Raw genomic sequence first — 142,301 nt, forward strand, 5'->3', positions numbered from 1 at the left:
GCTTGCGGCTCAGACTGTATTTCCATGGCTATCTCTCTATGCTTTGTGCCTAAAAGCATTAAAAGCGTTTGTGCCTGTCTGCTTCTCCTCTTAACTCTAACAATATGGAGATGGGTTCAGAAGTAAGAGAAAAACACTCTGCAATCCACACACTTGGTGTAGTAGGTCAGTCCAGAGAAGGTAGTAATAGCATTCTTCTGTCTGTCAGTGAGGTGTGTTTTCATGATATGAAAGCCATATCAAAGCTTTTCTCTGCTCCGATGGATGGAGAAATCTCATTGTTATCTTTCTCACGTCTATCCTCCCTCTCTCTTTCTCTCTCTCTCTCCCCTCAGACTCTCACGGGATGGATTTGTTTGCGGTAGCAGTGCATGAGTTTGGTCATGCTATTGGCCTGGCCCACACTTCAGCCATAGAGTCTATCATGAGGCCATACTACCAGGGTCCTGTGGGGGACCCACTCAAGTACAACCTCCCCTATGAGGACAAGGTCCGCGTCTGGCAGCTCTACGGTACGTACCTCAAATCGCCTCACCATCATGGGAAAAGGCTGCTAAGGGGTATATAGTACATAGAGACATAACACCACAGCTGCTTCTTACCCCGCAATGTTTCCCAACACTGTAATACATACAGTGCATTCGGAAAGTATCCAGACCCCTTGACTTTTTCCACATTTTGTTATGTTACAGCCTTATTCCTAAATTGATAAAATTGTTTTTTTTCCTCCTCAATCTACACACAATACCCCATAATGAAAAAAATGTATAATAAAAAACTAAACTGAAATATGACATTTACATAAGTATTCAGACACTTTACTCAGTACTTTGTTGAAGCACCTTTGACAACGATTACAGCCTTGAGTCTTCTTAGGTATGACATTACAAGCTTGGCACACCTATATTTGGGGAGTTTCTCCCATTCTTCTCTGCAGATCCTCTCAGGCTCAGTCAGGTTGGATGGGGAGCGTCGCTGCACAGCTATTTTCAGGTCTCTCAAGAGATGTTCGATCTGATTCAAGTCCGGGGCTGGTCGGGCCGCTCAAGGATATTCTCCTCTCCACCTGTCACGCCCTGAACGGAGAGAGACGGTTTATTCCTCTATTTTGTTAGGTCAGGGTGTGGGGTGGGCATTCTATGTCATTATATTTCTATGTTTTGGCCAGGTATGGTTTCCAATCAGAGGCAGCTGTCTATTGTTGTCTCTGATTGGGAATAATACTTAGGCAGCCTTTTCCCCACCTGTAGTTGTGGGTAATTATTCTTTCTGTGAGTGTTTTGTGTGTGCCTCAGTTGCGTCACGTTCATTTCTGTTTATCCTGTTTATTGTTTTGTTCGGTTTCACGTAAAATAAAGGATGTGGAATTACCGGCACGCTGCCTCTTGGCTTATTTATGACAGGGAGTTTGAGGACAGTGAACATGACATAATTACCCACCACAAGAAAGCCAAGCAGCGTGCGCTTACTGGGAAGACGTGCTGGACCGGGGAGAATCAACATCGACGGAAGCACGAGAGGCACCCCCCAAAAAAAATGGGGGGGGCGGGGGCACACGGTGAGATTGGCAGAGTCAGGGTGGAGACCTGAGCCAACTCCCCGTGCTTACCGTGGGGAAAGTAGGACTGGTCAGGCACCGTGTTATGCGGTGATTCGCACGGTGTCGCCAGGGCGCCTGCACAGGCAGTTCGTCCTGTGCCGCGCCCCACACTTCCCGGGCTAAAGTAAGCATACAGCCAGGATGGGTTGTGCCAGCCCTAAGCTCCAGACCTCCAGTGCGCCTCCACGGCCCAGTATACTCTGTGCCTGCTCTGCGCACCCAGTCTCCTGTGCGTCTCCCCAGTCCGGTGACCGGTTCCAGCTCCACGTAAGAAGCCTCCAGTGATGATCTATGGTCCGAAGCCTCCAGTGATGATCCATGGCACGAAGCCTCCAGTGATGATCCATGGCCCGGAGCCTGTAGTGATGATCCATGGCACGAAGCCTCCATTGATAATCCATGGTCCAGAGCCTCCAGTGATAATCCAGGCCGAGCCTCCAGTGTGATCCATGGCCCGGAGCCTGTAGGGATGATCCATGGCACGAAGCCCAGCCCGGAGCCTGTAGGGATGATCATGGCACGAAGCCTCCAGTGATAATCCATGGCCCAGGGCCTCTAGTGATAATCCATGGCACGAAGCCTCCAGTGATGATCCATGGCAAGAAGCCTCCAGTGATGATCCATGGCAAGAAGCCTCCAGTGATGATCCATGGCGCGGAACCTGTAGTGATGATCCATGGCACAGAGCCTCCTGAGACAGTCTACAGACCGGAACCTCCTGAGACGGTCCACAGTCCGGAACCTCCTGAGACGGTCCACAGTCCAGAACCACTTGAGACGGTCTACAGTCCGGAACCACCTGAGACGGCCCACAGTCCGGAACCTCCTGAGACGGTCCACAGTCCGGAACCTCCAGCGACGTTCCCCAGTCCAGAGTCTTCAGCGACGGTCTGCAGTCCAGAGTCTTCAGCGACGGTCTGCAGTCCAGAGTCTTCAGCGACGGTCTGCAGTCCAGAGTCTGCAGCGACGGTCTGCAGTCCAGAGTCTTCAGCGACGGTCTGCAGTCCAGAGTCTTCAGCGACGGTCTGCAGTCCAGAGTCCCCGGCGGTCTGCAGTCCAGAGCCCCGGGCGGCGGTCTGCAGTCCAGAGTTCCGCGGCGGTCTGCAGTCCAGAGTCTCCGGGCGGCGGTCTGCAGTCCAGAGTCTCCGGCGGCGGTCTGCAGTCCAGAGTCTCCGGCGGCGGTCTGCAGTCCAGAGTCTCCGGCGGCGGTCTGCAGTCCAGAGTCTTCGGCGACGGTCTGCAGTCCAGAGTCTTCAGCGACGGTCTGCAGTCCAGAGTCTTCAGCGACGGTCTGCAGTCCAGAGTCCCCGGCGGCGGTCTGCAGTCCAGAGCCCCCGGCGGCGGTCTGCAGTCCAGAGTCCCCGACGGCGGTCTGCAGTCCGGAGTCTCCGGCGGCGGTCTGCAGTCCAGAGTCTCTGGCGGCAGTCTGCAGTCCAGAGCCTCCGGCGAGGATCTACGGTCCGGTGGCACAAGAGCGAAGGGATCAACGGGCGGAGCGGGGGCTAAGTCCCGAACCGGAGCCGCCACCATGGGTAGATGCCCACCCGGACCCTCCCCTATAGGTTCAGGTTTGCGGCCGGGAGTCCGCACCTTTGGGGGGGTACTGTCACGCCCTGACCTGAGAGAGACGGTTTATTTCTCTATTTTGTTAGGTCAGGGTGTGGGGTGGGCATTCTATGTCATTATATTTCTATGTTTTGGCCAGGTATGGTTTCCAATCAGAGGCAGCTGTCTATCGTTGTCTCTGATTGGGAATCATACTTAGGCAGCCTTTATCCCACCTGGTTTTGTGGGTAGTTGTTTTCCGTTTAGTTGTCTGTTGCCTGACGGAACTGTTTGCTTTCATTTTGTTTCTTTGTTTAAGTGTTTCGTTATATGAATAAATATGAGCACTTACCACGCTGCGTTTTGGTCCCCTTCTCATTACGACGAAAGCCATCACACCACCTTTCTTTCCTATTACCTTATGTTATTTATAGTACTACATTGACATTGATTACTGCATTGTTGGGTTTAGAGCTTACAAGAAAGGCATTTCACTGTACTTGAACACGTGACAATTAAACCTGAAACTATTTCAGTCATCCTTATCCTTCTCTCCACAAATCAGAACACCTCTTGCCTAGCTACTCCTCTATGATTATGTTATACCCGCCCCTCCACACGCCTACCTCACTTATACTAGACATACATCAATGGACTGGCATTCTGCCATCCCTTCTATGTACATATACTGTGCAGAAGATCCTAGAGGTACTGTATACATTAACTGTCTAATCTACAGGCGCAGACCACCCCACCATCACCCCTCAAACCTCTCATTGCAAATGTCTCCTAGAATTACCCATGATTCCTAATGGGACGTGTCCGCCCATCCCTTAGTGCAACATGGGGGTGTAGAGCAGGAAACCCAAGGCCTCGGCACAGGAAGCAGAATTGATTTGTTTGTATGCAGTGATAATTGATTTAACTAGCGTACTGGTTAAAGTGGGAGGGAGTGAAGAGAATGCTTTAATTGGTCATCCCTGTGGCACAGACCCTGCTTATCACTGTGTGCCATGCTACTGAGAGAGGGGGAGGAGACGAAGACAGATAGGTGAGGGGTGATGAGAAGAGAGAGAGGGAGGACAGGAAGACTGATAGGTGAGAGGGGATAAGTGGCTGGGGGAGAAGGGAAGAGACTGGAGAGGTAACAGGCAAGGTAGGACAAAGAAGAGAGAGAGAGGTGAGATAGAGAGGGAAAAGGAAGGGAGGGAGAGAGAGGTGAAATAGAGACAGGGAAAGGAAAGAGAGAGAGGTGAGATAGAGACAGGGAAAGGAAGGGAGGGAGAAAACATGTTGACTTATGCTGCCGCCGTAAAGTGGGGCTGGATGCTTGGAATGTGTGTATGTGAATGTGGGGTTGTGTGTCTCTAAGTACAGTTGAATTGACCCTTGACCTCTCGTCCTTCCCAGGGGTGAGCGATTCAGTGTCACATACGGCCCAGCCAGATGACCCCTCCCAGACCGCTGACCCACCGGTTCTACTGGACCTCCCTGAGAACAGATCTACTGTCCCGTGAGTCACACCCACACAAACACACACATTCGCACTCCATATATTACATCTGCTGACACACATACACTCACCCACTCACATACACTCAGAGGCCAGTTTATTAGGTACTTCACCCCTTTCATGAAAATTGTTCACTCCTACAGACAGTGAGTCAGGTGGCTGTGGCTTGCTATATAAAGCAGGCAGACGAGCATCATCGAGGCATTCAGTTACTGTTTGATTGAACTTTAGAATGGGCAAAACGAGTGACCTAAGCGACTTTGAGCGTGGTATGGTCATCAGTGCCAGGCACGCCGGTTCCAGTATCTCAGAAACGGATGGCCTCCTAGGCTTTCACGCATGACAGTTTCTAGGGTTTACAGAAAATGGTGTGACAAGCTAAAAACATACAGTCAGCGTCAGTCCTGTTGGCAAAAACAGCTCGTTGGTGAGAGGTCGAAGGAGAATGGCAGAATCGTGCAAGCTAACAGACGGGCCACAAGCAGGAAAATAACTACGCAGATCAACAGTGGTGTGCAGAACAACATCTCGGAATGCACAACTCTTCTATCCTTGTCACGGATGGGCTATTGCAGCAGACGACCACACCGGGTTCAGCTAAATACAAAAATAAGTAGCTCCAGTGGGCACGCTATCACCAACACTGGACAATTGAGGAGTGGAAAAATATTGCCTGGTCCAACAAATCACAGTTCCTGATGGAAGAGTGAGAATTTGGGTCCATGCCCCCATCCTGCCTAGTGTCAACTGTACAGGCTGGTGGTGTTTGTGCAGTGGGGAATGTTTTCCTGGCAGACGTTAGGACCCTTGGTACTATACCAATTGAGCAATGTTTCCATTCCCCAAATAATTCAGGCTGTTCTGGAGGCAAAAGTGTTCTGACCCGGTACTAGATGGGTGTACCTAATAAACTGTCCACTGAGTGTATATCCACACACACCCGTATACATCCATTCTTTCTCCCTCTGTTTCCAGACTGTCCTGCAGTTCAGTGAGTTTGGACATTGTCACAATGCCGCAGAGAGAGATAACAGTCCTTGTTTCCCAGTGTGCTCAGTATTACATTTGTATGTTTATACAACACCACGTCGCCAGTGTTCACACACCAGACTACACAGCACTCAACAGCAAGTGACAGAACAGAAGCCCTGAGAAAATAATAGATTTTCATACTTGACTGGTAGCAAGTGGATACTTTGTCCTCTTTTTGTTATTTTTCCTCACTCCTCTGTGTAGCTTTCCCTTATAATTTCTCGGCCACTCTATCTTGCAGGATGATGTATGGACAAGGTGGATTTAGCCTGACAAAGGTCACTAATATAGTCCTCCCTGCGCAGCTACTCTGTTAATACTCCCTGAATAGAGATCTTTGTTAATAAGGAGCTAGGCGAGTAGCGTCTCACAAAAGCAGCCCTGTTGTGGTAATTGCCTCGTCATTTGCAGCCCGGACACGTCAGGCGCTTAAAGTCAGTCATTAGCACTGGGATAATGCATGTGAGGACCTCGGTATCCTGCGTCAGGACGATAACATCTCCCCGGATGTTTGGCCTGTTTTTTTAAGTGACACACACACACATACACTCAGTAGATAAACACACAAGCATAGCGTGCATGATCGCTCTGCACACATAAACACAAACAGAGACACGCACACAATGGTTTAAGATGAGAAGACACTGATTTAGACTGGCATAGTGACTGGGGATAGAGAAGTGGTTTGGTGTACATTCTGTCTTAGTTTCTTTAATTAATTCCCCCCTCTCTCTCTCTCTCTTCCTCTCTTAGGCCAGCACGAGATTCCCCTGACAGGTGCACCAGTCACTTTGATGCAGTGGCCCAGATTCGCGGGGAGGCCTTCTTTTTTAAAGGTACAGAGAGGGGCCAGAGGGAGAGAGAACAGTTTGTGGCGTTGCCTGCGATCGATATAAAAGGCAGCCAAGCATCTCTCTCAGAGTTCCACACACACCTTCACACTCAACGGACAGACAGACAGACAGCTAGACAGACCCTGGAGGGGCCCATGGTCCCATGTTGACTGTAAAACTATATGGTTTGAATTAAGGAGATAGATTCTTAATTAACATCTGTCAACCTCAAGAGATCTCCATGGTAATATAAAAAGTTTTGTTTGGTCTGTATTTTATGGACGATGTTAATAGCTTGTAGAGCTGCAGATTAAAAAGTATTATACAACGGGTGGGTCTAATCCTGAATGGTGATTGGTTAAAACCGAATTCTAGCCGGTGTCTATTCCACAAGTTACCACCGGCTAAATCTATGACGTTGAAATGCCTATTTACTCTGTCCCATCTGACTGCGCAATCCACTGTCTTATCAGCCCAGCCAGGCAATTTATAAACTTGATCTCCAGTATCTCACATTTCTTTTAGACCAGCATTTAGATTTCAACAGCAGAGATTTGTATAAACATTGCTGTCTGTCTCCGACATTTGCAACATTGTTTCAATATGCAAATTCAATCTCCAGCTGTCCCTGTAATGAGGTCTGTGTGTAGCTTGTGTAGAGGAGTCAGGCGCAGGACAGCAGATATGAGTAAATAAACGTAATGTACTCAAAATAGGCAAATACAATGCAATAACGCAAGCCCACAATACGGACCGTAAAACATACAAATAATCACTCACAAAAAAACATGGGAGAACAGAGGGTTAAATGATGAACAAGTAATTGCGGAAGTGAAAAGGTGTGTAAAACAAAGACAAAACAAATGGAAAATGAAAAGTGGATCGGCGATGGCTAGAAGGCCGGTGACATCGACCGCCGAACGCCGCCCAAACAAGGAGAGGGACCGACTTCGGTAGAAGTCGTGACAGTCCCATAGTAATGAACTTGTCTGGAGTCGGGATGAGACAGAAAGGCAGGCAACTTTTCTCAGCCATTCAAAATCATGAATCTGCATAATTTTTATGGATATATACAAATAACTATCAATAGAAAACAGGTAATACAAAACAAAGTGCAGCTAGTTTGCTGTCTTTCCAGCTTCAGTTTGAAGTGATTGTGTTAGCTTTATTGTTGGCTAGCGCCTCTGAACAACTGTGTCCTGACGAGAGAGCACATTTTCTCCGCCAGGTGAAATCGTGCATCATTAGCTCATTGTTATGGATGTATCCAAATAAATGTCACTAGAAAACAGCTTAAACAAACGCAAATGTAGCTACTTTTCTGTTATTCTGGCTGCAATGTCTGACGTGACTGTAAGTTAGCTGTAGTTGGCTAGCTAGCAAGCAAGGGATAAGAACGTTGTCAGGCAGCATGGCAATGAAACATTTAGAACGAACGACTGGGTGGCGTCCATAGATACAGAACAAAAAACTGAACGACTGGGTCGCATCTCTGGCAACCGAAACCTATACAATGAATGACCACCCAGCTTGGGTAGCAACCCTAGATTTGTGTCGGGACTATATCTTGTGGAAGGATGAAAGTATGAATACATTTATCAAAATAACATTTGTAATGAAAATATGTCAATCACTATTTGAATATGTTGGTAACACGTTGTATAAAAGTGATAATGACATTGAAACCGGTGTTTGGAGGATATATTGGCACGGTTTGCCGGCCCTCGACTTTGTCTTGGGCCTAACAACACCTGTGCCAATAGATCCTCCAAACACTGGCTCCCTCTGCATTATCACATAAGTAATACAGAGGCTGTGACCCAACTCAGACAAACTTAGACTAAAGTTGTCCAACACAGATACTGGAAGCCAGGCTGAATCTGCCTCTCTGTGTTCGCTTGGTTGGTTCAGCCAGTTGAGTGCCTAACCGGGTGCAATCTCCTCTGCGGCATCCACACATGTTTGTCCTGTGGACCATTTGAATATGGACAACAGCGTAAACAAGCACACTCACAAATAAACATTGACACACAGGATGTATACAAATACACTTTTCACTAGTGTACACACATACAGTACACTCCCACACATACACAAGTGTGTACACACATTCACACAAACACTTAATCAGGCCGCGGGGCCAGACGGATTACCAGGACGTGTACTTAGAGCATGAGCGGACCAAGTGGCAAGTGTCTTCACTGGCATTTTCAATCTCTCCCTGACTAGTCTGTAATACCTACGTTTCAAGCAGACCACTATTGTCCCTGTGCCCAAAAAAGCGAAGGTAACCTGCCTAAATGACTGCAGCCCCGTAGCACTCATTTCGGTAGCCATGAAGTGCTTTGAAAGGCTGGTCATGGCTCACATCAACACCATCCTCCCAGAAACCCTAGACCCACTCCAATTCGCATACCGCCGCAACAGATCCACAGATGACGTGATCTCAATCACACTCCACACTGCCCTTTCCCACCTGGACAAAAGGAACACCTATCTAAGAATGCTGTTCATTGACTAAAGCTCAGCGTTCAGCACCATAATACCCACAAAGATCATCACTAAGCTAAGGACCCTGGAACTAAACACCTCCCTCTGCATCTGTACTTCCTGACTGGCCGCCCCCAGGTGGTGAGGGTAGGCAACAACACATCTGCCACGCTGATCCTCAACACGGGGGCCCCTCAGGGGTGTGTACTTAGTCCCCTCCTGTACTCCCTGTTCACCCACGACTGCATGGCCAAGCACAACTCCAACACCACCATTAAGTTTGCTGACGACACAACGGTGGTTGGCCTGATCACCGACAACGATGAGACGGCCTATAGGGAGGAGGTCAGAGACCTGGCAGAGTGGTGCCAGGACAACAAGCTCTCCCTCAACGTGAGCAAGAAAAAGTAGCTGATTGTGCACTACAGGGAAAGGAGGGCCGAACACCCCCTCATTCACATTGACGGGGCTGTAGTGTAGTGGGTTGAGAGTTTCAAGTTCCTTGGTGTCTACATCGCCAACAAACTATCATGGTCCAAACACACCAAGACAGTCGTGAAGAGGGCATGACATCGCCTTTCCCCCTCAGGAGACTGAAAATATTTGGCATGGGTACCCAGATCCTCAAAAAGTTTTACAGCTACTCCATCGAGAGCATCCTGACTGGTTGCATCACCACATGGTATGGCAACTGCTCGGCATCTGACCGTAAGGCGCTACAGAGGGTAGTGAGTACGGCCCAGTAAATCACTGGGGCCAAGCTTCTTGCCATCCTGGACATCTATACTAGGTGGTGTCAGAGGTGTCATTGACAACCCCCCTCACCTTTGTTTTTACACTGCTGCTACTACCCCTGTATAGCCTCATTTAAAAAATATGTTTTCAATTTTATTTTATTTTATTATGTTACTTTTTTTATTTTATTTTTAACTTTTAGTTTATTTAGTAAATATTTTCTTAACTCTATTTTCTTTCAACTGCATTGTTGGTTAAGGTCTTGTAAGTAAGCATTGTATTCGGCGCATTTGACAAATAGAATTTGATTTGATTTGAATGACTTTACCATTTACCACCTTTACCATTTTTTTCTCCCTACATACATTTTCTTCCTACTTTCTCTCTCTTCCTCCTCCTAGGGAAGTATTTCTGGCGTCTGACGCGGGAGAAGCACCTGGTGTCTCTGCGTCCGGCTCAGATCCACAGGTTCTGGAGAGGCCTACCTACCAACCTGGACAGTGTGGATGCTGTCTACGAGAGACCTGGGGACCATAAGATAGTCTTCTTCAAAGGTACCCAACCCAGAAACCCAACCATGGTTGTGGTGGTGGCAAGGAGGTCAACCATATACCAACTATGTTACATCAACTATGAAAGGGAGTGTTGTGATGTAATTTGAAGGTTTTTGATTTGTCGAGGAGACTGTTATGACTATTATTTTGAAGTCAAGGCTGTTCAAATAAATGTGAAGGTGTTCTGAGAAACACATGAAAAGAGGTCCATCAAGTGATGTGTCATTATGGGCTTTGAACTTTGTTAACGGTTTTATGGATGATAGAGGGCTTAAAAATGCAATCAACATTACAAAAGCACAAAAGCAAGGACATCTCTCTTACACCTCTTGGTAAAAATGTTTCTTTCTCTGTCTGTATTTCAAGGTTAATTGAATATTTTCATCACAAAACACATGTATTTTTTTTTATTTTTGAGCTTACAACACCTGGTATTTCCAGGCAGTCTCCCGACCCAGTACTAACCAGGTCTAACCCTAAACAGGTGTGTCCAGGTTGGTATGGCCACAAGCATATTTTATTACCCCGTTATCTCCCTGAATTTGGTCCCTTGGCTCATCTCTGTAACTCTTCAATGGGCTCGGGACAGGCAAAGGTGTTTTCTGAAACATGACTCACCTGGCCACCTATTTCTTATCACATTGTTCTCTAACCCGGATGTCAGCCGCACCAATGTGTCGGAGGAAACACCTTTCGACTGACGACCGGAGTCAGTCACAACATAATCCAGCCTCTCCAACAGAATCCAGGTAGAATCAGGAATTCCCCAGGGCAGCTATCTAGGCCACTTACCTTTTTCAATCTTTGAGTAAAGCCAGTGTGTCTATGTATGCAGATGACTCAACACTATGCATGTCAGCTACTACAACAACTGAAATGACTGCAACACTTAACAAAGATCTGCAGTTAGTTTCAGAATGGGTGTCAAGGCATAATTAGTCCTACATATTTAAAAAACTAAAAGCATTGTATTTGGAACAAATCATTCACTAAACCATAAACCTCAATTAAATCTAGTAATAAATAATGTGGAAATTGAGCATGTTGAGGTGACTAAACTGCTTGGAGTAACCCTGGATTATAAACTGTCATGGTCAAAACATATTGATACAACAGTAGCAAAAAGGGAGAGAAGTCTGTCCATAATAAAGCCCTGCTCTACCTTCTTAACAGCACTATCAACAAGGTAGGTCCTACAGGCCCTAGTTTTGTCGCACCTGGACTACTGTTCAGTCGTGTGGTCAGGTGCTACAAAGAGGGACTTAGGAAAATTGCAATTGGCTCAGTACAAGTCAGCACGACTGGCCCTTGGATGTACATAGAGAGCAAACATTAATAATATGCATGTCAATCTCTCCTGGCTCGAGGAGAGATTGACTTCATGGAGGAGAGATTGACTTCATCAATACTTGTATTTGTGAGAGGTGATGACATGTTGAAAACACAGAGTTGTCTGTTTAAACGACTAGCACACAGCTCAGACACCCATGCATACTATGGGAGGCGCAGACTATGGGAGGCGCACAGTACTACAGTACTACATGACTACATGGAACTCTATTCTACATCAGGTAACTGATAAAAGCAGTAGAATCAGATTTTAAAAACAGATACAAATACACCTTATGGAACAGCGGGAACTGTGAAGCAACACAAACATAGGCACAGAGACATGCATACACACACATGATAACCCGACGCACTATACACACGTACACATGGATTTTATGTGGTAGTGGAGTAGGGGCCTGAGGGCACACACTTAGTGTGTTGTGAAATCTGTTATGAATGCATTGTAATGTTTTTAAAATTGTATAACTGCCTTAATTTTGTCAGACCCCAGGAAGGGTCAGCAGTTAATGGGGATCCATAATAAATACAAATACAAATAAATACAAGGAGTTGCTAGAGTACGATGAGCCAAGGAAAGCACCACCGTCAAACCCTCCCCTACCCCGGATGGCCAATTGTGCGCCGTTCTATGGGGCTCCCTATCACGTCCGATCTGCGCCACCCAGGACCCACAAAACACATTTAATCACTTTCATTTAGTTGAGTTATGTCAGGCCCTGTGATAGACTAGCGTCCTGTCCAGGGGGTGTACTTGTACATCAAACAGCCTCGCCCAACAGAAACAGGAGATAGGCTCCTGCTCCGATGAGTGGCGGCTCGCACAAGCCAAGGCTACTTTTACAGTTTCATTATTCTTATGCAATACCTACGTAGGAAATATCATGACAAATAGGGGTATTGTAAAGCAGTTGGCTATTGTAAAAACAAAGAAATTAAAAATAACAAGTAATTAAAGAGCAGCAGTAAAATAACAATAGCGAGACTATATACATGGGGTACCGGTACAGAGTCAATGTGCGGGGGCACCGGTTAGTTGAGGTAATATGTACATGTAGGTAGAGTTATTAAAGTGACTATGCATAGATGATAACAACAGAGAGCAGCAGTGGTGTAAAAGAGGGGGTGGGGGGCTATGCAAATAGTCTGGGTAGCCATTTGATTAGATGTTCCGGAGTCTTGGGGGTAGAAGTTGTTTAGAAGCCTCTTGGACCTAGACTTGGCACTCCGGTACCGCTTGCCGTGTGGTAGCAGAGAGAACAGTTTATGACTAGGGTGACTGGAGTCGTTGACAATTTTTAGGGCCTTCTACAACCCAGGTAAATCAGTGCATTGTACACTACACTATAATTCCAAACGGTAGCACATGGTGGCTATTTCCACTTTGTCCTAATGAAGCACCCTGGCTGATGGAGAAGGACAATGTAGTATTTACAGCCACATCCATATATAATGGTTTTACCTTCCAACACAAATTCATGTCAAATTGATACATTTATGAGGTGAAAATATATAGTTTTACAGCGTTCAGCAGAATCAAACTATATACGTTAACTAGGCAATACATCATTTTGGTTCAGTAGTTATCAGTTTTGAGCAGTTTAATTACTTAAGTGATAGTTTATTGTATTGTTAACAAATGACAAGAAAATCATATCAAAAGTAAGGTAATTATAGCATTTTGAAAAGCAGATAAATGTACTTAGAAAAAGTGATTTGGTGCAGTGAACAAGTGACTTTGCGAATGTATTTATTGTACTCAGTCTATTGAAAATGTGCTTCGAGTTTTGGAACATGAGCCATTTTGATGACCTGTTTAGATTTTTGTGATTAGAGTTGTGAAAATGTACCACGTACTTCTGAAAATTGCACCAAAGTGATAGAATTTTTTTTTAAAACAACTTATCCAGTTAACTCTCGTTGATTGACGTTCCTTTGTCCCGCCTCCTCAGGACTAAAGTATTGGATATTCAAGGACAACAACGTGGAGGAGGGTTATCCTCGGCCAATCAGTGACTTCGGCCTGCCCATGGAGGGCGTGGACGCAGCCTTCGTGTGGCTCCACAACGACAAGACCTACTTCTTCAAGGACAGCCACTACTGGCGCTATGACGACCATCTACGGCGTATGGATCTGGGCTACCCCAAAGACAGCACACTGTGGAAGGGGGTCCCGCCCCAACTAGACGATGCCATGCGATGGTCGGATGGTGAGTATTAGACAAATGCACACACACACACAGTTCCTCTGCGTCCACATCACCGAGGACTTGACATGGACTAACAACACCACCACTCTTGTCAAGAGGGCGCAACAGCGTCTCTACTTCCTAAGGCGGCTGAAGAAATTCTGCCTTGGGTCCTCTCTAAATACTACCGCTGTACCATCGAGAGCGTCCTGACTGGTTGCATTGCGGCCTGGCACGGGAATTGCTCCGTCCACGACCGCAAGGCACTCCAGCGGGTGGTGAAGACGGCCCAGTACATCACTGGGAACGTGCTCCAGCCATCGGAACGGTGAGGAAAGGACTCCGCATCATCAAGGACCCACACACCCCAGTCATGAGCTGTTCACTCCCTTACCGTCGGGCAGACACTTGAACTGGACTGACCACCTGCACTGATTCTCCGCACCTTAGCACACATACACTCACTCATGCAGACAGACATATACACTCGCTGGCCAGTTTATTAGGTACACCCATCTAGGACTGGGTCGGACCCCCCTTTGCCTTCAGAACAGTCTGAATTCTTTGAGGCATTCTACTGAAATTATTCACAAGGATGTTGGTCCATGCTGAAGCGATGGCATCACTCAGTTTCTGTAGATTGGACAGCAGTACATTCATGCTGTGAACAGCCTGTTCTCTCATCCCAAACATGCTCTATTGGGTTGAAGTCTGGGGACTGACCAGGTCACTCAAGTAAACTGAACTTTCTTCTTGTCCAGTGTTAGTGATCGCATGCCCACTGAAGCCGCTTCTTCTTGTTTTTAGCTGATGAGAGTGGAACCCAGTGTGATCGTCTGCTGCAATAGCCCATCCATGACAAGGATCAACGAGTTGTGCTTTCAGAGATGCCGTTCTGCACACCACTGTTGTACTGCACCGTTATTTGTCTATTTGTGGCCTGCCTGTTAGCTTGCACGATTCTTGCCCTTCTCCTTCAACCTCTCTCATCAACGAGCTGTTTTCAGCCACAGGACTTCAGCTGAATGGATGTTTTTTGTTTCTCACACCATTCTTGGTAAACTCTAGACACTGTCATGCGTAAAAATCCCAGGAGGGCAGACGTTTCTGAGATACTGGCTCCGGCACGCCTGGCACTGACGATCATACCACGCTCAAAGACGTTTAGGTCATTAGTTTTGCCCATTCTAACGTTCAATCGAACAGTAACTGAATGCCTCTGCCTGTCTGCCTGCTTTATATAGCAAGCCGCGGCCACGTGAATCACTGTCTGCAAGAGCGATCCTTTATCGTGAACAGGGTGCCTAATAAATTGTACCTAATAAATTGGTTGCTGATTTTACATTCATGCTACACACGTCACAGCTGCTTCTACCAGACTTATTATGGCGCTCAGTTTTTACACTGCCCCCCATCCCCCCCTTACCCAATACATGTGTAAATATTGGACTATAAATTGTGCCTTCCTGTACTATACTTATGATAAAAATGTATTCTATTCTACTACTTTTCTATTCTTATCTTGTATTATTTATTATTGTCGACAAGGAACCTGCAAGTAAGCATTTCATTGGATGATGTATACCATACAAATCCCGTATGACTAATACAACTTAAAACACACCAGTGGAGGTTCCTGAGGGGAGGACGGCTCATAATAATGGCTGGAACGGAGCGAATGGAATGGCATCAACCACCTGGAAACCATGGAAACCATGCGTTTGATCTATTTGATACCATTCCATTAATTCCACTCCAATCTTTACCACGAGCCTGTCCTCCCTAATAAAGGTGACACCAACCTCCTGTGACACACACACACATCAACAAGCTAAACATACACATATACTCTCACATACACACTCCATATACACACGACACTCACTTCTAAACACTCACACAATACAAGCTAAATACTTACACATACAGTACACTGCACTAACACAAATGTTTGTCAAAAAGAACACAAAAATAATGGAGTACCTCACTGTATTTTATTCATGCTTGCCCTTAGGGTACTGACAGAAGGTTTAGTTCCATATCCACTAGACTGCCCACACTGGATACTTTTTCTCTCCACTCCCTCCTGCTTATAACATAATAATAATAAATGCTATTTAGCAGGCGCTTTTATCTAGAGCGACTTACAGTCATGTGTGCATACATTTTATGTATGGGTGGATTTTAACCTATTATCCCGGCATTGCAAACGCCCTGCTCTACCAACTGAGCTACAAAAGACCAGGGCCCATAGGAATCTGCTCTGGTCAGAAGTAGTGCATAATAGGGTGTCATTTGGGACAACCATAGTGTTTGGGTGAATGTGGCTGGCTGGTCCAGGAAGGAGAGCGAAAGTAGCTGAGCTGAGTCTGTGTTTTCATTGTTGGGTCGTCTTGGCAGCAAGCACCTGCAGCTGGGATATGTGTGTGTGTGTGTGTGTGTGTGTGTGTGTGTGTGTGTGTGTGTGTGTGTGTGTGTGTGTGTGTGTGTGTGTGTGTGTGTGTGTGTGTGTGTGTGTGTGTGTGTGTGTGTGTGTGTGTGTGTGTGTGTGTGTGTGTGTGTGTGTGTCGCGCGCAGAGAGAGCATGATGTTGCTAGGGCATCATGTCTCAGCTCATGCACAGCATTCTCAGCAGTGAGCTCCTTATTCATGCCTATCTCAGAGTCAGACCCTTAGTCATGGAGGGCCACTTACCGCGTTAAACATTGGGAAATATTTACATAAATCATATCACACCAAAGCACACATGCATTATACTCACCTCTCCATCTGTCTCACACAAACTCAAGCCCACACACACACAAACAAACAGTCAAGCCTTCGCTGTAGCTTCGTAGTACACACGAATATCAAATAGCTTATCAAAATTCTTCAGTAACACACAAAGGCATTGCAAACACACAAACATGGCACGAGCCCAGTCTTCACATGAGCGCTACCCTCATTCAGTGTCCGGGCTCTTTACCACTTCCAGCTCCAGAGGTCCTGCTCAGAGCTGATTGATGTGTGTGTGTAGCGCAAGCCAAGTATGAAAGCAATAGTCCCCACATAGCCTGAGCTACCAGAGTGGAAGCACACACTCATACACACACACAGACCTGTGGTCCTGGGAACTGGAAGCACATTAGAGAGCTCTCTCTCCAGGCCTATTCCATCACCTCAGGAAGAGAGAGAGCTGTGGCGACAGGGATGGAGAGAGAGGGAGAGATAGTGCTAGGGAGGATGAGAGCTAGGGAGGGAGCGAGAGAGAGGGAGAGATAGCGGCTGAGAAGGAGGAGACAGATAGACAGGAAGGGATGGAGAGAGGGGGAAAGACAGAGATAAGGGAGGAAAAAATGACATGCAAGAGAGGGAGAGTTTATTTTGTGTAAAAAACGAACTGGTGGATAGAGAGAACAGCCTGATAGGAAAACAGTGCGACAGAATCGAGCAACATTGATGTATTACCATAGCAATAGCAATCATCATCACAGTCCCCTTGTAGTCCTCATGCAGCCTCTGTCTTCTTCCTCTCCTTCAGATTCCTCATACTTCTTCAAGGGGAAGGAGTACTGGCGCGTGGTTGGCAGTGATATGGAGGTGGAGGCTGGGTACCCACGGCCCATAGGAAAGGACTGGCTGGTGTGCACAGAGATGCAGTCGGACTCCCCAGCCACAGAGGCCAATAACACAGCTAACACGCGGCTACATGGGCAGCACCACGCCGACCACGCCGAAAATGGCTACGAGGTATGCTCCTGCACTTCTGACTCTGCTTTACCCCTGGGAGCCCGGCCCTCGCCCTCCCCCCTCTGGCTGCTCACCCCTCTCTTGACTCTCTCAGTGGTAAAATCCTACGTCCCTCTATGATGTAAGTAGAGGTGAGCAGCCTCACTCTATGACATAAAATACAGCAGCCAATCTGATGAGAGTTGGGAAGTGGCTTAAGGGGTACTGTCAGACCAGCTTCACCGTCCGACAAAACGATGACTGGAGGAATTAGCTGTTATTGTTATTATTATCTTAATTGGGATCCTCGTTGTTAATTTGTTTTTTTGTGTTTTGTTATTTATTATATTCAATGGATCAACATGCTTTTAAACTATTTATGTTAAAATTATGATATTGGATTGAATTAGAAATGTGATAACATGACAAATGGAAATAGTTTGTCAATTTGATTATAGATGAGTTCACATCAAAATAGTTCCTCTGTGACTAAGCAGTCTAGCAAGAGAGTGGTACTCTGGGATGCCGCACGCCCTGTCCCCTTGTTCCTGAAATCACTATAAGTGCTTTAAGAACCCTCGCACATACACAGACCACTCCATGTGCGGTTTCTATGGACTGAGCTAGCTGGGAAATAATGTTCCGTCTCTGCTCACTCTCTCAAATGGTAATGTCTGGTCTGGCCGGATGGACACTACGCTCTCATTGGACAGTTTGCTCTCTCACTGAGTTTTTAATGTCAGGACTATCTGGATGGAATGGACACTACTTCCTGTAATGACTGACTGTCCTTCCTTGACTTTACTCACGTGCCCTTTTTTTGACCTTTGCACCTGTATCTTTCTTTTTTTTCTCAGCTCAGTAACAGTAGCACCTCCTGCCATTATCAGAGAGGGTAACCTGTTAGTATTGATTATTAGGACGTATTTTTGTAATAAACACAGAGGGATTGTGGTTGAGCCCTACTCGGGGATGTGCATGATGTGGTTTTCATAATGCCTTGGTCTTGTCTGGTCTGGTCAGTGGTCACCACAACGATCAGCGGTCAATGATAACCAACAGTCACCCAGGGACACCGTTCTCCTTCTCCAGTGGACATCTCTCCTAACATTAACTTTCTCTAAGGATAGGGGGGATGTCTGGGAACAGGGCAGTGGCAGGACATGGATATCCACCAGAGACCTGCCTGCTTAGAGGAGTGCACCCACTCACTACACAACTGGATTTATTAATATTGCTCAGATATATATATATATATAGACTGTAAGTATATATATATATATATATATATATATATATAGAATATAAATTGAAGTTTTCTGAAAAGTTTTCTGAAAAGCTGAAAAGTTCAATGGCACTTACCCCCCCAAAAAACATGTACATTTTAAGCCGTCTTTTCTAAGGTGAAATATTTTTGTAGGAAAATAAAGAGGGGGTAAGAGAGAGAGTCTGTGCTGGGTTGTGTAATGATTTTGTGTCACAGGGAACCCAGGTGGAACAGGGAGAGGAGGACACGCGACAGCTGCAGTCACAGGCTGGCTGTTACTTTCTGCTTTGAGCTGTTGGGAGCCATGTTTCCCATGTACAGGCAGGTTATTGTTTCCTCACTCCAAAACCATGCTAATCAAGATGTGCTCTCCTCCTGGTAATAAGACATCTTCTTCTACATGCATTCCTTGTTTCAGATCTGTTTATTCAGGATTATGTGTATACATAATATATTATGCGTATGTATGTTTTGTCATAGGAATCAGTGACTTCTGAGAGGAAGACTGAACAATGTTGACTTAGTGAATAGAGACCATAAAACTCCAGATATTATTGACTCAAGGATAAAGAAATGTGAGGCAGACACTCAGGAAGCAGACACGCACACAAACAATGCATGCCGTGAGGATTGAAACAAACCGTTTCTTGGTAGACAGATTTTTCAGCATTAAAACCTGTTAGATGTAAAGTCCCCTGTTTTGGGGACCTGCGTGGTTCTGGTACCGGTTCCAACCGACATTTTTGCTTATAAATCGTTATGTGGACACCATACTTTAGATTGAAATGGCTTGCATTGAGCGGTAGCCTTAATTCTCAGGGACACAGGAGTATGTCTCTTCTGCAGGATGTAAAATCTGAACCACTTGAAGCTGGGATGTCCTTCCTACCATTTCATTCGCTCTTCCAACTGTCCATCAACTCCTGGCTGAACCCTATGTTACAGCCACTAACGGATATGCCTGGAATCCTTACGTCATAACGCAAAAGGAGAAAGTGGTTTTGTCACTGTAGCACATTCAGAGATCGATTTACAACCAGTAATCTAAAATTATTCATAGATTTTAAACAAAAAACACTTTCTGTTTGTCATAGACTGACAATAGTAATATGAGATGAAAGGCAAGTTCCTAACGAGTTCAGGAAGCCAAGCTTGAGCTCTGTGAGACATTCACAGCGATGGAGGCAGATGTTTTGATCAAGAGAGACATTTAGAAAATATGCACATTTTCTCAAACACTAAATATATAACCTGAACAAAAATATAAACGCAACATGCAACAATTTCAAAGATTTTACTTAGTTACAGATCTTATAAGAAAATCAGTCTATTAAAATAAATTCAATAGGCTCTAATCTATGGATTTCACATGACTGGGAATACAGATATGTATCTGTTGGTCACAGATACGTTAAAAAAAAGGTATCAGAAAACTCATCAGTATCTGGTGTGGCCACCATTTGCCTCGTCTCCTTCGAATAGAGTTGATCAGGCTGTTGATTGTGGCCTGTGGAATGTTGTCCCACTCCTCTTCAATGGCTGTGCGAAGTTTCTGGATATTGGCGGGAACAGGAACACGCTGTCGTACAAGTCGATCCAGAGCAGCATCCCAAAAATGCTCAATGGGTGACATGTCTGGTGAGTATACAGGCCATGGAAGAACTGGGACATTTTTAGCTTCCAGGAATTGTGTATAGATCCTTGCGACATGGGGGCGGCATTACCATGCTGAAACATCAGGTGATGGTGACGGATGAATGGCATGACAATAGAGTCCCACAGTGGAGGTGTCATAATACCCATAAAACCTAGCGGTCAAACAGGGAAATGGTTCCAATAGTTTTTCCACTATTTTAGAAACACTTAAAATAAGGGCTGTGTTTGATGTAGGCTTGTACAAATGTACAAATATGTATTTTACATTTATAAGGAAGGTGAAATCTTATAGTTAGTCGTTTTATAAATTGATTATACTATAATTAGAAAAAATATGTCATTTCAAGCCTGATTCATACAGGTTTGTTGAATAGGAAATACATCATATAAAATATTTCATATTCTCATGTTTGTATCATATTTGTACTGTGTACTTGAGCTTGTGTCCTCAAAACTGACTACACCTCAGCAATTTATAACTATTTCTACCAGAAAGGTGAGATTTTTTCATTTCTTGGAGTATGTAGCATTACTATTTATTGTTTATGACCCTCTCATGATAAATAATTACTTTTGGGGAATACGTAATTACATTTTCGATGACATTAAGTTACGTTTAAGAGGTTAAGAAATGAGCAGCCAGAGAAAAGCAGCAGTGGGTGTGGGTGTGTGTTTATTGCACTCCAGGGTCTGGATTTATGCTGTTTTGTAGTTAAATTTAGTTTTTTTTTAAAACCACTTAATCCATTTCTGCTTAGAGCAGATTTTTTTTCCCTCCATGCCACACTGGTGCTAATGAGTGCCCACAGGCCCAGGTAGGGAGATGGGCACGCTGCAGTGGGTCTGACTCATTTCATGGGGAACATAAGCAGCATAATGCCACTTCAAAATAAAGGATCCACAGAGGAGGAAGGAATAGGGCTGTTGCTGTGACCATATTACCAGCAGTCATGAGTCATGACCGCGGTAAAATTCCATGTGACCATTGAGTCACTGTAATCTCCTTTTATGCACTCTGGACATACATGCTTTGGTAGTACCCAACTTGCCAACTACCATCAGGTCCTAATGGCCTGTTACTCAGGGCTCTATTGTCCCTCTAACCACTCTGACATCAATGCAAATGAAATCATAAATCACATCAAACACACATCAAAACAGTAGTCCTATAGTACTTTTAAAACTCACCTTTCTAAGGTGATGATTCATTGAAAAACACCCATACACATATTAGAGCTTATTCATATGCATAAACTTATGAGCCAAGACCCCCAAAAAATGAATTAAAATCATGATTGTGCAATTATACAATAGCCAACATAACCTATCTCATATTACACATAAGGATTTAGTGAGGTTGGGCACTGATGTTGGGCGATTAGACCTGGCTTGCAGTCAGCGTTCCAATTCATCCCAAAGGTGTTCAATTGGGTGGCAGTCAAGGCTTTGTGCAGGGCAGTCAAGTTATTCCACACCGATCTCAACAAACCATTTCTGTATGGCCCTCGCTTGATGAACGGGGGCATTGTCATGCTGAAACAGGAAAGGGCCTTCCCCAAACTGTTGCCACGAAGTTGGAAGCACAGAATCGTTTAGAATGTTATTGTATGCTGTAGCGTTAAGATTTCCCTTCACTAGAACTATGAAAATCAGCCCCAGACCATTATTCCTCCACCACACTTTACAGTGGGCGCTATGCATTGGGGCAGGTAGCGTTCTCCTGGAATCCGCCAAAGCCAGATTCGTCTGTTTGACTACCAGATGGGGAAGTGTGATTCATCACTTCAGAGAATACGTTTCCACTGCTCCAGAGCCCAATGGCGACAAGCTTACACCACTCCAGCCAAGGCTTGGCATTGTGCATGGTGATCTTAGGCTTGTGTGCGGCTGCTCGGCCATGGAAACCTTAGCTTATTCATTCCCCTCAGTCGAGAGGGGATTAAACATTAGCTAATGTTACATGTCAGTTACAGTACAAGCTCAGCACTGCGAATAAACACTAGTTTAGTTTTTTTCTGTTAAGTTAAACAGAAGTTACCTTGCCAGCTACATCAGCCAACTTAAGAGTAGCCAGTCTCTGCTCTGCTTGCTTTTGCAACCTCGGTGAAAGAGCGCAAAACATACAAATTGAACTATGCTCAACTCTCCCGTGCTGGTCCAGACAGCCTTCCAGAAGCTTTGCATTCACACAGCCTGTCAGCCCGCTCTGTGTTGTCCGTGCGGTCCTAAATCCAGTCGGCTGAACACTCCACATAGCCTACCCAACCGAGTTCGGAACCATCAAGACTCTTCCTAGAGCTGGCCGTCCAGCCAAACTGAGCAATTTCGGGGAGAAAGGCCTTGGTCAGGGAAGTGACCAAGAACCCAATGTTCACTCTGACAGAGCTCCAGAGTTCCTCTGTGGAGATTGGAGAACCTTCCAGAAGGACAACTACCTCTGCAGCACTCCACCAATCAGACCTTTATGGTAGAGTGACCAGATGGAAGCCACTCCTCAGAAATAGGCAAATGACTGCCCACTTGGAGTTTGCTAAAAGGTACCTAAAGGACTCTCAGACCATGAGAAACAAGATTCTCTGGTCTGATGAAAGCGAAATTGAACTCTTTGGCCTGAATGCCAAGTGTCACGTCTGAGTAAACCAGGCACCATCCCTACGGTGAAGCATGGTGGTGGCAGCATAATGCTGTGGTGATGTTTTTCAGCAGCAGGGACTGGGAGACTAGTCAGGATCGAGGGAAAGATGAACGGAGCGACCCTTGATGAAAACCTGCTCCAGAGCATTCAGGACCTCACACTAGTTGCGAAGGTTCACCTTCCTACAGGACAACAGCCCTAAGCACACAGCCAAGACAACGCAGGAGTGGCTTTGTGGCAAGTCTCTGAATGTCCTAGAGGGGCCCAGCCAGAGACCAGACTTGAACCCAACCAAACATCTCTGGAGAGAAGAATGGGAGAAACTCCCCAAATACAGGAGTACCAAGCTTGTAGTGTCATACCCAAGAAGACTTGAGGCTGTAATCACTGCCAAAGGTGCTTCAACACAGTACTGAGTAAAGGGTCTGAAAGATTGTAATTTTATGTAAATCTGCTTTTGCTTTGTCATTATGGGGTATTGTGTGTAGATTGATGAGAAAAAAAACAACAACAATTTAATCCATTTTAGAATAAGGCTGTAACGTAACAAAATTTGGAAAAAGTCAAGGGGTCTGAATACTTTCCGGATGCACTGTAGGTTTTCATTTCTAAGACATTCTAAGGTTTGTATCATTCATAACTAAAGTTGACACTTTTACGCTCAACATTGCCACTTCAAATTGCACACTCGCACTTGTAATGGGAAAAATATCCTTTCTATTTTATTCAGCTAAGTTAAATTATATTCTTCTTACTATAAAATCATATAAAATAATGGTCCAAGACTTATAAGCATATCTTATCTACTAAATGAACAATCCTACAGCCTATGGCATGGAGCATAGTCAGATAGTTAACATACAGTAGGCCAACTCATATTCTGTCCTTCTGAAAATTAATTTTCTTCCTATCATAATGTTTCTTTAGACCTGACTAAAATAAATAATGGATTTATTTTGATGGTGTATATTAAATGTATTTATTCAACTTTTTTAAATGTAGATGTTCCAAAGGCACGCGTCAGCCTGGAGATGCTAAATGTATTTATGTTCATTAAAGGTTGAATACCGTGAGACCGGCAGTCTTTTGCATGACAATAACTAGCTGACAAAATGTCATGACCACCACAGCCCTAGGAAGGAACTTCATTATTGCGAATCAGCTGCATTTCAAGCAGCAAACTTGAACTCTAGGAGGGTCTTCGTACAGGGCCAAATCTTATCAGGTTCAAAGAGAGGAAAAATTCAGGGAACATCATGGTAATTTGTTTCAACCAGAAAGATCATGACGATCACAACGGGCCTCATCTCAGTGGTTGGAGTTGACCTCTGCACAACCCTGCTACACTACACACAATCCTTATCACCTCCACACACAGCTGTGCTCTTACCTGCAGGAGACACTGGGATCTAAACTCAGACACTAGCAGCAGTGCCAGGTGTGCACTGTAGGACAGGTATGACGTGTGCGTGTGCGTGTGTGTACTGTATGAGTTTGTGTGTGCATGTATGTGTCTAACCTGTGTGTTTGAGCTAATCTCAATCCCTACTCAGCCAGAAGACCGCAAGGCTTTGGACCAAGCCGCAGATGGGCCAGGTTTAACCAATCCATCACCCCCAGGGGTGTCACAATGCCGTCCACATCCAAGACCAGAGAAAACGCTTACAGAGTGCAGCATCTGCTGGTATTGATAGCAATGACAGGAGGTGGTGTTGTGATGCTTACGGCAGGTTACACCACCTGCACTGCAGGGAGATTCTGACATGAAAATACACACCGGAAGTGAGAACAGAACAACCACTGAATCTTAGTATTGTCTACACTGTATGTAATGTTATATACATGAGCCATGTGCCACTGCCAGCACTCATGCTGCATTTGTCAGTCTGATTTTAGATGGATCTTTTGACCTTAGTTCCTCTGCTGATGAGATATTTGACACACAAGCACACACATACTCTTCTTTAATAACCCTTTCTGATGTGCCTCCTAAAGGCACTGTACAACAACTACATGTCACATTGTTCACCACACTGACTACTGGAACAGTTAAAACCTTACACTGCTCTGGCTCTCTGATCTCAATTTCCAAAGCCACCTGCTCCTCTACACCCAACCAGCCCTTTTTTACCTTTATTTAACTAGGCAAGTCAGTTAAGAACAAATTCTTATTTTCAATGACAGCCTAGGTGGGTTAACTGCCTTGTTCAGGGGCAGAACAACAGATTTTAACTTTGTCAGCTCAGGGATTTGATCTTGCAACCTTTCAGTTACAAGTTCAACACTCTAACCACTAGGCTACCTGCCACCCCAAGGCAGAGCCTAAAGAGACTGCAGTGCTGCTGTGTGTCTGGGAGTTTATCGGGACAAGAATGGCATTGGCATGTATAGCAGTTGTTTTACGGGCTCCTAACCAATTATGCAACAAAAGAAATTGCGCTGATCTTAGCTTTTTTGGTACATAATCTTTCCGCCATAATATCCTATGACCGAAAATAGCTTTTGGACATCAGGATAGTGTTCACTAACCTCGGTTTGGATGAAAATTCTACTTCAATTCTACTTCAATCCCAGACACTAGGAAAAGAGGAAAAGATTACAAAATAGAGCCCAACGTGGGGCAATCTGATGAAACTGCAAAATAGAGCCCGACATGGGGGCAATCTAATGAAACTATGAAATAGAGGCCGACGTGGGGAAATCTAATGAAACTACGAAATAAAGGCGACGTGGGGCAATCTGATGAAACTACGAAATAGAGGCCGACGTGAGGCAATCTGATGAAACCACGAAATAAAGGCTGGCATGGGGCAATCTGATGAAACTACGAAATAGAGGCTGGCGTGGGGCAATCTGATGAAACCACGAAATAGAGGCCGACATGGGGGCAATCTGATGAAACTACAAAATAGAGGCTGGCGTGGGGGCAATCTGATTAAACTACAGCGGCAAGTGAATAAACCGCCTCTACCCAACCCCCCCGTCTCAGCCTCCAGTATCTATGTTGCAGTAGTCTATGTGCCGGGGGGCTCCTGTCTCATCTGGTGAAATTCTCCTGTCTTATCTGGTGTCCTGTGTGAACTTAAGTATGCTCCCCTCTAATTCTCTCTCTCTCTCCCTCCTCTCCCGGAGGACTTGAGCCCTAGGACCATGCCTCAGGACAACCTGGACTGATGGCTCCTGGCTGTCCCCAGTCCACCTGGTCGTGCTGCTGCTCCAGTTTCAACTGTTCTGCCTGCGGCTATGGAACCCTGACCTGTTCACCAGATGTGATACCTTCCCCCGGACCTGCTAATTTTCGACCCCCCCTTACTCTCTCTACCAAAACTACTATCTCGACCTCTGAATGCTCAGCTATGAAAGCCAACTGACATTTACTCCTGAGGTGCTGACCTGTTGCACACTCTTCAACCACTGTGATTATTATTTGACCCTGCTAGTCATCTATGAACGTTTGAACGTCTTGAAGAACAATATGGCCTTAATGGCCATGTATTCTTAGAATCTCCACCCGGCACAGCCAGAAGAGGACTAGTCACCCCTCAGACCGTTTGTCCTCTCTAGGTTTCTTGCTAGGTTCCTGCCTTTCAAGGGAGTTTTTCCTAGCCACCATGCTTCTACATCTGCATTGCTTGCTGTTTGGGGTTTTAGGCTGGGTTTCTGTATAAGCACTTTGTGACATCTGCTGATGTAAAAAGGGCTTTATAAATACATTTGATTGATTACCCTCTGTTTTATTGGCAAATGTACAATCACTGGAGAACAAACTAGACAAGCTCAGTCTGAGACAATCCTATCAACTGGACCTGAAGAACTGTAATATCGTATGCTTCACAGAGTCGTGACTGAACAAGGACATGGTCAATATAAATCTAGCTAGTATTTAAATGCATGGGCAGGACAGAACGGCAGCGTCTCGTGAACTCAAGGGCAAGCTGTGTGTCTCTTTGTCAACAACAGTAGGTGTACGATCTCTAATATTAAAGAAGTCTCGAGGTTCTCCTCGCCTGAGTTAGAATACCTCATGATAAGCTGTAGACCGTACTATTTACCATACTATTATTTTTTTATAGCTGTCTACTTACCACCACAAACTGATGCTGCCACTAAGGCCGTACTCAACAAGTTATTATAGGGCCATGAGCCAACAAGAAAACGCTCATCCAAAGGCAGCGCTCCTAGTGGCTGGTGATTTTAATGCAGGAAAACTTAAATCCGTTTTACCTAATTTCTACCAGTATGTCACCTGTGCCACTAGAGGGAAAAAAGCTCTAGATCACCTTCACTCCACAGAGACCCATATAAAGCTCCTCCTCGCCCTCCATTTGGCAAATCTGACCATAACTCTATCCTCCTGATTCCTGCTTACATGCAAAAACTCAAACAGGAAGTACCAGTGATAGGCTCAAATCGGAAGTGGTCCGATGAAGTAGATGCTAAGCTACAAGAATATGTTCCGCGATTCATCTGGTGGCATTGAGGAGTTCAGTCACCGGCTTCATTATTAAGTGTATCAATGACATCGTCCCAACAGTGACCGTACGTACATACTGTATCCCAACCAGAAGCCATGGATTACAGCCAACATCTGGACAGAGCTAAAGGCTAGAGCTGCAAATTTCAAGGAGCGGGACACTAACCCTGACACTTATAAAAAATCTTGCTACTCATCATACACTGAGTGTACAAAACATTATGGACACCTGCTCATTCCATGAGATAGACTGACCAGGTGAATCCAGGTAAAAGCTATGATCCCTTATTGATGTAATTTGTTAATTCCACTTTAAATCAGTGTAGATGAAGGGGAGGTTAAAGAATGATTTTGAAGCTTTGAGACAATTGAGACATGGATTGTGTATGTGTGACATTCAGAGGGTGAATGGGAAAGACAAAAGATTTAAGTGCCTTTGAACAGGATATGGTAGTAGGTGCCAGGTGTACCGTTTGTGTCAAGAACTGCAATGCTGCTGGGCTTTTCACGCTCAACAGTTTCCCATGTCTATCAACAATGGTCCACCACTCATAGGACATCCAGCCAACTTGACCCAACTGTGGGAAGCATTGGCATCAACATGGGCCAGCATCCCTGTGGAATGCTTTTGACACCTTGACACCCTGACAAATTGAGGCTGTTCTGAGGGCAAAAGGGGGTACAACTCAATATTGGAAAGCTGTTCCTAATGTTTGGTATACTCAGTGTACATACATTGACTTATTTACTTGTGGATCAGCGCATACAGTGCAACAAGAAATAGATGCATAATACATGCTATCAAGGTCGACTTCAAATACTGTACCAACATCAATGTGAAAGTAACCAGATCATAAAACAGTTGACTGGAAATGCCATGTCAGTTTAGAAAACAATGTAAAAAAATATATATTATAAAGGCCATTTTTGCTTTCTTGATTAAGGCATCTCCAAAAATGTAGGTGCTTCAGCCTAGCTCAGTGCTTTCTGTGGTGGTGGCGCAGCAAGCGGAAAATACAGAGCGTAGGGGTTGGTAATGTTCTCTAGTCGCGCCGTGATTGGCTCAGTGTTCTGTCACTCATGGGGACACCACGTCACTGCAAAATCTACGGGGAGAGCTCGATAATTCAAGCCCCTTGGGTGCTGCCATAGAGTTACATTAGAAGTGCACATCCAAGAAGGTCACAGATAAAATGACGTCGAATCACCTTATATGTACCGTAACTTAAATTGGACTGATAATGTCAACATCCTACTTTATAAATCTTAGCTAACAAGTTAGCAGTCATCATCATGAATCAAGTTGACAATCTACTGGCAAATCCTTTTATTTTCAGTGGAGTGGGTGTGTGGTCCAAGTCTGGGTTTAAGGGTCTCTTTTCCAAGCTTAAAAGGATAAACATTCAACATTGGCCATTCCGTCAATCCAGCATGACTTCTGGAAACTCGAAACTGGGAAATCTCAGACTTCAGTGAGTTCAAGACAACTGGGAACTCCGACTGGGAAAATTCGTTTTGAACGGTAATCCAACTCGGAATTCCAAGTTGGGAACTCTGGCCTCTTTCTAGAGCTCGGAACTGAAGATCACTGATGTCATGATTCAACCTTGTTTTTTTCCTCGAGTTCTCAGTTGTCTTGAAAGCACCATAAATCCAGAGAATGGCAAACTTTGATGACAAAATTAGCGACAAAGGATCACTGCGCCACCTTCCTGTTCAAGTGAGCACAGCACAACAAGGTGAGTCCAAAAATGTATTGTATGCTGCTGCATAAATTATGTAACATGACAGGGAGATATGTATACTATAGCTAAGAAAGCAATACCAAGTGTATGTTGTGTAGTAAGCTGTTAGTAGCCCATGTGCCTCACCCTAATAATTTGCTCCCTTTTCACCTAAAAACTTAGCCTACTGTTCTGACTTGGTGGCACACATTTAGCCTATAGTCTGTATTAGAAAAATGCCATCATCGAATATTGTAAGAGCTTTCATTGTCTGCTTATATGCCCCCTTTATTTATCCCACGGTTCTGACTTGGTGTACAGGGAGAATACTGTCAGAACGGACCATGTTCTGAATTCTATCTCAGTACATTTCAAAAGTGCTGAACAACTAGTTATATTGACTACGTCCGTCCTAGCTCGCTCATTAACGTCTTAATCTAAATGATGGATTCCTTCCTATCCGCTCATCATTCCCTTATGCCATAGTTTGTACATCCCAATTGTCAGCAGAAACCCCATTTGTTTAAGCAAGTCAGCCATATCAGCTACGTTTTTTTTAAGGCAGTAAATGAGGCTGAATGAACTGTTTTGCTGCCAGAATAGGCTCCGCTGATAGCCAGGTGTAGCAGGCGTTGGGACTGCTGTTGGGACTCTGCTGTTGGGACAGCTTTATGTAGGACCTAACAGTTTGTGGGCACCGTTTGGCACCGTTATAGTGCAATTCATGTATTGTTTAGTGTTGTGTAGTGGCTTTGCTGGCATGCCCCACCAAGAGTTACATGCTAAAATCACCACTGATTGTATAAATGTAACAGTGTAGGTTCCGTCCCTCTCTTCGCCCCAACCTGGGCTCGAACCAGAGACCCTTGCACACATCAACAACTGACACCCACGAAGCATCGTTACCCATCGCGCCACAAAAACCGCGGCCCTTGCAACGCAAGGGGAACAACTACTTAAGGTCGCAGAGCGAGGGACATCACTGATTGAACCGCTATTAGCGCGCACCACCGCTAACTAACTAGCCATTTCACATCGGTTACATAAACAAAGAAGGCGGCTCTGAGAATATAGAAACATTTTGTATCAACAAGGCAGCGAGAATATTAACATTGCAACATAGTTGCCAACAAGGAGGAGAACCACACAAATGTTTCCCCGGGCCAGCTTGTCTCTGTCTGATTATTGTGGTGCCTACATAGCATTTGCACTATCTGGGTGCTCATTATATTTACTTAGCAATATTTAATGATGTTTTGCCAGCAAGATTAATCAGTTACAATATGCCATTTTAATTCAGGAAGATGGGCAAGCAAGACTGATCGAGTGAGAGGTGGAAATGCATTATACCAGAGGCAGGTAGGCTTCCGGTAGGGATTAGAGATGCAGACAGAGGATGATGATGATGAAGTAGGCCTACAGCAAGAAGTTAAAAAGTTAGCCCATTAATGATTTGCATTTTCTCAATTATCATTCTGTCACTGCAATGCAATGCACATGTGTTATTGCCTACCATTGTTATTGTATTTGAAGCCAAAAACAAGACATGTGTTTAGGGGAAATGCTCTAAATAGCAAGTTGTTCAGTTCATACCAATAGGCCTACATGAAACCAAAATTGCACTAGCCTATTGGGCAAATAAATTAAAATAACAATTAGGCTTACAGCTATCACAACTTATATTTTAATAGCAATAAAGCAGGTTTTAGTTTCGAATGGTGCCCACCTCTCAATTCCCAGTTAAATTAACCCATGGCTATCAAATTACATTATTTTCAAACGCCAACATCAAATTCAAAGCAATAGGTGCACTGCCTAAAAGGCACTGCCCTCAGCTTTCTAAAACAGTCATGGTCCCATGGTCCTAAAGCCAGTCACAACGCTAAACAGCCGTTGCATTTTAATCGGAATTGGAATGATTTTTACTTTTTGTTGTTGTTGCCAACTTTAAAGGAATAGTTTTTTGGTCTTTACCTAGGGTATGGGGGGTATGGGGACCCAACTAACGCCCCCGGGGAAGGCTATCGACTACTATTAGGCAACAACTTTTTGGTGTCGCTCATCTGCAGTATATCACCTCTAGCTCCCGTGTCCTCACTTGGGAAGACCTGCACTGTCCCCTAGTGGTGAAAAGAAATCAAATACTATTGTGATAACGTGCAAAACTATTTTTTATCTTCGTAATATAGGACTTTTTTGCACTTGCAAAAAAATCTGACATTTAGAAGATAAAGGTGGAAAGATGATAATCCAATCCAAGGAATGAAGGTAGAATGTAGATGGAGAAGACAGGAAATAGACTGTGTCTGAGTAGGAGGGCAAAGTCAGAGTAGGGGGGCAAAGTCTGACTAGGAGGCTAAAGCATAGACAGCACTCTGTGGCCAAAGTCTGTAGCGAAACAGAAAGTAAGGTTCGTAATAGGCTACCAAAGTCCGAGTAGGAGGGCAAAGTCGGAGTAGGAGGCCTAATGTGACCACCACAAGAGAGTTCGAACTTGCTTTACTGACCATATTGATACTTTTGATGGTTGGCCAAATTATAAAACACAAATTAGCCTATGATATGAATTAATAACGACAAGATTTGCTAATTACATCAAATCAAATTGTATTTCTCGCATACACATATTTAGCAGATGGATGTTATTACGGCAGTGGAGGCTGGTGGGAGGCGCTATAGTAGGAGGGCTGACTGTAACTGCTGGAATGGAATCAATGGGATGGTATAAAACATAAGGAAACGACATGTATGCATGTAATATATATATATATATATATATATATATATATATATATATATATATATATATATATATTTAGTACCAGTCAAAAGTTTGGACACCTCTACTCATTCAAAGGTTTTTCTTTATTTTTACTGTTTTCTACATTGTAGAATAATAGTGAAGACATCAAACTATGAAATAACACATATGGAATCATGTAGTAACCAAAAAAGGGTTAAACAAATTCTTCAAAGTAACCAACCTTTGCCTTGATGACAGCTTGCACACTCTTGGCATTCTCTCGGCCATGCATTCCAGGTGAGGAAGTCACCTGAATGCGTTTCAATTAACAGGTGTGCCTTGTTAAAAGATAAGTTGTGGATTTTCCTTCTTTCTTAATGCATTTGAGCAAATAAGTTAATGTTGTGACAAGGTAGGGGGGGTATACATAAGATATCCCTATTTGGTAAAAGACCAAGTCCGTATTATGGCAAGAACAGCTCAAATAAGTAAAGAGAAACGACAGTCTATCATTACTTGAAGGTGACATGAAGGTCAGTCAAAGCGGAACATTTTAATAACTTTGAAAGTTTCTTCAAGTGCGGTCGCAAACACCATCATGAAACAAGTGGTGTAAAGCACTTAAGTAAAAATACTATAAAATACTACTAAAGTCGTTTTTTTTGGTATCTGTACTTCACTTTACTATTTTTATTTTTGACATTTACTTTTACTTCACTACATTCCTAAAGAAAAAATATTTTGAAACCATGCAGTCTGGTTTGAAATTATTTGTACTTTTACCTTTGATACTTAACTACAATTTATCAATAGCATTTACTTTTGATACTTAAGTATATTTAAAATCAAATACTTTTGGACTCAAGTAGTATTTTACTGGTGATTTTCACTTTTACTTGAGTCATTTTTTTATTAACGTATCTTTACATTTACTCAAGTATGACAATTGAGTACTTTTTCCATCACTGGATGAAACTGGCTCTCATGAGTACTGCCGCAAGAAAGGAAGACCCAGAGTTACCTCTGCTGCAGAGGATAAGTTCATTAGAGTTAACTCCACCTCAGATTGCAGCCCAAATAAAGTAACAGACACATCTCAACATCAACTGTTCAGAGGAGACTGCTTGAATCAGGCCTTCATGGTTGAATTGCTGCACAGAAACCACTACTAAAGGACACCAATAAGAAAAATAGACTTGCTTGGGCCAAGAAACATAAGCAATGGACGTTAGACCGATGGAAACCGGTCCTTTGGTCTGATGAGTCAAAATGTGCGATTTTTGGTTCCAACCGCCGTGTCTCTGTGAGACACAGAGTAGGTGAACGGATGATCTCTGCATGTGTGGTTCCCACCGTGAAGCATGGAGGAGGAGGTGTGATGGTGTTGGGGTGCTTTATTGGTGACACGGTCTGTGATTTATTTAGAATTCTAGGCACACTTCACCAGCATGGCTACCGTAGCATTCTGCAGCGAAACGCCATCCCATCTGGTTTGCGCTTAGTGGGACTATCATTTGTTTTTCAACAGGACAATGACCCAAAATACACCTCCAGGCTGTGTAAGGGCTATTTGACCAATGAAGGAGAATGATGTAGTGCTGCATCAGATGACCTGGCCTCCACAATCCCCCGACCTCAACCCAATTGAGATGGTTTGGGATGAGTTGGACCGCAGAGTGAAGGAAAAGCTGCCAACAAGTGCTCAGTATATGTGGGAACTCCTTCAAGACTGTTGGAAAAGCATTCCTCATGAAGCTGGTTGAGAGAATGCCAAGAGTGTGCAAAGCCGTTATCAAGGCAAATAGTGGCTACTTTGAAGAACCTAAAATATAAACTATATTTTGATTTGTTTAACACTTTTTTGTTACTACATGATTCCATATGTGTTATTTCATAGTTTTGATGTTGTCACTATTATTCTACAATGAAGAATTTGGAAAAATAAAGAAAAACCCTTGAATGAGTAGATGTGTCCAAACTTTTGAATGATACTGTGTGTGTGTGTGTGTGTGTGTGTGTGTGTGTGTGTGTGTGTGTATATATATATATATATATATATACTGCTCAAAAAAATAAAGGGAACACTTAAACAACACAATGTAAATCCAAGTCAATCACACTTCTGTGACATCAAACTGTCCACTTAGGAAGCAACACTGATTGACAATAAATTTCACATGCTGTTGTGCAAATGGAATAGACAACAGGTGGAAATTATAGGCAATAAGCAAGACACCCCCAATAAAGGAGTGGTTCTGCAGGTGGAGACCACAGACCACTTCTCAGTTCCTATGCTTCCTGGCTGATGTTTTGGTCACTTTTGAATGCTGGCGGTGCTTTCACTCTAGTGATAGCATGAGACGGAGTCTACAACCCACACAAGTGGCTCAGGTAGTGCAGCTCATCCAGGATGGCACATCAATGCGAGCTGTGGCAAGAAGGTTTGCTGTGTCTGTCAGCGCAGTGTCCAGAGCATGGAGGCGCTACCAGGAGACAGGCCAGTACATCAGGAGACGTGGAGGAGGCCGTAGGAGGGCAACAACCCAGCAGCAGGACCGCTACCTCCGCCTTTGTGCAAGGAGGAGCAGGAGGAGCACTGCCAGAGCCCTGAAAAATGACCTCCAGCAGGCCACAAATGTGCATGTGTCTGCTCAAACGGTCAGAAACAGACTCCATGAGGGTGGTATGAGGGCCCGAGGTCCACAGGTGGGGGTTGTGCTTACAGCCCAACACCGTGCAGGACGTTTGGCATTTGCCAGAGAACACCAAGATTGGCAAATTCGCCACTGGTGCCCTGCGCTCTTCACAGATGAAAGCAGGTTCACACTGAGCACATGTGACAGACGTGACAGAGTCTGGAGACGCCATGGAGAACGTTCTGCTGCCTGCAACATCCTCCAGCATGACCGGTTTGGCGGTGGGTCGGTCATGGTGTGGGGTGGCATTTCTTTAGGTGGCCGCACAGCCCTCCATGTGCTCGCCAGAGGTAGCCTGACTGCCATTAGGTACCGAGATGAGATCCTCAGACCCCTTGTGAGACCATATGCTGGTGCGGTTGGCCCTGGGTTCCTCCTAATGCAAGACAATGCCTCATGTGGCTAGACCTCATGTGGCTGGAGTGTGTCAGCAGTTCCTGCAAGAGGAAGGCATTGATGCTATGGACTGGCCCGCCCGTTCCCCAGACCTGAATCCAATTGAGCACATCTGGGACATCATGTCTCGCTCCATCCACCAACCCCACGTTGCACCACAGACGCTCCATCCACCTCATCAGGAGCATGCCCAGGCGTTTTAGGGGAGGTCATACAGGCACGTGGAGGCCACACACACTACTGAGCCTCATTTTGACTTGTTTTAAGGACATTACATCAAAGTTGGGTCAGCCTGTAGTGTGGTTTTCCACTTTAATTTTGAGTGTGACTCCAAATCCAGACCTCCATGGGTTGATAAATTAGATTTCCATTGATTATTTTTGTGTGATTTTGTTGTCAGCACATTCAACTATGTAAAGAAAAAAGTATTTAATAAGATTATTTCTTTCATTCAGATCTAGGATGTGTTGTTTAAGTGTTCCCTTTATTTTTTTGAGCAGTGTATATAATTGAAGTCGGAAGTTTACTTACACCTTAGCCAAATACATTTCAACTCAGTTTTTCACAATTCCTGACATTTAATCCTGGTAAAAATTCCCTGTTTTAGGTCAGTTGGGATCACCACTTTATTTTAAGAATGTGAAATGTCAAAATAATAGTAGAGAGAATGATTTATTTCAGCTTTTATTTCTTTCATCACATTCCAAGTGGGTCAGAAGTTTACATACACTCAATTAGTATTTGGTAGCATTGCCTTTAAATTGTTTAACTTAAGTCAAACGTTATGGGTAGCCTTACACAAGCTTCCCACAATAAGTTGGGTGAGTTTTGGCCCATTTCTCCTGACAAAGCTGGTGTAACTGAGTCAGGTTTGTAGGTCTCCTTGCTCACACACACTTTTTGAGTTCTGCCCACACATTCTCTATAGGATTGAGGTCAGGGCTTTGTGATGGCCACTCCAATACCTTGACTTTGTTGTCCTTAAGCCATTTTGCCACAACTTTGGAAGTATGCTTGGGGTCATTGTCCATTTGGAAGACCCATTTGCGACCAAGCTTTAACTTCCTGACTGATGTCTTGAGATGTTGCTTCAACATATCCACATCATTTTCCTCCCTCATGATGCCATCTATTTTGTGAAGTGCACCAGTCCCTCCGGCAGCAAAGCACCCCCACAACATGATGCTGCCACCCCCGTGCTTCACGGTTGGGATGGTGTTCTTCGGCTTGCAAGCCTCCCCCTTTTCCACTAAACATAACGATGGTCATTATGGCCAAAGAGTTCCATTTTGGTTTCATCAGACCAGAGGACATTTCTCCAAAAAGTAAGATTTTTGTCCCCATGTGCAGTTGCAAACCGTAGTCTGGCTTTTTTATGTTGGTTTTGGAGCAGTGGCTTCTTCCTTGCTGAGCGGCCGATCAGGTTATGTCGATATAGGACTCATTTTACTGTGGATACAGATACTTTTGTACCTGTTTCCTTCAGCATCTTCACAAGGTCCTTTGCTGTTGTTCTGGGATTGATTTGCACTTTTCGCACCAAAGTACGTTCATCTCTAGGAGATAGAGATGAGTGGTATGACGGCTGCGTGGTCCCATGGTGTTTATACTTGCATACTATTGGAACTAAGGGGCCTAGCCCGAACCATGAAAAACAGCCCCAGACCATTATTCCTCCTCCACCAAACTTTACAGTTGGAACTATGCAATCGGGCAGGTAGCATTCTCCAAACCCAGATTTGTCCGTTGTACTGCCAAATGGTGAAACGTGATTCATCACTCCAGAGAACATGTTTCCACACTCCAGAATCCAATGGCAGTGAGCTTTATACCACTTCAGCCGACGCTTGGCATTGTGCATGGTGATCTTAGGCTTGTGTGCAGCTGCTCGGGCATGGAAACCCATTTCATGAAGCTCCCAACAAACAGTTATTGTGCTGACGTTCCTTCCAGAGGCAGTTTGGAACTCGGTAGTGAGTGTTGCAACCAAGGAGAGACGTTGTTTCGCACTATGCGCTTCTGCACATCGCGTTCCGGTTCTGTGAGCTTGTGTGGCTTACCACTTGCTCCTAGACAATTCCACTTCACAATAACAGCACTTACAGTTGACCAGGGCAGCTCTAGCATGGCAGAAATTTGACGAACTGACTTGTTGGAACGGTGGCATCCAAAGACGGTGCCATGTTGAAAGTCACTGAGATCTTCAGTTAAGGCCATTCTACTGCCAATGTTTGCATGGTTGTGTGCTCGATATTGTACACCTGTCATCAATGGGTGTGACTGAAATAGCCAAATCCACTCATTTGAAGGGGTGTCCATATACTTTTGTATTTATAGTATATGTAGTATATTTGAAGAAAACGTAGGATTAAATAGTATATGTATAGCAACAGTTGAATAGGATGGTCTTGACTAGAATACAGTATAGTGCCTTTGGAAAGTTTTCAGACCCCGTGACTTTTTCCACATTTTGTTACGTTACAGCCTTTTTCTAAAATGTATTAAATATTTTTTTTCATCAGCAATCTACAAACAGTACCCCATAATGACGAAGCAAAAACAGGTTTTTAGAAACAGAAATACCTTATTTACATAAGTATTCAGACCCTTTGCTATGAGACTCGAAATTGAGCTCAGGTGCATCCTGTTTCCATTGATCATCCTTGAGATGTTTCCACCTGTGGTAAATTCAATTGATTGGACATGATTTGGAAAGGCACACACCTGTCTATATAAGGTTCCACAGTTGACAGTGCATGTCAGAGCAACAACCAAGCCTAGAGGTCGAAGGAATTGCCCGTAGAGCTCCAAGACAGGATTGTGTCAAGGCACAGATCTGGGGAAGGGTACCAAGAAATTTCTGCAGCATTAAAAGTCCCCAAGAACAGAAAGGCCTCCATCATTCTTAAATAGAAGAAGTTTGGATCCACCAAGACTCATCCTAGAGCTAGCCGTCCAGCCGAACTGAGCAATCGGGGGAGAAGGACCTTGGTCAGGAAGGTGACAAAGAACCTAATGGTCACTCTGACAGAGCTCTAGAGTTCCTCTGTGGAGATGGGAGAACCTTCCAGAAGGACAACCATCTCTGCAGCACTCCACCAATCAGGCCTTTATGGTAGTGGCCAGACGGAAGACACTCCTCAGTAAAAAGCACAACAGCCCGCTTGGAGTTTGCCAAAAGGCACCTAGTGTCACGGCTGTTCAAAGGATCTGACCAAAATGCAGCGTGTTCGTAGTTCCACATATTTTATTTACCGTGAAACAAAATGCAAACAGTAAATACTTGAATACACAAAACAACAAACTGTGACGCTGAGAGAAAACACACTACTCAAGAATGAATCACCCACAAAAACAGGTGGGACATACATCAACTTAAATATGACCTCCAATTAGAGACAATGACAACCGGCTGCCTCTAATTGGAGATCATACCAAACAAAACCAACATAGAAATACCAAACTAGAAACTGAACATAAAAATACAAAACATAGACAAACACCCCCTGTCATGCCCTGACCTACTCTACCATAGAAAATAACAACTTACTATGGTCAGGACGTGACACCTAGACTCACAGACCACGAGAAACAAGATTCTCTGGCCTGATGAAACCAAGATTGAATTCTTTGGCCTAAATCCCAAGCGTCACTTCTGGAGGATTTAATTTACATTTTTATTTAACCTTTATTTAACTAGGCAAGTCGGTTAAGAACAAATTCTTATTTACAATGACGGCCTACCAAAAGGCAAAAGACAAAAAGACCTCCTGCGGGGATGGGGGCTGGGATTAAAAAATATATATAACATATAAATATAGGACAAAACACACATCACGACAAGAGAGACAACACTACATAAAGAGAGACCTAAGACAACAACATAGCAAGGCAGCAACACATGACAACACAGCATGGTAGCAACACAACATGACAACAACATGGTAGCAAAACAACATGGTAGCAGCACAAAACATGGTACAAACATTATCGGGCACAGAAAACAGCGCAAAGGGCGAGAAGGTAGAGACAACAATACATCACTCAAAGCAGCCACAACTGTCAGTAAGAGTGTCCATGATTGAGTCTTTGAATGAAGAGATTGAGGTAAAACTGTCCAGTTTGAGTGTTTGTTGCAGCTCGTTCAGTCGCTAGCTGCAGCGAACTGAAAAGACAAGCGACCCAGGGATGTGTGTGCTTTGGGGACCTTTAACAGAATGTGACTGGCAGAATGGGTGTTGTACGTGGAGGATAAGGGCTGCAGTAGATATCTCAGATAGGGGAGAGTGAGGCCTAAGAGGGTTTTATAAATAAGCATCAACCAGTGGGTCTTGCGATGGGTATACAGAGATGACCAGTTTACAGAGGAGTATAGAGTGCAGTGATGTGTCCTATAAGGATCAATGGTGGCAAATCTGATGGCCGAATGGTAAAGAACATCTAGCCGCTCGAGAGAACCCTTACCTGCTGATCTATAAATTATGTCTCCGTAATCTAGCAGAGGTAGGATGGTCATCTGAAATCAGGGTTAGTTTGGCAGCTGGGGTGAAAGAGGAGCGATTATGATAGAGGAAACCAAATCTAGATTTAACTTTAGCCTGCAGCTTTGATATGTGCTGAGAGAAGGACAGTGTACTGTCTAGCCATACTCCCAAGTACTTGTATGAGGTGACTGCCTCAAGCTCTAAACCCTCAGAGGTAGTAATCACACCTGTGGGGAGAGGGGCATTCTTCTTACCAAACCACATGACCTTTGTTTTGAAGGTATTCCTTAACCTTAACAAGGTTAAGGGTAGAGAAAGCTTGTTGGACACTAAGAAAGCTATGTTGTAGAGCATTTAACACAAAATCCGGGGAGGGGCCAGCTGAGTATAAGACTGTATCATCTGCATATAAATGGATGAGAGAGCTTCCTACTGCCTGAGCTATGTTGTTGATGTAAATTGAGAAGAGCGTGGGGCCTAGGACTGAGCCTTGGGGTACTCCCTTGGTGACAGGCAGTGGCTGAGACAGCAGATTTTCTGACTTTATACACTGCACTCTTTGAGAGAGGAAGTTAGCAAACCAGGCCAAAGACACCTCAGAGACACCAATATTCCCTAGCCAGCCCACAAGAATTGGAATGGTCTACCGTATCAAAAGCTTTGGTCAAGTCAATAAAAATAGCAGCACAACATTGCTTAGAATCAAGGGCAATGGTGACATCATTGAGGACCTTTATGGTTGCAGTGACACGTCCATAGCCTGAGCAGAAACCAGATTGCATACCAGAGAGAATACTATAGACATAAAGAAAGCCAGTCAGTTGATTATTGATACGTTTTTCCAAAACGTTTGATAAACATGGCAAAATAGAAATAGGCCTATAACGAGAGACAGGTTAAAAAGGTCGGAGATAGGCTTGGAGATGATAGGGGCAGCAACCTTAAAGAAGAAAGGGTCTAAACCATCTGACCCAGATGTTTTTTGGGGGTCAATTCAATTGAAATACTGTTTGTTAGTCAGTTTGTCTCTAGAATGTTGGAAACACTGTCTACTACAGAGTAGACAACATTCTATTCTCACATTCTATTATATTGTGATGTCAAGCCTTATTATTACATTTTGTTTTGTAGCCATGATAAAACACTCAGGACAACACATAAGGACATTTTAATCAATTCAATTATTAACGCTCTCGAGTGGCACAGCGGTCTAAGGCACTGCATCTTAGTGCTAGAGGCGTCACTACAGACACCCTGGTTTGAATCCAGGATGTATTGTAACCGGCTGTGATTGGAGTCCCATAGGGCAGCGCACAATTGGCCCAGCGTTGTCTGGGTTTGGCTGGTGTAGGCCATCATTGTAAATAAGAATTTGTTTTTAACTGACTTGCCTAGTTAAATGAAGGTTCAATTAAAAAACGCCTGTACTGTAGTTCAGTATACAGCTAGCTAGTGTTCATCATAATGGCCCTTTAATATTCAATAATGCAGCCATTCATATTTAAAACTATAATAAGTAACTCATAAGTCTGTGTACATACACACGCACGCTTGCACAGACGGGTATTGTATGACCCTCAGTCAACACTAATTTATAACACATGGTGCCAGTAGAGATGTCAATTTGGTTTCAACAATAATGTTATTATTACACTTGTGTTATAAGATTCCATAAAATGTGTGCTACTACTATAATAATAATAATAATAATAATAAGACCCATAATAAGACTCAACATCAGTTCTGCTATCAAAGACAACAGCCAATTGTAGTCTAACTACTGGTATTGGCTAGGACTAGGTGGTCTATAGCCCCACAGTGGAGGTTTCATAATACCCATAAAACCTACCGGTCAAACAGGGAAATGGTTCCAAACGTTTTTCCACCATTCATTTTTTCCCATAGGGGATTTTAGAAACATTTAAAATAAGGGCTGTGTTTTGTGTAGGGTTACCTTGGCATGACCTTTTAATACCCATTTAAATCTCTCTAGGACAAGGTGACTTTTATCAATATATTCAGCTCTATTTACTCTCAGATTCTAAAATGCTAATTAGCATCAACGTAGACATCGTTTGATTTGATTTGAAAAAGCATGGAAAACTACAAATACCTGCAAGCTCCTGCACGTCATCTCTAGGTGACACCTTTGCTACCAGGTATTGTGTCAATTTAAAACTTGCACAAGACAGTTGAAATGTAGCCAATTTATTAATTACTACATTTAGCTAACATTAGATAGTTAATCCATAGAACCTTACCTTTGCCTCGATTAGGCAGTCTCGTCCAGATCATCATGGCATTTGTAGTACTTTAATAACTAAATGACAATCGCCCCATAGCACACACTTCTGTCATCATGAAGTGCTTTGAGAGGCTAGTTAATTAAGGATCATATCACCTCTACCTTCCCTGACACCTTAGACCCATTTCAATTTGCTTACCGCCCCAATAGATCCACAGACGATGCAATCACCATTGCACTGCACACTGCCCTATCCCACCTGGACAAGATAAATACCTATGTAAGAATGCTGTTCATTGACTATAGCTCAGCCTTCAACACCATAGTACCCTCCACGCACATCATCAAGCTCGGGGCCCTGGGTCTGAACTCTGCCCTGTGCAACTTGGTCCTGGACTTCTTGACGGGCCACCCCCAGGTGGTGAAGGTAGGGAACAACACCTCCACTTCACAGATCCTCAACACAGGGGCTCCACAAGGGTGCGTACTCAGCCCCCTCCTGTACTCCCCTGTTTACCCATGACTGCTTGCCCACACATGCCTCCAACTCAATCATCAAGTTTGCAGATGACACAACCATAGTAGGCCTGATTACCAACAATGACGAAGTGAGGGCCCTGGCGGAGTGTTGCCAGGAAAATAACCTCTCCTTCCATGTCAACAAAACGAAGGAGTTGATGCTGGACTTCAGGAAAAAGCAGAAGGAGCACGCTCCTATCCACATTGACGGGACCACAGTGGAGAAGGTGGAAAGCTTCAAGTTCCTCGGCATACACATCACTGACGATCTGCAATGGTCCACCCCCATAGACAGTGTGGCGCAACAGTGCCTCTACAACCTCAGGCTGAAGAAATTTGGCTTGGCCCTTAAGACCCTCACAAACTTTTACAGATGCACGATTGAGAGCATCCTGTCGGGCTGCATCACCGCCTGGAATGGCAACTGCACCGCCCGCAACCGCAGGGCTCTCCAGAGGGTGGTGCGGTCTGCCCAACGCATCACCGGGGGCACACTGCCTACCCTCCAGGACACCTATAGCACCTGATGTCACAGGAAGGCCAAAAAGATCATAAAGGACATCAACCACCCGAGCCACGGCCTGTTCACCCTGCTATCATGCAGAAGGCGAGGTCATTACAGGTGCATCAAATATGGGAAATAAATACTGAAAACAAGGTTACTCAACCCTGCACCTTAGAGGCTGCAGCCCTATATACATAGGCATGGGATCACTGGTCACTTCAATAATGGAACAATAGTCACTTTAATAATGTTTACATACTGCTTTACTCATTTCATATTGTTAGGGTTTAACCAACTATTTGTTTGCATAACCAATATAATACAACTATTTAAACCTAGATAATACAATTAGTTGTGGTGCATAACTTATGAATACTAATGCTAAACATAAGAGGTTTATATTGTATTAACATAGATTGAGCGACATATAATAGACATGACTAACTGGAGGGTTGCTGGCTAGTAGTGTAGGCTGAGTAGACTCGTGACACACACACACAATGCCTGGTTGTGGGGCCGCTCAAGGACAGGTGTATGTGAGGAACTAATAGAGGGGAGAATGGCTGTGGCACAAGAACAGGCACTGTCCTTGGGTGTCTGACTCTCGGGTACACATACGAAGATAAGCTAGAAGACAACTATGCTTGGCAACAAAGATGTGTCTAGAGGCTGGGACCAGCCTGCACGCCAACGATAGGCTGGAGTAAATCTAAACCACACCCAAGCCTCTACTATGACAGGCCCTCAGGGAGAGGGAACTACGTCTGTCAAGAAGTAATTAAGGAAGAACTTATGATGTCATTTTCAGTTCTCTGTTTGCCCTGCGAGGTGTTACAGAGAGCCCGTATATACGAACCACCTATTTACCATTCAAGTGTTTGCATTAATTAAAGTACAAAGAAATCAGAAGTTACTATATGCTGACTATTTTGTTCCGATACCAGATCGAATTGACGCAACTTAACAATATGTATATACTGTATTCTATTCTACTGTATTTTAGTCAATGACACTTCGACATTGCTCATTCTAATATTTATATATTTCTTAATTCCATTATTTTACTTTTAGATTTGTGTGTATTGTTGTGAATTGTTAAATATTACTGTACTGTAGGAGCTAGGAACACAAGCATTTCTGCTAAATATGTGACCAATAAAATTTTATTTTATTTGATAGCCACATTAGCAGCTAATTAGCGTTTCATTTTTCGGAGGTCAATACAGGCGAATATATTGATAAAAGTCACCTTGTCCTAGAGAGATTTACATGATTTACAAGATTTAAAAGCCTACACAAAACACAGCCCTTTTTTTCTATAATCCCTTATGAGAAAAATTAATGGTGGAAAAACGATTGGAACCACTTACCTGTATGACCGCTAGGTTTAATGGCTCATACTGTTGTCCCCTATAGTCTAGGAGGTGGTATAGTCGCTACGTGGTTAAATGCAGTAGAGTAGGCAACAACAGAACACCGATGTGACACCTCTTTAAAATAAAGCTTTAAGTTCGTGCGCCTGCGCAGCATTTCGGGGCTTGGAGAGTAACTGAAGGCTTTGTTGAGACCACCATCGATACGAGGATTGCTCTGCAAAGAAAAAATAACTATTACTCAAGCCCATTGAAAATATTACGAGATGCCGCTTGCCTAATTATCGTGAACTTGCGTTGGAACAAATTACAACACATTATTTGCAATGGAGCCAACGATTTCCTCCGTATACAAACAAAACCGAGGCTTCTGTTTTTAAGGTGGATATTTAAGCTAGCAGCTACCTAGCCAGTCTACATTGGAGTTATTGTCTCTTTGTAAACACTGCGTCAATTGTGCTAACTAGCTAACTACCATAACAAAAAAACATGGGACTCGTATATTGTTGAAAGGAGGCCGACTCCTTTCCATTCGTTAGCTAAACATGAGAGAAGAAAGTCGTTCTTTCTCAGGAAGGCAGCCCATGGCAATCGAAAGACGAGGTGAACTTTCCAGCTGTGCCGACTTCACGGAGGAGAAAGGGACATCCGAGAGAGATCTGCAACCCTGCAACGCTTTTCATTTTACCTCAAAATAAAACCCAGAGGTTCTGGAGTGATGGAAACCGTGGGGAAATTCGAGTTCAGCAGGAAGGATTTGATAGGACACGGTGCATTTGCGGTGGTGTTCAAAGGCAGGAATAGAGAGGTGAGGGGACGATGTGGCATTTTTTTAACGTGTTTTAATTTATTTTTATCTAGATCTAACAAGATTGTATCAATTTAGCTATTATTCAAATTAAGTCTTCCCGTATGCATTGTTCATCATGTTTCTCCTACGTTTGTAGAATTTGCTCTATGTTGTTTTAGTACGACCTTAAATCGAGAGGCCTGGCAGCTGAAGGACGTGATCGTCTGGGTTGATGATGAAAAATATCAACAGCCATTTGCAGATGAAATGTGATCTTTTGAGTCTCCTGATGATAATTTATTACAATGAACATAAATTACAGTATTTTTCTTTAACAGTTTGGTGGGTGGGTTTGTGATGGTCTAACATCTAGGCTAGAATTATAATTTTATGTTGAAGTGGGTGGGGAGGGTGTTCAAATCGAGATGAAGATGGGAAATGATAAAGAGGGGAAAAAAATTGCTATTCACAAAGTCCAAATTTAAGTATTGGCCACAAAGGCATGCTGAGACATGTCTGTCCAACAACAACACACTTCATGCTGAGGGAGGATTCTGGTCCATGGGAAAATGGAGCCAAGCCTGCTATACATTCCTCTATATGTTGTCACCATGCCTCTTATAGCTAGTAGGTAACTAAGGATTTAAGTCCTGTGTCCATCGTTAATTCCTTCGCTATATAGTAGGCTACCTTACCACTTTCACTATTTTATGTTCCATGCATTTCAACTATTAACATTCATTAAACAGCCGTACAGGCACCCAGAATACTGTAGTCAAACTGTGCATTATAATTCATAATTCTTGTCTGTCTTTAGAAACACGACTGGGAGGTGGCCGTGAAATGCATAAACAAGAAGAACTTGGCAAAATCTCAGACCCTTTTGGGGAAAGAGATCAAAATTCTCAAGGTAAGGCAACCAGTTTTATTTTGATGTAGTATATTCAATAATTTCCATATGTTTACTAAAATTGAGTTTTTATTTGCAAAGAACTAACATTTCCTGTTTATTTCCCCCAGGAACTAAAACATGAAAACATTGTTGCATTGCATGACTTTCAGGTATGTATTATTAAGCCAAATACATTTTTAGGAAATGTGTGGACAGGGCTAGATTTCTACTATGGAGTTTGAACTGCTGTTTACACTAAGTTTAAAGCGTGTCATGTTTTTCTTCCATGTCCCAGTTGTCATATCAGCCAAGTAGAGCATTTGTGCGTGTTGGATGAAATGCTCATTTTTACCCACTTCTGTTAATTTAATCTTTGTTACATCACTTGCTGGTTGTGACCCAAGTTTGATGTTTCTATACTGGGCTCTGGGATATATACTAATCATAGGCCTGTTTATATTGTAAAGACCCTGGGTTTATAAGCACGGTTATCGACTCTGCCGCTTGAGCATGCTTTTGGGGCACAGTCGATAGCGTGCTGGACTTCGTGCTAGAAGGTCGAGGGTTCGAGGCCTGCTCCCTGCCTGTTTCATTTCCATATATATATATAAAAAAAGTTTTAGCTAATGAACAACATTTTTGATATTAATAGTTAAAAAACGTTTTGCCAATTATCTACATTTTTGTTATTCGTGGTCTTTCTACACATGAAAACATTGACAATCGTGAATACTGGAGCAGCTTTAAAATATCCACATCTTACAACACAAATTGGCCCGATCCAGTGTAGCTTGATCTGTGCTAATTTCAAGACACGTTAGTTCATTTGATGATCCTTTCAGCCTTAAGCAATAACAAGGTCACGGTCAGGTGGAAAACGGTTCCAGAAACTGGAATGTCACATCCCACTGAAGGGTGTTGGTAGCCATCTTTCTGTGGTCCCACTATGAAACCATATGGTTCTGAGTGGCGATGATTGAAGATGATCTCCTACAGGCGTGTTCCAGTAGTCAGAAGTTTGTGTTGTCACAGTGCTAAGCCAATACAGCAGCCTGCCATGTTTACACCTGTCCTCTGAGCCGCAGCCTAGGCAGCCATGCAAACTTTGTGTTCTCAGGTACATGATGAGATTTTATTTGTTTTCCTATGGAGTCACATAAAACTGGGGATGGTAAGGGTTGTAATGTAACCACTGCTACCTAAATCACTTTGCTTTATAAAGTCCTTTTTACATCAGCAGATTTCACAAAGTGCTTATACAGAAACCCAGCCTAAAACCCCAAACAGCAAGCAATGCCGATGTTGAAGCACAGTGGCTAGGAAGAAACCTAGTGATGAACCAGGCTCTGAGGGGTTGACAGTCCCCTTTTCGCTGTGCCGTGCAGAGATTATAAGAGTACATGGACATTTTAGGCCAGATCGTTCTTCAAGATGTTCAAACGTTCATAGATGACCAGCAGGGTCAAATACTAATCAGTGGTTGTAGAGGGTGCAACAGGTCAGCACCTCAGGAGTTAATGCCAGTTGGCTTTTCTTAGTCGAGCATTCAGTGGTAGAGTTGTCAATGCCAGGAGGTTTGCCATTATTGATCACTAAAAATAATTTTTACACCTCTCCCACACTAAATTGACAAAATTTACATCAGAACAGCGATTACTCACCACAAACTGGCAGATGCTTTTTTTTTCTTTAACAAGTCCGACGAGCCCGACGTGAAGGACATACTGCTTTCCCGGGAACAGGCCCAAATCCCTGTCATTTGCGTGAAGAGAAGACAGAGAAAAAGAGGACAGAGGTCAGGCAGCCTTCTGAGAATTCATAGGCGATCAAATAAACCCCCACTGCCTTCCGTTCTACTAGTTAACATGAAATCATTGGAAAATAAAATTGATGACATACAAGGAAGTTTAAACTACCAACGGGACATTAAAAACTTCATCAATAAGTGCATCGATGACGTTGTCCCCACAATGACCGTACGTACATGCCATGGATTACAGGCAACATCGGCACTGAGCTAAACGCTAGAGCTGCTGCTTTCAAGGAGTGGGACTCTAACCCGGAAGCTTATAAGAAATCCCGCTATGCCCTCCGATGAACCATCAAACAGGCAACGCGACAATACAGGACTAAGATCTAATCGTACTACACCGGCTCAGAAGCTTGTCGGATGTGGCAGGGCTGGTAAACCATTACACTACAAAGGGAAGCCCAGCCGAGAGCTGCCCAGTGACACAAGCCTACCAGATGAGCTAAACTACTTCTATGCTCGCTTTGAGGCAAATAACACTGAAACAATCATGAGCGCACCAGCTGTTCCGGACGACTGTATGATCACACTCTCTGTAGCCGATGTGAGTAAGTCCTTTTAAATGGGTCAACATTTCACAAGGCCGCAGAGCCAGACGGATTACCAGGACGTGTACTGCGAGCATGCGCTGACCAACTGGCAAGTGTCTTCACTGACCTTTTTAACCTCTCCCATTCTCATCGACGGGGCTGTAGTGGAGCAGGTTGAGAGCTTTAAGTTCCTTGGTGTCCACATCACCAACAAACTAACATGGTCCAAGCACACCAAGACAGTCATGAAGAGGGCACGACAAAACCTATTCCCCCTCAGGAAACTGAAAAGATTAGGCATCGGTCCTCAGAGCCTCAAAGTCATACAGCTGCACCATCGAGAGCATCACTGCCTGGTATGGCAACTGCTCGGCCTCCGACCGCAAGGAACTACAGAGGGTAATGCGTACGGCCCAGTACATCACTAGGGCCAAGCTTCCTGCCATCCAGGACCTCTATACCAGGCGGTGTCAGAAGAAGTCCCTAAAAATGGTCAAATACTCCAGCCACCCTATTCATAGACTTCTCTCTGCTACCGCACAACAAGCTGTACCGGAGCACCAAGTCTAGGTCCAAGAGGCTTCTAAACAGCTTTTACCCCCCCCCCCCAAGCCATAAGACTCCTGAACATCTAATCAAACCTACATGTACATGTTACCTCAATTACCTCGACTAACTGGTGCCCCCGCACATTGACTCTGTACCCGTACCCCCTGTATGTAGTCTTGCTATTGTTATTTTACTGCTGCTCTTTAATTACTTGTTCCTTTTATTTCTTATTTGTATTTTTGAAAATGCATTGTTGGTTAGGTGCTTGTAAGTAAGCATTTCACTGTAAGGGCTACACCTGTTGTTTTTGGCACATGTGACTAATAAAATTTGATTTGATTTAGTATCCAAACTTTTTCAATAGCCTTTCAAACTTTCCAAAATAACAAACTGAGCTCTCCCTACTTCTGCGTTCAACAGGAAGTGACGAGAACACAAGTTGCAATTTCGAAATTTGGTTGTGTATCAGCAGTTTTACTCTTATGTCGGGTCAATTAGCCCATGTCAGCTAACATTTTTAGGATTGCTAAAATAGTTTAGCAGCCAGCAATCTAAATTTGTTATCATTGTTGAGGCCCCTTGATTTTGTTAGTCTCACTCAGATATCATATTAAAAACTACAAACATTTCTCTCCAACCTATGACGGGATGCGGGTACGCTGACCCGCGAGCAACTGCGGCCCCCGCCCCCATCAAAGTTGCACATGCCTGATCTAGATCATTAGGCTTGCCTTGTCTTTTCCTATTCCACCAGCTTCAAAGTCTTACTGTATTTCATGCTACAGTATTTCTATAAGATTCAAAATGGACTCACATCACATAGATAGGTTTTGTATTTACCTTTGCTGCCGTTAACCTCGTAAAACCATCTGTAAGTCTCGGGGCTTACATTCTGTTTCGCTACAGTCTGGTAATTTTCGAGGCTAGGCTACTGTAGCCCTCTGGGCAAACATACATGTATGTTTGACCTGTGAGGTACACAGTTCTGTGCATGCCTGCGTGATATGTGCTGCAGTTCACTGGGCTCCTTGGCTCATTACTACATGTGACTGGTGTGGTGTAGGGAGAAGAAAAGCCATGCCCTGTGTTAAGCTCCTGTGTTGGTAGAACACCTGGCTGGCATGTAGGCCTACACTCCTCTAGGCACGTAGCATTGGGGAGGAGCGCTGTATGCATCGATTTCTATTGTATGCTGGTTGTCATAAACAGGAGATGTTAGCAGGTCAGTAAGCCAAAACCACCTTGGGCAGACATACTGTATGTCTGTCCCTGCCTGCCTGGCAAAGTACAATGGAAACCAGATGGGTGGCTGGGCTGGCTGCTGTCTCGCCAAAAAAAACAACTTCAGAAGCTTTGACTCAGCAGTAGTTAACTCTGAGATCAGCCAGTACTCTAGCTCTGATTGGCTGTTGAAAGAGACCTAGACATGGAGAAAGAGCAGGGTCATCTGTTTCTATGTGAAGGGCTTTTTGAAGTGTGCTGCACTGTCTTGTTTTCATAAGGCCTGTGCCATGGCTGACAAGCTGTTGGTAAATCGTAGAGAGAAAAAAGGGTTGCCAGGGCTCAGTAATGCCCATCTGTTTTCAGTGTCAAAAAGCAGCCAAGCTACTAGGGCCGAACGATACCAGTATCGTGATACTCGTTAGTATCGTGGCAAGGAAACAAAACAGGCTGATTTAACTTCTTTAGGAAAACAGCCCTAATGTTGGAAACAAACATTATGTTGTCATCCAGTGTCACATTTATATATTTTCCAAGCTATGTAGCACACAATATTTGACGGAGCAGGTTTTTAAAGGACCTCAGAGTTTGGTCTGCTTCTTGTTTTAATATATTCTGATACTGGTATCGTCACAGCCCTACAAGCTACTGAGGTGGGCGTAATATGGCGTACGACTCTAATTGTTTGTTTGTGCTTTGGAAGATAATTTGTTTTGATTTCAGACAACAGACTTGTACCATCTCTTTAACAGTGAACCTCCCTGGTGGTCCAATATTGCCTTTGTCAGCCAAGTCAAGCTGTCCCCCCACAAAAACCCAATTAGCTTTAATGCAGATGCCTCTCTGAAATGAACGCTCAGACACGGCATACAGTAATTTTTTATTACAGTGCTTTATAATCCATTATACTCTTGACATGCCAACTGTTGCTATGGCGAAGACTAGCCTATCAGTTTCTAAATTGACCTTTCCTGTTTGTGTCATGCAGGCAGCCCCCATATTCATATGGCTCTGTGGCATATTCATGGTACTTCTGAATTTTAATTAGTCAGGTTAAGCCTTGCTCCCAATATGTTCTATGATGAGCTCAGTTCTATTGGTGTGCTACTTGTGCTGAAGGCAGCAGTACTGGAGAACCAGCTTGCTAGATGTTGATCCTCTCCACCTTTAGCTGAATGAGCGCGATGACTCAGATAATCGCTTTAGCATGGTTCACACTTTATCTGTCACAACAGGGGGAGGTTTTGTGTGACCCTCTGAACTCTTGCCTACTCCTGGTCTGCATTAACCTCTGTGACCCCCAGGCAAACACAGCCCATACTGTTAACTCAGCACGGATGGCCCAGGGACTTAGCGTAGTGATGTGCCGTTGCCTCTTTGGTTTGAGCTCAAACAACTTGAAAAGCCAGTAGTCATTGTAGTGGATTATGTCAAAGAAGATGTAACATAAGTTCCAGTGAGTTAGACTTTAATTTGACTAACATACATTTTTTGCTTGCATATTCTTCTCTACAAATGTCCTTGTTCAGAAGTCATCCTTCTTAATTTACCCTACCTACTCCAGTGAAGCAATGACTTTTTACTTATGTCACTGAGCACAAGTAGGTATGTGCCTTCATCTACTCCTGCTCCATAACACGTCACAGATCATATTGTTCCAAGTGGCCAAAGTGTTGACGTGAAAACCTCCGATACCCGAATGTATTGTTTTTCTCTTTCCTTTTTGTCCTCTGCACCCACCCTGACTTGTGTTTGTTTGTCTCACTCTAGGAAACGGCCAGTTCTGTGTACCTGGTCATGGAGGTAAGCTTCTGGTGTTGTCATGTTTGTCTTAGGCCCTTGTTTTGGTCTGCGGTTCAACACAAACACTCTTGCTCTAACTCGACCCTCACTGAGACTGTAATTAGCTAGGTCCTTAGGCTCGCAGGAAACATGAGCATTGGGGAGAGAATTAACTTCTGTATAAAGAAAAGAAAAATAAGCTACAGATCCTCGGTTGTGCCTAATCAAATTACAATCAGACCTCAGGACTGCTATTGAGTTCAGTTAGGCTTAGGGTTGAACAATTCGGGGAACTTTCTATAAATTCCCTGGTTTCCCAAAATCCCGGTTGGAGGAATCCAGAGAATCAGGAGGGTTGGTATATGCAGGAAAACAGGAATCCTCCAACATGGATTTCTGGGGGGGGAAAAGGGCATTTTTTTGAAGGTCCCAGAATTTTACAAACCTATTTACAGTGGCAAGAAAAAGTATGTGAACCCTTTGGAATTACCTGGATTTCTGCATAAATTGGTCATCAAATTTGATCTGATCTTCATCTAAGTCACAACAATAGACAAACAGTCTGCTTAAACTAATACTACACAAACAATTATACGTTTTCATGTCTTGTATTGAACACACCGTGTAAACATTCACAGTGCAGGGTGGGAAAAGTATGTGAACCCTTGGATTTAATAACTGGTTGACCCTCCTTTTGGCAGCAATGACCTCAACCAAACGTTTTCTGTAGTTGTGGATCAGACCTGCACAACGGTCAGGAGGAATTTTGGACCATTCCTCTTTACAAAACTGTTTAAATTCAGCAATATTCTTGGGATATCTGGTGTGAACCGCTATCTTGAGGTCATGCCACAGCATCTCAAATCGGGATGCGGTCAGGAGGTGAAGGTGTATTTTCTTCTGTTGAAGCCATTCTGTTGTTGATTTACTTCTGTGTTTTGGGTCGTTGTCCTGTTGCATCACCCAACTTCTGTTGAGCTTCAATTGGCAGACAGACAGCCTTACATTCCCCTGCAAAATGTATTGATAAACTTGGGAAGTCATTTTTCTGTTGATGATAGCAGCTGTCCAGGCCCTGAGGCAGCAAAGCAGACCCAACCCATGATGCTCCCTCCACCATATTTTACAGTTGGGATGAGGTTGCTGTGCTGTGCCTTTTTTTTCTCCACACAGTGTTGTGTGTTCCTTCCAAACAACTCAACTTTAGTTTAATCTGTCCAAGAATATTTTGCCAGTAGCGCTGTGGAACATCCAGAGTTATTTTGCTAACTTCAGACGTGCAGCGTTGTTTTGTTTTTTGGACAGTAGTGGCTTCATCCGTGGTGTCCTCTCATGAACACCATTCTTGTTTAGTGTTTTACGTATCGTAGACTCGTCAACAGGGATGTTAGCATGTTCCAGAGATTTCTGCCAGTATTTAGCTGACACTCTAGGATTCTTCTTAACCTCATTGCGCAATCTGCGCTGTGCTCTTGCAGTCATCTTTGCAGTTTCTCCATTTATAGACTATTTGTTTTACCGTGGACTGATGAACATCAAGGCTTTTAGAGGTACTTTTGTAACCCTTTCCAGCTTTATTCAAGTCAACAATTCTTAATCTTAATCTCTCTTGTTCGAGGCATGGTTCACGTCATGCAATGCTTCTTGAGAATAGCAAACTCAAATTTTGTGAGGGTTTTTCTAGAGCAGGGCAGCTCTAACCAACATCTCCAATCTCGTCTCATTGATTGGACTCCAGGTTAGCCTACTCCTGACTCCAATTAGCTTTTGGTGAAGTCAATAGCCTAGGGGTTCACATACTTTTTACAACCTACACCGTGAATGTTTAAATGATGTATTCAATATAGACAAAAATACAATAATTTGTGTGTTATTAGTATAAGCACACTGTTTGTCTATGGTTGTGAAGATTTTATTTTTATGACCAATTTATGCAGAAATCCAGGTAATTCCAAAAGGTTCACATTCTTTTTCTTGCCTCTGTAGGCTAGTAGGTTTCATGGGTTCCGTTGGGTCATGTCAACTTAATCACCCTCTATCTATGAGGGTTCTGACTAAACACCTCGGTAGTTTAACAAAATAAAACAGACCCAATTCCTGCTGAACTCAATTTGACTGTTTTTCTAGCTTTCTTGTTAAAAGGGAACTTGTATGTCTTAGAGTGAAGTGACACAAGACAAAACCTTTTCAGGGTTACACAAAGGAGTCAAAAGACCTCCTGTTGTCCAAACTTACCCCACCCAATGACCAGGCTTCATTCATATTAATGCTGCACCGTCAGTGTCATTCACTTAGCCGCCACCCCTCTCTCTCTCTCTCTCTCTCTCACACACACCTCCTTAGTGAGGAGTATTATGTATCTATCCCCATTAGGGCTGTCCCCGACTAAAACTTTGTATATCTGGTTAAAAAATGTAATTTGATTGAGGGTAATGTCAGACATTTAAAGCCTTAATGTTTCTTCAGCAATTCAACCTGTGTGTTGCTCTCTGCTGATTGTATGTCTCCTAATGTCATTCCCTTTCATCTCTATCTTTCTCTAGTACTGCAATGGTGGGGACCTGGCGGACTATCTCCACTGTAAGTGGACTATTTCATCTGTCAAAAGCCCAGAGAAGCTCTCATTAGAATTGCTTGCTTTCCTTCAGTTGGGCCTCTGTAGCACATAGTGTGGCAAATTCAGTGGGGGAAGGTTTCAGAGCACACAATGAAATGGGGGAAGGTTTCAGAGCACACAGTGACTGGAGCCAGCTTGTGTGTGGAAAAAGCTGGGTATAATGAAAGTCACCTAGAGCATCAAGGCAGAGTTTTAGAGTATGTTGGCAAAGTGAAAATGATAGCTGGGATGATGTAATGGTGGGTAATGAGGGTGTGGGCTGAAACAACCAGGCCTCTGAATTTAGCACAGGAAGTTTAGGCCCTCCCTAGGCTGCTTGTTTATTTAGATTCCAGTCCCAGGCTACAGAGAAGCTGTGTTTTCATAGGCTGCTGGGGTACAGGTCTGGTGTTTCTGTTAGGATGCAAGGGGGGCACGCTGTCTGACTTCCACAGACGACTGAGGGGGAGGGAGGGATTCCGACACCATCTCTGGGCCAGGGAAGTGATTGGAGAGAGAGGTCAGTGGAGTGATGAACGGTGAGAGCCAGAGGAAGGTGGAATGAGAGACGATGCCTTGTCTGGGCTTGTTTTTGCCTTTACATTTGGAAGTGAAATGAACATGCTTGTTATGGTCTGTGAACCACACGACAGTCAAATGGCACCAAAAAGAAAGTTCAGTATTGAAAAATAACATAATTTACATACTTTTGATAGTCAAATAAGGTTGAGTCTTTTATTTTTCCCTTAATGGCAGTCTGTCCTGTCCCACCCCTAGCCAAGGGCACCCTGAGTGAGGACACCATCCGAGTGTTCCTGCAGCAGATAGCCGGGGCCATGAGGGTGCTGCAGGCCAAGGGGATCATTCACAGAGACCTCAAACCACAGAACATTCTGCTCTCCTACCCCCGCAGGACGCAAGTCCCACTCCACCAACACCTGCATCAAGATAGGTAGGGGGGGGTGTGCACATGCTCAGTAATGCATCATATAAATGATAGTGACGTGTTCAATCTTATAGCTGTGAAGAATTAATGAGTGCAGGGCCGAAGACTGAAGAGCAGCATTTTATACATCGTTAGACCTTACTCATATTAATCCCTCTCAAGCCCATGTATCCTGCAGACTGAATTGATTGCCTTTGTGAAGACTGTAGCATGCTTCACAACCGACTGCTATAATCCTGATACTTCTTTTGAAACTTGCTCATTTGTTTCTCAGTGCCTATTGATCTTAAATGTTAGCCTTTTTAACCCCCAAAGGTCGATGTACGAGCCCCCATGAAAATCTAATTAGCATTAAACAAAATCCCCATAAAAATCAGTCAGGCATCCGCCTATGTTGCACTTCCGCATCTGTGGTGAAAGGTGACAGAGCTAGAGCAGTGTTTGTCAGACCATGAGACATCCCCAAAATTGTTCTTCACACAAAATCATCTGTAGCATCGGAACGGTTTGGCCTACACACTAATATGACCCCTCTATGGTAAGATGAGACTCTCACGGACATGTAGATGTTGCTTTAGGACGCCCACAGGTCTCACAAGACTTGTCCAAAGGTCCCCGGTACCAGTTGAAAAAATGAATGGCACACTCTGTTGTTCCATGTAGTGAATCTGTTATTCAATGCGTTTGTATGGGCTAATAGCAGTAAGGCCTAAAAAATAATATATATTTATTTTGATACTTCAAGGGGTCTCAACACTTAAAATCAAATAGCTAAATGATCCTTGGTATGACCTTAAAACAATTTCATCTAGTTTAGTAGAGGTGTTTTGACTGATTTCTTGTCAATGCTAATATTACAAAAAATCGCTAGCTAATCAACAAATGTTGCAATAAACATTTGGAGAAGACAAATAGTTTGTTATCAGCAATCTAAGCCAACCTTGTCTGTTTTACACCATAGTTCCGCACGCGTCGGTTTTGTTGCTAAACAACCAACCTGTTTATTGCTGAATCATTTTTTCCCCCTTCTATCTCTCGCTCTCCTATTCCTCTCTCCAGCTGACTTTGGGTTTGCACGGTACCTTCAGAACAACATGATGGCTGCTACTCTGTGTGGATCCCCTATGTACATGGTGAGCACTTCTAGTTCCTTACACAACCTCAAACTGCCTATGGTCATACTCCCGAGTGGTGAAAAAGCACTACAGGAAGCGTCACTACAGTACCTTATTCGAAACCAGCCTGTACCACATCCAGCTGTGATTGGGAGTCCCGTTGGGCGGCGCACAATTGGCCCAGCATCGTCTGGGTTTGGCCGGGTAGGCCGTCATTGTAAAAAATAATTTGTTCTTAATTGACTTGCCTAGTTGAATAAAGGTTAAATACAGCATTTTTATTTATTTGTATGTTTAATCTGCCATTAGGTACAATGTTTGATATGTGTCGTGTGCAACTCTGACATTTTTTCCTGTATCCACCAGGCACCTGAAGTCATCATGTCTCAGAACTATGATGCCAAGGCTGACCTGTGGAGCATAGGAACCATTTTGTTCCAGTGTCTGACTGGGAAAGCCCCGTTTCAGGTGAGCACCATAGTCCCAACGATATAAGACTCAATCATACGCAGATATACCCAACTCAAAGAGAGGGTGCTTAAAATGAATCCACTCAATGCAAAACGAGTCATTCATAGAGCGAGAGAGGAGAGAGAGAAACAGACATCCCCCCGTAGCATATTGCCTGTTTCTGTTTGAGTCTTTTATTGAAGAATGTGAAACAATGTTGTCTATTTGCTGCTTTACATTCAATCATGTAGCTGTTCTTTAGGCTATGGCCTAAAATAAATGAATTCATATGGTCAGAATGTTATACTTTGTAGCATAGGCTACTGGATTTATTCAAATATTACATCTGGTGAAAGGCCGACAACATTTGGTCCTTTCAAGACTGTTACATGACATGGGAAATGGGAACATTGTGATTTCAGAGACTCTCTACCGCTTGGCAATAGTTTATGATTAAAGGGACCAGAGTCCATCTGTTACCATCATCATTATCATGATTTACGTAATTCAAAATCACCAAATAATGTATTTAGAAGCCCACTAGGCTACTAAATTGTTGTCATTAAATGTCCTGTATAATAGAAAGGAAATACTTTTGGGTGTTTCTACAACAGCCTAGCCTATCCTACACAGTCACGCAAAGTAGCTGACCTCGGTGTCCAATCCCATGCACAGAAACATATAAAAACATTAACTCATTGCCTTGATGCCTTCTCTGTTAAATCTTTTAGACCCTGGTGGTTTCTCTGTTAAATCTTTTAGACCCTGGTGGTTTCTCTGTTAAATATTTTAGACCCTGGTGGTTTCTCTGTTAAATATCTAAGACCCTGGTGGTTTCTCTGTTAAATATCTAAGACCCTGGTGGTTTCTCTGTTAAATATCTAAGACCCTGGTGGTTTCTCTGTTAAATATCTAAGACCCTGGTGGTTTCTCTGTTAAATATTTTAGACCCTGGTGGTTTCTCTGTTAAATCTTTTAGACCCTGGTGGTTTCTCTGTTAAATATCTAAGACCCTGGTGGTTTCTCTGTTAAATATTTTAGACCCTGGTGGTTTCTCTGTTAAATATCTAAGACCCTGGTGGTTTCTCTGTTAAATATCTAAGACCCTGGTGGTTTCTCTGTTAAATATCTAAGACCCTGGTGGTTTCTCTGTTAAATATCTAAGACCCTGGTGGTTTCTCTGTTAAATATCTAAGACCCTGGTGGTTTCTCTGTTAAATATTTTAGACCCTGGTGGTTTCTCTGTTAAATCTTTTAGACCCTGGTGGTTTCTCTGTTAAATATCTAAGACCCTGGTGGTTTCTCTGTTAAATATCTAAGACCCTGGTGGTTTCTCTGTTAAATATCTAAGACCCTGGTGGTTTCTCTGTTAAATATCTAAGACCCTGGTGGTTTCTCTGTTAAATATCTAAGACCCTGGTGGTTTCTCTGTTAAATATCTAAGACCCTGGTGGTTTCTCTGTTAAATATCTAAGACCCTGGTGGTTTCTCTGTTAAATATCTAAGACCCTGGTGGTTTCTCTGTTAAATATTTTAGACCCTGGTGGTTTCTCTGTTAAATATTTTAGACCCTGGTGGTTTCTCTGTTAAATATCTAAGACCCTGGTGGTTTCTCTGTTAAATCTTTTAGACCCTGGTGGTTTCTCTGTTAAATATCTAAGACCCTGGTGGTTTCTCTGTTAAATATTTTAGACCCTGGTGGTTTCTCTGTTAAATATCTAAGACCCTGGTGGTTTCTCTGTTAAATATCTAAGACCCTGGTGGTTTCTCTGTTAAATATCTAAGACCCTGGTGGTTTCTCTGTTAAATATCTAAGACCCTGGTGGTTTCTCTGTTAAATATCTAAGACCCTGGTGGTTTCTCTGTTAAATATTTTAGACCCTGGTGGTTTCTCTGTTAAATCTTTTAGACCCTGGTGGTTTCTCTGTTAAATATCTAAGACCCTGGTGGTTTCTCTGTTAAATATCTAAGACCCTGGTGGTTTCTCTGTTAAATATCTAAGACCCTGGTGGTTTCTCTGTTAAATATCTAAGACCCTGGTGGTTTCTCTGTTAAATATCTAAGACCCTGGTGGTTTCTCTGTTAAATATCTAAGACCCTGGTGGTTTCTCTGTTAAATATCTAAGACCCTGGTGGTTTCTCTGTTAAATATCTAAGACCCTGGTGGTTTCTCTGTTAAATATTTTAGACCCTGGTGGTTTCTCTGTTAAATATTTTAGACCCTGGTGGTTTCTCTGTTAAATATCTAAGACCCTGGTGGTTTCTCTGTTAAATCTTTAAGACCCTACTGTAAATCTGTAGACAATAGCAGATAATCAACATAAATGTAGGGGTATTGGATTGGATCTTACGCGGATCCAAACTTCCCTCGCGCAGCGAATGAGACATCAACATGTTCTGGACACTGTTTTCTGCACTGGGTGTTTTTGCATCGTATGCTATATCACAACAGCTCAAATATTTCCTGGATCAGCTGGAAATGATCCAGGGTGGTTGACTATCACTAGGCCTAATTAAACAGTTGGATACCAAATGCGCATCCAACAGGTAGGTCGATTAACTTTGGCATAGCCTATTGAAGAACCATGCAAAAGTTAGGTGACTCTTTTGGGAAGAAGCATTTGAATTTGCAATCATTTTGGATTTGTGTGCCCAGGAAAACTGTTTTCATCGCGTAGCCTAAAATATCAATATGAACGTTTGATAAAGCGGTGCTGCCGTTAATAACACTCCTTGTTATAGACTCAGCTAGACGTGTCCCGCTGATGGCCCATAAGGGGTTGGAAGGAAATATCAAGGAATTATCATAGGCCTAGTTTTATTATATTGATAATTAGATTCCATGAAGCAAATTGAAAGAAAATTAATTATTACACGCTTGAAATAACTTTTCTTTATTTATATGTGAATGTTTTAAATATATTAATATATTAATAGGCTTATCGATTTCAAGTTATTCGCCCAACCTTGATTTATTTTCTGTATAAAAGGAAGACAACGATTGCAGTTCATTAAACAATATATATTTTAAACAATATTCTGCCCATATGAACAAATGTATTTTAAGACATACGTGAACAAATATATGAAAGCCTTCAGACGGGTTTTAAATGAGTTTACCCACTAATGTATGCTTATGGATTAAATTTGCCAAGTTATTCGCCCAATCCGGTTTTATTTAGGTTATTCTGTTTAAAAGAAAGGCAACGAATGCAGCACATTTTTATTTATTCAGGCTCTATATTCTGCCCATATGAACAAACTGACCACCAGCCAGCCGTCGTTCCCCAGCCATTTGCACACACTCATTGTACCTCAGGCAATTGCACACACGTGCAAACCGTCTTATCTCAACCATACTATTTATCCAGCCTTTCCTAAGGCTCTCAGGTAGGTCAAAACATGACAGTCTAATTTAGGGAAACCATAGAGGTGTCTTGTCTCTGAGAGTCAACTACATACAAGTAACCCAAACTGGCCAGACAGGATTTTTAAAGGTCAACTGACTGTTTCCACTTCAGATCTTTCCACTCTGAAAATAATTTGTGTGCATGCAAACATTCAAGTGATTTGTTCTGTCTCTATAAAAAAAATATTTGTATTGTATTTGCGAAACGTTCTACTGCACTTTTGGAGCTAGTAACATAAGCATTTCACTGCACCTGCTATAACACCTGCAAGTCTGTGTACATGACCATTCAACTTTGATTTGATGTGTGTGTGCTACCCGTAGGCTAGCAGTCCCCAGGACCTCCGGCTATTTTATGAGAAAAACAAGAACCTCAGCCCCAAGTAAGTGTTCACCAACTGTCTGTTTTTAGAGACCGAGGTTTCAGATTTCTTAGATTTCTTCTTTCACAGGAGATTGTTTGTTGAATGTTGTTTCCATTTGAATGTACTAATGTTGTGGTAGATCACATTTCATCATTGCCTGTGTTACAAATTACTTTTGATTATCATACTCTCACACACTGCTTTTAGCATCTTTCACTACCACAATCGTAACTTTAACCATTTGTGGCGAATTGCAAAACATGCCCCTGATCAGTTGTTACAGCAGGAATGAAGTGCAAAGTACCATCACGTGTTCATGGTGACTTGTGTGTTTCCCCTCCCAGTATCCCCAGAGAGACCTCCTGTCCCCTGAGGCATCTGCTGCTGGGTCTTCTGCAGCGCAACCACAAGGACCGCATGGACTTTGGTCAGTGGGGCCACACTCATTATTTAAGAGATGTTTCAAATTGATAGGGTAGCATGTTCCTCACTTTCAATCTATTTCTCTTCTTATTATAGAGGAGTTCTTCTGTCACCCCTTCCTGGAGGCGAGCTCGTCCATGAAGAAAAGTGACTAACACTCCTTATTCATCCATCTACCCATCCCTAACTGAAACATCCAAACCATGCCAATATTGATTTTCACTTATTTTCTTGGTGAATTTTGATGGGTTTGACTTAATTGGCCTATCTATCATATCAAGAGGACAGTCTGATTTATTACTTTGAGAATTGATATTGATATTTTTCTTTCATACAGCAACTCCTGCTGTGACCATGACGTGCTTTCCCAGCTCCGCTTCAGCCAGCTCCTGTAGCAGCTCTTCCACCTCACACCTGGCCTCCCCACCGGTGAGTGTGTGTGCATCAATATATACATGCTTGTGTGCATGCTATACAGTGTATATACCATGTGTTTGTTTAAAGCATCTTGTAAACATCGTGATTCAGAGGTGACCGTAGTAAGTCATCCATGGGGCCTCAGTCTTATCACTGATGATGTGTTCAACTCTGTGTGATAAGGCCCAGCTGTTTGACTTAATGACCCACAGGCAGATTGGACTGTTTTTGCCCAACAGTTGTTAACTGAAACATACTAGGTTAGAGCTACTGTTGATCAAATGAAATTGTATTTGGTCACATACACATAGTTAGCAGATGTTATTGCGAGTGTAGCGAAATGCTTGTGCAATATCTAACAAGTAATCTAACAATTTCCCACCAACTACCCAATACACACAAATCTAAGTAAAGGAATGGAATAAGAATATATAAATATATGGATGAGCAATGACAGAGCGGCATAGGCAAGATACAATAGATGGTATAAAATACAGTATATACTGTCATTGTGTGTTCAGTCTTGGGTTTGCTGGCTGGTATAGGGCTTTTTGTTTAATCTGTAGTGTAATGTGCTGCTGCCTGTGAAATTTGTGATGACGCCCTTGTGATTATAGTCTGTTATCAGTGATACTGTATATGGTGGATGGTTGATTGTTTGAAACATAGACGGTGTTGAGATCTAGTGGGTAGTTCAGGGTCAGTGCTGTGGTCATCCTTCTTGCCTACCTCTATCTTTCTCTCTCCTTTCTCTCTCTGCAGCAGTCCCTGGCTGAGGTCCAGCAGCTCCGTGCTAAGACACTTGCCTCTCCTACCCAGGATTCCCCTGGCTTCCTCCTCAAGGACTCGTCTGGAGGGGGCTGCAGCAGTAAGAACTCCTCCTGTGACACAGACGACTTTGTCATGGTGCCCGCCCACCTTCCCAGTGAGTACACTCTTTAGCAATGTACTCCCATAGAGCTCAATCAGTGATGTATAGAATCCAGAAATTGTGAGTGAAGTTGTTTAGAATCGATCACTTTCTCTCTGAATAAGAAAATAAAGGTTTAAAGCCCGACTAATAAAATGTTACTTTTTAAAAGATATATCTCAATGTATAGATGAAAGATGAATTTGTCATTTGGATCACTTCAAGTGATACAAATGAAGCTTTACAAATTATAAGTACAGCAGCATTGTTAAGAAATTGCAGGTCAGATTTATCCAGGTAATTGTGACACATAGAACATGCAGTAGGCCGATCTGTCCCTCTGATTCATCCACGACTACAGCAACACAATCTAGCTATATCCCTCTCAATACAAACAAGGCTCATAAATGAGAGTTGAGTGATACAGAATAAACATGTAATTTAGCTGACAAATGCATGTCGTAAAGGTTATTAATATTGGCTCCTGGCTGTCTGTGTGTCTGTCTGTGACAGCTGATGATTTGCAGATTCGAAACCACTGGTGGGTCTGTTGTTAAAGTTGCTTTGATGTTGCTAGCTTAGCTACTGAATTAATTTTGGGCAATTTTCATTCAGCAGGGGATTGAGAATATTTTCCTAGTGTAGCACTTGCTAGTTTGACCGTATTTCAGACTTCTCAGCACGATCTGTGTCAGCAGCATGCCGGACACTATGGATAATATTCACGAAAGCCAGTTCTGTCTACTGGTAAGTGAAGCAAGCTAGCTAGGAAACAGATAGATCTGACCACACACGCATTGCTTGCTAATGTGCATAGCCTACCGTTGGGTGATTAGCCTACAGCTAAATAAACGTTCATGCACTTGCAAATTTAGCTGGAGTTGCTAGCTGGCTTATTGTTTTCCTCTTGGATGTGGAGTTTATTCTATTGCAACATTTTTGATGGCGAATTTATTAAACCCTATAGTTGCTGAGTGTCAACTTTTCCAGGCAAGTGTTTGCACTGCAAGAGATCAAGCTTATACCAGCGCTACCATTGAATGGCAGTAGGCGGCCTATATTGTTGAACTTGTCTACGTCAATTAGAATTACATTTTACTGCTGCAACGTTCATAGCTGACTCACTTATAAATTGTAATTTTTATACAGTAGAGTAACCTACATGCTTGTTGTAGGCTACAAGCAAACGAAAAACCAGCTGTCTGGTACTGACTGATGGAAGGGTGGCTGGCCCAGCAGCCACTTGAGAACTCTGATAGAGCGAACTCTGATAGAGCACATTATGACGTCTTGTCTGGGTTTGTTTACATTATGTCTTGCCTGGTTTTGTTTTGTCGCCTCGACAATTTGATATTTCATAATCACAAATGATTTAAATGAGACTTACTAAGTCTGGATTTAAGGATGTAGTAGGTTTCTACTCCAAGGTTTCATCAGTTTGGTTTGATGTGTTGCCATGGTTTCTCAGCAGGTGAGCTCACCTGTGAGGGGCCTACTGGAAAGGTGTTCCACGACAGTCTGATGAACAGCGGGTGAGTTTAGTGGTCAGGGTCGTACCTGGATGCTGATGGGAAATGCACCCAATCCCACTTCTTCACAGTAATATAATATACAATATAATCACAAAACTCTTGTGTTCTCAACTCTTCATTAGCTCTCTGCTAGCCTTTGGTGGCCTGGGCAGTCAGGGCAAGACCCCACCCCACTCCCCCTCCTACAGCTGCTCCCCCAATCCTATCAGGTAAGAGCAAAACACACTCTTACTGGAAAGGAATTCATTCTCAGTGTTCAGACAGATTAAACCATCTAGACATGCTAGTCAGGTCACCCTGGCAGCTGGGTGGTGTATTGTGCACTGAAAGCAAAGAGGAATAATATACCCTTCTATAGTAAGAGGATTCGTGTGTAAGGCTCGATGACCGGCAAGTCGGTTAGGAACAAATTCTTATTTACAATTCACGGCCTACACCAGCCAAACCCTGTGCGCCGTCCTATGGGACTCCCAATCACGGCCGGTTGTGATACAGCCTGGATTCGAACCAGGGTGTCTGTAGTGACGCCTCTAGCACTGAGATGCAGTGCCTTAGACCGCTGCGCCTCTCGGTTGGCCAGTAGGTCAACCAAAGCAAGGGCTCTCACAGCTCTCATTCTCTCTCTCTGTTTCTCTCTCTCTGTTTCTCTCTCTCTCTTTCACTCTCTCTCTTTCTCTCACACACTTTTACATAGATTTTTTCCCCAGTATTTTTGCCGTTTCACTCTGTTAATGCATTTAACAGATGGAATGGTTGAACGTAATCAACTCCCCCTTTCTCTCTTCTTTCAGTCGGCCTAACGAGTTCTCTGGCAGTAACTGTGGTAACTATGGTCAGTCGGTGCCCATTCCAGTTCCCACTCAGGTCCAAAACTACCACCGTATGGAGCAGAACCTCCATTCCCCCAGCCAGGACGGCTCCCCACGGTCAGTGTATGGGCCTTCAGAAAGTATTCGCACCCCTTGACTTTTTCCACATTTTGTTGTATACATTGTGGAATTACGTTTTTAGAATTTTTTTATTAGTATTCAACCTTTTTGTTATGACAAGCCTAAATAAGTTCAGGAGTAAACATTTGCTTAAAACCTCTCTGGGACATCTGGGACGCTAGCGTCCCCCCCACGGTACACACTATCAACAGCCAGTGAAATCGCAGGGTGGCAAATTCAAAACAACAAAAATCTCATAATTCAAATTTCTCAAACATACAAGTATTATACACCATTTTAAAGATAGGATTCTCCTTAATCCAACCACAGTGTCCGATTTCAAAAAGGCTTTACAGCGAAAGCATAAAATTAGATTGTTAGGACAGCGCTGAGACAAGAAAAACCACACAGCCATTTTCCAAGCAAGGAGAGGCGTCACAAAAAACAGAAATACAGCTAAAATTAATCACTAACCTTTGATGATCTTCATTAGATGGCACTCCCAGGACTCAATGTTACAAAATACATGTATGTTTTGCTTGATAAAGTTCATATTTATATCCATAAACCCCATTTTACATTGGCGCGTGATGTTCAGAAAATGTATTCCCACCAGAACTTCCGGTGAATGAGCACATCAATTTACAAAAATACTCATCATAAACGCTGATAAAATTTACAACAGTTATTGAAATAATTATAGATACACTTCTCCTTAATGCAACCGCTGTGTCAGATTTTAAAATAGCTTTACGGCGAAAGCACATTTTTCAGTATTCTGAGTACAGAGCTCAGCCATCAAAGCAAGCTATACAGTTACCCGCCAAGTTCTGGAGTCAACTAAACTCAGAATTAGTATTATAAATCTTCCCTTACCTTTGCTGATCTTCGTCGTCCCACTTCCACAAGAAATGTTCTTTTTGTTCGAAATCTCCATATTTATGTCCAAATACCTCCGTTTTGTTCGCACGTTCAGATCACTAATCCAAAGGCATAACGCAAGAGTGCAAAACCAGAGACGAAAAGTCTAATAATTCCATTACCGTTCGTAGAAACATGTCAAGCGATGTTTACAATCAATCCTTAGGGTCTTTTTAACATAAAACGTCGATAATATTCCAACCGGACAAAAGCGTATTCATTACAGAGGAAAAAGAAGGAGCGGCGTCCCCGCGCAGTAAACAACTCACTGGTCCCAGGCAGTCCACTGATTGACTGAGCTCCTATTCTCTGCCCAGTAACAGTAGATGCATGAAACAAGTTTCTAAAGGCTGTTGACAGCCAATGGAAGCCTTAGGAAGTGCAAAATGACCCCACAGACACTGTAGTTTGAATAGGGATTAGATAGAAAAACTACAAGCCACTTCCTGGTTGGATTTGTTCTCAGGGTTTTGCCTGCCATATGAGTTCTGTTATACTCACAGACATCATTCAAACCGTTTTAGAAACTTCAGAGTGTTTTCTATCCAAATCTACTAATAATATGCATATCCTACCTTCTGGGCCCGAGAAGCAGACAGTTTAATTTGGGCACGCCTTTCATCCGGACGTCAAAATACTGCCCCCTATCCTGGAGAAGTTAATTAACAAGTCACATAATATGTTGCAGGGACTCACTGTGTGCAATAATAGTGTTTAACATGATTTTTGAATGACTACCATATCTCTGTTCCCCACACATACAATAATCTGTAAGGTCCCTCAGTCTAGCAGTGTATTTAAAACACTGATTCAACCACAAAGACCAGGGAGGTTTTCCAATGCCTCGCAAAAAAGGACACCTATTGGTAGATGGGTAAAAAAAATTGATCCTGTTTGCAATAAGGCACTAAAGTAAAACTGCATGTTCTGAATAACAAACAAATTGTTATGTTTCGGGCAAATGCAACACATCACTGAGTATCACGAATCATATAATCAAGCATGGTGATGGCTGCATCATGTTATGGGTATGCTTGTCATCGGCAAGGACTAGTTGTTTTGGATAACAATAAACGGAATAGAGCTAAGAACAGTCAAAATCCTAGAGGAAAACCTGGTTCAGTCTGCTTTCCAACACACACTGGGAGACAAATTAACCTTTGCTTATCAAGAACCTTTGCTTACCAAGAAGACATTGGCCTAGTTACAAATTTGACTTAAATCGGCTTGACAATCTATGGCAAGACACAAAAATGGCTTGAAGAATTTTAAAAAAGAATAATGTGCAAATATTGTACAATCCAGGTGTGCAAAGTTCTTAGAGGCTTACCCAGAAAGACTCACAGCTGTAATCACTGCCAAAGGTGATTCTAACGTTATCTAATCAATTTGGAATTCATGCTGTAACAACAAAATGTGGAATAAGTCATGGGGTATGAATAGTTTCTGAAAGCACTGCAGATATACATGCATTATTTACACACACGCTTATATAAACCTATAGTCTCCTCTGTGGAACAGTAGTATAATTTCTGGCTTGGCGGTAATAGGGAATATTGTCTTATTTTGTGACTTCTCTGTTTCTCTCCCCACCACAGGTTGTCCACCCCAGTGCGCCGCTGTAGCAGCAATAGTTCACTGGGATTCGGAAGGACTGGCCCATCTCCGCCATACCCAGGAGGCCACGGGGCCTTGGCTGGCCTCCGCAGGCTGTCTGTAGGAGGGGCCAGACCCTTCCAGCTTTCACCTCAAGGTCTGCTAGAGTGCACTGATGTTTCAGAAAATGTCTCTCTTCTTTCTCTCCTCTTATTCTTCTTCTTTCTTTCCCCCCCTCTCTCATCTCCCTCTGTGTCTGAAGTGGGTACCATCCCTGAGCTGCCAGGGCAGGCGCACCCGCTGGGCACAGACACAGGTAGCGGAGGGTCGCAGGGCGGAGGTGAGAACCCGGAGTTCCCCTCCCTCTTTCCCTGTTCGTCCCCATAACTTCTGTGTTTTGTTAGTGGTGGATGTCATGGTTAAACTGGTCAGGGGCACTGGAGACTCTTGCTTTGTGGTATCCCAAGGTTATCCCTTTCCTGTTGGCTTGATCATTGCGGTTTAAAACTGACTTAAAGGAACCTTTTGATGTTTTACTTCCATGTGTCTTTCCCTCACCTTGTCGGTGTATATAGTTAGTCCCTCATCTAATATAATGTAAATTGACATTTCATTATTCACATTGTGTTGGAGTGTTGCACTGTTATTCCTCCTCTAACCTCTAACCCCTGTCCCTCTCCAGCTCTCCAGTTCCTCGACACGCGGTCTCCCCCCTCAGCAGCAAGGCCTGGTCACCCGGCTTCACAGCGCCCCATGTCTCCTCGAGGCTGCTAGCAGAGGCGGCCGGCAAAAGATCAGGAAGCAGCACTCGGACCCAGTGGTGGCCAATCACCAGGCAGGCATGGTGACTATGCGGCCCCTGCACTCTTCCCCCAGGCTGAGTGAACTCATGCAGCGCAGCCCCCTCCCCACCATTCTAGGATCTCCCTCTAGAGTGAGTTCATGTTTTGGACACCGCATCAAGTATAAGACCTATGCTTGTGTTTGCAGGAAACTGAGGTATCCAGCAAATGGCTTTAATCAGTCAATCCCACTGTCCATAGTCTTTATTCTCTACTTTGGCTGTGTCTTGCCTCTGACACTGACATCCTGTCTACAGGCCATCCCACCCTTTGAGTTTCCCAAACCTCCCAGCTCCCCCAACCTGGTGACCTTCCTGGCCCAGCAGGGCCTGGTTCTGGCCCCGCCTGGCAGCAGGACTGCCTCAGACCACAGGGACCCAGGACAGCCGCCCACTGGCCAGCTTGGTCAATACAGCCACAGGACCGCAGAGGACAAGAGCTTTGGCAGGTCTCAGAGTGCAGGTCGTCTGTCTGACATGTTGCTGATGGCTGCGTTTGGAGGGCCGCTGGGGGAGCGGGACAGCAGTGAGAACCTCGGCTCTAACAGAGGAGCCATAGACATCACAGGTGGGCTTAGTAGACCTGTTTACCAAGTTTTACGCTTCAGTAGATGACTACCTGAATGACTAAAGAGAGAGCTGCTATGTTCACCAACTAAGCTTGACTAGATATATATATCAGTGGAGATCCTTGTTTAAAATTAAGCAACTTCGTTGGTTCACTCTTTGTATGAATGTTCAGCAAGACAAAACAGATTTCCTCACTTAAACCTTTGAAAAAGGGACAAGGATCCCATTTTTTTCTAGATTAGATAAGGTGGAATATCATGCTAGTCAGTTTGATCAAGATAGAGGCTTTCAGTGTGGCGTTCAGCTTTGGTCTGTAACGGTAGCACATTTTGCGTGCAAAACCACACAAAGAGCCAATCATTTTTCAAGATTGCCTGTCTAAGTGGGTCAGTGAAAGTTGATTCTGATAAGATGGAAGTTTCCATAGTGGAATATTATGTTTCAACATACTAAAACATGAACTGTTTTTAACCCCTACTGTTGGAGGACATCAGGTTTTATTTCTACTGCTCTGCTAATAATATGGGCAAACTGGATGTTAAAAGCATGCATCTAACTACCAGCGTAAATCACTACTTGCTCCACTGCACGTAGCTAGGTCATGAGTTACCACGGTTCATACTCTCTGGCCTATGTGTTTCTGATGATTAGTGCTGTGTTTCTGTCCGCCAGCACCCTCTGGTGGTGGTGCCGTGGCTGCAGGCTCAGCCAGCCCAGCCCAGGTGGTGTTCACTCTGGGCTCCCCCGCCCAACAGCAGCACCCTACCACAGACCTCCAGGACCAGGCAGTACTCAGGTAAATTCTCAGCAGCCTGGTGATGTCATCCTTTACTCAGCACAGCACCACTGTAATGTGGTATCAACATAATTTTTTAACAATGATGAAAAACAGCAGTGGAGTATACAATGGCACAGTTTGGTAAAGGTTACAAATGGTACAATTTGGATATGGCAGTATGAAACTAAAATAAGGTTGTTTTAGACCATAAGAACCCCTTTCCCTCCTCCCACAATCCCAGGTCCCCATACACCTGACCCTCCCATCCCCCCTCCCCAGCTCCCACCTGCCGGGAAGATAGTGAGACCTCTCCTAGCTGTCCCACCACAAAATTAGAATGCCATCTCAGTGGCAACAATGTACACAATACATTTCCCTATGTTGGCCATGAACTAGTGCCTGTTACCCAGTGCCTGTTACCCAGTGCCTGTTACCCAGTGCCTGTTACCCAGTGCCTGTTACCCAGTGCCTGTTACCCAGTGCCTGTTACCCAGTGCCTGTTACCCAGTGCCTGTTACCCAGTGCCTGTTACTCAGTGCCTGTTCTGAGCTTCTTGCCATGCTCTAACCTCTACTTTCTATAGCAGGCTCCTCCAGCTCTATCAGCCCAGTGGGGTCCTTTACCAGCCGATATCAGACAGGCACCTATCTGGAGGGCTTCGAGGGTCCCTCCAGTCCACGCTACAGCTTCACGGACCCAATCACGGCCAACATGGGGGACCGGTCACCTTCCTGGCCCCTGAGCTGCCAGAGGAGACACTGATGGCGGTGAGAGGATGAGAGTGGGCATGGGGTGGGATGTGGGGTTGTTGCTGTCTGTCACTCAGTCTCTGCATGTTTCTTTCTGTCACTCTCTCTGTCTCTGCATGTTTCTTTCTCTCATTTCATCTCTGTGTCTGTATTAAGGAATGCTCGTTAGAGGGTGACACGGGAACAGGACTCCCGTGGGTCTTGCAGGTCCAGTGGTATTCCAGCAGGAATGGGAGTGAAGTTCTAGAGTCAAGTTTGGGACAGGACAGAATCGACAGTCCACAATAACGGGCAGTAGTTCTAAACAGAGTTTGTTTGGGGGGTTAATATGTAATGTGTGGATCATTTCAGAAGGAGACTGTGTGTAGGCCTAGTAGTTTACTTAATAGAAATCTATAAAAAAATGTATGGTCATTTTGCCCCACCCCCTCCTGTCGGCTCACTCTCGCTCCAGTTGTAGCCAGTCACTACTTTACCTCAAATGCACGCAGAGACTTACACAATTCCACATGTCCATATCCATGAGTTCATCCAACTGTGGGTAAGTACAAGGGCTGTCTTTAGAAAAGTTTGGTCATACGCACATCCTTAAAAACATAGTTGCAGGGCTAATAAAGAATACTAGTATAGAACATGAAGGCCCACACACTGTTAAAGCTCCCAATTCACTGCTTTCTTGACAATGTTTTCATTCGAAACAGATTCTCGTCAGGTCAAATAAAGTGCAAGAGCTGGCTTCGTTGCCAAAATCTCATGTGGTTATTATCACCTGTGTGCAGCCTAGGCAACTGTCTCGTGAGCGTGGAGCAGCAGCCAAACGCAGCAGTTGCTATGGCTACTCAAATGCAGAGCGGCTCTATCGCATTAGTGGAAACCAAGACTGTTCTCAGGGCATATTTGCCGGTTTTGAATTGCAGAAATGACTTTTCGTAGCAGGTTAGGAGAATTAACGTGACATGTTATGGTATAATTAGGTTTGTAATAGCGAACTTTGTAGTGGTCAATGTGAGTGACCTTGTCTCTCTCCATCTCTCTCCCTCTGACTGTCTGAGAGCAGCAGGAGCACACAGAGATCCTGAGGAGCCTTCGCTTCACCCTGGACTTTGCCTGCTGTCTGATGGAGGTTGCGGGAGTCAGGGGGACCGGGGCTGGGGCTGTGGCGGAGCAAGGGGACACCTCCCCACCCTCCCTCCTGCAGCAGCAGAGCCTGGTGGCAGACCAGATCAGCTCCCTCAGCCGGGAGTGGAGGTGAGAGCCACCAGCCAATAAAGCTCAACCAGTTCTACCAATATTACTGAAATGACTTTGTCCAGTATTTCCTTTTTATGGAAGAGGAGCTCTTTACAAATGGATGATAAAAGCAAGTCAGACTTGTTTACTGCTCACTTTGACATTCAGGGACACTTTGCGATGAGTGCAGCACTAGCTAAAAAACTTGCCATGAGTCTGATCTGTGTGTGTTTGTGTCTCAGCTATGCGGAGCAGCTGGTGTTGTACATGAAGACTGCAGAGCTCCTGTCGTCTGCCTTACACACAGCCATGGGAGCGCATCAAACAGGGCAAACTGTACCCCTCTGCTACTGTCAAACAAGGTAAGACCCAACAACCTTAGAACATGGCTGATTGGAGAAGCCAACATTTAAAGCCAACATTTACAGGAGGATATAACATTAAACCTAAGTAGTAGTTGATATATCAGTAAATTTTCTTGAGCCCAACCCTACTTGGAGTAGGTAGGCTCTCTGTCTGTATTTCCAACGTGAACACTGTTCCTCTCTTAACCCTCTCCTCTGTGACTGTGTGTTTAGTGGTGAAGAGACTAAACGAGCTTTTCAAGTCCAGCGTGTCATCCTGCCTCTCCCTCAACGCCCGGCTGGAGCGCTTCTTCTCCAGGAAGCACCGTCTCATGGACCACATTAACACCATCACCGCCGAGAGGCTGCTGTTCAGCCACACCGTTCAGATGGTGAGGGAGATACTGTGTTCAGCTCAACACCGTTCAGATGGTGAGGGAGACACTGTGTTCAGCTCAACACCGTTTCTGTCATCTCAGCATCTGATCTCTTCTTCACCCTCTCTACTAGGCTTGTGGTTGACTCGTTTCACCATTTATACAGCTACATGTTTTCATCAGCCACGTGCATATAGTGTGTAGCTGTCATAAAGTGATATTTGAGATAAGCTGATAATAAGGAGTATGATTGAGGTCATGGCTATTCACCCATGCTCCCAAATAGAATCCCTTGTCTTCAAACCCATTTGCAAACCTTTATCGTGGCAGTATTCCTCTCTCCTCTCTGACTTTGCCCACTAACTCCCCCTCTGTCTCTCCCCAGGTGCAGGCTGCTGCTCTGGATGAGATGTTCCACCAGGGAGAGGCGTCGGTGCAGCGCTACCACAAGGCCCTGCTGCTGATGGAGGGCCTCTCCCTGCTCCTCACCGAGCACGACGACATCCTCAGCGTTACCAAATGCAAGTCACCTCTCATCTCTCACCACAACCCCTTACCTAGAACTGGGGTAGCAAAATACTCTTAGCAAAAATGTGTATCTTTAATTTACAATCTGTCAGCTAAGGTATAGGGAAGGTCTTTGGTATATATTAAATAAAGAAGCGGCCCAAGGCAGCTGCCCTGCGGTATTCCACAGTTTAACACATGAGGGGAAGAAAATGAACATTTTTTTTACATTTTAGTCATTTTAGCAGACGCTCTTATCCAGAGCGACTTACAGTAGTGCATGCATACATTTTATACATTTTTTTTTATTCTCTGCACTGGCCCCCTGTGGGAACCATTGATATAGGTGGACTGTTTCCTGTCAGTTAGATATGACTGTACCCAATTCAATGCTACCTCCTTAAAACCATAATGCATTCAAAAAATATATATATTATTTTTTTACCCCCTTTTTCTCCCCAATTTCATGGTATCCAATTGTTAGTAGTTACTGTCTTGTCTCATCGCTACAACTCCCGCATGGACTCGGGAGAGGCGAAGGTCGTGAGCCATGCATCCTCCGAAACACAACCCAACCAAGCCGCACTGCTTCTTAACACAGCGCGCATCCAACCCGGAAGCCAGCCGCACCAATGTGTCGGAGGAAACACCGTACACCTAGCGACCTGGTCAGCGTGCACTGCGCCCGGCCCGCCACAGGAGTCGCTACTGCGCGATGAGACAAGGATATCCCTGCCGGCCAAACCCTCCCCTAACCCGGACGACGCTAGGCCAATTGTGCGCCGCCCCATGGGCCTCCCGGTCGCGGTCAGCTGTGACAGAGCCTGGGCTCGAACCCAGAGTCTCTGGTGGCACAGCTAACACTGCGATGCAGTGCCTTAGACCACTTCGCCACCAGGGAGGCATAATGCATTAATTTTGTCAAAATGATTTCATGATCCACTAAATGAAATGCTGCACTGAAATCTAAAAATAGTACACCCACAAACTTGCCGTTATCCATAGCATTGAGCCACTGGTCAGTCATGTCAACCAATGCAGTGGTAGTGGAATGGTTTTTGCCATAAGCATGCTGATTGGCTGTAATCAGATCATTATTTTCCATGTACTCCCATATTTGTCTACTCACAATACCCTCCAATATCTTACTGAGTGTAGGGAGTAGACTAATTGGTCGACTATTGGCAGGAGTAATGGGTTCTTTGCAGTCTTTCGGAATAGGACACAGTTTCGCATGCTTCCATAAATTTGCAAAAATCCCCTTTTCCAGTGACCAATTAAATATGTATCTCAGTGGAACTGCAATCTGGGGAGCAGCACAGCTAAGCAAAAATTGTCCATAAGACCATAACCTGTAGATTTCCCATCAGGTAATGACTTCAATAGGTTTAACACCTCCTCCACTGACACCATTTGCAGACTAAAAGAGCAGATCTTGTTGCTCATAATATGATCATCAATCCATTGGACAATAGCTTGTTTGGAAGAATGTATGTTTACATTGTTGCTCAGTAAATTAATTTTCTTAGTAAAAAATCTGCAAAATGATTGCCAATATTAACTGGTTTTGTTATTATTCTCCCGTCAAACTCCACACTAGATGGGCATGATGAGATAGATGTACCAAGTAAACCCTTAACTGTGTTCCGTACCTTTTTAGAACAATCAATAAAAGCATTGTTGTAAAATAACTTTTTTTCCTTTCGATTCAATTTAACTGCATAATTATGCAATGTTCTATAATTCTGTTCATCAATTCATCAATAAGTCTTTTGCTATATTTCTTTGAGAAAAAGCCTCACCCAGTTTATCATCAATCCATGGAGATGGACGAGCACCAACTGTACTTCTTCTTATACGGGCCAGTAAAAAAAAAAAAACAATGTATGAAATGTATGCATTCACTACTGTAAGTCGGTCTGGATAAGAGCGTCTGCTAAATGACTAAAATGTAAATGTAAATGATGGTCCATTACCTCAATCAGCAAATCAATAAAACATTCTGTAGCGTGATTTAAATCATCCTCTAGATAAATCAGCTCCCAGGTGGGAGGGGGTTGAGGGTAGCTGAAGGATGGGACTAAAACAAACAAACAAAAGAGAACAAATCTAATAAGACCGTATACCATGGGTATGACAAAACATTTATTTTTACTGCTCTAATTACGTTGGTAACCAGTTTATAATACCAATAAGGCACCTCGGTGGGGTTTGTGATATATGGCCAATATACCACGGCTAAGGGCTGTGTCCAGGCACTCCGCGCTTCGTCGTGCATAAGAAGAGCCCTTAGCCGTGGTATATTGGCCATATACCACACCTCGTGCCTTATTGCTTAAATATACTGTGTCTGTAAAATGTACGTATAGCTGGAAGTAGAAGCCTAAGTATTGTTGTCCATTAGTTTTCTCCAGTCGGGAGGGGTGATAGGGTTAGGGGAAAATAATAAAGGAACATATATCTTCATAGAACACCATTTTATTTCCATGGCTACAGGAATGCAATTTCACACTAAATACTGTTGTTTACTTAGCTCAGTGACTTGTCCCTTTGACCATATCCATTGATTACTACTACTTCTAAACCCCCATCTCCCCGTTCTCTCTCTGCAGGTAAGGAGTGCATCGAGCGTCGCCTCACAGCACTACAGTCAGGGCTCTGCGTCTGAGGACTCTGCTCAGCACCCATGGATGCTGCTAAACTATGATGTCAGTCATTCTGGACAGACACCACCATGCCCATTCAACCTGACCCCTCCCTACCAACTCAATATCCTCCCTCCACCCGCTAGTTTCCATGGAGATGCCAGCCAGTGGGGTGTGTGTGTGTTATGAAGGGCCTGGACTGAGTATGCTTGGGACTGGTGACGCTGGTCTCTCATACTCACAGTGGAGCCTGTGACTGCCTGGTTGATGTTGGAGATGAAGGGCTTGTGAGAAGGCCACTACACACTCCTCCGTGTGTCAGACAGGACCCCACTACACAGACTGAGTGTGTTAACTATTCATTTCTGTGCAGTGTCCCATACACACAGCCTCTTACCGTCAGTAACGCTGCCCTGAGCAATCACAGCCACGCAGTCTGCCGGAGGATTCTACTGCAGTCACAGACACGCTCCATTTGATCCTGTCAATAATTCAGCGCTAAGCAATCACAACTAGACCCTCACTCCTCTTAAGACATGAGGTATCACTCTATAAGAAGCCACTCTGTGTAAAAATGTTCATCTCAACCCCTATGCGGGGCATTGAGAATAGTTGTGCTATTTTTAGTTTGGCTTGTAATGGTGATGTGTGGACAATAGTATAGCGTGATATTACAGTGAGTGGGCTTAACTTGTCAACCATCTGTTTGCCTCTTTTTGGTTTCTTTGATGGTTTACATTTGATTTAGATTTTTTGTCATTTTCAAGGAAACCAGAAGAGTTTAAGAGCGTTAACACAATTGTATGGCCTGTCACAGCCCACAGGCCTGTGTGTGGAGAAAAAAATGTGTTGTTATTGACCCAGCTTAATGTACATTCCTTTGATAGAACCATATAAAGGTGCTGTTACATAAGTATTGTACTTTATTCATCCCTGTCTGTGACAATTTGTTGACGCTAAGTTTGCCGTATTAAGAATGACAATGTTGCCCTTTTGGACCCAGCAGAAACATTATTTTGACCATAAACAGGAGAATGTAGAGAGGATTGCTGTATGTGCCACTTCTGGGCCTTGACAGGAAATGGACCTCACTGAGCATTTCCTTTTGACCAAAGTGTTTGATATGGCTGCCATGGTGGAAGAACAGCTGGAACTGCATAAACCCATTGAGCTTTTTAGTCTGAGTGCTTGAGATGGATCATTTTATTAATATTTCCTGAAGTTTGTAGCAAATATTGTTATTTTAACCAGTGAAGGCCAGGAATAGCACTTTGTAGACCAATCAGACAAATGGATATTGCCCAAATTGAAAAATAAACCAATTTGCACTGATCTGACCAAACACGTGAGATTTAGTTGAGCTTTATTTATTGCATATTTTCCCATTCAAACTTCTTATCGGAGTACAGCAATCACAATCAGTTTGTAAGACATGTTGGCAGTAGAGTAGCAGCCCCTGTGATGACTACACCAGGGATTGATTACTGGTGTTTGGTGTTATAGCACTGTGTTGAGGTTTATCAGTACTGTACAGAAGGAAGAGTGAAGGTGACTTATAAGATGTACATGAAACATTATATGTTGAGTTTTTCATGTACATATTGGGAGAGATTTCAGTTTATATAGAGTAATTTCTATGGGTTTTATTGTAGTTTTAGGCGGTTTTGTTAGGTTTATTCATAGTCAGATGTCTAAGTGTGATGGGTGTCTGAATCTTGACAGGGAAATGTCATAAGCTATTACATTTTGAAAGGTGCCTTTGAGAAGAAGACCCCCCCCCTAAAAAAAATCCGCTACATTTGTACACTGAAAAATATTTGTTGTTTTGAGTGTGTTTGTTTCCTTTCACAGTAGCCAAAATGAGGACTGATGCTTGGAGTTTATCGAATTGTAGTGTATCGGTTGTTGAATTTATATTTGCTGGAAAGAGTTTTGCTTGAGGTGGGTGGATGTTTCCCTAACCACAACTCTAGGACCACATCATTGTAATCCCAGCAATAACAATTTGGGGATAGATAAAATATCTGACAATATATCTGACAGTGCAATGGACCAGTGGTTAGAAGCAACTTCTACCCACTCCAAAAAGCTTGCGTGTTTCGTGTATGCATTTGTGTGAAACAGTGTTTGTGAAAGAGTGAATGGCTTTTATATTTCCTCACTACAGGGAACTAACAGAAACGAGAGCAGTCCTGCAGCTCTGTTGCATATCGAGCTATGGATCCTACCTGATCGCCTTGTTCGTCATGGGTAGAGCAGTATGAGGAAGGGAGCATTTTCCCCTGTGAAGATTCTGTCTGAATATTTTGGTTTCCCCATATATGCTTTCTTGCCTTTTCCTTTCACCAGTCAGTAAAAATTGTATTTTTGTTCTTACTTTGACATGTTTAATTTGCATACAGCGTATGTCAATGCATTAATGTCTAGTTTATATTATACACATTCCAGATTATTATGTCATGTCTAGTGACCCATATGCTTCTTGTCACCCAGTGTGATTCCTACTGATCAGCTAGTATAAAGTGGGAAATGTTCAACGAGTGGCTGGTAGCAAGGCAATGGTAGACCTTTAAGCTTTTTATGCATGTGTCACTTTTTTGTTTTGTTTCTTACGATTAGTAGCCTAAAGCCACATAAATGTCAAATAAATCACTCTGTAGAAGAATTACAACTTAGAAGGTGGTTAATTGAAAAAGCCCATGAAGTAAAAGCTTGATCTGCACGCCAATGCTTAGGTGACACTAAAAATACACACCCACTTTCATAAGGGATATCGCTGAAAAAACAAGGTTTTGCCATACAACTTGAGAGGTTTGCAGTTTTGCTTTATAAATGCAGTATACCTGCAAGTTTGTTCCACACTGCTAATTTACCTTACTATCTCAGACTCTGCATCACTTGTAAATAAGGATTATAAAGTAAGTTATTGCTCTGAATGTGTTTCTATTACAAAGCATGGACAGAATTTCCCCCACACACACCACACACACACACACATCTTTCCAAAGAATAGTATTACAACAAATACTACATTTCCCTACAGTAAATTCTAGATTTTAGTCAGAGTTACAGTGAGCTCCAAAAGTATTGGGGCAGTGACACTTATTTTTCTTTTTTTACTCTGATCTCCAGCTCTTTGGATTTGAAATTATACAATGACTACAAGGTTAAAGTGCAGACTGTCAGCTTTAATTTGAGGGCATTTTCATCTATATCGTGTGAATGAACCGTTTAGAAATTACAGCACTTTTTGTACATAGTCCCCCCAAAAATTTTGGGACAAAATTCACAGGAGGCTGCTGAGGGGAGAACGACTCATATTAATAGCCGAAACAGAGCAAATGGAATGGCATCAAACACCTGAAAACCATGTGTTTAATGTATTTGATACCAGTCCACTAATTCCGCTCCAGCACATTCTCCCCAATTAAGGTGCCACTTATACGTATATTAAAGTAGTTCAATGTTTTGTTATATGGGCCCATATTCCTAGCACACCGGGATTACGTCAAGTGTGTGTGAGTCTACAAACTAGTTGGATGCATTTGTTGTTTGTTTTGGTTGTTTCAGATTATTTTGTGCCCGATAGAAATGGTAAATAATGTATTGTCATTTTGGAGTCACTTTTATTGTAAATAAGAATAGAATATGTTCTGAAGACTTCTACATTCATGTGGATGCTACTATGATTATGGATACTCCTGAATAATGATGAGTGGGAAAGTTAGATGCACAAATATCAAATAAAAGTGACTCAAATTACACAATACATAATTTACCATTAATTTCTATTGGGCACAAAATAATCAAACAACAAATGCACAAGTTTGTAGAGTCACAAGCTTGATGGAATCATTGCGTTCTAGGAATATGGGACCAAATACTACACTTTTGACTACTTTAATACACAAGTCCATTTGTCCCAATACTTTTGGTCCCCTAAACTGGGGAGACAGTGTACAAAAAGTGCTGTAATTACTAAACAGTTAATACCATCAAATGGAAGCTGTCAGTCTGCACTTTAACCTCAGTCATTGTATCATTTCAAATCCAAAGTTCTGGAGTACAGAGCCAAAACAACAAATCTCACTGTACTTTTGGAGCTCACTGTATATCTCTGACTGTTGTACATTTAAGCCTGTAAAAGATAAAGAACTATACACATTTAAATGTCTGTGTGATGTATCATTTTTTTGGTTTAAAATAATAAAATTGTGCAAGAAATGAAGTTGTTTTACTAGTGCATGTGGTTAATTTGATTGTGTTTTATATTCTAAGAAGTTGAAGTTCCAATGTTATACTTCTGGAGGTGTGCAACAAACTCTGAAATGTAATTGAAAGGATGTTAGTCTAGCTACTTCTATACTTACAACATTATTGTATACTGAATAAAAATAGAAACAACAATTTCAAAGATTTTACTCACTTACAGTTCATATAAGGAAATCAGTCAATTGAAATAAATTCATTAGACACTAATCTATGGATTTCACATGACTGGAAATACAGATATGGAACAGTTGGTCACAAGAACCTTAAAAAAAGGTAGCTGTGTGGATCAGAAAAACAGTCAGTATTTGGTGTGACCAGAATTTGCCTCATGCAGCACAATCTCCTTTGCATAGAGTTGATCAGGCTGTTGATTATGGCCTGTAGAATGTATTCCCACTCTTCAATGGCTGTGTGAAGTTCCTGGATATTGGCTGGAACTTGAACAACGCTGTCGATCCAGAGCATCCCCACAATTTCATCAACTGTCCAGGTGGCTGGTCTCAGACCATCCCGCAGGTGAAGAAGCCAGAAGTGGAGGTCCTGGGCTGGCGTGGTTACATGTGGTTGGCAGTTGTGAGGCCAGTTGGACGTACTTCCAAATTATCTAAAATTAAGTTGGAGGTGGCCTACGGTAGAGAAATGAACATTAAATTCTCTGGCAACAGCTCTGGTGGACATTCCTGCAGTCAGCATGCCTATGGCATGCTCCTTCAAAACTTGAGACATCTGTGGCATTGTGTTGTGTGACAAAACCACATTTTAGAGTGGCCTTTTATTGTCCCTAGCACAAGGTGCACCTGTGTAATGACCATGCTGTTTAGTCAGTTTCTTGACATGCCACAACTGTCAGGTGGATGGATTATCTTGGCAAAGGAGAAATGCTCACTGACAGGGATGTAAACAAATTTGTGCACAAAATTTGAGAGAAATAAGCTTTTGGTGTGTGTGGAACATTTCTGGGATCTTCTATTTCAGCTCATGAAACATGGGGCCAACACTTTACGTTGCATTTATATTTTTGGTTCAGAATAATTGTATCCATTGGCATGTTATAATTTCAAGATATGAAGAAACATTGTGTAGCGTTCTTTCAGCTGTTTAAAAGTAGTGTAACGACCCTGGGTTTATAACCGCGGATATCGACTCTGCCGCTCGAGAATGTTTTTGCGGCACAGTCGATAGTGCGCCGGACTTCGGGCTAGAAGGTCGAGGGTTCGAGACCTGCTCCCTGCCTGTTTCATTACATTGTAACGACCCTGGGTTTATAGTATTTTTGCAGTAGTGGAAGAAGTTTAAAATGATTTATCTTGCTACATCCATTTTAGGACTTCTACATTAATTATAAGTAACCATTCATTGATCCTGGAAGAATATAATTTATGTCTCGTGAGCTTAGATCAACTGTTGTACCCCATCAGAACCCAACATATAAGCTTGTTTTACTCCAATGTTTGTAAACAAAGTAAATGCAAACAAACACTATATGGCCTCAAACCCTGGTTAAAACTATAATGTTGATATCATCGGTTGTCAGTTTTGCAACCATAGATTTGTATTTGAGTGGTTTACACATCCCTCAGTATTTCTACCTAAATGGAGGGACGGGGACAAAACTCTTGGCGTTTCAGAGTAGGGCACTGGTTAAAGGTGTTATCTTTTGTTTCACGTTGGACATAGAGGCTATGTGGTTTGGGGATAGCATTCCAGGAGTGGTAGATGCACGTCGCTTAAATCGAATGATAGACGGAAAGAAGGAACTAAGCCTATCGGTTTTACTGTCATTTGATGAAGTGGTTCTCCCGATTTATGTAAAAGTTGGGTATGTGAAATATGCTGTGAGACCCTATGTACAGAAATTGCTGCAGTGGTACAAATGTAAAACATTGGACACGTGGAAAGTGTTTGTCGAAAGAATAAGTATGTAGTAGTTGAAGAGTCAGATTAAGCATGTTTCTGTAGTTGTGATGGGAATCACGTTCCCAAGTCCCCAGAGTGCCCTGTAAGGATGAAGGTCGCAGTAGCTAGGATCAGGACTATCAAGCAGGTTTTCTATGTAGAGACAGTGAAAATTGCTGATGGAGTGAGTAGAGTAGAGATGGTAGTGGATGTCCCACATCTGCAGTGAATGCCATGCAGGAGAAGGATCCCGACACACGAACAGTGAAGATGGTGGACTTAGTTGCGTTTATAGTGCAAGTGATAAATTGCACTAGTCAAACAAATCAGAAATCTAAGAAGCTTGACATTGTTGTGAAAGCGGCAAGTCGATTTCTGGGTCTTTACAGCCGAAATGTTACACAGACTACTGAATGAAGAGGTTCCTGTGCTGTGTATAGATCTGAATAGGCATTTAAATCCTACTGAAGGAGTACAGTGTTTTGTTTGACATGCAGCGTGCATTTGCTTTGTGTTTTTTTGTTTTTGGTAATTAGTATGAATTTGTTCATCCAAAACATATTTCGTTTTTGGGGTATTTTTACTACCTCGTAGAATAGGTGGCGGCAATACATCTAATGAGTGTAGTCTGCCAATAAACCTCGAAGAAGAATACGAGCAAGGCGCATGCGGTGTTTGTTTGGGGCTTTTGCTAGCCTAGCCGTGTAGCAAGCTGTGCATCCCTGTGTGAAACGATCAACCAAATAGGCCTTATTCTAACATCGGAAGCAGGCTACTGTAGTTAGGTGTCTCTCTAATTCCTTGTTGTGTTATATTTTATGTTAGAGGCAGGTCAGGTCGTTGTCTATATAGTTAGCTCAACTAATCCACATAAAATGACTGATCAATCATCACTGCTGCTTCGAAAACAACTGGCAGGTAAAATAGCTCGCTACACAACCGTTAGCTAACTTAACGTTAAACTACCACGCTTTTTACCGTTACCTTTCTACCTAACGTTAGTGGCTAATGACTTGTAATCGAATTGTGTTGGTTTTGCTTGTATTGAATATGTCAACTTAGTTAGCTATTTATGGCTAGTAGCTACGCAATGCAAATCCACAGCTGATAAATGTTTAGCTAGCTAACGCGTGACATACCACTTCTTTGCTTGTAGCTAGCCTGCAAGCTGGCTAGTTAACTAGCGAAACACAACATTGATGGTAACGTTAACACGTTAGTAGCTATTTCGCTAAGGCTTGTCGAGTAGTGTACCAGTTAGGTCACTTCAAAGCCAGCTGTCTCAAACTAAATACATTTCCATTGTAACTGGTCCGCGTTAGCTAACTGAGTTAGTTGAATTCCAGTAGGATGTTTGAGAAAAGCTTGACAACACACATGGCTAACGTTACAAGTAAAGCACATTTTCAAGGTTGGGGTATTGGGTAACGTCAGCGTGTTTGTTTACCCTTTTTAGAGCTCAACAAGAACCCTGTGGAGGGATTTTCTGCCGGTCTCATAGACGATGATGACATCCATCAGTGGGAGGTGGTCGTTATTGGCCCTCAAGATACATTATTGTGAGTATGTTTTACTAACTTGGTGTGTTTGGAAGTCATTTGCCTACTTAGCTACCGTCCATCTGATTTGAAAAAAAATCTCATCTTCTCTTTACAGTGAGGGTGGTTTCTTTAAAGCCTACCTGACCTTTCCCCATGACTACCCTCATAGGCCCCCGAAGATGAAGTTCATCACAGAAATATGGCATCCCAATGGTAATTGGTTTCATGTGGTATTCTTACTTACTTAGGCCTTTGTATTCCTTGTGGAACATAGGCCATCGTGGAACGCTTCCAACCCTTTCTGTGCGTGCCCCTCTTTCACCCCAGCTGCCAAACTAACCCAGATTTAGATGCTAGATTGTGGAGACATAATTTATAGATCGGCAGGTAAGGGTGCTCTTGAGCGGCTAGGTGTTCTTTACTCTTCGGCCATCAGATTTTCCACCAATAGACACATCACTGCACTCTGTACTCATCTGTAAACTGGCCCTCTCTGTATACCAGTGCAAGACCCACTGGTTGATGCTTATTTATTAAAAACCCTCTTGGGCCTCACTCCCCCTGTCTAAGATACCTACAGCAACCCTCATCTTCCACAGACAGCACCCATTCTGACAGTCACATTCTGTTAAAGGCCCACATCCCTGGATCGCTCCTCTTTTCAGTTCCCTACAAAAAAAACACTCAAACTGGACAGTTTTATCTCTATCTCTACACTCTGACACTTGTGGCTGCGTCTTGTTTTTTGTCTCTACAATTTTGTGCTGTTGTCTGTGCCTAACAATGTTTGTGTTGCCGTGTTGTCTTAGGTCTCTCTTTATGTTGTGGTGTCTCTTGTCCTGATGTGTGTTTTGTCCTACATTTAAATTGTTTATCCCAGCCCGTCCCCATAGGCCTCTTGCTAGGCTGTCATTGTGAATAATAGTTTGTTCTTTGACTTGCCTGGTTAAATGAAGGTTAAAAATAAAATGTGCCATCCTCTCTAGGCCTAGCGATGTCAGACCATCTGCTATGTGCTTGGTCTCTAGGTGGTTTTAGGTCTTCCTCTTTAGCGGTTGCCTTGTGGGTTCCATGTTAGGGCCTGTTTTGTGATTGATTTGTTTCTTCTTAGTGTGTGTCCTATCCAGCACCACTTCCTCCTTTTTTAAGTTGTGCTTCTATTGGGACCTGTTTTTTAATTTCCCACAGCTTGATGTTGCTGATGCAGTCTGGCCAGTGGACTCCCAGAAGTCGTCGAAGACAGTGGTTAATGAATGACTTTAGTTTGTTCAGCGTGTTCGTAGTAGTTATCCATGTTTCAGATCCGTACAGAAGAATGTATTTGACATTTTGAGTTTGTCTTCAGTTTTATTTCAAGTCAGTTTTGTTTCATGTGCTATACATCTAGCTAAAGATCTGTGTTTGTCAGCTGGTCAGCACAGGTTATGATTCCTGTCCTCCCCCTCTCTCTCAGTGGCAAAGAATGGTGACGTGTGCATCTCCATTCTGCACGAGCCCGGAGAGGACAAGTTTGGCTATGAGAAGCCTGAGGAGCGCTGGCTGCCCATCCACACTGTAGAGACCATCATGATCAGTGTCATCTCCATGCTGGCTGACCCGAACGGCGACTCACCCGCCAACGTGGACGCAGCCGTTAAGTCCCATAAATTCAGACATACATCCTCAGACGGGGGAAATATGCATTCCATTCAGTTAGAAAAAGCTGAAATTATGGTGCTAGTTTGTTTTTAATGGTCTCAATGTGAAATTTCACTGCTCATGATTAGTCTTGAAATTTGGTAGTAGTGAGGGATACTCCACCATTTAGTTGATTGTAGTGATTGTTAAACCCAGGGTTTTGATGTACAATTGTATTGTGCCCTGCAGAAGGAATGGAGAGAGGATCCTTGCGGCGAGTTCAAGAGGAAGGTGGCTCGCTGTGTACGAAAGAGTCAGGAGATGGCGTTTGACTAGGCCGCCTCCTCTACACAAACCCAGTGAGTCCCTTTCTGGATCCACACAGCTATAATCTCACTCATGTTGCAGAAAGTGAGACTCATTCAGTGCCTTGGTTGGTCACTAAATAATCTTCCATTTGGTTTCCTAGTCAGTCTTGATGCTCCTTTGATTGTCTGTTATATTTTATGTCTGCAAGCTAACGGTTCTTTCTTTTTTAGCTATTTTTACCTTGGCGAATACATCATGTCACTCTTCAATAAAGACTTTTGCACCAGTGTTCTGCTCTTAGGAAGATGTGGAATAAAAAGCCAGCCCTTTTCTTTAGATGTGTAAATAGGGTCAGGGTCAAGTAAATGTCTGGAGATAAACATCCCCCTCATGGTTATCGTCCAGTTTTCTCACCTTATACTTATTTATTTAGATGATAATGACAATTCAAGATGTGTGGTTTTTGTTTTGATGAGCTTGTTCTTTATTTTCAACCTGCCACTGAGCCATCTATTTTAGACTTGTCTCTTATGCAATTTTCGAGTTCAGAGCATTTGAAGAGATTGTTACCAACAGGCTTTCCTTGCCCGTTCTATACCTCTGGAAGCCCATCCCCTCAAGTGTTCTGCAAAGTCCTTTCACAGGGGTCAATACACTCTGCTGCCTTAAGTTGTTTCCCCTGTAAGCAAAGGAAACTGTCTCCAGTGATGTCAACATACATTTCTGTGTTTGATCAATATATTTTTGGGGATAAACCAAAAACATTAGCATGAGAACAGAGAATATTTTTTTGTAATAAAGATCATCTCTAAAATGTAATTTTTTTGTGTATGTAAATATATTCTGTATCAAATTAGTTGTTGTTTGTGTACTTGATTCTCCTTGCTGTTATAGCTTAGAATTTTTTTTAAGGACATGTCATTTTGCCCTTTGTCTATTCTTGTGAGTGAATCAATTTAGCTTTGGTCATGTTAACATGTACACAGAAAAGTAATCTTATTTTAGATTTGGCTCAGCCTTTTTGTTTGAAAGGTGTTTTGTGTGATGAATGAAGTGATGCCACTTTTGGTTGAAAGTTTACTCAAGTATTGACATTTTATCCTGTGCAAGTGGATTAGACTGGCCATCCGCAACAATTTCGAACCCAAGAGGTGCTTTTTGCGTTTTACGCAAGTGTAATGCAAAATATCTGATAATGGAAGTGGTGATGGATTGTTAGAACAAGAAATAAAACTTGTAGCTCAATAGTTCTATTCACCTGTGTGATGTGAAGGCTAACATGAGTTGTGAAATTGTAGGCATTTACACCCACAGTTAATGTCTAAAACTTGAGCCCAATAAAGTTTTGAAAATGATCATCTTCATGTTGATTTACACAACGCTGTTCTTACATTTTGTCAAAGATCGACAGGTACACGTCTAACTTTAACGCATTAAGCACCAGCTTAACATGATCAATGAAACAATAGCACGTCCATTTCTTATTCAGTATAAAATCATCTTAGCCACACGAAAGTGGAGGCCCAAAAAATCCATCTGCCTTGCATTAGTTTAGAATAACCTCCAGCGGTCCTGAGTTGTCTACTGTCCAGGAGCTGAAAGGCTTTTGTTCATGAACTGTTTCTTGACAAAGCACATCCACCACTGAAAAAGAAGAGGTCACAGTCCAGGTTAGTCCATTAAAAGCAGTTCAATTAAGTAATCGGCAATTTCACTTTTATCAATGTTAGTACACTTGGGATTTAGTGTGACAGATAGGGAGGTCAAATATTAGTCTCACCTTGCTGGGTTTGTCTGACTGGGGGTCAAACACACGGTCACACAGCCTCAGCCCCGTCTCCTGGCGGATCTGCTGCAGGTACGCCCTCATGGTCTCTGATCAGGGACAACCAGAGACCAAATCAGATCAATTAAAAATAAATGATTAACGTACTACTGGCATTCCCACATCTCATCCTGCAAGGACTTGTGCTAACGCTCCTTACCCTCTTCCTGCTTGTTGCTAGGCTTTGCGTACATGGCGTTGAGAGGGAAGCCAGGTTCTCCAGGGATGGGGAAGTTAGTGATGCCCAGAGTGTACATTTCCTTCTCTCCCTGACCCCTGGAGCTGCACTGCAAACACAAAGAATTTGGGAGGGGAGTTCACAATACAAATGTCTTTCTTTGCATTATTCTGAGGACCTAACATTCTATAACTTAGGGAGGGGTTATTTGGATTCATTAGCCATTTAGTTTATTAGAAAATCATGTTGGCAATCAAATCAGATTCAGTTACCTTCTGTAGCTTCTTCAGACATTCAGAAATGTAAAGGGTGACGTAGATCAGTGTCCTGTCTGCCTCGTTCTGGGAAGGGGGACAGGTTGTTAACTCCAGGAATACACCAAGCCTTTTGTATTCTCATTACTACTGACTTTAGTCTATCTGTTATCTGATAACAATATGATGTATGTATGGTGTATGCGAGCAGAGCCTAGTTTCAGTCACCATCCAACTTATGGGCAGCATTGGTTAGAATGCTAACAGTGCTATGAGAAGATTGTATTGCCGATATTGTATTGGCAATATTCAGAGGCAGGCTGGGGCATGTTGGAAAACTAGGGCCAAAGCACTGTAGCAAGAGGCCTAAAGGGTAGGTACTGTAAAAAAAAAAGTAACTTCATTAAAACATAGACAGTAGTCCTTACACGTCAGGTGACTACTTTTACAGTCACCATTTTACTCAGACAATAAAATAATTCAGTTTTCCCTTACCTTGATTTCATAATTCTTAAAGAAGACATTGGCTTTGAAATAGTAGATGGCCTCATCAATGATGTCAGAATCTTTGGCTGAAATAACAAGAGTATTGAGTATACAGGAAGTTAGGGAATGATGGACAAATTCTTCAAAATAAAGAGAATGAACACGCGACTGACTCATGACACCAAATAAGGAAGAAACATGCAACCACATTCAGAAGCGAATGAAAAAAATGTGCAGTTTGAAAGAGTATGGATAGCCTAATTATAAATCACAGAAAACTTTTTCGTATCACATGAACTTTGTCCATTATTGTAGGCTATTTTCTAAACACCATGTGTGAATGGTACGAGTTTGCAAGCTGAAACGTACTCTCTTTTGCTGCAGGGCCCTTGAACTGGGTTTTTAGTGGCAGCATAGCCATGTTCCCCACCATCTTGGTGTCCCCATCCATCAAGCCAGAGTGGTACGCCTGTAAAACAAATTGAAAAAGTTGATGTTTGTATAGTATAATGGCCCTTTCGTGAGATTAAGAATGTGTTCTTAACTGTCTTGCCTCGTTAAATAAAAAATAAATAAACAAGATGAGAAGCCTGATAGCTGTCAATAATACTAGTAGTTACGAGATTAGCTAGCCAATTTAGAAGCTAGCCATATTAGCTGCACGCGCTAACATGTTAATTTGCTAGTTTTCATTTAAATTGGCAACTAGTCTGTCTCACTATCATGCAATATTGTACATCAAATTACGTAGCCAATTTCTTCTGGGGAGGCAAAGGCATCACCAATAGCTAGCAATTCTACTGTCTGTACGTCATTAGGGTGGATACATGCACAATTATCATACAAATAATCACATTTCAGTATTGCTACACACTTGATAAAGGTTGTTCATTTAAGAGGTGTTCATATTGTAATTTACTTACCGGCATTTTGAGAAATAAACGTCAATCTTTTAACCCAGCAAAATAAAAATATATCGTTTTCCAGAACACTGCTTCCGCCTGTCCCACCCAACAGAATTACAGGAAGTGGCCAGATGAGGTGTGTAGAATATTTGAATGGCCACAGGGTGGTGCCAATTTAACATTTTCATAGCAATACTTGTGTGAAAACTTTGTTTTACAATAGTTTTTATTCGAAAAATATCATCCAAATATTCAACGGGGGGGGTGCAATATCAGGGTCACAATACACAATCTTAAAATGATAAATAACATTTTGAAAACATAAAAACAGACATAAGTCTAGAAATAAATAATTAGGTGGCATGATACTGCAATTAACATTTCCCCTCTGACCATCAAATGTTCTGCTTTTCTTTCTGGGCCTCTTATGGCACCTCTCAGTCCTCTACTTTGTCCTGAAATAAATCATCATAATTTGTGTTGTCAGGCTCCTCCTCAGGCTCCTAAGGACAGAAAAACAAGTAAAGTGAGTGAAAGGTCTTAAGTAGTTGGAGAGCACTTAGTACTACTATACTTAGAAATGTAGTACATTACTTCCCAAAGCAGAATTATAGTTAACCACTACACTTACATTTCAGTCCACATAGTGGATTTTTATGTATTTACCTTTGGCTCCTTGAACTCCAAGTCTTCTCCATATTGTATGGAAAAGTCAATGTGCTGAAGCACTATGTTGATGCCTTCCTCATCTGTGCGGTCAAATGGCAGGAATCTCACCATGCTGTAGTCATCAATCTGGAAAAACAAACAAACATACATATTTTTTAATGAATTCCAAATTCAGAAATCATTCAAATCATTAACACCATTGCTGCCTTTTCTCTGAGCATGGCTGTGTACACAGCAGGAACTTACCAAGCCACAGATGGCTTTGGTCAGTTTCTTGAACTTCTTGCTCCTAATGGTGACAGAGTTGTCCTCCATCATTGAGTACATGTCTGGGTCCAGGTATCTGCATGGAGAGTGAGATCTGTCAGTGTCAGCCAATACAGGTCCGCTAAGCATGTGCATAGGATGCATTCAGAGCCAGACACACACAAAATCAGATAAACAAAGACCACAGTGACAGATAAACACATTAAAAAGGAGGAATTCCTTCATTCTGGCACCTACTTTTCAATTTCCTTTTTGGCCTTGGGACTCAGCAGGTCCATTTTAGTCATTATGTTGACTGTTGGAATCTCCAGAGACACCATGGCACTCAAAGCAGCCATGATACCAGAGATGAACTGGGATGAGAGAAAATTGTTTAGCAATTAACTTCAAATACTACTGTCAGAGCATATTATTGACAGAGTAAAAGGCAGCATGATCAGGAATAAGGTGTGTTAATAGTGGCCATATTACCTTGAAGGTCTCCACCATGAACTGCGAGTCTACCAGGAAGACGCCACAAACACGGAATTCCCATTGCTGGAGCTGCTCTACGAGCTGCCTCATCACAGGGAGGTGTGTGTAGAGCTCTATTTGACCTGCAGACATCACCAACCCGTCATAATTTTAGTCAATCCCACTCTCACCACAACATCTGCACAAACTTCTCAACAACTATCATCATCATCATGTTCAACATCAAAATCAGATCCATCATCATTTACATCAAAGTCATGTTCCTTGCCCCTCTCTATGAATAGCACTTTACCAGGACAATCAAACAGTATGTAGTCGTCCTCCACGTGGCCCAGGCTCTCCTCCAGCCAGTCAAAGTTGTTGGCAAAGTACTCCATGCAGAACACCAGCCCTCCATTTGGGCCGAACCTCAGTGACTCATCCTCCATCACGTCATCCACCATAATCAGCTCCCGGATATCTGAGGGTAGAAAAACAGCCAGTCAGCGCCACTCACTGTCATAGAAACAGGACTATCACAGAACTCCTCAGAGACGTGTTTTACCTGCCATGACCGGGTAATCAAAGTGTTCAGCGGCTGGGTCTAGGTTGACCACCTGTACAGAGCGGTTTATGGCTTCTGCATGCTGGATCAGTGTAGAGCAGTAGGTACTCTACAGAGAGGAGGGGAGATATATAAACCACAGCTGACTGAAATACTAGTGGCAAAAACATACGTGATGATATAACTTTTAATAGGATAAATCAAGCAACATCTACAGTACAAGCACATTAGAAGTGCTGGAACTGCATTTCTGACACTGACAAGTCATGGTCAATGGCAGTGCATGTAGCTCAGACCTTGGATGTTGCAGCTAAACCTGCAAGCGCTAACTATAACTATTTTAATATGTGAATTGGCTTTAATTGTAAAACATAGCCTAGCCCTGCTCATTTAGCTACATTTTGGAATGACATGGAACAAACAGCAAACACTTAACGTTAGCTAGCTACTAGCTACCCACTGAAGCTAACAGTAACGTTTCAAAGTGTTGTGGGTCGCTAACAACATTAGCTAGCTAGCTAGCTAGTCAACTTACCTTTCCACTTCCCGCGGGGCCCATCACGAGTTGAGCATAACGAGGCATTTATACTATCCTATCCCAAGGACTGAAACTACACAAAACAATTTGAGTCGCTTAATTATTAAAGAGTAATGTTGCTAAACCATGTCGGCGGCTACATTCACAGCTAACATGCATGCAGGCAGAAGACATTCGCTAACTACGGGTATTGTGTGAAGACCAAAAGTTACCGTTCGAACCAGGGTGAGCTGTAGATTTTCACGCATGCGTACAAATAATCTTACCTACACGCCAATGTCAAGAATCGACAGCAACTTGGATTTTGTCAGTCATTAATATTATTGCTACTTCTGATTTTGAATGAAAAAACTGGTGATATTTGCTGAAAATGCCAAGACTATGTCAGAGTGCATCGGATGAAACACGATGATGGTATCTTGATTTATTTATTTATTTATTTATCCTGCTTTATCTCACGTCACCCCGCTCCTCCGCTCTCTCCACTGGCTTCCAGTTGAAGCTCGCATCCGCTACAAGACCATGGTGATTGCCTACGGAGCTGTGAAGGGAACGGCACCTCCATACCTTCAGGCTCTGATCAGGCCCTACACCCAAACAAGGGCACTGCGTTCATCCACCACTGGCCTGCTGGCCCCCTACCTCTGAGGAAGCACAGTTCCCGCTCAGCCCAGTCAAAACTGTTCGCTGCTCTGGCACCCCAATGGTGGAACAAGCTCCCTCACGACGCCAGGACAGCGGAGTCAATCACCACCTTCCGGAGACACCTGAAACCCCACCTCTTCAAGGAATACCTAGGATAGGATAAAGTAATCCTTCTAACCCCCTTAAAAGATTTAGATGCACTATTGTAAAGTGGTTGTTCCACTGGATATCATAAGGTGAATGCACCATTTTGTAAGTCGCTCTGGATAAGAGCGTCTGCTAAATGACTTAAATGTAATGTAATATGTAATGTTGACAAAAAGGTATGGCTGGCTCAGCGCAATGGTCTTGATGTCATTCTTAAATATTATCTGCTTTGAAACCCATATAGGACAAATTACATTGCACGTTTCTAATCATGTGTCTATGTCCCTTATTGAAATAGTACAATTAATTATTTTAAATGTTATATCTCCCTCACAAACCTTAAGCACCAGCTGTCAGAGCAGCTCACAGATCACTGCACCTGTACATAGCCCATCTATAATTTACCCCAAACAACAACCCCTTCCCCTACTGTATTTATTTATTTTGCTCCTTTGCACCCCATTATTTATATTTCTACTTTGCACATTCTTCCACTACAAATCTACCATTCCAGTGTTTTACTTGCTATATTGTATTTACTTTGCCACCATGGCCTTTTTTGCCTTTACCTCCCTTATCTCACCTCATTTGCTCACATTGTATATAGACTTATTTTTCTACTGTATTATTGACTGTAAGTTTGTTTTACTCCATGTGTAACTCTGTGTTGTTGTATGTGTCGAACTGCTTTGCTTTATCTTGGCTAGGTCGCAATTGTAAATGAGAACTTGTTCCCAACTTGCCTACCTGGTTAAATAAAGGTGAAATAAAAAAAATACATAAAAAATGTTATAGATTACATTCGTTTATAGCATTCAATTAAATGTAACATTGGCATAAAGTAATGGAATAGGTCAATTCACTTCGTCAATAAATCCATTCAATTGGTCAATTCAAGGACTTTAACCAGACAATTAAAATACCTATTTTCTATTGTAGAATTTCATCATTCAAAGAGAGGTAACTTTAGGAAAAACAACATGTTTTCAATATCATGATATGTGTAGATTGCAATCTGAGACGAGTTTTTCTAACGGGGACTGAGTGGCAGCGCGTTAATTTGCGGGAAAACTGAGATTACAAAGTAACCAATAAGCACAAGAATTATGTGGAAACAGCAAGTATATTAGTGAGGAACATCTTTATCAAAATATTTCAAATATCAAAATGAAGAATGTTGCATATTGGCAGGCAGTGTGTTCAGTGGTGGAAACATAAGTAACAGCCGCTCTTCTTGCTAGGGCCACTCCTCTTGGTCAACATCAAGCTCCAAGGCAACCAGACCCTTCGTCTCAGTAGGAAAGCAAAACTATATTGATATTAATGGATAACGTTGTAGTGTTTTCCTAAAGCCTTAGGAAGCATCACATCACTGGGGGCTCAAGCTGTCATAGTCCATGTGGGGTCAGACACCATCACTGGTACATGTCTGTGAAAGATTCAACAGGCTACTGGCATGTCACACTTGGCTAAAAGACTACTGTAGCTATGTTGGCATAACTTTCATAGGTAACTTTGACACCTTTTGGAAACAGAAGATGCTCTACAGCAGGTATTCCCAAACTGGGCTACGCGCAATGCCGTCGGGGGTACGCCAAATAAAAATGTGATTAATTTCTATTTTCCAAAGGAGCTATACATTTGGGTGTGTTTTTTTCTAACCTGAGTAGCCTCGTTTCACTGCTCAAAATAAAATTAAACCACCTAGTGTTCAGCGAAATAACAACACAATGTCAAATACAGGTAGCCAAGTCAAATAATTAACATCCAATCACATTAACCGTTACTCTCTCGCGGGAATTCCACTAATGGTCCGTATGTAGCCAAACGTAGCTGCTGCTCATTCGGTTAAATGGACACATTCCAGCTCTACTGGTAGTACTGCTACTACCAGCAGTACTACACCTGCACCTGTCGACGACACAATTTGATCTGCATCCACGAGGACATCCAATGCTAGCACCAGTAATTCAACATTTGTTGTTAGCCCAGCTAGCATGGACACTGACAGTTGTGAATCTGATGCAGCTGAAGGAAAGCACCGAACAACGGACAGGGACGTTGGACCATCGAAGAGTTGCAAAAACTACGATTTGGGGTTGACTTATATTGGGAGTAGTGCCTTTCCTCAGCCACAGTGTGTTATATGTGCAAAAGTACTATCTCACAACTCGATGAAACCTTCACTCTTGCGCAGACATTTAGAAATAAAACATGCCAATTTGATAAAAAATAAGCCACAGGAGTTTTTGGAGCGAGAATTAAGACGACTTTTCAGATGTAAGACATGTATAAAAGCAACAAATACCATTAATAAGGGCTAGAAGCGTCTTATATGGTGAGCTACCGAGTGGCTAGGACAGGCAAGCCCCGTGCTATTGTGGAGGACTTCATTCTTCCTGCTGCCACGGAAATGGCTGGGAGAATGCTGGGGGGAAAGGCCAAAAAAACTATACAGACAATATCTTTATCAAACAACACTGTTTCACGACGCATCAGTGACATGGCAGGAGATGTTTTGAAACAATTACTGCTTCGCATACAAGCCAGTCAATTCTATGCATTACAGATGGATTGAGTCAACAGACGTGGCGGGCCTGGCACAGCTCCTGGTATATGTCTGTTACGTTTATGGGGGGTCAATTATGGAAGACATCCTCTTCTGGAAACCACTGGAAACCAGGACAACATGAGAAGATATTTTTAAAGTACTGGACAGCATAGTCACTTCACCCCTACCTACACGTTCAAATTACCTCAACTAACCTCAACCCTCACACACTGACTCTGTACCAGTACCCCCTGTATATAGCCTCGTTATTGTTATGTTATTGTGTTACTTTTGTATTTATTTTATTTTTACTTTAGTTCATTTGGTAAATATTTCCTTAACTCTTTTGAACTGCACTGTTGGTTAAGGGCTTGTAAGTAAGCATTTCACAGTAAGGTCTACACTTGTTGTATTCGGCGCATGTGACAAATTAAGTTTGATTTGGATTTGATTTATACACACATGTACACATGGATTTTGTGTTGTAGACATGTGGTAGTACAGTAGTGGCCCAAGGGCACACACTTCATGTGGTGTGAAATCTGTTGTGAAATGTATTGTAATGTTTTTAAAATTGTATAACTTCCTTAAGAGAAGTTTATGGGGATCCATAATAAATACAAATACTTTACCTGTAGAAGGCCTTTGAAACTGATTTTCAGTAGCAGGCCCAGTCCACCCAACACACAGGACTGACCTAAAACTACAGAACCTGTTGCCTCCAGTTTTCTATCTTCAGTCTCATTAAACAAGCCCCCTCCAGATAATCTCACACACTCTAGCGTTCTCCCCAGTCCGGAGCTCAGCTTAAATGGGTCCGTAGTGATTCAAAGGTGGGCGTAGCATCATCTTGGGTTGTCTGGTGTGAGGTTTGTTCAGTGTTGGTGGTGGTCGTGGTATGTTCAGTTTTCAGGTGTCGTTCGTAGAGAATATTCAGAACAGTGTAAGTATCGGTCTGAAGCTTAGAGGTGGCAGCCCACTCCTTAGGGATCATGGGGGGGAACAAGGTGTCCTGAAGCACTTCGCCATTTGGGAGTCCATCAAGGATTCCAGGGTGTAAAGCAACCATGTAAAGAGACACCAACAAAACAACAATAGTACACTACAAAACCATCGCAAATACAATAACTAAACTCAGAGAAAATGAACCACTCTCTAGAAAGAAAGATGAGTTATGGTGTTCAGAATGTTTGATTGGATTGTTGGAATTAAGTTGCCATGGTAGTGCCATACAGTCACTTATATCACCGAAGGCTGCTAACAAGACATGTCCAGTCTCATTTATGACATTACTACTATGTGGTCAAGTTGATGGTTGATCATTTCTCCATTCACTGTACGCAAGTATCATCTCTATGGTGAGTTTAGAACAAAGTATGACAGGACCGAATGGAGGACTCCATATCCATTATCTGCCAAGTATCAAGTTATGCGCAAAGATGCTTAAATGTCCTTCAAATGTAATGTTAGAAATGTGGGAAAAATTGCTTCTTGACTCAGAGGTTGTCAGCATTGTAACACTGATTAAGTCATGGCTGGCGCAGTGTCTGGGAGCCCCGTCAACCTTTCTATTTCATTTTTTTTTATTTCTTCTACAGTACACACCAGTTATAAGACTATTTCAGGAGTAGAAGTAAAGGTGTTGTTTTTGTTAGCTACCAAATGTGCTATTATTTTGCTGATCCACTCTCCTTAATTCTCCACTGTAAAACAACCTGTCTCTATATAGACCCATTGATCCATAATAACATATACACACACGATGAGAGGAAAGTTGAAAAAAGACATGGGGAATATAATTCGGCTAAACTGTATTTGGCTATTAGTCAAATTAAAATGTGTTTTCATTTTTTCTTGGTGCAGCGTTGGTCAGTGTTAACCTTGATCAAGCCTTGAGAATCCAGAGAACACCAGCTGCAGGGTTTACACCAAAGATCCAGGAAAGAACACCAGCTGCAGGGTTTACACCAAAGATCCAGGAAAGAACACCAGCTGCAGGGTTGACACCAAAGATCCAGGAAAGAACACCAGCTGCAGGGTTTACACCAAAGATCCAGGAAAGAACACCCGCTGCAGGGTTTACACCAAAGATCCAGGAAAGAACACCAGCTGCAGGGTTTACACCAAAGATCCAGGAAAGAACACCAGCTGCAGGGTTTACACCAAAGATCCAGGAAAGAACACCAGCTGCAAGGCAGACACCAAAAATTCAGCATATACTATAAACCATACAGAGTCTTATGACTATGGCTGAAGCCCCATTTTGGCTGGTATTTGGGGCAAATAACACATCCGCAAACCATCACATTTTAGTCAAATCAGACACTACCTTGAAAGACAAATCTGGTAAATATCAAATGTTTCTTCAGATTCTAGATCTTTAGGGTGAGACATGAAACACTATACTCTGTCCCTCTCCTACTGCAGCACTCGGAGCTGACACCAGGACAGAAGCGTTACCCATACACGATTGCTGATGCTTACAGAGCATGCACATAAACTCATCCAGAAACATTACCTAAAATGTGCTGCACAGATGCATCAGGACAGGTAGGACATAGGGGTTACTCTATACCCATGGTGGACACATCCTACAAGGAGGTTGGGGGACAGTGAAGTACTACAATGATGATGTTTAAGATTGGTGGTCATACCTGTTTGAGGCATAAGAAAAGTGCTCATAGGATTCACATTTTTGTTTGTAGGTTCTGTAAGGGAGAAGGACCTAGTCCTAGATGTGTATCCAGAGGTTGGATGAACACCCATGTTAAGTCATGAGACGAATTAACATCATTCCAAAATTCGCAGCAAGACCACGCCTCAACCGCATCGTGGACCCAAGGACATATGGATAAACCATTCTACCAAATATCCCCAATCAACAAATGAGGTGTATGGAGTTTACTTTTTAGAATCTGATGTCAAAAACTTTTTTTTTGCCTGTGGTTAACCCTACAGGACATCACCAGGTTATTCTGTGTCAAAAGACAGGAAGTCCAAAAAGCAGGACTAAAGTGCTCAGGGCAGTTTTTGCTTTAGTATTGCACACATTTTGTTATCCAAATTACTCCATGCTTACATCTGTGCCTTTATCAGTGTTCATAAAAATACTTCCTGGAGTTAGATGGCTGATGACTCTGAGTGAATGCATGAGCTCATTGTCTATGGGGGAGCAAGACGACTTATCCTCAATCATATGACGGCATCGCTCATTTGTTTTCAGTGTTTTTACATGTGGTGTAATTTTCTTTTAGTGTTAAAGGGATACTTCGGGATGTTGGCAATGAGGCCTGTTATCTACTTCCCCAGAGTCAGATGATCTTGTGGATATCATTTTATGTCTCTGTGTCCAGTATGAAGGAAGTTAGAGGTAGTTTTGCGAGCCAATGCTAACTAGCATTAGCGCAATGACTGGAAGTCCACATGTATCTGCTAGCATACTTCATTGCCAAAATCCTGAAGTATCCCTAAAAGTGTTTTCTTTAAGTGTCTTACAATTTAATATGAACAGGTGGCTGAGAATGAAATGGGATTCTTATTGTGGGTGAAATTAGTAAGAGAAGACTCGCTACAGGAAAATAAAAGGCCATGGAGCTACATGTACTTACAAGACATTTTACATGACAATACATACAATTCAAAAAGTGGCACCAAATATTTATTTGAATGACATTATGCAAACTCATGTGACAATTGCATTTTTTTATTTTAAAAATTTTACAGACACCACATGGTGGGTGGAACACATGCCAATGGGGATGACATAAAAGATATTATACATTTCTTTATAGAGTTAAGTTAGCAAACAGTTATGGTAGAGCATTTTTGTGGTTATGTAGTTGGAGCTGCAGGTAGAAAGGAATGAAACGATACACTGAACGACAGCACCCCTTGCCTCACCCCTCCCTTTTCAGCCCTGGGTTTAGGATTTCTTGTACTCAATCCTCTCCACTTTGACGTCATCTCCTATGAGCTGGTATACGTACGTCACCACTGTGGATGCTTGGATGTCCATCAATACAAAGGACGGGATGATGTTGCTGAGGAGAAACCAAACAGGGGAGAGGAATGCTTATGTTTACACACCAGTGTAATGCTAGCAGTTAGCAATTTACTAAGTCACTTTAAGAACATCTGCTAAATGACCCAATAAATATGCCAACGGCTTAATTTGTAGAAATTCCACCATTACCTTTCCAGTGCGTTGTAGGCTCCAGTTGCTGAGCCGGGGTTGATGTAGAACTTGTTCTCGTTTTCGAAGGCCTCGAACTTGTGCGTGTGTCCAGAGATGAGGATGTCGACGTCGAGCTGCCTCTGCAGCAGGGCCAGGCTTGCCATGTCCCCCCAGGGGATCACCTGGTGCCCATGGATCAGGCCGATCTTAAACTGACCTACTGTCACCACCTTCTGCTCCGGGTAGTTCAGGTTCTGTAGGGCAGAGAAGGCAGAAAACACCACAGGTCATCCACTTTCCTTACCTATTAAAAGATTACACATACATTTTGATATAATGGATCATGTAATAAAGCATAAGGGAAGCGGATATAAAAACCTCATCAAAGTCTCCCCTGACAATGTGTACGTCCCCGGCCAGTGTCTTCAGGTAGTCATAGCTCTCCTTGGTGCAGAGGTTTCCTGTACAGAGGATGTGCTGGATCTTGCCAGGCACCAACAGCTTCTTAAACTTGGCTGGTAGGGTGTTGCATCGGTGGGGGATGTGCAGGTCACCTAACACCAGGACCAACTGGCATCAAACAGTGGATGGAGAGATGAGATATGTTGGCAACAGTTACAGGAGGGAGCTCTGTCATACTTACAAAATGTAGGCTGTCCATTAGGAGGATGACATCAAGTTTGGAGTCGATACCATTTCAGCTCAGCCAACTCCAGGAAATGAAATTCAACATGTGACTTGCAAATGCTCAACTAGTCTGTCGTATTGAATTTCAATTCATCTTAAAAATGCCACAACTTTGGTCCTTGATTTGGAAGATAACTATAAGTTCTCGAGTAGGGTATATCAGTACTCCATGGTAATTAGAAGAAGATTGTGTTTTGCCAATTTGATCAAGGACTAAAGCTTCTGGTCCAATTCCGCAGAATACTCTATCCCCACAGATAGTCGCTGTTCAGACAAACTGATCTAACAAATAATTAAAGTGTATTTATTTTTCCACATCACACATTAGAAAGGTCATACTACATCACCAACCATCCAGCAAAGGGTCAGTGTACCCAAAATAAGACAGCTTGTTTTTAGAGTTGCCTCTAAATGTATCAAACAGATTGCTCAATAACCTCACCTGAATACATGGCAACATTCTTGGTGTTTATGTATGTATGTATGTATGTAAAATGTCTTTATTACCAGGACATCATTATTGGGCTAACAATTAGAGTTTAGCAAGGTACGGGGTGTTACTATGACAGGCATCGCTCCATTAGTCTGCAACACAAGCCTCCAGAAGAGGTAGAACAGGCAGAGGACAGGGTCCAACACAGAGAGCGTGCACTTACCCGGTGACCAGCCTGAATACAGAGCAGAAGACGATTGGAGACAGGGGTAGGGTGGGTAACAGGATGTGTGTGGAGAGATTGACATGAAGCAAGATCGAAGATTGGAAAGGAAAAAAATAAAACAAGGTGGGACAAAAGTGAAAACTTAAAAAATTAAGGAAACTACAAACAAATAAATGTTAGTAAGGTGACAATAGATGATAGGCTTAATTGTTAGTGGGTTGCAAGTTAGATCAAAACTAAAGCGTGAGTGATTATAGTAGTGCCCCTACCAAACACTAACGTTAGGTTTGTGCACTGACACAAAGTAAAAAGGTCCATAAAGTTGAAATCAAACTAAAATACAAAAACGAATATTACTGAATTTAAATACGTAACTTGCTGCGATGAGTACGAATGAGAAATGACATGGTGTGGTAGCTAAACAACCAGAGAAAATGAAGAAATCACCTGCTAGCTAAGACATGGAGAAGGAAATTAGCTAACGTTAGCTAGCTACTCGAGCAAACTCAATCTCATCACACAGATTCACAGACAATGACAAATTTAAAGTAGAACCCAATGCAGATTGAAAGGGTGATTGATTTGAGCAGTGCTGCGTTTGGTTATTCAGACCACTTTTTGTCATGTGATCATCGTTCATCCATCTCGGGCTACCTAGCAGACCAACATGCTTTATATGCTGGGATCTAGAGAGTTTACGGTCACAAGGCAATTAGTCCATACATCAACATACAAGCACTGTTAACGAAAAATAAATAAGGTTAAAAAAAAATCTAATATTTACTTTATTTTCACTTACCATCGTCTATTTTGCTGTTGGGCTTCAGGAAGCAGCTACGCAAGAAAACGTAATGACGTTTACACTAAGTCATTCAATCAGCCAATGAATGCCGAGCAATTTTACGGAGGCCAATGTAGAACATACTCGAATGTGAGCAAGGTGGATTCTTTCCATTTTCTGAACTTCATTGCTTTACTTTCTATCTCAATGCCCCCATTCGAATGCATTATAAACATAATGCATAGAGTTGTGAATGTATCTTTCAAGTGCTACTCCCTCCCTGTCAAACCTTATTTAACTTCTGTATAAAATTATATCAGTCTCACAGAGATTGCTGACATTCATACCAATGAGTCAACATCTACAACACATTGTAAATCTTATCTGACAATAAGACTAAATTATAAACACAGCTCACAGTTTTCTAGAAAGGTTTATTGGGGTACAATTAATTCCAAACAGAAAGATGTAATCGTGGATGTGGAATGAAAAGGGGATATGGGAGAGAGACAGCGAGGTTCAGAGAGCTAGGTATGCGAGTGTCCTGGGGTTGTTTGTCTCTACTCTAGAGAGAAGTTCAGGCCCAGCACCCCCCCAGAGCCCTGCAGCAGCTGGGTGGCAGGGTCAAACTCCAGCGGCACAGTCTTGCTCTGCTTATGCTTTAGGTCCCGCTCCATCAGCTGTGTGCACAGACACAGAGCCACATTCCATCAACAACATGGTGTACATGCATGGCTTTTATCATTTAGTGACAGACACCAATACACTGACAAACATAACATGCTAACAAATGATTAATATCCTCACCAACAAAGTAAAAACACTTGGGATTGTGAACCACCAGGAGGACCAAAAAGTGGACGAAAGGACAATCAGAATTTGGTCATGTCACCTCACCTCATAGGTGGATAGCTCCAGCAGCTCACTGATGTCATCCTCCTGCTGTGACAGTGGCTTGTTGATCGCCATGGCAGCCTTGGCCACATCAGGGTGGTAATGCTTCTGCAGGGTCTACACTCAGGAGAGCAGGAGGGGAAAGTGAAGAGCACAGTGAGTTTGGCTGTGTTCATCTCTATGGATAATGTGTTTGTTTCTCTGGATGCCCCTAAACACCTGAAGCTCCCATAGGCTGCTCTCCAGGGCGTGGCACTGGGAGGGGTCCTCCTCCTCCATCAGGTAGGGGTCATCACAGGCTTCTGTCCAAACACACAGAAAATGACAAGCCATGTCAAAAAATCTATCTATTGGAAAGCCCTTTTAAGACCTAGCCTATATATGTCAAACCACCACAATATTATCATCATAATCAAATTAATTCATTCCCATCTCCAGACAGGTGAATGTATGGGGTGAAATGGGGACACTTACCGTCTGCTGCACTAGGCCGGTGAATGAGGACTCGGCAGGCAGGGTGGCGGCGGATCAGGTTGCAGATGAAGGGCAGTACCATGAGCAGAGCAGCAGGTGGCGCCGTGAGGGCCAGGCGGGACAGACGCTTGGCAAACGCTGCCACCAAGTAGACTGGCAGGTGACTGGAGAGAGAAAGAAAAGACACCATGGACAAATAGTTGATAACTGTTTACTGATTTACAGCAAGTGTGAGGATAAAATGCCAGTCATCGATAGTTAATGGAGTGATCATGACAGAGAGGTCTTACGTGGAGGAGAGGAAGAGGTTAGCTAAGTGGAAGAAGCGTGCTCTGTACTTCACATGGAAAACAGAGGGCTCCAGCAGGCTGTACAACTTCTTGTAGAAATCGGGATAATCTCTGCAAACACACAGGCACACACTTAGACGGTTATTACTAGAATAGTCACTTGACTCTAGTGTTGAGGGAAAGTAACTCCAACTGAAACATATTCAATAGCTAGGACCAGGTTTTTTTGTTCCTATGATAGTGGGTAATGTCTACCTCTGTTTAAATAGTTTGCATCCAATGCAAAAACCTAAACCTTCAGAAGCTTAATGAAGACAACGTTCCCTGGTTCAGTACTTTCTGCACTAAGAGTGTGGAATACTCACAGGTTGTGCTGATGGATGAGCACAAACAGGCCATTGAGAGCCAGCAGACTGATTGCCCCTCCTGTACAGACACAGAAAAAACAATATACCAGAAATTAACTTTCCCAGTCGTACAAAAAAAAGCTACACAGGATGCCACTGTGGGTGATCAGTATGGCTGTATTACAGAAGTTCTAACATACTCATGCCCACTCATGGTTAGAGTACACCACAAATAAGATATTTCTCGCAGTACTCTTCTCTTTCAGTACAGTGTGGCATCTAGTCAGATTGTTCTATAGGTGACAAACTATGGAAACTCAACTCACCAACATCATAGGCTGCAGTCAGGAAGTCGATCATCACTGTGGGATTGCTTATGTGGGGCAGGATTGAGTCATGGAGGATCACCAGCACCTTCTTGTACATGCTGCTGGGCAACTACAGGGTATGAAAGACATGAGACTGAAAATTCTGGGACTCTAGGCTGGAACAAAGGTGGTCTATATGTTAAAGTGGATCTTATACCTTATACTTCAGAAACCCGAGCCACAACCGCTCAAAGGCACGCTTGTGTTCCTGATGGGAAGGAGAGATAATCATTACATTCACACTTATAGCAATACTTCTAATCATGAGACACAAAAGCATGTTTTCTCCAGTTGATAGGAGGCTTTGCTTACTTTTAGTTTGGCTGCTTTCCAGTCTTCATGTTTAGCTGTAAAATGAACCAAGGGGCAATCGATCACACAGTAAGTTAAGGCTGAGCAACAGAAGGAAGTCTGGAAGCATCTTCCCCAGAGCTAAAGAACCGAATCACATTCTGCTTATGTGTTATTTTACGCACACCTTTTTTCTACGTAGCTGCTGCTCACCCTCCCTTCACATTTCTTACTTACCCCCCCAAAAAAACACTACAACTTTGACTGTCTGCCTCGACAATGTTTGAATGACGATGAAAACATAACATTAAATCTCTATTTAGACTGCCTGTGTTCTGCTTGTGTTTGATTTGCTGCCTACATAGCTCATGTAAAAAGAACATGAAATCGCTATTTAGACTGCCCGTCTGTTGTGCTTATGTTTTATAATAGCCTACTGTTACAACAGACAAAGTTTGTTAAATCATCTTTTCTACAACATGTCAAAGGTTGTCGGCTACACCAGACAAAGACGTCCGATCATCGCTGCGGAGAGGAAGGGGGAAGCGGCAGTGGAAGGAGCAGCAGCTAAAAAAAAATCTGTGCGTAGAGAATCCCACGCACACACAGAAGCTTCAGGTGTTTAGCTATAGGAAGAGACATCCAGAGAATTTGGCAACACAGCCACTCGGATAAATTAACGGTACCTTTGCATAACAATGGTGAAGGTGCATAAAGATAGAGGAATTCAGATATGACATCATTGTTTTTAGCACTACCCATAGAGTTCGTAAACTACGGCGCACGACATGGTTCAATGTACCAGTAAACCAGCACAATTTACTTTGTTTTTTTCCCAATTGCCACCGTCTTGGAGCTAGAATTTGGATCATGTATACTGTGCTAATGCTGTAAAAAAAAACGGAGCAATGTACAATACGGCGAACTAAGCATTTGTGCTAAGTACATGGGGGGCCTCCATCTTTATGCACCTTCCCATTGAATAATATGGACAATTTTAAGAACATGTTGCATACAAGTTACTAAAAATGCATTGTTTTCATTTTAATATATAGCATAAGAGCAAAACAGCAGGCCGACCTTCCTGTTTGACCAGGTAGTTGGTGAGTTCTGACTCCTGGCTAGGCATGTTGATATTGGACAGCAGAGTGAATACGTTGTTCTGGTAAATGGGCATCACTGCCTGAAGCGACAAGACAAGACCATTCTAAACAAACAATATCAGCCAGATATGACAGCCCAACACTTGAGCTAAGGCATGGAGCACAAGTCAACTGAGGTGATTGAAGACAAAATAGTGAAGAATGTTAAAAATACATAACTGCTATAAAAAACAAACACCTAAACAAGTTACAATAAACCATCTCATTTAGAACCTCCAAACGCAGACACAAGTCCTGGTTGGGCTTACCCCTTTGGTTTTGTCCATCACCCTGCCCACGTTCTCCCGGACGGAGCTCATGACGTAGTAACGCACATCCTCCATATCCAGGTACTCCTGAAATCTGGAGATAAGAACTGCCATATCCTCCTCCTGAGAGAGCAGCCGCTCCACCACTGCCTGGTCACAGAGCAATGGATCGTTACAGACAAAATCTCAATGTAACAGGTGTGGGTCAGTTGGTGGAGCATGGCGCTTGTAACGCCAAGGATTCTGGGATCGGTTGCCACTGGTGCCACCCATACCAACAATGTCTGCACACTTGACTAAGTCGCTTTGAATAAAATATATTTGATTTGAATAAAACATAAATAGATGTGGTCCAGCTTCAAACTTGCATCTTGGTGCGCAAATGCACCCTTATGACAGTTTAAATTGTGTAACATTTGCGCCAGGCAACTAACATGTAGTACAGTATTTAACTGAAACCCCTACCTGGATGAGTTCTCTTGGGAAGCTGTAGTGTTCGCTCCAATCCAAGTCTTGGAGGGGGAACTTCCCTTCCATGGAGGCAAACTCCATCAGTGCACACAGGGCACTCTCCTGCATCGGAATAAATAGCATCGTCAGCCCAAACACACTCAACATTTTACTAAATCCTTCATTTAAAAAAAGTACATTTCACACACACCATACGTTACTAATGATTAGGACCAATGTTTTTTCTTTACCGTGTGACCAGACACCATAAAAACACCAGGCCCTAATAAAGCAGAACTTATGAAGCAGCTGACCCTTTATTCTAGAACCTAAATCAGACTGAGATACCAATTACTGGTATACAGTCTGAAACAAAGCACTGCAAACAGTTTAATTACAAGCCAGAATGTTAAATACAATTTTAACTTACTTGACCGGTTGTCTGTGAGTTTGGTCCTTCAGTGGGTCAACATTTTTGACAAAATATCCACAGGAAAGTATTACTTATCAGAATTTTTAGAGTGCCAGTACTGCTGTTGAAATGTCTACCCCTAGCATATGTGCAAATGTAAACACCTGCAAGACTTCAGTTAGTATGAATGCATTAAGTGCATGTACTTCCATCTTGTTTGCTCTTGACCTAAAGCACGTGCACAACTCTTGATTGCCACAGCCCGAGACTTGCGTTTAGAAGTAGTTTTAATAATACTTTCCTGTGGATATTTTGTTTCAAATTTCAACCCACTGAAGGACAACCCCGACGGCCAATCGGCAGAGTATGTTCAAATATAATTTTATATAACGTTTGTGACCGACAAGGGACATTTCGTTTTTTTTCTTCTATGTGCCACAATTGGGACTAACTAGGGCCCAGAGTTTTCTTAGCCTGGTTGCCAGTGTTTCTGCTCTCTCACAAACTCCTTATGAAATTGAGTGATAAGGAGTAGGCAAGAGTTCAAACTGATCTGGGACCAGGCCAGAGTCTTCCCTCCTGGCCCTAACAATGACCTTTTGGTGTTGGCAAAAAAGTAACTCGCCTTAATCTGGTATGATTCATGGCTAATGTGCTCCAGCAGCAGCTCCAAACAACCGTTGTATCGGTGGCGGATGAACATGCAGTACTTCTCATCCGCACTGCGATCACCTGCCAGGACACAAAAAGTCAGTGGCCGGCATAGCCTGAGGCCCAAGCAACATAGAGATACAAGACACCTAAAGGTATATCATTCATTTGTGAAGTCTAACTCTATAGATGTTACTGAACTAAAGACTTTTCCCAATCAGACTACATTTGTTGTCCTTGGTGAGGAAATGCCACAATAATACTGAAGAAAAATATAAAACTCAACATGTAAAGTGTTGGTCCCATGTTTCATGAGCTGAAATAAAAGATCCCAGATATGTTCCATACACACACACCAAAAACAAATCTCCCAAATTGGGTGAACAAATTTGTTTACATCCCTGTTAGTGAGCGTTTCCCCTGTATCAAGATAATCCATCCACCTGACAGGTATGGCATATCAAGAAGCTGATTAAACAGCATGATCATTATACAGGTGCACCTTGTGCTGGGGACAATAAAAGGCCACTCTGAAATGGGCAGTTTAGTCACAACGCCACAGCTGTCTCAAGTTGAGGGAGCATGCAATTGGCATGCTGACTGCAGGAATGTCCACCAGAGCTGTAGCCAGAGAATTGAATGTTCATTTCTCTACCATAAGCCGCCTCAAATGTTGTTTTAGAGAATTTGGCAGTTCGTCCAACCGCCCTCAACCACAGACCACGTGTAACCACGCCAGCCCAGGACCTCCACATCCGGCTTCTTCACCTACGGGATAGTCTGAAACCAACTACCCAGACAGCTGATGAAACCGAGGAGTATTTTTCTGTAATAAAGCCTTTTTGTGAGGAAAAGCCATTCTGATTGGCTGGGCCTGGCTTCACAGTGGATGAGCCTGGCTCCCACCCATGGCTGCGCCCCTGCCGAGTCATGTGAAATCCATAGATTAGGGCCTAATGAATTTATTTAAATTGACCAATTTCCTTATATGAACTGTAACTCAGTAAAATCGTTGAAATTGTTGGTCGTTGCGTTTATATATTTTTAGTATACCTTTTTTCTGGTTGCCAGATCTGGAGTTGCAGAGCAAAACTGATACTCACCACCAATCAACAACTCTTCTTTGGGCAGTTGCCCAACATACAGGTCTCCCCTCTCCAACAACGTGCTGAACAGTTTAGTACATCCATTAATCGCACAAACAACGTTCTTCTCTTTCTCTGACTGAGGATGAAAGTGGGGAGAATGTGCATTGATATGTAATATAGATCGTCAATCACCAAGAGAACCATGGGGACAAAATGTGGGGGGGCTAGCTAGCTAGCTTTCCAAAACCAAGAGGCAAAGCTAACATTGAACACACACACATTAGAACGTTTCCGTTAAGTTACATACCTGAAGATACTCAAGAACGTCGAACACATCGTTGGCATGTTTTTTGCTCTGAATAATCAGATCTACTTTACTGTTGATGTCTATTTTAGGTGTTTTCACATCATTTACGGTTAAGTTTTCCGAACTCACGTTGCACCTCTTCGAAGTCGCCATTTTCCCCCCAGATGAGGGTAGTGTTGACGTCCTTTACGTTCTAATTTCGCCCCCTTGCGGTCGGCGTGTACGGTGCAGGGCCTGGCCAAATATCTCAAATAAATATTCTAGCAGTACTGTAACAAATGTACTACCATAATTTACATGTGACATCGCAAAACAAATTGAAAGCTTTATAAAAATACCATCATTCCTATCATTGCATCCTGTCTTAGACCTACATGTCTTATCAAGCTGTGTTTGTTTCATGAAACACATCCAACTAACAAATCCTTACAAATAAAATGTGTTGAAAGATTTTACTAGAAAGGATTCACACAATGATTTAAAAATAACAAAAATGTTTATTAAAATGTCTTCATTATTGAGTAAATCAGTGGCATTACTGACGATGCATTTCCATAGCAAAACAAAAGCTCATTCTTGAGATACAGCAAAGCAAAAGGTGTCTTTCCACTTGCCAGAGACTTCAAAGTGCAGAATCTGATCTATTACCCTCCTCATCATCCTGAAAATGGAAAATAGTTTTATGAGTTTCAAAAAAGTGAAGGTGATGGCACCTCCCAAAAACACAGCAGGTTTTATGAGGTCTGGGTGTGAAGTGCTTATAGTTGATGATTCATCTAATAATGTTCAATATTTTGTAGGACTTTAACAAAGAACCACTGATAATTGAACTGGCAAATATATAATTGTGTTGTATTCACCCACCTGCTCCCTATCCTTATCCTGAGCTCCTGTTGCAGTTGCCTCAAAGTCATGTATGGGCAGTGTGGCCATCCAGCTAGCCATGGACCCTTCCTGGCACTCTGTCTCCACAATGCTGGGGTAGATGTGCTCCTCCTTGAAAGCCAAGATGGCCTGCTCCTCTTCAGTCCACTCCAGGCACTCATGGAGGCCGTCCCCACCAAACCGCTTGTTGTACCTGTCAAAGTGCACCTTCTCCAGCACCAGGCCCAGCCCGGGGCTTTGGGCACGTCCACTTTCTCCTCACCCCAGCTTCGCTTTAACACTTCGTCCCCCGAATAGCCCTTCACCACAGCTATCACCAGGCCGATCATCTTCCGGATCTGATGCATCATGAAGCTCTGGCCACGCACAGTAATCTCTGCAAACTCGGCGCCGCCACGAACAAAGGGCTCGCCACAGGACATCTCTGTGATGTAGCGGCGGGCGCTGGGGTCCCATGCGGCCTTCTGGGAGGTGAAGTTGTGAAAGTTATGGGTGCCCTTGTAGCTGCCAAACAGCTGGTTTACTCTCTGCAGTGTCTCTGGCTCAAGGCGGAACGCAGCGTAATTCTTGGTGTAATAGTCCTTTGGGGAGAAGGCCACAGTGGGGAGCATGTAGGAATATGTGCGGGCATCACAGCTGTTTTTAGAATTGAAGCCCCCAGTCACTCGTTTCAGACCTATAGGGACAAAAGATCACAAACGATGCAGAACAACATTGGTAACTAAACTGTTCTCGTCTTTAAAGTTTTATTTTGATATCAATTGTTTTTATTATATGTTCAAGCCAATAGGCAGAATAAACAGCATTGGACAAACAACATTGCATTGCCAGCGCATGTCCAACACATTTTCACATAACACCTTGAATCAATTACTTCCCAAAAGGGACCACCAAGACTTGTCTTTATACAAGAACCATAGGCTGCTTTGTGACGGTTTTAGGCTTGTCTCCAACACATTTGACAGGAAGCAGTGCGATCTCACCCAGCACTCTGATCTGTGGTGGAAGATTGGAGTTGATCTTTTCCATTACGTCTTCAATCATCCACAGTTTTAGAGAGACCACTTGACCTGCTGCAGAAACACCCTGACAGAAAACAAATGAAGCTGATCACAAAGCAAGGTAATAACAATGAATTTGTGTTTGAGGCCACACAAAGTGTATGTCTTTTCCTGTGCATTTAATATCTTCAGGTATAAAACATTTGTAAGGATACTTGCTCAAGGGATGCATTTGTGCAGACAGCAACCAAGCCTTTTCCATGCTTGCCTCCCATACCTTGTCTGTTCTCGCACATCTTTGGAACGACATTTTTTTCATGTCATCTCCATGGTTGTCTGGGATGCACCCAGACTTAATCAGTGCTGTGACCAGCTCATCCTCAATGGTTTTGAACTGGGAGGATCCAGCATTTCTCTGAAACACAAAACCCAGCAGATTAAGCATACCGAACAAAAATCTAAAACGCAACATGCAACAATTTCAACGATTTTACTGAGTTACAGTTCATATAAGGAAATCAGTCAATTGAAATAAGGGCCTAATCTATAGATTTCACATGACTCGGCAGGGGCGTAGCCAAGGGTGGGCATAGGACCACCCACTGGGAGCCAGGCCCAGCCAATCAGAATATGTTTTTCCCCACAGAAGGGCTTTATTAGAGACAGAAATACTCCTGTTTCATCAGCTGTCTGGGTGGCTGGTCTCAGACCATCCCACAAGTGAAGATGCCAGATGTGGAGGTCCTGGGCTAGAGTGGTTACACATGGTCTGCGGTTGTGAGGACGGTTGGACGCATTGCCAATGGTAGCGAAATGAACATTAAAATTCTCTGGCAACAGCTGCAGTCAGTATGCTAATTGCACGATCCCTCAAAACCTGAGACATCTGTGGCATTGTGTTGTGTGACAAAAATGCACAGTTTAGAGTGGCCTTTTATTGTCGCTAGCACAAGGTGCACCTGTGTAATGATCATGCTGTTTAATCAGCTTATTGATATGCCACTCCTGTCAGGTGGATGGATTATCTTGTTACAGGAGATGGATGGATTATAGGGTTGTAAACAAATTTGTTCACAAAATTTGAGGGAAATATGTTTTCTGTCCGTATGGAACATTTCTGGGACCTTTTATTTCAGCTCATGAAACATGGGACCAACATTTTACATGTTGAGTTTATATTTTTGTTCAGTATATTTAGAAAGCTGCACCTAAATGGAGGACTAGCTATTTATATTAAAACATCCATTCATGAAAAGATTAAGATTAATACCAACCTGCATACCGTAGTAACCTTTGCCTGAATATGCCAAAAGCAGGACCACTTTTCTTTTGGGGTGTTTCCTCTCATTGCCAGTCGGTTCTACAGACTTCAGCTTCTTTCTGATGTGTCCATTCTCACCCGACTCTCCATTTCCTTCCTCCACTCGTTTCAGTGGCTTGATCAGCATATTTCCTGACTCTTCTTCACTCATCATCCACCGGATCCCTGCACACTTGTAAAGCCAACCTGGTGAAAACACAGCAAGTTAAAGGGATAGTATTGTGAGTGAGTTAAGTTTCCACCCTGTTCCTTTCTCCTAATAAATCACTTCATATCTAAAAAATCCTATCTGAGAAGGGGAGTGAAGGAGACCAGAACGGAGGGAACAACCTTCTGGAATGAAATCCAGCAGTGGGCTTAAGGCTGAAATCGATACCTAGCCCCTTTCCCCTAGGTACTCTAGAATCACTACAGGTAACACATCCAATCATTTCAGATCTACATGACTACCTGCCTGGAGGAGGAGCTAATGCTCATCATTACATGAACGTTTACTAACACTAGAACACCACAACAATATGCATTCTCTTAATTTGACTTTCTTCCAAAGTAGTCAGCTAATTTCGTTAAATTAGGTTTACTGTCGCTTCTGATACGCAACACTGGTGGACACATTTTCATCATTTCTTAAGTCTTCATTTAATGACATTTGATCATGTTTTAAGTTCTGAAGATCTAAATAGGAGCCAGCTAGCTATCGTTACCGATTCAGCTAGGCAAACTAGCTTCATCACACAACAAATACAAATTGCCTATGGTTTTCTACCTTGCCAGCTAACTAGCTACCATGACCAGCAATAAATAGGAAAAATCCTTTGCAGGAGACTCACGTGTGATCCACAAAAAATCGTTAAATACACGTCTTGCTTATAGCACCACTTTGGCAGTTAATCCATTTACGACAGCTGTACAATCTGAAACAAAAATGCAAGAAACCCTTTACAAGCTAGATAGCAATCACTGCAGGCAGCAACAGCGACACACATGGGCAAAATCAACTTTGACCTTACCCTTCTTCTTCTATGATATAATGGCGGTTCTGCAAACAAACGTTAAAGGTGCATGCCGCCACTTACTGTGCTGGAGTGTGTGGTCAATCACGGTTTACAACATAAGCTCCACATTTCTAAATCATTCTACCTGACTCAGTACTTCTGAGAAAAAAAGAGCCCTACTAACTTCTACAATCCCTTTCCAAACTCCATCCAACCTCAATAACTATAGCCTTTCGCCTCTCTTCAACATAAAACAATATAACATGTTCCACCATTTCATCTACCATACACAAACCATTCACATGCTTGCCAACCAGATGTGATGATGATTTCAAGCCATAATACAACCTGTTTTGTGATAATTGTGTTGTTTGCTCTATAACCTGTTAATTCCTATGCCCTGCGACCATGATATATAGGCCTAAAGGCCAAGACAATAAGAAGACACAGTGGCAGAATAAATTCAACCACACCTTTGTTTTATCACAAAACCAGATAGTAACCTCTGTTCAGTGAAGTACACGAAGAATATTGCATGTACAGTAACAGACCGTTACATGACCTACATCATGGTCAAGCAAGTGAATGTATCCGACATGTGCAGACCACTAAACAACTATTAATTTAGAACAACAGACAGTTAACGCAAGTCGCAACGAAAACAGGAGCTGCCTCCACTATTCTAGGACCATTTCAACTTCAACATTTCAACATCCACAAATCACCTCTGCTTAGTCTAATACAGTCACAACTAAAAGATACCAAAAACAATTTAGTCCAATCAACATAAGCTAAATATGATGTGGCTGCACATGCGTTTGTACAAGTAGTAAAACATGTTGACTCACCATACTTGTAGAGAAACACCAATGCCATCCTCCTCTCTTTCAAGTTGACGAAACGGTCTATCACTCTGTCATACAGTAAAGTATTTATTTTTTATTGTCCTAGGCTACCTGGCTAAAATGCTTGCTCGCTAGCCTAACTTCCATTCATGGGCAACATTAGCTAGTTAACATTAGCCTTCTACATCTAGCTACAAAGTGAACTTCCATCCTCTCAGGCCAGGGGCACAACAATGTATGACATAATGGTTGGATCAGAATTGGCATTATAATCATTGGCCAGTACAGAGGATAAAGTAAAAGCACAAGTCCAAATCCCTTTCTCCATCCATGGCTAATTTAGGAAAGGGCCAATTTTAGCTAGCTGGCTAGCTAACCACCGGAGGACAACAACACAACGACATAGAACAACAAGTTTTTCTGTCAATGACGAATGATCTCAATGGGATTTGATAGGACTGACGCCAAATCCAAGTTGGCTTCCCTTGACACTTTTCTTTGGTGCAACAGGACCATTCACAGTTGAGATCGCTCAGTTTAGCTCAATGCTGATTGGCTATTTATTTATAGTTTTTTTGTCAATGGAGGCCAGATGCTCGCTGGCTTCCCTTCCCTTCAATGCTATGGGCTGCAACAATACTTGTTTGGTCCCAGACAACATCAGATACATAGCCTACACATAGAGAGAGAGGGGTGCTGTTTCGCTCACTCGGATGCTTTCTCCTGTGAGATACAATATTCATGGATGCCAAGGATACAATTCCTTGGCCTCCATGAATACATGCCACTGCCACCAACCTTTCTTTGGAGGGCATACACAGTGCATTCGGAAAGTATACAGACCCCTTGACTTTTTCCACATTTTCTTACACCCTTATTCTAAAATTGATTAAATTGTTATTTTTTCCCACATAAATTTACACACAATACCCATAATGACAAAGCAAAAACAGGTTTTTAGAAATGTTAGCAAAAATATTTAAAAGAAATACTGAAATATCACATTTACATAAGTACTGAGACACTTTACTCAGTACTTTGTTGAAGTACCTTTGGCAGTGATTACACCCTCGAGTCTTCTTGGGTATGACGCTACAAGCTTGGCACAGATGTATTTGGGGAGTTTCTTCTATGCAGATCCTCTCAAGCTATGTCAGGTTGGATGGGAAGCGTCGCTGCACAGCTATTTTCAGGTCTCTCCCAAGATATTCGATCGGGTTCAAGTCCGGGCTCTGGTTGGGCCACTCAAGAACATTCAGAGACTTGTCCCGAAGCCACTCCTGCATTGTCTTGGCTGTGTGCTTAGGGTCGTTGTCCTGTTGGAAGGTGAACCTTCGCCCCAGTCTGAGGTCCTGGGCGCACTGGAGCAGGTTTTCATCAAGGATCTCTCTGTACTCTCTGTATCTTTCCCTCGATCCTGATTAGTCTCCCAGTCCCTACTGCTGAAGAACATCCCCACAGCATGATGCTGCCACCACCATGCTTCACTGTAGGGATGGTGCCAGGTTTCCTCCAGACGTGACGCTTGGCATTCATGCCAAAGAGTTGAATCTTGGTTTCATCAGACCAGAGAATGTTGTTTCTCATGGTCTGAGAGTCCTTTAGATGCCTTTTGGCAAACTCCAAGTGGGCTGTCATGTGCCTTTTACTTAGGAATGGCTTCTGTCTGGCCACTGTACCATAAAGGCCTGATTGGTGGAGTGCTGCAGAGATGTTTGCCCTTCCGGAAGGTTCTCCAATCTCCAAAGAGGAACTCTGGAGCTCTGTCAGAGTGACCATTGGATTCTTGGTCACCTCCCTGACCAAGGCCCTTCTCCAACGATTGCTCAGTTTGGCACGGCGGCCAACTCTAGGAAGAGTCTTGGTGGTTCCAAACTTCTTCTATTTAAGAATGATGGAGGCCACTGAGTTCTTGGGGACCTTTAATGCTGCAGAAATTTGTTGGTACTTTTCCCCAGATCTGTCCCTCAACACAATCCAGTCTCGGAGGTCTACAGACAATTCCTTCAAACTCATGGCTTGCTTTTTGCTCTGACATGCACTGTCAACTGTGGGACCTTATCTAGACAGGTGTGTGCCTTTCCAAATCATGTCCAATCAATTGAATTTACCACCGGTCAACTCCAATCAAGTTGTAGAAACATCTCAAGGATGATCAATGGAAACAGGATGAACCTGAGCACAATTTTGAGTCTCATAGCAAAGGGTCTGAATATTTATGTAAATAAGGGTTTTCTGTTTTAATTTTTAATACATTTGCAAAAATTCTAAAAATCTGTTTTCGCTTTGTCATTATGGGGTATTGTGTGTAGTTTGATGAGGGGAATAAATAATTTAATCAATTTTAAAATAAGGCTGTAACGTAACAAATTGTTGATAAAGTCAAGGGGCCTGAATACTTTAAGAATGCACTGTAAATGCCGGCCCTTGGGCTCAGAGTCCCATGTCTTCTGCCACACGTATCAAAATGGCTCTGATCTTACCCTTGGCCTCACCTCTACAGAGTGGAACATGAATGTCAATAATATCTTGTTTTAAAGCCATATTGGCTATCTGGTCTACAATTTCATTGGGATGGGAACCAGCAGAATATCACTACTACACAGTCTCTCGATTCTCAATAATAACATTAATGCCTCCTATTAAATTTGCCAGATGAAAAACTATTCAACACAGACAGGGAATCTGAGCAAACTATAATTCTGACAGGTTGAGCGTCCTAGACTTACTGGAGGGCAACTACTACTGCCAACAGTTAAACTGAGTATACTGACAGTTCATGTTAGTCGTCTACATATCTGCACATCAAATTCAGGAATGTAAACACCTGCTCCTCTGCGCCCACTATCTGGGTCCTTGGATCTGTCTGTGAAAATCCATAAAAACTTTGACCAATGTATTGTCAACCAGTTTCCCTATGTCACTAACCAATCTTTTCTTTCTCTACCATGGTTAGAACAACAGGATTGGACCGCCTTTTCCTGTAGTCCACGATCACCTCCTTTGTCTTGCTCACATTAAGGGAGAGGTTGTTGTCCTGGCACCACACTGCCAGGTCTCTGACTTCCTTATAGGCTGTCTCGTCATTGTCGGTGATCAGGCTTACCACTGTTGTGTTGTCAGCAAACTTAATGATGGTGTTGGAGTCATGTTTGGCCACACAGTCGTGGGTGAACAGGGAGTACAGGAGGGGACTAAGCACGCACCCCTGAGGGGCTCCAGTGTTGAGGATCAGCGTGGCAGACGTGTTGTTGTCTAGTGTGGCTCAGTTGGTAGAGCATGGTGTTTGCAACACCAGGGTTGTGGGTTTGATTCCCACGGGGACCAGTATGGAGAAAAAAATGTATAAAATGTATGCATTCACTACTGTAAGTCACTCTGGATACGAGTGTCTGCTAAATGACTAAAATGTAATGTAAATGTTGTCGCCTACCGTTACCACCTGGGGCAGCCCATCAGGAAGTCCAGGATCCAGTTAACGAGGGAGGTGTTTAGTCCCAGGGTCCTTAGCATAGTGATGAGCTGTCAATGAACAGCATTCTCACATAGGTGTTCCTTTTGTCCAGGTGGTAAAGGGCAGTGTGGAGTGCGATTGACATTGCGTCATGTGGATCTGTTTAGGTGGTATGGGAATTGGAGTGAGTCTAGCGTTTCTGGGATGATGGTGTTGATGTGAGCCATGGCTACAAATGTGAGCGCTATCATTTAGACAGGTTGCCTTGAGTTTCTTGGACACAGTGACTACGATGGTCTGCTTGAAACATGTAGGTATTACAGACTCAGTCAGGGAGAGGTTGAAAATGTCAGTGAAGACACTTGCCAGTTGGTACGTGCATGAGTACACGTCCTTGTAATCCGTCTGCCCTGGTGGCTTTGTGAATGTTGACCTGTTTAAAGTTCTTGCTCACATCGTCTACGGAAAGCGTGATCACACAGTTGGAACAGCTTGCTTGCTTCAGTGTTGTTTGCCTCGAAGCAAGCATAAAAGGCATTTAGCTCATCTAAGAGGCTCACATCACTGGGCAGCTTACAGCTGGGTTTCCCTTTGTAGTCCATAATAGTTTGCAAGCCCTGCCACATCCGACGAGCGTCAGAACAGGTGTAGTAGGATTCAATCTTAGTCCTGTATTGATGCTTTGCCTGTTTGATGGTTCATCTGAGGGCGTAGCGGGATTTCTTATAAGCACCAGGATTAGTGTCCCGCTCCTTGACAGCAGCAACTCTAGCCTTTAGTTAGGTGCAAATGTTGCCTGTAATCCATGGCTTCTGGTTGGGAAATGTATGTACGGTCACTGTGGGGACGACGTCATCAATGTACTTATTGATGAAGCCAGTGACTAAGGTGGTATACTCCTCAATGCCATTGGATGAATCCCGGAACATATTCAGAGCTCGGGTATTTGAGATAGGGTGCAGGCCAGGTAGCAGGCTGTGAGCCAGCCTGCCAGCTTAGTGGAGTCTGCCACTAGCACAGTCAGTGTAGTCAGCTCAGCTATACCCATTGAGACCGTGTCTGTGCCTCAATCTAGGTTGGGCAAAACTAAACATGGATGTGTTTGCCTGAGCTCTGGAATAAAGACCTCCTCCAGTCCTGTCATTATTGAAAGAGATTGTGATATCTCACATCTCAAAATAGGGCTGCTTAATGTTAGATCCCTCACTTCCAAGGCAGTTATAGTCAATCAACTAATCACTGATCATAATCTTGATCTGATTGGCCTGACTGAAACATGGCTTAATCCTAATGAATTTAGTGTGTTAAATGAGGCCTCACCTCCTGGTTACACTAGTGACCATATCCCCCGCGCATCGCGCAAAGGCGGAGGTGTTGCTAACATTTACGATATCAAATTTCAATTTACAAAAATAAACAACTGTGTTTTCGTCTTTTTAGCTTCTAGTCATGAAATCTATGCAGCCTACTCAATCACTTTTTATAGCTACTTTTTACAGGCCTCCTGGGCCATATACAGCGTTCCTCACTGAGTTCCCTGAATTCCTATCCCACCTTGTAGTCATGGCAGACTATATTCACATTTTTTGTGACTTTAATATTCACATGGAAAAGTCCACAGACCCACTCCAAAAGGCTTTCGGAGCCATCATTGACTCAGTGGGTTTTGTCCAGCATGTCTCCGGACCTACTCACTGCCACAGTCATACTCTGGACCTAGTTTTGTCCTGTGGAATAAATGTTGTGGATCTTAATGTTTTTCCTCATAATCCTGGACTATCGGACCACCATTTTATTACGTTTGCAATCGCAACAAATAATCTGCTCAGACCCCAACCAAGCCGTGCTATAAATTCTCAGACAACCCAAATATTCCTAGATGCCCTTCCAGACTCCCTCCACCTACGCAAGGACATCAGACTACAAAAAACAGTTAACCACCTAACTGAGGAACTCAATTTAACATTGCGTAATACCCTAGATACAATCGCACCCCTAAAAACAAAAAACAATTGTCATAAGAAAATACACGAGCACTGAAGCAAGCTTCCAGAAAATTGGAACGGAAACGGCGCTACACCAAACTGGAAGTCTTCCGACTAGCTTGGAAAGACAGTACCGTGCAGTATCGAAGAGCCCTCACTGCTGCTCGATCATCCTATTTTTCCAACTTAATTGAGGAAAATAAGAACAATCCAAAATGTATTTTTGATACTGTTGCAAAGCTAACTAAAAAGCAGCATTCCCCAAGAGAGGATGACTTTCACTTCAGCAGTGATAAATTCATGAACTTCTTTGACAAAAATATCAGGATCATTAGAAAGCAAATTACGGACTCCTCTTTAAATCTGCGTATTCCTCCAAAGCTCAGTTGTCCTGAGTCTGCACAAGACTACCAGGACCTAGGATCAAGGGAAACACTGAAGTTTTTTAATACTATATCTCTTGACACATTGATGAAAATAATCATGGCCTCCAAACGTTCAAGCTGCATACTGGACCCTATTCCAACTAAACTACTGAAAGAGCTGCTTCCTGTGCTTGGCTCTCCTATGTTGAACATAATAAACGGCTCTCTATCCACCAGATGTGTACCAAACTCACTAAAAGTGGCAGTAGTAAAGCCTCTCTTGAAAAAGCCAAACCTTGACCCAGAAAATATAAAAAACTATTGGCCTATATCGAATCTCCCATTCCTCTCAAAAATGTATGAAAAAGCTGTTGCACAGCAACTCACTGCCTTCCTGAAGAAAAACAATGTATACAAAACACTTCAGTCTGGTTTTAGACCCCATCATAGCATTGAGACTGCACTGGTAAATGACCTTTTAATGGCGTCAGACCGAGGCTCTGCATCTGTCCTCGTGCTCCTAGACCTTAGTGCTGCTTTTGATACCATCAATCACCGCATTCTTTTGGAGAGATTGGAAACTCAAATTGGTCTACACGGACAAATTCTGGCCTGGTTTAGATCTTATCTGTCGGAAAGATATCAGGCTGTCTCTGTAGATGGTTTGTCCTCTGACAAATCAACTGTACATTTCGGTGTTCCTCAAGGCTCCGTTTTAGGACCGCTATTATTTTCACTAAATATTTTACCTCTTGGTGATGTCATTCGGAAACATAATGTTAACTTTCACTTCTATGTGGATGACACACAGCTTTACATTTCAATGAAACATGATGAAGCCCCATAATTGCCCTCCCTGGAAGCCTGTGTTTCAGACATAAGGAAGTGGATGGTGTCAAATGTTCTACTTTTAAACTCGGACAACACAGAGATGCTAGATCTAGGTCCCAAGAAACAAAGAGATCTTCTGTTGAATCTGACAATTAATCTTGATGGCTGTACAGTCGTCTCAAATAAAACTGTGAAGGACCTCGGCGTTTCTCTGGATCCTGATCTCTCTTTTGACGAACATATCAAGACTGTTTCAAGGACAGCTTGTTTCCATCTTTGTAACATTGCAAAAACCAGAAACTTCCTGTCCAAAAATGATGCAGAAAAATGTATCCATGCTTTTGTCACTTCTAGGTTAGACTACTGCAATGCTCTACCTTCCGGCTACCCGGATAAAGCAGTAAATAAACTTTAGTTAGTGCTAAACACAGCTGCTAGAATCTTGACTAGAACCAAAATAATTGATCATATTACTCCAGTGCTAGCCTTTCTACATGGGCTTCCTGTTAATGCTTGGGATGATTTCAAGGTTTTACTGCTAACCTACAAAGCATTACATGGGCTTGCTCCTACCTATCTTTCCGATTTGGTCCTGCCGTACATACCTACACGTACGCTACGGTCACAAGACGCAGGCCTCCTTACTGTCCCTAGAATTTCTAAGCAAACAGCTGGAGGCAGGGCTTTCTCTTATAGAGCTCCATTTTTATGGAATGTTCTGCCTATCTATGTGAGAGACGCAGACTCGGTCTCGACCTTTAATCTTTATTGAAGACTCATCTCTTCAGTAGGTCCTACGATTGAGTGGTCTGGCCCAGGAGTGTGAAGGTGAACGGAAAGGCACTGGAGCAACGAACCGCCCTTACTGTCTCTGCCTGGTCGGTTCCCCTTTCTCCACTGGGATTCTCTGCCTCAAACCATATTACAGGGGCTGAGTCACTGGCTTACTGGTGCTCTTCCATGCCATCCCTAGGAAGGGTGCGTCACTTGAGTGGGTTGAGTCACTGACGTGATCTTCATGTCCGGGTTGGAGCCCCCCTTGGGTTCGTGCCATGGGGGAGATCTGCGTGGGCTATACTCGGCCTTATCTCAGGATGGTAAGTTGGTGGTTGAAGATATCGCTCTAGTGGTGTGGGGGCTGTGCTTTAGCAAAGTGGGTGGGGTTATATCCTGCCTGTTTGGCCCTGTCCGGGGGTATCGTCGGACGGGGCCACAGTGTCTCCCGAGCCCTGCTGTCTCAGCCTCCAATATTTATGCTGCAATAGTTTGTGTCGGGGTGCTAGGGTCAGTCTGTTATATCTGGAGTATTTCTCCTGTCTTATCTGGTATCCTGTATGAATTTAAGTATGCTCTCTCTAATTCTCTCTCTCTTTTTCTCTCTTCCTTTCTGTTTCTTTCTTTCTTTCTTTCTTTCTTTCTTTCTTTCTTTCTTTCTTTCTTTCTTTCTTTCTTTCTTTCAAAGCCCTAGGACCATGCCTCAGGACAACCTGGCATGAAGACTCCTTGCTGTCTCCAATCCACCTGGTTGTGCTGCTGCTCCAGTTTCAACTGTTCTGCCTGCGGCTATGGAACCCTGACCTGTTCACCGGACTTGCTACCTTGTCCCAGACCTGCTGTTTTCAACTCTCTAGAGACAGCAGGAGTGGTAGAGATACTCCGAATGATTGGCTATGAAAAGCCAACTGACATTTACTCCTGAGGTACTGACCTGTTGCACCCTCTACAACCACTGTGATTATTATTATTTGACCCTGCTGGTCATCTATGAACATTTGAACATCTTGGCCATGTTCTGTCATAATCTCCACCCGGCAAAGCCAGAAGAGGACTGGCCACCCCTCATAGCCTGGTTCCTCTCTAGGTTTCTTCCTGGGTTCCGGCCTTTCTAGGGAGTTTTTCCTAGCCACCGTGCTTCTACACCTGCATTGCTTGCTGTTTAGGTTTTAGGCTGGGTTTCTGTACAGCACTTTTTGACATCAGCTGATGTAAGAAGGGCTTTATAAATACATTTGATAGATATTCCAGTCTGTGCTAGCAAAACAGTCCTGTATGGTCAGATTTGCCAAATGGAGGGCGAGGGAGAGCTTTGTATGCGTCTCTATGTGTGGAGTAAAGGTGGTCTAGAGTTTTTTTCCCTCAGGTTGCACATGTGACATGCTGATAGAAATTAGGTAAAACGGATTTAAGTTTGCCTGCATTAAAGTCCCCGGCCAATAGGAGCGCCGCTTCTGGATGAGCATTTTCTTGTTTGCTAATGGCCTCATATAGCTTGCTGAGTGAAGTCTTAGTGCAAGCATCGGTTTGTGGTGGTAAATAGATGGCAACGAATAATATACATTACCAGTCAAAAGTTCTCTTTATTTGTACTATTTTCTACATTGTAGAATAATAGTGAAGACATCAAAAACTATTAAATAACACATAAGGAATCATGTAGTAACCAAAAAAGTGATAAACAAATCCAAATATGTTTCAGATTTTAGATTCTTCAATATAGCCACCCTTTGCCTTGATCATAGCTTTGCAAGCTCTTGGCATTCTCTCAACCAGCTTCACGAGGAATGCTTTTCCAACAGTCTTGAAGGAGTTCCCACATATGCTGAGCACTTGTTGGCTGCTTTTCCTTCACTCTGTGGTCCAACTCATCCCAAATCTCAATTGGGTTGAGGTTGGGTGATTGTGGAGGCCAGGTCATCTGATTCAGCACTCCATCACTCTCCTTGGTCAAATAGCCCTTACACTGCCTGGAGGTGTGTTTTGGGTTAATGTCCTGTTGATAAACAAACTATAGTCCCACTAAGCGCAAACCAGATGGGATGGCATATCGGTGTAGAATGCTGTGGTAGCCATGCTGGTTAGGTGTGCCTTGAATTCTAAATAAATCACAGATAGTGTCACCAGCAAAGCACCCCAACACCATCCCACCTCCTCCTCCATGCTTCACCGTGGGAACCACACATGCAGAGATCATCCATTCACCTACTCTGCGTCTCACAAAGACACGTCGGTTGGAACCAAAAATCTCAAATTTGTACTCATCAGACCAAAGGACAGTTTTCCACTAATGTCCATTGCATGTGTTTCTTGGCCCAAGCAAGTCTCTTATTATTGGTGTCCTTTAGTAGTGGTTTCTGTGCAGCAATTCAACCATGAAGGCCTGATTCACGCAGTCTCCTCTGAACAGTTGATGTTGAGATATGTCTGTTACTTGAACTCTGTGAAGTATTTATTTGGGCTGCAATTTATGAGGCTGGTAACTTTGGGTCTTCCTCCCCTGTGGCGGTCCTCATGAGAGACAGTTCCATCATAGCGCTTGATGGTTTTTGTGACTGCACTTGAAGAAACTTTCAAAGTTCTTGAAATTTTCCAGATTGACTGACCTTTATGTCTTAAAGTAATGATCGACTGTCATTTCTCTTTGCTTATTTGAGCTGTTTTTGCCATAATATGGACTTGGTCTTTTACCAAACAGGGCTATCTTCTGTACACCACCCGTACCTTGTCACAACACAACTGACTGGCTCAAACGCATTAATTAAGAAGGAAAGACATTCCACAAATTAACGTTTAACAAAGCACACCTGTTAATTGAAATGCATTCCAGGTGACTACCTCATGAAGTTGGTTGAGAGAATGCCAAGAATGTGCAAAGCTGTCATCAAGGCAGAAGGTGGCTACTTTGAAGAATCTCAAATATATTTGTTTAACACTTTTTTGGTTATTACATGATTCCATATGTTATTTCATAGTTTTGATGTCTTCACCATTATTCTACAATGTAGAAAATAGTTTTAAAAAAATACCTTGAATGAGTAGGCATATCCAAACTTTTGGTAGATAGTGTGGTCTACAGCTTATCATGAGGTACTCTACCTCAGGTGAGCAATACCTAGACTTTATTAATATTAGACATCATGCACCAGCTATTATTGGCAAATAAACACCCTCGCCCCTTGTCTTACCAGACATAGCTGCTCTGTCCTGCCAATGCACGGAAAACCCAGCCAGCTCTATATTATCCGTGTCGTCGTTCAGCCATGACTCGGTGAAACATAAGATATTGCAGTTTTTAATGTCCTGTTGGTAGGATAGTCTTAATCATAGATTCTCCAGTTTATTTTACAATGATTGCACGTTGGTCAATAGTACGGATGGTTTACTCACTCGCCTACCAATTTCTCACAAGGCACCCTGACCTCCGCCCCCTTTTTCTCCATCTTTTCTTCACGCGAATGACAGTGATTTGGGCCTGGTCTCGAGAAAGCAGTATATAAATCGCGTCGGAATCGTTAAAGAAAAAAAATCTTTCTCCAGTTCGAGGTGAGCAATTGTTGTTCTGATGTCTAGAAGCTCTTTTCGGTCATAAGAGACAGTAGCAACAACATTATGTACAAAATAAGTTACAAACAATGCGAAAAAACAAACAAATAGCACAGTTGGTTAGGAGCCCGTAACAAAAGCTTGGTTCGGTTTACCCGTCTGCTGGCAAACATAACAGGATTTACAGTAAGACATGTCATCCTTTTTCAGACCAGGCCAGAAGAAGTTACACAATATACGGTCATACGTCTTGTTGAGCCCAAGATGGCCTGCCATACTACCATTGTGAGCCAATCTCAGTATCTCTTGTCGAAGTGTAACTGGAACAACAATTTGAGATACAATGGGCCAATCGTCTTGCCCAGAAGTGGCGCGAGAACGCTATTTCCTCATTAGAACACCATCTCTGTCAAAGTAACCCACATGAACTGGACATGTCTCAGCAAAATTAGGGGAGAGGGATACCTCATTACTCTGTTCACAAATCAGCTGCTTCCTAGACATCCAAGTGACAAGTGTAGGGACCCTCTCTTCCTTCAGTGGTCCTACAAACTCACTCACCTTTGGGGTTCTCGAAGGAAAGGTGAACTCAGGAAGTTTGCAAAAATCAGGATCACCCATAAACTTCTCAGACAGATCGACCATGGTGGGATCGCTGACATCCTCCTCAACACTTGGTGAATTTCTTAGATATAGCACGTGTAACAGCACACACTGGGAACACTGTAAGGTACTTTTCTGATAACCCAGAAAGGATAGGATTTGGCACAACCTTGCCTCCAGCCAAGTCGTTTCCCAAAATAGATGAGACATCCTTCACCGTTAGGCTAGGACTAACTCCAACAATGACAGAACCAGAAATGAAATCAGACTCTGGTTCCACATCATACAAAGAAACTTCCATTCAACCCATCTTGTACTAACACACTGAAACCAGTTGCTGAAGTGTCAGACAAAGGCAAAACCCCCCTCCAAAATGAAGGACTGGGCTTCGCCAGTGTCTCGCAGTATGTTCACTAGATGCTATTGCCACTCTGCAGAGACACTAACCGGTCTGAAGCAAAGGGTTCATACACATCTGATCCAAAATCTTGTTTAGGAGATACACCAGTCCCAACCAGAGACTTAATGGGCTGGAGTGCTCCCTCAAGAAGAAACAGCTTTTTCTCTCTTTCATTTTTTGTTTCAACTCAGGACACTGAGAGACAACGTGTCCTTTCCCACAGCAGTAATGACAAACTGGTGGGTTCGAAAAAACAGTTTTCTGCCTATCTTTATCTTTGGGCACTGTAGAAATAGACTGAAACCTTGCAGTAGGTGACTTCTCTGGATCGCTTTTTGCGTAGAGATAACTACTGGGTGCTTTGTTTTGCGAAGGTAGTTTTGTGTCAACATAAACTCATCTGCAAGAACTGTAGCTTTTTCAAGAGTGAGATCCTTGTGCTCATAAATGTAGGTCACAACCCTTTCGTGAAGGCAATTATTGAACTGCTCAAAAGTATGAGTGTCTTTAAATCCTCAAGGTCCTTGACCTCCTGAGAACCACACCACCGATCAAAAAGACATGCTTGTTTCCTTGCGAACTCAACATAGTTTTGTGATTCTGTCTTTCATAATTTACGGAACTGTTGTCTGTATGCCTCTGGGACCAACTCGTAAGCCCGAAGGATAGCAGCTTTAACAGTGTCATAATTTGAGCTCTGGTCAAGAGATAAAGTGCCATACACTTTCTGAGCTTTTCCCACAAGAACACTTTGGAGGAGCAGTGACCAAATGTCTTGCGGCCATTTTAGGAATGTGGCAATCGGCTCAGAGTAAAATATACATCCACCTCTTTTTCATTGAATGGCGGTACAAGCCGGCTGTTCCAACCAAGACCAAACTCTGTTGAGGGTGCACGATGGCCTGACTGGATTCGGATTGCTTCTAGATCTATCCTTCTTAATCGAATGGCATGCTCACATTCCTGTTCCCTTTCCTTGTGCTCAAGCTTTCATTTGTTGCTCCAATCTCACCTCACATTCTCTTTCCTTGTGCTCAAGCTCTGTCTGTTGCTCCAAATTTGCCTTTAGCTCAAACTCACGCAGTTGCACATCTACAGGACTCACCCTACTACCCTTAGGACCCTTTTTCATCAACCTCCCTCTCCGGAAATATTTCCTCCTCGACGAAAGCAGTACCGATCAACTCTGACTACTGCTTTTGGGTCGGTAGATGCCACCTTGATATCATAATGCTTTGAAATTAGCAGATTCGCCTTTGTACATTTATCTAGCAGCTCCCGTGCAGGGTTTTCCACAAACGCTTCCAATTTAAAGTCCATGGCCTTTTTAAATGTTTTATTAGCATGTGTTTATGTAACTTTCAAAATGATTCTACCAATCTTTGTCATGACGTTGGCCTGTGGGTGAGGTTTATGACCCCCCCCTCCGCCATAAATACCTTTCTCCCTTTCCTCTCTCTTGACTCTACAGAAGGACTCTTGAAAAGCCTTTGTTAAACATATAGAGTCTGGGAACATCAAAAGGTGGGGGGAAAGGAACCATATTTCAGTAATCCAACCAGTTGAAAATATGCGTTGGTACTTAATGAATATGATGCCAGATCAGTTGGCGTCTGAGACATTCTTACTAATGATAGGATGACATAAACTGTATCTTGGAACGTCTACACATTCTAGTTATCAGATTCACATGGAATTGTTGTGCAATTTAAATGTTTAAATATGAAACTATTTGTGAAAAGATTAAATGTAATTTTAGCTTCCAAATGAGAGAATTGGGGTTTCATGAGTGAACTATGCTCAACTCAGTGGCCCTGCCCATGTGAACAGACATTGGTTATAAACTATGAAACACGCCCTTCTCTCCCCTCCTATATAAAGCCCTTGACTAAAATGTAACTTTGTGTTCCGAGGACGAGAGGAAGACGGTCTCCACGTTGAAAGGGCTCAGGTAATAACCTAACGAAATTAGCATCGAATTTCAACATGAAGATGACGATCAACACGCCGAAAGGATGAATTTCGACTATACCAGCCAGAATATATCATGAGCTAAAAGTATGGCAACTTGGTATGAACTTTGAACTCTTATTCACTCCAGAAGTGATACCTCCTAGCCGTTGAGTTAGCAGCGGCTGCTGTAAACGTGGGTTAGGAAAGGACGGACGACGAATCCAGTCTACCACACAACGACGATACTGCAACGTATCCAGTTTACAAGGAAGATCTCTGTTGGGCAACACGGCCTTCCATCTACAACCAACCTATTGAAGCACAGCTCAGAGTAAATATTTAGTGCATTTTCCTTTTCCAAATGGGCGGTTATTTAGAATGCAAAAGATTCTGTATTTATGATAGCATAGCTTCTCCCTTTGTTCTTCAGTCCTCCCGCGCTTTGATTCAAGCCCAACCTCCTCTCTTTGTGTAACCAGCCGTCATACAGGTTCCGTCCCCCAGGGACGTTTTCTTGTAGGACATAATTTGTAATCAATGTATGATCCATTCTGTGTGATTATTTAGGTATTTAGTAAATAAATAATTAAGCCAAATTTTGTATTGCTGATTCAATTTAGCCAGGGTTTGTGAAGATAACCAAGAATTTACCACTTTCAGATGAGACTGAAACAAGGTGACGGTTAAATATTGACTGCTATTGATGTAAAAGATTACCAGGTCTTTAAGAGTTTATTCGGAAGATAACAGCTCTATAAACATTCTTTCGTGGTGCCCCGACTTTCTGGTTAATTACATTTACATGATCAGGTAATATCAGGTAATATTAATTACAGAGAAATGATTTTATAGAATAGCATGTCATATCACTTAATCCGGCATAGCCAAAGACACAACACTTATAACCCTTCAAGATTGATGTCAGTGACAAATTGCCACAAAAGTGTATTTTGAACACTCATATCTAGGCACAGTATAGCTTCAGAGTAGGGGACTAGAGCGACGACCATACTCATGGGAAACAATATCCCGGATGAGCCACCGTTTTGTTAAATTCCCCAGCAAGAAAAACAAAAATGGTGCTCAAACAGAAGGGGGAACTAACACAGTCACAGACAACAACCAAAACGAAACAGGTGAGGTTTTGGAAGCAGTTCTAAAAGACACTAGCAACAACAACTGGGACCTAAAATACACCCACCATGGGCACCCATTACAAAAAAACACACCAAACTTAAAGACAGGAAGCAAACCAAAAAGTGGAGTAAATGAAAACAGGGAATGTTTTTTTAGAAATCTAAAAGAGAGAGCCAACTGAAGGTGTTGACCCTCCACCTCTCTCAAAACATACTGGAGCACTGGGCCAGCACAGGTGAAATACCTTCCCACTAACGAGATGGCAAACCAGCACAGGTGGAACAAATACTGACTAACAAGGTGACACCAATTGGTGCACCCAACGTGCTAAAGTGCTATACGTGCTAAAGTCCAATCTCAAAACATAAATGTAAAAACAACTGGGACTGTTTTTGAAAAGGGCACACCTGTTAATTGAAATGCATTCCAGGTGACTACCTCATGAAGCTGGTTGAGAGAATGTCAAGAGTGTGCAATGCTGTCATCAAGGCAAAGGGTGGCTACTTTGATCAATCTCAAATATAAAATAGATTTGGATTTGTTTAACACTTTTTTGGTTACCACATGATTCCATTTGTGTTATTTCATAGTTTAGATGTCTTCACTATTATTCTACAATGTTGAAAATAGTAAAAATAAAGAAAAACCCTTGAATGAGTAGGTGTGTAAGAACTTTTGACTGGTACTGTATACTGCATGAAACAAACAGCTATATGACTTGCAGCATGGTCAAGCAAGTTAATAATGTTTTGACAGTTTACTAAACAAATTCTGATTTAGAAACACAGAGAACCACAGAGTCATCACAAAGACAACAGTAGCACTGCCTCTGCTATTCCAGCCATTTCAACTTAAACATCTACATATCATCAAATCAACAATATGCTTATTTTAATACACTGAAAACAAACTTAAAGATACCAAAAACAATTTAGTCCAATCAATGTTGCTAAATATCAAATGTCTGTCCAAGATACTGATTTATGTTTTATTTAACTAAGCAAGTCAGTTAAGAACACATTCTTATTTACAATGACAGACAGATCTTTACCTTGTCAGCTCAGGGATTCGATCTAGCAACCTTTCGGTTACCAGGCCCTACGCTCTAACCACTAGGCTACATGCTGCCCCAATGTGTGTGTGTGTGTGTGTGTGTGTGTGTGTGTGTGTGTGTGTGTGTGTGTGTGTGTGTGTGTGTGTGTGTGTGTGTGTGTGTGTGTGTGTGTGTGTGTGTGTGTGTGTGTGTGCAAGTAAAACATTTTTTGACTCACCTTACTTGTAGACTAGTTGAACGCCAATGCCATCCTCCTCTCTTTCATGTTGAAAAAAACAGTCTATGGCTCTGTCATACAGTATGCTTTTAGTTTTTGTTGTCATAGGCTACCTAGCTAAAACGCTTGCTTGCCTAATTTCCATGCATGGACAACAATGAACCAGCTAAGTTAGCTGGCTAGTTAACATGAGCCTTCTAGGCTACATTGAACTTCATCGTCTCAGGCCAGTAGCACAACATATTAATTTATGGTTAGATCAGAATAGCCATCATAATTATTTGGCCTGTACAGAGAATTAAGTCAAAACCACAAGTCCAAATCCCCATCTCCATCCATGGCTTAGGAAAGGGACGATTTAGCAAGCTAGCTAATGCAGGACATTAACCTAAGCAGACCAGAAACAGACACGTTTTTCTTAAAATTACGTTTAGCTTAGGATGTGATTTGATTGGTGTGAAACCAAATCCAAACTGGCCTCACTTGGGGGGGGGGTCTTGCTGCACTAGGACAACCCACAGTTACATGTTAGTCATTTTTAGAGACGCTCTTTACCAGAGCTACTTACAGTTAGTGCATTCATATTAAGATAGCTAGGTGGGACAACCACATATCACAGGCATAGAAAGCACATTTTTCAGTAGTCAGAGCTGGGGGGGGGCAGTCATTTAACTCCCCTCTGGCCTCACTGCTCCCTTTCCTCACTGTATTTTTTGACAGGCCTTGCGGTTTTTAATTTCTGTCTGTAAGAAGAGATGAGTTGGATGGTCAGAATTCCCAAGGGGGGCATGAATAAAGCAGAAACCTGAGAGGATCAGGGTTTGTCTGGACTTGGACAAAGAGAAGGTATCGTTCTATGATCTTCCACACCAACAGCACTTCCATACGTTAAAACCTATAATACTGAGCCTTTACCTATTTATTTGGAAGATCTATCCATACTTTTATACGTTCAAGGCTGAGCCACCATTAGATTTCTGTAAAGGTGGAAAACGTCTCTGTGTGAACTGTGAATACTTGTTGTTTTTAATTGTTTCTCCTATCTCTGTAGAAGGGATGTAAAATGTTAATGAAGAAGATTTTTTATTTTTTATACTTACCTTTAAGCCCTTTCTACCGGTATGATCACCTCAACATTTGTGGCCAAACAAATGATCAGTTTAAACATAAGCCCCTTAAATGTTTTTTGAAAATACACACTTTTTGGATGCCTATTATTCCCTATTTTCATGCACTATCTGTGCCCACTAGAGTGCAGTAGATCATCACAGATGTACTGTATGCCCATGAAAAGCAAGGGTCAGAGTTGAGGGCTCAATTCCATCAAATTTACAGACACATGTGCATTTCTACCCTCGGTCAAATACAATCACAGAAACGTTTTCAATTAATGTTATAATGCGAAGTATACTCACCTCACAGCTCTCACCAGATCTCACAATAAGACACACCCGTAATTTGTAAGCAAAGACACTGAATAATAGCAAATAACCTTTTTGATTCAATCCTGTCATGACAGTGTGCTATAATAACAAATGTTATCTTTTACCATTTCCCCAATTCCCCCCCAACCATCTCCTATGTCTAATGGTGGTATACTGGTCACAAGTCTACTACACGTAGAGACGCCATGAATGACAGACACATCAATCAGCATTATCATCCTTAATCTATAGAGTGAATTTTCCCTATTTCTATGTCAAACCAGATTCTTTCTCCCAATTTTTCACAGCACCTTATAAGGTGATCATCTGGCAAACTGCCCAGAGGAAGTTGTCAAACAGACTTAATATGGGAAAAGAACACAAGCAGCCACATTCACATTCCACACAAGTAAAACCATTTGGTAAAATAAGTAGGAAACGGTGTGTGTGTGTGTTGGTGGTGGGAGCCTGGGGGGATAATATATTGCAATTGTTCGTTTCAAATCTGAGATAATGGACATGACATGATATTTTACCGTGATGTTAAGTCTGCAACAGTCAGCCTGTCTGTATCTCTATGTCTCTCAATGGTAATACTGGGGACCCACTGTTCATGATGGATTTCAGTCCATCTGAACATCAATAAGACACCATTTACCTTTTACATGAACCTTTACATTGTATGGGAGTAATGTGCATTAAACATCTACTGCCCATTTAAAAAGCTCTGGGACTAGTTGATGGGCAGATCTCCATAACAACCCCACATCAGCTGAACAATGTCAGCCCTCCTACATCTTATCTGGTGTGGCAGAAAAGTTGCAGACCCTTGTTTTATTGTTTCCATCAGAGGTCTACACGAAACTCTATCTATTTTCATCATTGGGTTGATGTATGACAGGACACACTAATCACAGTATCTATAAATAACCACAATCTTAGGCAGACAACAGGCCAGCTGTAAGAGACAGTAACCATCTCCTACTATAATCCACCTCCCTGTATAACTCACAACCCAGGACCATTTTTCAAAGGTGATATTCACATTCAAAAGATTTTGTACAGATTCGACTTCTTGGGGCAGTTTCCTGGACATAGATTACACCTTATCCTGGACCAAAAAGCATGTTCAATTCTGGATTGAGTGTGCATTTTATTCCAGGACAATCTTTTATTTAACCTATATTTAACCTAGGCAAGTCAGTTAAGAACAAATTCTTATTTATAATGACAGCCTACAGGGGAACAGTGGGTTAATTGCCTTGTTTAGGGGCAGAAAGACAGATCTTTACTTTGTCAGTTCGGGGATTTGATCCAAGAACCTTTCAGTTATAGGCCAAATGCGCTAACCACTAGGCTACCTGCCACCCCTAGGCTTAACTGTGTCCAGGAATCTGCACCCCTGTGTCAATGACACAGGTTGGTATGATATCAGGAAATGTGAATCATAATACACTCACATAGGCCTAAAGATAATAAAGTAGAACTTTATAGAACTCTGCAACAACATTGAATGTATTATTTTTAGCTGCCATAGCACATGCTAATAGACCCTGATATGGCCATAGATAGCCTAATGGGTAATGGGGTGACCTGTGTTGAATCCACATCCATATCTATCAGAGCATGGGGCTCATCTCTCACAGACCTAATAATACCAGTATCTGGGGAGAATCCTCTGCATACAGATAGTGATGATATTGAGGCTTCTAAACACCTAAAGCTGTATCCGTACCCATTGGATGCAGTGATCACAATATAGTGGCTATATCCAGGAATGCCAAAGTTCCAAAAGCTGGGCCTAAAATACTGTTTAAGAGATTTAACAAAATATTTTGCTGTGACTCTTATGTGGATGATGTTAACAATATTTGTTGGTCTGATGTGATTAATAATTATTGATAAACATACACCTGTTAAGAAACTGACTGTTAGATGGATTGAGGAGGAATTCAAAAATGGTATGGTTGAAAGAGATGGGGAAAAAGGAGTGGCTAATATGTCTGGCTGAACATCTAGCTGGCTTACTTACTGCAAATTGAGAAATTATGTGAATAAACTCAACAAAAAGAAGAAGAAACTGTATTATGAAGCCAAGATCAATGATATAAAGAATGATCGAAAAAACTTTGAAGTACTAAATTAAATTATTGGCAAAAAGACACATTCAACTCCATCTTTCATCAAATCAGATGGCTTATTCATCACAAAACCATTTGATGTTGCCAATTATTTTAATGATTACTGTATTGGCAAAGTGGGCAAACTTAGGCAGGAAATGCCAACAACGAACAGTGAGCCACCACATTCAAGCATAAAAAACAAATAATGAAAGAAAAGCATTGCAAGTTTGAATTTTGTAAGTGTGGGAGAGGCGGAAAAATTATTGTTATCGATCACTATTGACAAACGTTCTTGGCACTGTAAACTTAGATGGAAAGTTACTGAGGATGGTAACTGGCTGTATAGCCACTCCCATCGGTCATATCTTTAATCTGAGCCTAGAGGAAAGTCTTTGTCCTCAGGCCTGGACAGAAGCCAAAGTACTTCCACTACCCAAGAGTGGCCTTTACTGGTTCTAACAGCAGACCTATGCCCTTGCTGCCAGCTCTTAGCATACTGTTGGGAAAAAATTGTGTTTGACTAAATACAATGCTATATCTCTGTAAACAAATTAACAACAGACTTTCAGCATTCTTATAGAGAAATCAAATCAAATTTATTTATATAGCCCTTCGTACATCAGCTGATATCTCAATGTGCTGTACAGAAACCCATCCTAAAACCCCAAACAGCAAGCAATGCATGTGAAAGAAGCACGGTGGCTAGGAAAAACTCCCTAGGAAAAACTCCCTAGAAAGGCCAAAAACCTAGGAAGAAACCTAGAGAGGAACCAGGCTATGAGGGGTGGCCAGTCCTCTTCTGGCTGTGCAGGGTGGATATTATAACAGAACATGGTCAAGATGTTAAAATGTTCATAAATGACCAGCATGGTCAAATAATAATAATCATAGTAGTTGTCGAGGGTGCAACAAGCACGTCCGGTGAACAGGTCAGGGTTCCATAGCCGCAGCAGCACGGCCAGGTGGACTGGGGACAGCAAGGAGTCATCATACCAGGTAGTCCTGAGGCATGGTCCTAGGGCTCAGGTCCTCCGAGAGAAAGACAGAAAGAGAGAAAGAGAGAATTAGAGAGAGCATATTTAAATTCACACGGGACACCGGATAAGACAAGAGAAATACTCCAGATGTAACAGACTGACCCTAGCCCCCCGACACATAAACTACTGCAGCATAAATACTGGAGGCTGAGACAGGAGGGATCAGAAGACACTGTGGCCCCATCCGATGATACCCCGGACAGGGCCAAACAGGCAGGATATAACCCCACCCACTTTGCCAAAGCACAGCCCCCACACCACTAGAGGGATGTCTCCAACCACCAACTTACCGTCCTAAGATAAGGCCGAGTATAGCCCACAACGATCTCCGCCATGGCACAACCCAAGGGGGGCGCCAACCCAGACAGGAAGACCACGTCAGTGACTCAACCCACTCAAGTGACGCACCCCTCCCATGGACGGCATGGAAGAACACCAGTAAGCCAGTGACTCAGCCCCTGTAAAAGGGTTAGAGGCAGAGAATCCCAGTGGAAAGAGGGGAACCGGCAAGGCAGAGACAGCAAGGGCGGTTCGTTGCTCCAGCCTTTCCGTTCACCTTCACACTCCTGGGCCAGACTATACTTAATCATAGGACCTACTGAAGAGATAAGTCTTCAGTAAAGACTTAAAGGTTGAGACTGAGTCTGCGTCTCTCACATTGGTAGGCAGACCATTCCATAAAAATGGAGCTCTATAGGAGAAAGCCCTACCTCCAGCCGTTTGCTTAGAAATTCTAGGGACAATTAGGAGGCCTGCGTCTTGTGACCGTAGCGTACGTGTAGGTATGTACGGCAGGACCAAATCGGAAAGATAGGTAGGAGCAAGCCCATGTAATGCTTTGTAGGTTAGCAGTAAAACCTTGAAATCAGCCCTTGCCTTAACAGGAAGCCAGTGTAGGGAGGCTAGCACTGGAGTAATATGATCACATTTTTTGGTTCTAGTCAGGATTCTAGCAGCCGTATTTAGCACTAACTGAAGTTTATTTAGTGCTTTATCCGGGTAGCCGGAAAGTAGAGCATTGCAGTAGTCCAGCCTAGAAGTAACAAAAGCATGGATTAATTTTTCTGCGTAATTTTTGGACAGAAAGTTTCTGATTTTTGCAATGTTACGTAGATGGAAAAAAGCTGTCCTTGAAACAGTCTTGATATGTTCTTCAAAAGAGAGATCAGGGTCCAGAGTAACGCTTGAGGTCCTTCACAGTTTTATTTGAGACGACTGTACAACCATCCAGATTAATTGTCAGATTCAACAGAAGATCTCTTTGTTTCTTGGGACCTAGAACAAGCATCTCTGTTTTGTCCGAGTTTAAAAGTAGAAAGTTTGCAGCCATCCACTTCTTTATGTCTGAAACACAGGCTTCTAGCGAGGGCAATTTTGGGGCTTAACCATGTTTCATTGAAATGTACAGCTGTGTGTCGTCCGCATAGCAGTGAAATTTAAACATTATGTTTTCGAATGACATCCCCAAGAGGTAAAATATATAGTGAAAACAATAGTGGTCCTAAAACGGAACCTTGAGGAACACCGAAATTTACAATTGATTTGTCAGAGGACAAACCATTCACAGAGACAAAATGATATCTTTCTGACAGATAAGATCTAAACCAGGCCAGAACTTGTCCATGTAGACCAATTTGGGTTTCCAATCTCTCCAAAAGAATGTGGTGATCGATGGTATCAAAAGCGGCACTAAGATCTAGGAGCACGAGGACAGATGCAGAGCCTCAGTCTGACGTCATTAAAAGGTAATTTACCACCTTCACAAGTGCAGTCTCAGTGCTATGATGGGGTCTAAAACCAGACTGAAGCGTTTCGTATACATTGTTTGTCTTCAGGAAGGCAGTGAGTTGCTGTGCAACAGCTTTTTCTAAAATTTTTGAGAGGAATGGAAGATTCGATATAGGCCCATAGTTTTTTATAATTTCTGGATCAAGATTCGGCTTTTTCAAGAGAGGCTTTATTACTGCCACTTTTAGTGGATAGCGAGCCGTTTATTATGTTCAACATAGGAGGGCCAAGCACAGGAAGCAGCTCTTTCAGTAGTTTAGTTGGAATAGGGTCCAGTATGCAGCTTGAGGGTTTGGAGGCCATGATTATTTTCATCATTGTGTCAAGAGATATAGTACTAAAACACTTTAGTATCTCCCTTGATCCTAGGTCCTGGCAGAGTTGTGTAGACTCAGGACAATGGAGCTTTGGAGGAATACCCAGATTTAAAGAGGAGTCTGTAATTTGCTTTCTAATGATCATGATCTTTTCCTCAAAGAAGTTCGTAAATGTATTACTGCTGAAGTGAAAGCCATCCTCCATTTGCGAAGGCTGCTTTTTAGTTAGCTTTGCGACAGTATCAAAAAGAAATTTCGGATTGTTCTTATTTTCCTCAATTAAGTTGGAAAAATAGGATGATCGAGCAGCAGTGAGGGCTCTTCGATACTGCACGGTACTGTCTTTCCAAGCTAGTCGGAAGACTTCCAGTTTGGTGTGGCGCCATTTCCGTTCCAATTTTCTGGAAGCTTGCTTCAGAGCTCGTGTATTTTCTTTATACCAGGGAGCTAGTTTCTTATGACAGATGTTTTTAGTTTTTAGGGGTGCAACTGCATCTAGGGTATTGCGCAAGGTTAAATTGAGTTCCTCGGTTAGGTGGTTAACTGATTTTTGTCCTCTGACGTCCTTGGGTAGGCAGAGGGAGTCTGGAAGGGCATCAAGGAATCTTTGGGTTGTCTGAGAATTTATAGCACGACTTTTAATGCTCCTTGGTTGGGGTCTGAGCAGATTATTTGTTGCGATTGCAAACGTAATAAAATGGTGGTCCGATAGTCCAGGATTATGAGGAAAAACATTAAGATCCACAACATTTATTCCATGGGACAAAACTAGGTCCAGAGTATGACTGTGGCAGTGAGTAGGTCCAGAGACATGTTGGACAAAACCCACTGAGTCGATGATGGCTCCGAAAGCCTTTTGGAGTGGGTCTGTGGACTTTTCCACGTGAACGTTAAAGTCACCAAAAATTAGAATATTATCTGCTATGACTACAAGAGGGCACTCAACATGAAGGGCACTCAACTCACTGACACAAATGACTGATAATTGGTTGAAATAAATTGATAATAAGAAGATTGTGGGAGCTGTACTGTTAGATTTCAGTGCACCCTTTGATATTATTGACCATAACCTGCTGTTGAAAAAACATGTGTTGTTGCTTTTCAACCTCTGCCATATTGTGGTTTCAGAGCTATCACTCTAATGGAACTCAAAGGGTTTTCTTTAGTGGAAGCTTCTCTAGTGTCAAACATGTAAAGTGTGGTATACCGCAGGGCAGCTCTCTAGGCCCTCTACTCTTTTCTATTTTTACCAATGAACTGCCACTGGCATTAAACACAAAGCATGTGGGACCATGTATGCTGATGATTCAACCATTTCCGCATCAGGAACCACAGCTAATGAAGTCACTGAAACCCTTAACAAGGAGTTGCAGTCTATTTTGGAATGGGTGGCCAGTAATAAACAGGTCCTGAACATCTCTAAAACTAAGAGCATTGTATTTGGCACAAATCATTCCCTAAGTTCTAGACCTCAGCTGAATCTGGTAAGAAATGGTGTGGCTGTTGAACAAGTTGAGGAAACTAAATTACATGGCGTTACGTTACCTTAGATTGTAAACTGTCATGGTCAAAACATATAGATTCAATGGTTGTAAAGATTGGCGAGGTCTGTCCATAATAAAGAGATGATCTGCTTTTTTGACACCACACTCCACAAAGCAAGTTCTGCAGGCTCTAGTTTTGTCTTATCTTGATTATTGTCCAGTCATGTGGTCGAGTGTTGCAAGGAAAGACCAGATTAAGCTGCAGCTGGCCCAGAACTGAGCTGCACATCTTGCTCTTCATTGTAATTAGAGGGCTGATATCAATACTATGCATGCCAGTCTCTCTTGGCTAAGAGTTGAGGGGAGACTGACTGCATCACTTCTTTTTATAAGAAACATTAATGTGTTGAAAATCCCCAATTGTTTTCATAGTCAACTTACACACAGTTCTGGCACACACACTTACCCCACCAGACATGCCACCAGGGGTCTTTTCACAGTTCCCAAGTCCAGAACAAATTCAAGAAAGCATACAGTATTATATAGAGCCATTACTACATTGAACTCTGTTCCATCTCACATTGCTGAAATAAATAATACATCTGGATTCAACAAACAGATAAAGCAACACCTCACGGCACAACGTCTCTCCCCTATTTGACCTAGATAGTTTGGGTGTATGTATTGATATGTAGGCTACGTGTGCCTTTAAAACATTATTTATGTAGTTCTGTCCTTGAGCTGTTCTTGTTTATTAATGTTTTGTATTATGTCACGTTTCATGTTTTGTGTGGACCCCAGGAAGAGTAGCTGCTGCTTTTGCAACAGCTAATGCTGGGATCCTAATAAAATTCCAAAATAACCACATACACGCACACACACTGCCAATACACATGCACTATACTAACCAAAAATATTATCCATCTCTTACTTTGTGTTGAATGTGAGTTACTTTGTGCAAGATAGCTGTTACAGCATGTCCTCCACTCACTGACTATCATCTTCCAGTGGAGTAGGGGTTTCATGCAAGCCATTTATTAGTGGTGGCCCGATTGAACATGTTGGAGCCAGGCAGCACATTGTGTCTCACACTGGGGATGCTGAGGAGCTATTTCCCTGTTTGACTGCTAGGTTTTGGGAGGGTATTATGATACCTCCACTGTGGGGCTATATCTGCAACATGCCAATTTTATGGAAACACATCTCTAGCGGTTAAAGGCGTTATTGTTTTTATGCGAATTTTGAATATTTACATGAAAATATGTGCCCAATTGGATGGAATCCTAGCTAATGTTTGTATGTTTTGACCCTCAAGTGATAAGCCAAGATTATTTTACAGTTAATGTAGCAGGTTTTTTACACTAGCTGGTTTTATATAAATATTATAATAAAAAATGCTCTAAATATTACCAGATAAATGATATTAATGGACTGTAATATTAAAGAAAATATATGTAACGCTGCTTAATGTGCTAGACGGAACTCGCACATTTCCAAGTTTCCTAGTTCCGACTAGCACGTGAACGCGGCATAGTTCTTTGAGGAAAGTGAGCTGGGAACAGTAGAGACGTAACGTGGGTTGATCCGAGCTCCGGTATCAATCGTTGATAAACAAACTTTACTCGGCACGGCTGTGTTGTGACTGGGTCAGAGATGGTAGGAGATAGTGATGGAGAAGAAAGTGAAGCAAGTATGGAGCATAGTAGTACAAATAAAGGGGGGGGGAGTAGGAAAGATAAAAATACAAAGAAAACTGGAGAGAAAGGGAGTGTGGTGGTTTGAAGGGGAGCGAGAGGTCAATGGAGGCAGATATGAAGAAGAAAAGGAAGTTTGACGAGAGCAACATAGTTGCTAACACCAACGGCAGTTCGGAGGTAGAGTGCCGAGGAAGGGCAAGATACGTCTCTCTTGAGGGGAGTATAAAGTGATTCTGAAGTTTAGGGAGTAAGGGAAAGTTGGGGGTTAGGTTGACGGCTGTTATAAAATAGTTGATTGGGGAAGTTGTCAATGCTAAAGTGTTAAGAGATAGGAGCTTGTTGGTGTTCTGTAAGGACATGGCGCAGAGGGAAAAAGCTCTGAGTGAAGCAAATAGGGTGGTGTCGAGCAGGGAAGCAGTGGATTAAAGGGGTGATATCAGGAGTGCCTGTGAGTGTTAGCAAGTGACAACTTGAGATGAGGCGTTCTAGTGAATGTTCAAAGATGGCAAGCAACAAGGGATGGAGTTAGGGTAGATAGGCTGTCTATTCTGTTACACTTCAAGGACCAGGTACTGCCAAATAAAGTAACCATAGGATATATGAGTTATTATAAACTGGGTGGTTTGAGCCCTGATTGTTGATTGGCTGACAGCCGTTGTATATCAGACTGTACACCACGGGTACAACAACACCTTTCTTTTAACTGCTCTAACTGCTCTAATTAAATTGGTAACCAGTTTATAATAGCAATAAGGCACCTCTGGGATTTGTGATATATGACCAATATACCACGGCTAAGGGCTGTGTCCAGACACTCCGCGTTGGGTCGTGACTAAGAACAGCCCTTAGCCTTGGTATATTAGCCATATACCACACCCCCTCTGGCCTTGTTGCCTAATTATGTGAGGGCTTATATATCGAAGCCTTTAAGATGTTAGAACTGCCAGAGGTTTGGGCATTAGGCAACAGCCTGTAAAGAAAAAAGAGGTGTGCCAGGTGTGTGTGGGGGGACATGAGTATGGCAAGTGTGGGGATGGTGTACAACCAAAGTGCTGCAGCTGTGTGGGTGCTCATAATGTGGCATATGGTGGGTGTGAGGCAATGTAGCAGGCAGTGGAGGTGCAACAAGTGAGAGTGGAGTGAAGGGTGTCATGCTGAGGCAGTGAGGGTGGTCCAGGGAGCATCTAGACCGGGGATTAGGGGGTAGGTGGGTGGCGATATGGTATACATAGATAACAGAAAGCTGGTGACATTTATAGCAGGTGACATTCACTTCCACAGGGGAAGAGACTGCCTTGGACCTCACTCTGGTATCTAGTGCGATGGCAGGAATCTGTGAGTGGGAGGTATGAGAGGAGTCGACAGTGGGGAGTGATCATTGCCCCATAGTATGCACAGTAGGCTGGAGGGAGGAGGAGGTGACAGTGGATGAAGTAGGCAGGTGGGTGTTTGGAAAGACAAAGCGGGATCAGTTTCAGGAGCTGAGTGAGCAGGTGATGGCTCGGGTGGATATAAGAGGGGATGTGGATAGTATGAATAGCTTTAGTGGGGGCAGCTACTGAGGCTATACCTTAGAGTTCAGGGAGGAGGAGGGGGAAAGCAGTCCCATGGATGAGTGTGGGGCAATGGTGAGGAATAGGAAGAGGGCATTTAGAGTACTGAAAACGTCCAACATCTGATTCAGTATCAGCAGGCCCTGGTGAGGAGAACTATCCGTCAGGCATTGAGGTCATGTTGGCGTCGGTTCTGTGACACCATTGGAAGGGCGACACCTGTGGGAAAAGCGTGAGGGATGATTAAGAGGATGAGTGAAGGGAGTGGGATTATACAGTGTTGACGAGTGGGAAGGATGTGGAAGTAACAGATGAAGGCAGAGATGATGGACAAAGCGTTTGTCCAAGTGCGTAACTCTGCAAATTTGTCAGAGGAGGGGGAGAGAGAGAATGAGAGAAGAGCATCCTGGAGTGTTGGATAGAACGGAGGATGTAAATGATGCGTTGAATGCACCATTTACCATGGCAGAGATGAAAAGGGAAACAGGTAAGGCTGGGTTAACTTCACCTGGGAAAGATGAGGTGTGCTATATTATGTTGGCCCATCTTAGTGATAAGGTATTAGTGTTGTACAACAGAGTGTGGGAGGAGGGGAAACTACCAGGCAGCTGGAAGGAGGCAGTAGTGGTACCAATCCGGAAGCCAGGGAAGGACCCAGCAAGGCCAACAAGCTATCGGCCAATAGCTTTAACATCACATGTATGTAAGATTATGGAACGTATGATTACGGAGAGGCTAACTTCCTGGAGAGCAGGGAGCTAGTATCGCCACATCAGAGTGGGTTCAGGAAGGGGAGGGGAACTATGGACCCAGTGCTCTGCTTAGAAGCAGAGGTCAGTAAGGCTCAGGTGAACAAGGAGACTGTTGTAGCTGTCTTTTTTTATGTGGAAGGAGGGGTTGTTAATAAAGCTTGATATTATGGGGGCAGGAGGAAGAACGTAGAAATGATTTCCTGTTTGGAAGGTTTATCCAAGTGAAGGTGGGGACGTCTCCATCAGACAGCTACATGGTGGATAACGGTACACCGCAGAGGAGCGTGATTAGTCCTCTGTTCTCAATCACGATCAATGATGTTTACTCTCAGGTACGGCTGGATATTGGGAGGTCTTTATTTGTAGATGATGGGGCCTTATGGGAGAGGGTAAGTAATGTGCCATTACAGGGAGCAAATTGAAGAGGTAGAGTGGTGAGCATTAATGTGGGGATTCAGGTTCTCTGTTCTCTGAGAGAACTTAGACAGTGTTCTTTACCAGGAGGAAGGTGGGAGATGAGGTATGGTTGAGGTTATATGGGAGAAACTTGGTGAGGGCCTTCAGGTTCCTTGGGGTATACTTTGGCACTAGGCTGACCTGGGCAGAACACTTTGAGAGAGTGGCAGGTAAGTGTAAGAAGGTGCTAAATGTGATGCGCTGTCTGATGGGGAAGGAGTGGGGGGGTGAGTGTTCCTTTTTGAGGACCATGTATGTTGCATCGATCCTATCTGTAATAGACTATGGTAGCATAGCGTATGGTTCGGCAGCCCGGACCTTATTGGAAAGGCTAGATGTCATGCTGGGGCAAGGACTCAGAATATGTAGTGGGGTGTTTCAGACCTCCCCAGTGGCTGCACTACAGGTGGCG

At 42.9% G+C, this 142,301-nt stretch overlaps 6 protein-coding genes and 2 pseudogenes across 10 annotated transcripts in view; 3 read left to right on the top strand and 5 right to left on the bottom strand.

Moving 5' to 3' along the window:
- mmp17a (matrix metallopeptidase 17a) overlaps positions 1–18,520 on the top strand; it is a 98,909-nt gene extending 80,389 nt beyond the window's left edge. Inside the window, exons 5-10 of the mRNA XM_014134286.2 lie at positions 336–512; positions 4,556–4,658; positions 6,444–6,526; positions 10,150–10,302; positions 13,605–13,862; positions 17,362–18,520. Of these exons, the coding sequence (XP_013989761.1) occupies positions 336–512; positions 4,556–4,658; positions 6,444–6,526; positions 10,150–10,302; positions 13,605–13,862; positions 17,362–17,690 (1,103 nt within the window). The 3' untranslated portion in view covers positions 17,691–18,520. The remainder of the gene's footprint in view (positions 1–335; positions 513–4,555; positions 4,659–6,443; positions 6,527–10,149; positions 10,303–13,604; positions 13,863–17,361) is intronic.
- A 25,857-nt stretch (positions 18,521–44,377) lies between these two features.
- Positions 44,378–78,155, top strand: LOC123725540 (serine/threonine-protein kinase ULK1-like; annotated as a pseudogene).
- A 4,131-nt stretch (positions 78,156–82,286) lies between these two features.
- ub2g1 (Ubiquitin-conjugating enzyme E2 G1) lies at positions 82,287–86,480 on the top strand. Of its 2 annotated transcripts, XM_014133923.2 has the most exons (6): positions 82,287–82,576; positions 83,115–83,217; positions 83,315–83,412; positions 84,653–84,831; positions 85,066–85,175; positions 85,356–85,412. In XM_014133923.2, the coding sequence occupies exons 1-5, from the start codon at positions 82,477–82,479 to the stop codon at positions 85,150–85,152; spliced, it is 567 nt and encodes a 188-aa protein (XP_013989398.1). In that variant the 5' UTR covers positions 82,287–82,476; the 3' UTR covers positions 85,153–85,175; positions 85,356–85,412.
- On the bottom strand, positions 86,189–88,925 carry LOC123725542 (actin-related protein 2/3 complex subunit 3-B). Its single transcript, XM_045691642.1, has 7 exons — positions 88,792–88,925; positions 88,238–88,337; positions 87,878–87,954; positions 87,401–87,469; positions 87,111–87,237; positions 86,906–87,000; positions 86,189–86,769 (listed from the first exon to the last, which is right to left on the bottom strand). The coding sequence occupies exons 1-7, from the start codon at positions 88,795–88,797 to the stop codon at positions 86,707–86,709; spliced, it is 537 nt and encodes a 178-aa protein (XP_045547598.1). The 5' UTR covers positions 88,798–88,925; the 3' UTR covers positions 86,189–86,706.
- A 110-nt stretch (positions 88,926–89,035) lies between these two features.
- Positions 89,036–91,520, bottom strand: LOC123725543 (GPN-loop GTPase 3). The gene is made up of 8 exons (XM_045691644.1): positions 91,263–91,520; positions 90,728–90,836; positions 90,476–90,643; positions 90,181–90,305; positions 89,947–90,062; positions 89,689–89,785; positions 89,440–89,568; positions 89,036–89,276 (listed from the first exon to the last, which is right to left on the bottom strand). The coding sequence occupies exons 1-8, from the start codon at positions 91,308–91,310 to the stop codon at positions 89,211–89,213; spliced, it is 858 nt and encodes a 285-aa protein (XP_045547600.1). The 5' UTR covers positions 91,311–91,520; the 3' UTR covers positions 89,036–89,210.
- A 6,775-nt stretch (positions 91,521–98,295) lies between these two features.
- On the bottom strand, positions 98,296–101,021 carry LOC123725546 (vacuolar protein sorting-associated protein 29). Of its 3 annotated transcripts, XM_045691654.1 has the most exons (5): positions 100,928–100,945; positions 100,126–100,137; positions 99,161–99,352; positions 98,801–99,036; positions 98,296–98,648 (listed from the first exon to the last, which is right to left on the bottom strand). In XM_045691654.1, the coding sequence occupies exons 1-5, from the start codon at positions 100,928–100,930 to the stop codon at positions 98,531–98,533; spliced, it is 561 nt and encodes a 186-aa protein (XP_045547610.1). In that variant the 5' UTR covers positions 100,931–100,945; the 3' UTR covers positions 98,296–98,530. The 3 variants fall into 3 exon arrangements, with proteins under 3 accessions (XP_045547610.1, XP_045547613.1, XP_045547609.1); XM_045691657.1 differs by lacking the exon at positions 100,126–100,137 and having other exon boundaries at positions 100,928–101,021; XM_045691653.1 differs by lacking the exon at positions 100,126–100,137 and having other exon boundaries at positions 100,913–100,945.
- A 302-nt stretch (positions 101,022–101,323) lies between these two features.
- Positions 101,324–108,115, bottom strand: LOC106566309 (nucleolar complex protein 4 homolog). The gene is made up of 15 exons (XM_014134223.2): positions 107,893–108,115; positions 107,601–107,721; positions 106,472–106,578; positions 105,450–105,557; positions 104,985–105,134; positions 104,654–104,756; positions 103,595–103,629; positions 103,440–103,490; positions 103,241–103,352; positions 102,933–102,993; positions 102,568–102,678; positions 102,278–102,441; positions 102,023–102,105; positions 101,807–101,920; positions 101,324–101,589 (listed from the first exon to the last, which is right to left on the bottom strand). Exons 1-15 carry the CDS (start codon positions 108,043–108,045, stop codon positions 101,470–101,472), a joined length of 1,593 nt encoding a protein of 530 aa, XP_013989698.1. The 5' UTR covers positions 108,046–108,115; the 3' UTR covers positions 101,324–101,469.
- A 254-nt stretch (positions 108,116–108,369) lies between these two features.
- Positions 108,370–112,110, bottom strand: LOC123725545 (tRNA pseudouridine synthase A-like; annotated as a pseudogene). The gene is made up of 6 exons (XR_006758059.1): positions 111,930–112,110; positions 111,053–111,285; positions 110,056–110,193; positions 109,761–109,863; positions 108,757–109,453; positions 108,370–108,553 (listed from the first exon to the last, which is right to left on the bottom strand). The product of XR_006758059.1 is annotated as a tRNA pseudouridine synthase A-like (transcript).
- Positions 112,111–142,301: the final 30,191 nt, after the last annotated feature.

The sequence above is a fragment of the Salmo salar genome, chromosome ssa01 (assembly GCF_905237065.1).
Source record: "Salmo salar chromosome ssa01, Ssal_v3.1, whole genome shotgun sequence".
Taxonomy (NCBI): Eukaryota; Metazoa; Chordata; class Actinopteri; order Salmoniformes; family Salmonidae; genus Salmo; species Salmo salar.

Bases quoted from the DNA above. Each gene is read 5' to 3' on its own strand.
- LOC123725542 (XM_045691642.1), bottom strand. The intron at 87,470-87,877 runs GTAAGGGAAAAC...CCCCCTTCCCAG, and splicing joins TTAAGAATTATGAAATCAAG to AACGAGGCAGACAGGACACT. The intron at 87,001-87,110 runs GTAAGGAGCGTT...GTCCCTGATCAG, and splicing joins TAGCAACAAGCAGGAAGAGG to AGACCATGAGGGCGTACCTG.
- LOC123725543 (XM_045691644.1), bottom strand. From the start codon at position 91,310: ATGCCTCGTTATGCTCAACTCGTGATGGGCCCCGCGGGAAGTGGAAAG. The intron at 90,306-90,475 runs GTAAAGTGCTAT...TGATGTCTGCAG, and splicing joins CATACTGTTTGATTGTCCTG to GTCAAATAGAGCTCTACACA. The intron at 89,786-89,946 runs GTAGGTGCCAGA...CTCTCCATGCAG, and splicing joins GCCAAAAAGGAAATTGAAAA to ATACCTGGACCCAGACATGT.
- LOC106566309 (XM_014134223.2), bottom strand. From the start codon at position 108,045: ATGGCGACTTCGAAGAGGTGCAACGTGAGTTCGGAAAACTTAACCGTA. The intron at 106,579-107,600 runs GTGAGTATCAGT...GTGTCCTGGCAG, and splicing joins AGAAGAGTTGTTGATTGGTG to GTGATCGCAGTGCGGATGAG. The intron at 103,491-103,594 runs GTAAGCAAAGCC...CCTTCCCATCAG, and splicing joins GGAAAGCAGCCAAACTAAAA to GAACACAAGCGTGCCTTTGA.
- ub2g1 (XM_014133923.2), top strand. From the start codon at position 82,477: ATGTTAGAGGCAGGTCAGGTCGTTGTCTATATAGTTAGCTCAACTAAT. The intron at 82,577-83,114 runs GTAAAATAGCTC...TACCCTTTTTAG, and splicing joins GCTTCGAAAACAACTGGCAG to AGCTCAACAAGAACCCTGTG. The intron at 83,413-84,652 runs GTAATTGGTTTC...CCTCTCTCTCAG, and splicing joins AGAAATATGGCATCCCAATG to TGGCAAAGAATGGTGACGTG.
- LOC123725546 (XM_045691653.1), bottom strand. The intron at 99,037-99,160 runs GTTTTTATATCC...TCTGCCCTACAG, and splicing joins TCAGGGGAGACTTTGATGAG to AACCTGAACTACCCGGAGCA. The intron at 98,649-98,800 runs GTAATGGTGGAA...GTTTCTCCTCAG, and splicing joins GCCTACAACGCACTGGAAAG to CAACATCATCCCGTCCTTTG.